The following is a 107,218-nucleotide window of genomic DNA, read 5'->3' on the forward strand; positions in this document are numbered from 1 at the left end:
ATCAGAATCGAATTAGGCAAAAAATGACAAGATAAATCTGAGGTTGCGCATCCGGCACCGCACGCACGGCACATGCCAAAAAACAATAGAAAACCTGTTTTGATGCACTCACTCACCAGATTCCCTAATTAGGCATCTCGTAAGGTTGGCTTGTTTTTTAGGGTTCCGTACCTCAAAAGGAAAAACGGAATCCTTTTAGGATCACTTTTTGTGTCTGTCTGTCTGTCTGTCAGTCCGTCCGTCCGTCCGTCGTGTCTGTCAAGATACCAATAGGGTACTTCCCGTTGACCTAGAATCATGAAAGGTAGGTAGGTAGGTCTTATAGCACAAGTACAGGTATAAATCTGAAAACCGCTTTCTTTCAATTTTCAAAATAAGATACCAAGTGGGGTATCATATGAAAGGGCTTTACCTGTACATACTAAAACAGATTTTTATTTATTTTTATGTGTTTTTTTGATTATTATGAGTATTGTATGTTTTTGATTTGTCGTGCAAAATGTTGGAAAAAATACCCGAGTACAGAACTCTCAGTGCGCGAGTCTGACTTGCACTTGGCTGGTTTTTTACTAAAGTACTGCGAACTCATACATTTTACTCAACAATATAACGACATTTAACCTGAAAGGTACCTACTTCATCATCATCATCCTGTGGATGTCCACTGTTGGACATAGGAAAGTCCAACAGTGGACGTCTACGATAGGCATAGCCTGCCCACCGGAAAGGTAGGTAGGTACTTACCTGCTATTAATATTCTGATATCATTCCTAGGTAATAGATAATTATCGATTTCTGTTACAGGCAGATCGCCTCTGTGCTCATATTGTATGAAGGAAAGGCTCATTCTTGTTTTCCTTCTGAGCAACCTTAGATATTATGTTTAACGTAAACATTAATGTTATGTTTATTTACTTATTAAAACACGAGAAATAATAGGATTAAAAAAAATATATATTCGCTTCTAAAAGCTCTGAATCTCTAAGACGCAAAGCACACCGGTAGAGTCAAGAGCGGAGTAGAGCCGAGTTATTTTAATTATCAAAACTTAGCTTTATGTATTTTGACTTGTACGCTGCACCATTTTCGCTTGATTTGTATTATATATTACTGTTGTTATTTTTGGCGATCTCAAAGTCATTGAGAAATGAGTAAGCATGTTACCGCGATTTGATATTTCAATATTTTCAAGTTCAGCCTTTGCTTGCTTGTTTTGGTGTTGTTTTCCTTGCCAAAACCTTTTGATTTGTAGGGTTCCGTAGTGAAACCAGAAACCCTTATAGTTTCTTGCGTTCACTCCGTCTGTCTGTGTATTACAATCATTATAAAAAAAGTATAAGAGCTGCAAGGTTAAAATTTAGTAAGTACAGTTATAGAAATAGCTATTACCGCTTTGAAGAAATACATATAATAAAAAATAAACCCGAATAGGTAAGGTACTCGTCCCTCTTGAACATGAAAAACGTGAGTCGAAAAATTTGCTAGAGTGATATTATATCTTGTTTTATAATTTTTCTTTGGAAAATATTTTCTTCTTACTGGCTTCTTTTTGGAAAATACTGCCGTTTAATAAATAATGGTTGTCGAAGTTTTTAGCATCTGTTATTGTTACGGAACCCTATCTATACATATTTTGATACGCACGTGACCTGTTATTTAATTTTTATAGTGTTTATTTGCACTTCCTGGAAGTTTCCAAATTGCCTACAATCTATTTCCTTAGTTGACTATAACGATAAACAAATCGATGTTCGCTGAATTGCGCAAAGTGCGCAAGAGATACGCTGTACTGTATACAGAACTTTCTTACCGTGACCTAACAATAAAAACGTAAATAAAAAATAGAAAAATGCAATACCTGATTAGTAAAAAAAAAACACAGTTTAGAACGTTTTAATGCTCCAGGCAAATAGCGTTGCGTAAAAATATTACGGAGTGGAGTCAGAAAATAGATAGTACTAGGAATCTATTTTGTAGTGAAATGGAGTGGAATATTTTTGATGATGACTTAGTTAAGCGTCATGTACTTTGCTAGTTTAAAATTGGTATACTGAAAATAAAACACAGTTGAGATTCGAAGCACCTGTGTACACCGAATGCCACCGCAGGCCGCCGTTATGTCTCAACCATAGAAAAATAAAGCTTAGTTTAAGTTGTTATGAAGAAAGAAGCTGCAGCACCTTCACTCTGTGGTTGTGCATTGTGCCTTACGCTAGCCATACACAATCAAGTTTACCGTCAAGTTTGCAGCGGACTTGAAGTATCATTCAGCAAACTAGACGGTGTATGACTATCAGTTAACTGGACTGCCCGCTGCTAACTTGATTGTAAACTTGATTTGATCATGTATGGCCAGTGTAAATTTTGACCGGCATGCCAAACTTCACGAGGCAGCAAAATAACTATCTAATTGGCGGTAGACATAAACGGCCTTTTCTGCGATTTAATTGCACCGAAAATCCCTTCTTGGATATGTTTGTAAATGATGCACCTAAGCTACGCCTTCAGAACTGATAAAATCTTTAAAACACTTTTCAGATAATTTGCCTAAGTAGGTACATGATATATTGATAAGGTTGACACATCTCCGTCTATGGATAAGATCCAACGTGCGTCAATTTCCCAGATCTCGGCACCTGACGGTTATCGAAGCATGCAGACAACTCGCGTGCCTTTAAAACAAGGTTAGCCCGTAACTGCGTGACAGTTCGACCAAACCTACCGAGAGAGCGCCGCGATACCGCAGCATGACGATTTGACGCGCGAACACGCGTTACCCGATAAAAAACCCATTTCAAAACAAACAATTAAAAAATAAGAAATAAATGCACTGTAAAATACCCATTAAAAATATAGGTCAGAAGTAAACTGTGCTAAGTGATAGTTAAGTTTGTTTTTTATTTGTTGTTATTGTTTTTTTTTTCTTTGAACTGCATCTGTGAAAATGGGTTTGAAGACCGAAGATGACAAAAGGCCCAGCAAACTGGCGATTATGGATGACATAGATGACAATTTACCACGTAAGTTTTATTTTGTGTATTATTAATCTAAGTAACTACACTATAATATTTTTGATATTCTTTATCGCTTTTAAATATTAATTTTTAATGTACCTACACTTTCGGTTAAGAATTTCTAGTTCGGGAAGAAGGAGCTAATAGATGTAGTTATTTATAAAATACGTTAATTTTTTTCTAGAAAATAAAGATACTTTGGTATTAGCGTCATGTGGAATACAAGAGTTCTATCGGAATCGCTAACAAAAAAAAACGAAAAAAAAAACTTAAAAAATATTTTTACTGTTGATATTTTTTCCATAAAATTAGGCACATTATAACCTGTAGTCACACTACACAGGGCAGTATATAGTTATACAAAAAAAAAGAACGTCTTAGGGGCTGAAATTATTGTTAATTGACTTTTGTAATGAAGTACCTACAAGTCAATCAGTTATGTTTTGTTATTTCGCATTTTTCGTTGTATTTTTCTAAATAATCTAAAACACAGACTAATAGAATATACTACGGCACCTGCTACGTCCTACACAGGACTTGGTATTATGTTTATCCTATGTAGGTCCCTACTTATTTGCTTGGATAATTATAAAAATGCTTTTAATCTACCTACATTACATACTTATCATAATAAAAATATGCCATATTAAAATAAAATAAAAATAGGTGACATGCCTCACATAATATTATGACATTGATAAATTATAATAATTAAACTATTTCAGGCTTAACTGGAACTTCATTAAAATGTAAATTGCCGCAAAATTTAAATAAAAATGTAAAATTTTAATGTATTCTATTATATTAAGTATTTTACAAAACATACATGCGTGTACTTTAACAATTGAAACATATATTATCTACAGAACTTAGCATAATTTTTAATTTAATGTTAGATTTAGATGATAATGATTTGGCTTTGTATTACATTTTTCCAATGTCACTTGGATTGACTATTTATTAACACGATGCGTGACGATGATGTTTGAATTTTCGGATCACCTAAATACTTAACTTAAAATTAATTTGTTACGTTAGTCAATACGTTGTAACAATTAAATGTGAAGTTATTCTGCCAAAATTAACTTTAAATGCATAAACCAAAAAAAATGGCAGTCCGTGGTGACTGCTGATTGAACTGTAAACTTAAAACTATGTTTTTTTATATAAAAAGAATATTAGCCATGCTAATCATGACTAATACTCCTCTTTCCCCTCCAATTAAGCGTAAAGCTTGTGCCAGGAGTGGCTACGACAATAGTGTAACGGGTGGGGTTTGAACCACTGACCTTTTGGAATTCAGTCCGCTCCTCAACCGTTGAGCTATCGAGGCTCATAAATCAATAAGGATCGATTTATACTAGCAGCGAATCGAAGCGAATTTCTGAAATTTACACAGCATATTGCCCTTTATCTCCACATCTAAGCACCAATTTCAACCGAGAATTTTTCATCCGGGCAAGAAGTTTGTGTTTGATGTGTCTGATTGTGTGACGACGTGTGTGTTTGATTGTGATAGAAGTCAATATTACATTACATTTCACTCTATCACCTATTATGTATATGTTTCTTTTTCTACATTCACTTTATCTACGCACTGTTACTATCACTCTGTCCCCATTACCAAAGTAAATGGGAAAATACCTCTTGGTATTGCGTTCACCTTTTTACATTTTATTTTTAATGTGTAATAAAGAGCTTAAAAAAAAGTATATTATGTTTACAATATTACAAAAATGTTAATAAAATGACAAGACAAGTGTAAATTAAAAATTTATAACACCCCCGACGATCCAAAGTATTTGAGTTTTCCAAAACATCATTTTCAAATAAATAATTATGTATTTAGGCAACGTCCATCTTGACAGCTTGACATTTGTCTATTGACATAATATTAAGAACCTAACGGTTATCTAACCTTCTTTTCTACAAGAAAACTAGAAAAGAGCTGATAACTCTTAAACGGCTGAACCAATTTTTTTAGATTATAGCTAAGAACACTCTCGATCAAGCCACCTTTCAAACAAAAAAAACTAAATTAAAATCGGTTCATTCGTTTAGGCGCTACGATGCCACAGACAGATACACAGATACACAGATACACAGATACACATATACACAGACACACAGATACACACGTCAAACTTATAACACCCCTCTTTTTGGGTCGGGGGTTAAAAAACGCCGCGGATTGGCTCCACTCCACTCTGACAGTGTGTGTTACGCCTTAGGTTGTCTAGCACCCCAATTGGGGACATAATAGGTAGGTACTTATGTCACGTTTCAAGATACGTTATATTATTATGATCGATAATCCTTTTAAATACCATTTAAAATCGAATTTGTCCGCTCATAATAAATAATTTAATTAATTTAGTGTTAACGGCAGGTATAAAGTCTACTCAAATGCCTAGGTACATACCTACATCAGCTCAGTTTGTAAACAAACAATTGACACAAATCCTGAATTACCGATTTACCGATTGTTACATACTCAATAGATTTCCATTGTTATCAAAGCACACCTAGAATGACATTTTAATTTTTTTTTATTCGTACCAAAAATCAGTAAAGGTAAATATAAAATGAAAATAATTAAACATGGAAGCACTTAACTTCTAAATACGTCATATATATAAAAAGAAAAACTGACTAAATTACTGACTGAGTGACTGGTTTATCGACGCACAGTAACAAACTAATGGACGGATCGGGCTTTTTTGCATGCAGATATCTATTATGACTAGACATCCACTAAGAAAGTATTTTTAAAAAGTCCACACAGGCAAATTCGCGGACATAAGCTAATATTAATAATAATCAATTCAAACTTCGTTTTTAGTGCTAAAGGGTTGTTCACAAACTAAGAATTTCAGTTCTTTTTTGAATGGACTATACAATAGGCTGATAATACTTAGGTATACTAAAATCGGTAAATATTTGAGTTTTGGTGGTTCATCTAGGCAGGTAGGTAGGTACCTTCAAATAAAAATCGTGTCAATTTCCAAGTCGTTAAATAATATTTTATTTTTCATTGTTCCGTGCCCGAAGGGTGCCAACGGGACCCTATTGCTAAACCTCCGCTGTCCGTCCGTCTGTGCTTCCGTCTGTCAGCGTGCTGTATCTCGTGAAAAGTAATGGGTAAAGAGTTTTTTCCACAGTTGGAATATCTTTCCTGTGGTGTGGATTAATTCTATTATCACACTATCACACTAATATTACAAAGGAGAAAGTTTGTATGTGTGTGTGTGTGTGTGTGTGTGTGTGTGTGTGTGTGTGTGTGTGTGTGTGTGTGTGTGTGTGTGTGTGTGTGTGTGTGTGTGTCTGCAATTTAGAATGGAGATAGATTATACCCTGGATTAGCACATAGGCTACTTTTTTCCCGGAAAATCAAAGAGTTCCCACGGGAATTTTAAAAAACCTACATCCACGCGAACGAAGTCGCGGGCATCTAGTTAAAACTATGAATAAAATCCGAGATGGCGAATTTCAAAATGGCCGCCATGCAAATTAGTCAAAATTTTCAAAAGTAGGTTGTATTATCACAGAATAATATACCTAATAATTGTACTATTATTAATCTATCTTGTACAACAGTACGAACCCCCTCGTGTGCGAGTCTGACTCACATATTTTGACAGTTTTCATTAAGTTTTTGAATGCACGTAAGTACCTACTCATAGGTAGTAAGTAGGTACATGGTTATTACAAAAAAAAACTAGTCCAACAAGTGTTGAGTTCGAATTACCAATACGTGAACTAATTTGATGCGATAAGGCTTCGTTCTTGTAGATTTTCACACCTTACAAATAAGTACATATATTTTTCTGAATGCTTAGAACTATAATAAAGATAATCATTTTTTGTTTACTGTAGTACTTTAGTAAACAAGTATAAATTAAAAATTTATAACACCCCCGGAAATTAGTAAAGGTTACAGTACAAAAGAGCTGATAACCGATTTTTTTGAATTATAGCTAAGAACACTCTCGATCAAGCCACCTTTCAAACAAAAAAACTCAATTAAAATCGGTTCATTAGTTTAGGACCTAAACAGACAGATACACAGATACAAACGTCAAACTTATAACACCCCTCTTCTTGGGTCGGGGGTTAAAAATAATTAAAGACCAGTAAATAATAAAAGACCAGTAGCTTCGGAAGTAGGTACAAGCAGTTAGCAGACAAAGGAAACAATTGCACCTTTGAGTATCAACAATACCGCAATAAAGTGTTTACTTGTCGTTAGTCTACACTTTACGCTCGGACTGTTTTATTGTTTAATATTTATTTTCAATTTTAATAACAATACGCCATTATGAAAAACATATACTTCTATTACGGAAAATATCGTCGTTGTTATGATATTTCCTTTTGAAATCTATATTTTATTTATCTTTTACCTTACTTCCTTTTTTTAACAACATCCGTAATGATTTGATTTAGTTTTTGTTAAGCTTCGAACAGGTGTACTTTCCTTTCTAATTTTTTACGTTCCCTCATTATGACTGAGAATCATGGTTCCTATTCCTGCATTTGAGAAAATAAATAAATGATTATGATTATGACTATTTAATAGTCCATCTTGATGATGTTTGCTCGATCTGCTGGTTTTCCACTTGTCCAAAATATAAACTTCATCTTTTTTCATTATGCATCAGTTTTCTAAACTTCTTCTTGTCTATGGCTAGGCGGAATCGTTCTCCCATGTGTTTTGATTCCTGTCAACTAGGCTTTCATAAGACGTCATAGCTAGGAACCCCTATGTTCCATGACTTCTTCCTTCTTTTCTTCTTTCCAATTTTACCAATTTCCCATTCCCTCCAATTTCACCAATCATTATTATCTGCAGCAGATGATATTTATCGTGTCGGAAACACATATGCGCTATTATAAATACTGTAAATAGGAGTCTGGTTGGTATCACTGGGTCTATCCAACGTCTTTGGCTACGGTCTACGACCGCCATCCGCGTGACTTCTTTTACTCGATCTGTTTTATGGTTCTGAGCTACTTTCATAGCACTCCTCAAGTTAGGTCCATTGTTGTTACCATTTTAGAGTTCATCTTCACAAAAAGATGAGATAGCAGTAGTTCAGTTTGGCACTGAACATACAACCACACAACTAAGCAGTGTTTGACAAGGTTAACTTTTGTCACCTACAGTAGAACGCCGATTATCCGAACGCCGATTAACCGAATCGCCAATTATCCGAATCGGTCCTAAGCGTAATATACAAAATTAAAACCAAGTACTGTAAGTAAGTAATGTATTTTTTGTTTTGTTTTGTTGTCACAAGTTGAAACTCTAGTGCACTACTTACATATTGTAGAATTGAGTTTGTTAAATTTAATAAAGTTTATTCTATGTGTGACAGTTCGTTTTTCTTTATTACCAGTCTATGTCCGATTATCCGAATTTTCGATTATCCGAATCGACCCCGGTCCCAATTAATTCGGATAATCGGCGTTCTACTGTATATTGTTTAAACTGTACATCAATGACATGTGTTACCAATTAGCGACATTCATTGCTATGGTAATGATAGTCAAGATAGATCTTGGGGTTACGCCTTCTTTAAGAGTTGAAAAGTACTTATAAAAGGTAACTCATGTCATGTTTGATGTTTCATATCTATTAGCATTCCATTTAGTCCCAGAGTTAGTCACAATGTAATAGTACCTAATCACGTCGGTCTCCTATTCGGGTGGTCGGGGGTTCGATTCCAGGCATGCACCTCTATCACTTGCTTTAACGGTGAAGGAAAACATCGTGAGGAAACCTGCATGCCTGAGAGGTCTCCATGCTCACAGTGACTTCCGTTCTACGCTGCACCAGTATGACGCGGTGAGGCTATAAATGGCCTTTAGATAAGAAGCCTTTTTATTCTGAGAGGACACACGTACTCAGTAGTGAGATGGGCTGATCATGATGAATCTAAAGAGATTTTGATACCCGTTAGTTCTATTATTAACCCCCGACTAAAAAAGAGGGGTGTTATAAGTTTGACGTGTGTATCTGTGTATCTGTCTGTGGCATCGTAGCTCCTAAAGTAATGAACCGATTTTAATTTAGTTTTTTTTGTTTGAAAGGTGGCTTGATCGAGAGTGTTCTTAGCTATAATCCAAGAAAATCGGTTCAGCCGTTTGAAAGTTATCAGCTCTTTTCTAGTTACTACTGTAACCTTCACTTGTCGGGGGTGTTATAAATTTTTAATTTACACTTGTATATTCTATGGTTGTGCGTTGTAGGTAACTACTCGTACAACACAATGTACATTTCTGCTAATTCAAAATGAAATTGCGTATGACCTAAATAAGGTGAGGTGACCTTCAAGTGAAATAATTGCTTCCGATAAATTATGAGTAATCACACTTAATATTATAAAGGAGAAAGTTTGTATGTGTGTGTGTGAGTGTGTGTGTGTGTGTGTGTGTGTGTAGTTTGTTACTCCTTCACGCAAAAACTACTGGACGGATTGGGCTGAAATTTAGAATGGAGATAGATTATACCCTGGATTAGCACATAGGCTACTTTTTATCCCGGAAAATCAAAGAGTTCCCACGGGAATTTTAAAAAACCTACATCCACGCGAACGAAGTCGCGGGTATCAGCTAGTGATTAATAATTTTTTTATTATTAGCGAGTCAACTAGCTATTATTTAACCGTTACGTATTATCGGATTACATAGTTATAATTTTTTACTTACTAACACCATAACTCTAGGAAAACCTGATTCAGATGTTTATAGAAAGAGTGAGTCAAAAACCCCCCATTTTGAAACATTCGATGGTGATAACAGTTCATAGGCATTAGTTAAAGTTTTTATGATTTTTCTCAATACTTACTTACCCATAAATTTCCTTTGAGTCACGATTCATGAATAATATTATTATAACTACATATTATACTAAATTGTTTATCGTCGTATATCGCCTAATTAAATAATATGATATTTTTATTTTTATTTCTATTCTTATTTTTATTTTTAGTAGTGTTAATTTCATTTTCTGTGTATTAATTTTATTTTATTACGATTGCTATGGCCATTTTGCAATTACATAATTAAATTTGTATAAATCTAGTGCATATGCTAACTTAATCATAAGTACCTAAGCTTTCCTGATTTTATATAGCTCGTTCAAAAAAAATAAAAATCGGTTCCGTACCATGGGAGGCTTAGTAAAATACGGTCCCGTTTTCACCCTCCGGGTACACCGTACATAACCTGGAAAACTATAGGCATGTAGCCTTTAGGAGCGGTTGAAGTATCGATTATTATGAAAAGATGACGACGAATTTTACGACGACGAAAGAAGACGATTATCATCAAAAGATGGCGACCTCAAAACAGCTGATCTGTTTGGCGGCCACGGCGGAAGTGACCCTTCGGACCCAAAATGTTTAATTCCTAGACGTATGAATTTAAAATGACGTAAGCAATCTGAGTTACTCTCAAGTTACAGCTAAATAAGTTTCAACTTCAAAAGAGGTAATTTAAAGTTTTCAATAAAAGATAGACATGAAAAACTTCCTAGTCGGGTAAAAACAGTGTCTAAGCATTAATTTATTATGCTAAACTTGCGATAGCCGACCTGCTTCTGAAGCAACATGATCCTGCCTTATTTTGGCGCTGATAGCAGCAGTGAGCGTACTCGGAACTAAATATTAATGATGAGACATTTGTCAACATATACAGGTATTTGACACAAAGTCACAATTTAAATTACCGGACTCCGCTACCCTTGGTGGGGCGCTTCAAATCGTCATTAAAGATAACTCATTTTGTATGACACATCTCTTTCAGGACACTTATATTTTGTCTATTTCAGTGAGTAAAATAAGATAATAATTACGTCCGTCATATTATGGCGTCATACTTGTATAATTTATGATTGCCGACGTGAAAAAATTTACGTCCTACATACAAGTTGTTGGAAATATTAATAATAACAGACCATTGTTCGGTGGAAATAAATTTATAGCTAAGAAAAATTATCAAGTACAAATTTTGAAGAACAAATTGAACAATGTACTTAATGTTATGTAACCAATATTCAATAGAATTTTGTAACCTAAGTAGGTTTTCCAATAGGTACTTACGGACTGCAGTGTATGGGCAATAAATTGTGAACGTGAATGATAAAAGACGATAATAGTTTATTGCAGGTTGGTTATGTAAACTACGCACCTTACGTTTTTCGACATCACCTAGTAGGTACTTGGTAATGGTAACAATGTAGTGCAGAAATAGAAATAAAAAGGTTTTTTTTTATATAACTAAACTTTTAAACTTTTACAAAGTGCTTTCGAATCGTCAGGTGAATCTAATTACCAATAGTTCGGAATGCCAAGCAAGTAACATGAAGTGTAGTTATTCATTTCAGTTTTCCTTCCACTTGGAATTTAAGAGGGCTCTCTCCGTCACTCGTTTCCACTCGTTTCATACAATCGTAGTTCCAATTTCATTTGAATATTAAGCAACCTAAGTCCATGAAATTTTGCAGACATATTCTAGAAACTAATATCTATGTCTGTGGTTTTCCAGATTTCTGTTAAAATATTCGGTTTCAAAGTTACGCGGTCTTAAACTTTTCATACAAATCTTGGAGCCCCTGTAATTTTAAAACTACATATTTTTAGAAAAATCTAAAACACCACAGACACAGATATTAGTTTCTAGAATATGTCTGCAAAATTTCATGGACTTTGGTTGCTTAATATTCAAATGAAATTGGAACTACGATTGTATGAAACGAGTGGAAACGAGTGACGGAGAGAGCCCTGTTAAGTACCTTCAAGTCTACTACTACTATTACTATTACTATTCTAGTCTACATCTTCTAGTCTAGACAACGCGTTCTAGTGCAGTGAGCCCTTCCACGATACTTGCAGTGCGACGTCGTATTGCAAGAATGATATTGCGCCTCAAACGATTCCTTTGCGATAAAAAATTGCGACAAAAAAAATATTTCTCAGTGAATAAATTTTTATTAAATTAAATTTTAATTAATTTTAATTTAATTTTATTTGAAGCGAGTGAATTTTTTATGAATAAATGACTATTAAATAGAGGATCTTCCGAAGTTCTTAATATTTACGTCCTTTGTTAGTTTTAAAATGTAATGACCATTTTCAATTATCGATTAAACTAAAAAAAGCACGTGAAATACTTGTGACGTCACATGCCAGTATTTCAAAGAAGCTCGCATAATAAGCGCGTGTTTTGGCGAAAAAATCCGTGATTTGATACAAATTGGGGTATTAATTAATACGCGCGAATATTTTGTGCGTATGGAGTTCTATGGCGCTCGCCACATTCGTTGCGGGCTGGTAAATTCCGAACGCGGAAAATAAATCTCGCGAATTTTATTCGTTAGATTTATTTTCGAGAATAAAAATCGCAGTGTGAGCTAGGTGTAAGCGGTTGGGGTGTGTAAAAGTAACAGACAGACAGAGAACGTGTAGACAAGTCATAGTTAGATAGAATTGCAGTGATACAAGTGTAAATTAAAAATGTATAACTCCCCCAACAAGTGAAGGCTACAGTAACTAGAAAAGAGCTGATAACTTTCAAACGGTTGAATCTTGATTTTCTTGGATTATAGCTAAGAACACTCTCGATCAAGCCACCTTTCAAATAAAAACAAACTAAATTAAAATCGGTTCATTAGTTTAGGAGCTACGATGCCACAGACAGATACACAGATACACACGTCAAACTTATAATACCCCTCTTTTAGGGTCGGGGGTTAATCATGGAGTGAAATCTACGTAACAATTTATTAATGCAACCACGTGCAGTCTTCTTATGAAATCCAATTACAAATAATAAGTTTACCGGCGACATGAACAAATAACAATCGATTCGATAACAATTACTTCATGTTACGAAATGTCACTCGAGTGCGAAACATTAGTTGTTTTTCAATATATTATTATGAAAATTCATGTCAAGGGTGTCAATTACTCAATAATTTGTTTATTATAAAGGCAAGCGCGACGTACGTGATAGGACCTGCTGCAGCGGCCCTTAAGGACTAAAGAATAGAAACTGACTGATCGACATATCAACCTGGGACTAGAAAATGCTAAAAACTTGCAATTTTGACTTAGGGGACATCTCAACTGAGATAAATCTATCGGCAAAGCCGCGCCGCCAAGCGATATAGCGTTCCGGTACGATGCCGCGTAGAAACCAAAGATGTTCATAAAAACTGCCATACCCCTTCCAGGTTAGCTCGCTTCCATCTTACACTGCATCATCACTTACCACCAAATGAGATTACAGTACAGGTAATAGTAAGTACAGGGTCAAACACGTCACGTCAGATCTTACAAATGTAAGTATAGGATTAAAAATAACACCATCTGAAAGTATTTCATTCTGTAATGTAAAAATCGATATAATATGTATATATGTATGTAGTGATTGGCATCAGAGTTCTGACCTCCGAAGCCAGTTATGGATACCGATCCTCAAGCAATTTTGATGCAATAAATAATTCTTACCACTATTGCCTAACTTTACGTGAGCCATTACGATTTTATATTTATAATATACTTAATTGTAGATATATCTCTATTACAAGCTAGACTAGGCATGGCCGTAACCAGAAGCCTGTGGTATTTTTTTAATTTAAATAGCGAGTAAACAAGCAGGCGGGTCACCTAATGTTAAGTGATTACCGCCGCCCATCAAGATTTGCAGTATCAGAGGAATCGCCAATGCGTTGCCGACCTTTCAGGAATTTGTTGATCCGCCCCTAGAATAACCCCATGTTGTTCTTATGGGAACACCGCTGAAGGCAGTTGATTCATAGTTTGAATGTGGAAAAAAAGTCTGACACAACGGGCGGTCGAAGTGCACCAGCCCGGCTAGTATGGGCAGTAGATAAAAATTATATCCCCGATTATATCCACTGATTTCTATGGCAGAGTGAAACTGTTTACGGTGGCGTGCGGTGCGGTTGTAGAAAAAGGAGGGTGGAATGAGGATAAACAACTCTTCAGAATTTGTGGTTACATAGCAAAAGAATTAAAGATGTGTGATCCCGACCAAAATTAGATCCGTGTTCAGTAGTGGGCGGAATACTTTTTTAATAAGACGTCATCTCAAGTACCCATGACCTATAAAATTATGAGTAGGTTATATACCTACCTAGCTACCTACCTAGTAGAACCTGTGAATAAAACATTTGCAAATAAGTGCTAAGCATGTTGTTTGCAAGCAAATATTTTCATTTCGCATGCCTAAATGATTCTTAGAAATAACACAGAATAAGTATAACATAAAGATTTTTTTTGACTAGCTGACTTGCCCTGGCTTCACTTGAGTGGAACTTTTGAAAATCGCTATACTTAATATTTTTATTTTTATAAATCCCAAATTACAATTTTAATGGAAATAACTTTAAAAAATGACGCACTTTCATTAAATGGCGGCAGAATTTTTAAAAACCGTACGTAAGTTAGGTATTTCCTCATTTTTCACCGAAATCCAAAATAAAGTTTTAAGAATATAAGTTAAGGGTAGCGGACTTTCATACAAACTTTCAACCCCATAGTGAATGCCACTGCTTACGTCGTAAAAGAAATCTACAAACAAGTATCTAACCCCAGCGGTTTAGGCTGTCTCAGAATACATAATAGTAGCTCTGTGTGTTTATAGATCATTCAGTCGGTCAGGACAATTTTTATATGTGTAGATTGTAGGTACTCATAACACCCTACCTAAAGTATTCACAAACACAATTTCTGTGCACTCAGCATAACGGATGAGGCAGCTATGACAACACTGACTCATTTGCTCGTGTGTTTATCACCAGCTTAACTTTGTCAAAGAATAATAAATAGTGGCAAGTGAACAAATAGGTAAATAGTTAATGCGCCTATTACAATTTGATTTACATAATGATAACATCACTATTCTGAGTAAATACTTACCGATCTAATAACTAAAACGGGCAAAAACTTTGACGAGCACTCCGGCGTAGGGCAAAAAATAAACAATTTATAACAAACTAATAGTAAGTGCTTATATTGAAAAGTGCGTAGGCCGTAGCGCAGCGTAAAGATGACCTCCTAATAGGTACCTCCCAGTGTGCCTGGGTACTGAGGGTATCTTTTGGAGCCATCCGAGAGGAAAAGCAGTAGGTATTCGGGCCGGTTCGCCCCAGTAACATGGCCAGTAATTCTTCTTCGGGGGTATTGTTGGCTATGGCTAATGACCTGGCAGAGGGAGAGGTTTCTTCGCGTGTCCCTCTGACTAGCAGAGGGCACAGTGGATGAAGGCGAAGGACGAGACGCAGGCGACGTGGGTGGGATCACCGCCTGCACCCTGGCAGGGGTTCCGGGCGATCGTGTTGTCGCCCGTTGAGTCCCCGGGTCGGGAGGCGCACTTCATTGGTACGCCTCAGACGCGCAGGGGACCTCGCGAGTGGGTCCCCGGTAGAACGTAGAACCAAGGTCACTGACATAGCCCAAACTATTAGCAAACTGAAGTGGCAGTGGGCAGGCCATGCCTGTCGTATGGCGATGGCTGTTGGAGCCGAAGAGTCCTTGAGTGGAGACCGCGTACAAGCAAGCGTAGTATGGGACACCCTCCAGCACGATGGACCGGGTGTGGTGGCGCTCTTTAGGGAAGACTTATGTCCAACTGTGGACGTCCACAGGCTGATAATGATGACGATGACGAATCGAACACTTGATCAATAAATACGTCGATTGCAAGTACTTAGGTAGGCACGTAATAGTTCCGTTGAAGACAACGAAAGACAATCGGTAATTATTATGTTACGAAATCGTTAAACAATACCCATTAATACCACCATAAGTTTATTACAGGCTATAACTGGCTGCGGCAAGCGCTCCATCCTGTATGAGTTCCATCCGTTCATGATACACAAGAAACTAGCTGATGCCCGCGACTTCGTCTGCGTGGATTTAGGTTGTCAAAATTTCAATGTGATCTCTTTGATTTTCCGGGATAAAAAGTAGCCTATGTCACGTCCACAGGCTGATGATGATGAACCTAAGAGAAGCTTACACAAAATTACAAAAATTGCCATAATACTGTTTTTTGCAGAAAATTTATATTAATATTTATAATAATTTTTATAATATTATATTAAATATAATATTATATATATAATAATTATATAAATTTATATTTTATAATAAAAACAACTCCGAGGTGTTTGCCCGGGATCGAACCCCATAGCCTAAAAATAGGTGGTCGCAGTCTTAACCACTCGGCTATCACTATTTCACTATTAAGTAGGTATTTTAATAAGGCCAAAGTTCAGTAAGCTTGTTAGCGTGTACACTACCACGTACCTATATTTCAGGCAGCATTGAAGAAGTCAATAGCCCAGATTTTTAGGGTTCCGTACGTACGGGTGCAAACGGGTTCCCTATTACTGAGCATGAAATGTCCGTCTGTCAGTCCATCAGTCCCTCACACAGAAATTTTCACAGAATGTGTATTTCTTTAGCTGCTATACTCGTAACAACAAATAAAAGTTAAAAAATATTATTTATTGTACGAATCCTTCGTGTGCGAGATCGACTCGGACTTGACCGATTTTTTTAGCACGCCCCTTTAATTATACCTACGTTTACGTTACGGGTACAAAACACAATTATTTTTTTCAGTTTCCCAACGATATTAATAAACTTTTAATTTCATTTTGCAGTTTTCCTCACATGCGTCACTTTGGAAGCGTGAGAATTTTTACTTACGCATATAAAATAATAATTCTTTAACTATCATGTAATATGCTATGATGTTATGTTAATAATGTTCTATTTTAATTAATTATTAACAGAAAATCCTAAAAAATCTGATTAAAACTGTAACCATAGCAAATACCGCGCCTTACTTACGGTTACGTACAAAACACAAAATGTTTTTTCAGTTTCCCGACGATAATAATAAATAAACTATTAATAATTACATTTTGCAATTTTCCTCACATGCGTCACTTAAGAAGCGTGAGAATTTTTACTAACGAATATAAATCTTCTTTATCTGCCATGTAAAATGCCATAGTATGTTAATTATGTTCTAGACTTAAATAATTATGAACAAAGCTTAAAAAATTAAATAAAGACTGTAACCATAGCAAAACTTGGCGATCTTGAATATGATTTTTTAACCATTCAGTTTATTTTACCTGAAATAGCTCAGGTAAAACAATATGCTTATAGATATTCATAGTTACATTAGAACTTGCTATATTTATCAACTTGCTTACATTACGCCCCGACTTTGCTCGATCAGTTACACGACATAAAAAGCGAAAATTTAATTTATCCTCTTTACTTCCTATCACTTGGGAAATTCAAAAAATTCGGCCTTATTCGTTGTCTAGAATCTACCTACATAAATTATAAAGAAATCCTATGTGCACAGTTTTAGCCACTTTAGCCTTCTGGCTCACTCTGTTTCTAGTAGTAGTACATTGGGCGTTGGCGAGTCAGAATTAAGTAGGTATGTAAGTATGTAAAAGAATAATTAATATGTTACCCGTCACGTGGTTATAACTTCTATAATAATATGTGGGTATACCTGCTGTGCTACTAGATAATCCAAAAAATTACCCTAAACTACGTATACAGTGCTTAAACTTTCTTTTCTCGGAAGTATCTATCAAAAAAGGTCGATACAAAAGTATGTGTACCATAGTCCGTATATACCGTGTCACAATAAATTCAAATACCTACCTACTTAGGTAGGTACCCACCACGTGAACGGAACTGAAGCGCGTGCGCACCTCACCTACTAGGCTAGGTGTATACTCCATACTACTGCATAGGTAATATTATATAACTTTGAAAGTAAACGCCGTTTATGTACAGTCAGCAACATGCTAGGTTTGCACCCGTCCATACTAGCTTGTACTGGCGAATAAAAACCAATATTTGTTGCTGACTGTACCATTCTATCAAAGTCATACAACTAGATCTCGACTTCGTCTGTGTTGGTGTTAGTTGGCGGGCGTGCTCTGCCTTTTTGGAGTGTTTTTTTTTTGTTAAAACTCACTGGAAAGCGCTCTAAGGGGGTGCCGTGCGTATGTCGGCGAGCGCCGGCACAGACGGGGTCCAAACTTGTATAGTTTCCCTAACTTGTTACAAATAACTACAAACTTGACATTGGCTAATCTTTGTAAAGCCAGACGAGAGAGCAAAAAAAAGATCTCCGCTCTCAGACATGCAGTTTGTTAAATAAATAGTTATTTAATTAATTTACAATGTGAATCATAATTTATTAGAGAACTAGAGCATGCCCGCGACTTCGACTATGAGATCAACAAATCCTTGAAATATCGGCAACGCATTTGGCGGTTTCTTTGGTGCTGCAAATATTTTGGCAGTAATCATTATGGATGCCTACTTACTAACATTTGCATCATCAGAATTACCCACCTGCTGGATTGATCGCTTTTTCTCTTAAAAAATCGGCCAAGTGCGAGTCGGGTCGAGAAAAACCCCAAAATAGCGATCTTTTGGGGTTCCGTACATAGTTTGGGTCAACGTTCTACACCAAATCCAAATACCAAAATTTCGGGTTTGTAACTCATTTCGTCTGTGAGCTAGAGACCTGTGACACGCGGACAGACAGACTGACAGATATTAGATAGGTATATACAGTTCATATTTCGAGCTGTTATCATAACAGGTGCAACAAGTGCCAGGCATTTTTATGGATTCGTAGAATTCACTTAGGTAAGTAACTATATAGGAAACGAATTGTTGTCATATAAATCTCGCTAATACATACTTATCTACGTTTAAATATCTGTTATCTTAAACAGATCTAGATTCTGAGTAAGTACAAAGCATGTAGCAATCACGTTTCTGAAATGACATAATCTGGGAACCGTAGAGATACCGGCATCTTGTTGGGGCGTGATAAAAGAATGATATCTACTTTGATTGCTAAATCTAAGATTATATTTTTTGACAGTAGGTAAACTAACCTGCTCAAGATTTTGCCGGTGTCATCATTTGTGACCACCATTCTTTATTCTTTATTGATTAAAACATAATATCTGGGGAAAAATTGCATTTGCCCAATTCATCTAAAACATAAATTATATATTAAATAAATAATAATAATTACATAATTTACAAAAATAATACATATTTACATAATTAACATTGATTTATACTGGAATATTAAATATAATAATTGATCGTAAATACTGTAATTATTGTTACAAATTTATTAAAACAATTGCTTATTTTCTATCATTATCTTGATGCTTATTATGTAGGTAGGTACTCTTAGTACTTAGTAGGCACAATGTACGCCCAGTCAAGCTGATGATAATGTATAACTGATAATATCAAAGATTTCAAGACGCTGTGAATATCGATATCGATAACATCGAGACATCGCAATATAGTCTCATAGATACCTACCTAAGTAGGTACTTTACATCTCGAGCTGACTTCCAATCAAGATATATTTCTCACTAGCTGATACCCGCGACTTCGTTCGCGTGGATGTAGGTTTCTTAAAATTCCCGTGGGAACTCTTTGATTTTCCGGGATAAAAAGTAGCCAGTGCTAATCCAGGGTATAATCTATCTCCATCCTAAATTTCAGCCCAATCTGTCCAGTAGTTTTTGCGTGAAGGAATAACAAACACACACACACACACACACACACACACACACACACACACACTAATCCAGGATATTATCTATCTTTATTCCGAGTTTCATCCAAATCCGTCGAGTGGTTTTTGCGTGAAGGAGTAACAAACATACACACATATACAAACTTTCTCCTTTATAATATTAGTGTGATTGCGAACTTGTAATAGTTTAAAGTAAAGTACCAATTACTACCTATTTTTAAAAAAAATCTAAGTTGTTAACTTTAATTGCTAACGAACGCTTCTCGAAAGCCAAGCCGGCCTAACGACCTGACTACCGCCTATTAAATCTTCCTTTTATGGCTATTTGATGGTGCAGTGCAGTGTTAATTTCTGGTTTGATGAGGAACTAGGAAGGACACTTTTAGCAGTCTTAGCATGACACCAAGACAATAATTTGAGAGAGAGACTTGAGCCCACTCGTCTGTTCAGTTTGGTCCTTTGACGTGAGACATAGAAAATTGTCGCTTTGACACATGGGTGTGAAGATAATGTCACACTTTCACAACATGACAGCGCCCGAGACGCGCCAAGGCCCAAGGGTGCAAATCTATGGTTGATACGCTAATCGCAAGCGGATGTTAGCACATTTGACGCAGGTAGCCCTATTTTTCTATGATTTTCCCTTAGATTTACGAATTATTATTTACTACATCCATGGATTTCACGTCACCATAGCCTAATATTTGACATATCGTCGATTCAGGTTCAAACCGAGAGTTCCCACACTCTAATTCACTCTGTCAGCGATGGAACAACTACTTCACAGACTTCCTCCCATAGTTTTTTCTTTTAATTTACATCTGAGTACTCTTTTAATGTTTTTTTATAGAGCGCGGGTCTTTTTTCAACTTCTTCTATTAAATTTATAACGGATGTTTCGACAAGCAGCGACGAATTACAACTTGACATAGCCATCGTGACAAATGCGCATGACCAGCCAGCGCCAAAGCTCGGAGTAAAGTGAACTATCGGCCGACTAAATAATCGGTAATGTGCGCGCGTGGAAGAGCGCCATACTGATTTAGCAGTCGGCCGATAGTACGCCGACAGTTCAGTTTGAAGGCAATCGTATAGCCCATCAAATTTTTTTATCGACCGATACCGAATCTTTATAATTTGCGCACTTACATACATCTTCATACTGATTAAGAAACCGACCAAACTATCGGCCGATAAAAAGTTTGTGGTCTGCGGGGACTCTTAAAGATATTGAGTAGTCGAGTACAGTCTTACTTAGATGACGCCGCATACGAACAAAGAGATTAACAATAAAATTGTATTTGATTTACTCATCTCTATTCTTTACTTCATGCTGAATATTCATCGCTGTGTCATGGACGTTTCCGATAGACTCGGCTATCTCTTGGCATTGGAAAAGATTGTCTCTACCGTGTAGTTCAAGCTATTTTAGTATCTAATAACTTATACTATGCGTTTAAAACTCCATAAAATGATTAATGTACGTAAGGCTTTGTTTGGAAAAACATTGACATAATTTTAATACTTGTATGCATATGCATTTTCCTGTAGATTTTGTTTTATCTTTTTTCTTATCTAGTCATCACATTTCTTATTAAAAAAATGTTTCACAATATTGTACGTAGTGGAATAAATAGCCTGCGCCGTAAACAAAAGGAATTGCATTCGATTTTCAGTTGCAAACTTTTGTTTCAGAGTTTGTTGGCAACTTTCGTTTTTATTGATTCTCAATGAATTTTTATAAATCAATGAGATCTATAGGAACTTAACTAATATTCGATGTGCGGGAACAGGTACCTACTCGTAAAATATATACATAGATATTAGGTATCTACTTAGATAGCCCGCAAGAGCTATGATTTGAATCTACGATCTTTCCGAACTACACCGCTCAAAAACTGTTAAACCATTATAAGATTAAGTATAAAATAACTAGTATTATCAGCATCTTTACAAAAATTTAAGCCCCCTTATAGTTTACGTTTATGTACACATATAGCAAAGGATTTGAGCGCAATTCGTGCACAGACATACGAAGGTTGGCCGACTCTGTCCGAACGTGTTTGGCCAACGTGTACACGGGGCTTATGCACGTTCGCGTTGTTGATAGTCTAGCCAAATTATATCAAATCTAGGCGCGGTATTGACACTGCCTGTAAATCAGACTCGTCATGACATCTATGTCGCTTTAATGGAGTAATTTCCGACCTTTTATTAGCTTTAAGCACGTGAAAATATATCTTTCAAGCTTTTTTTAAGCTTTGTACAGTGTACCATTTAAGCTACATTTGTAAATACTAAATACTAACATAAACTGCTGTGGAACTGCACAACAAGACGTCAATCATCACTATAATAAGGATGTAATGCCAGTCGTGAGCTTATTGTTTTTTAACCCCCGACCCAAAAAGAGGGGTGTTATAAGTTTGACGTGTGTATCTGTGTATCTGTGTGTCTGTGTATCTGTGTCTGTGGCATCGTAGCGCCTAAACGAATGAATCGATTTTAATGTACTTTTTTTTGTTTGAAAGGTGGCTTGATCGAGAGTGTTCTTAGCTATAATCCAAGAAAATTGGTTCAGCCGTTTGAAAGTTATCAGCTCTTTTCTAGTCACTGTAACCTTCACTTGTCGGGAGTGTTATAAATTTTTATTTTTTGTCTAGATTGATAGACGACATCAAACTAGTCGTAGAGAAATCGCTCTCGCTGGATTCAGGCGGCTGAATAACGTTTATAATAGACTTTGCATATCAATGTTATATTCAACTAGCTCATGCCCACGACTTCATTCGCGCGGATATAGGTTTTTAAAAATCCCGTAAACACTCTTTAATAATTCGGGATAAAAGTAGCCTGTGTGTAGCCAGAGTATAATCTATCTCCATTCTAAATTTTAGCCAAATCCTTCTATTAGTTTTGAAAGAGTAACAAACATACACATTACACATACACACAAACTTTCGCCTTTATAATATTAGTGTGAACTGTGAAGAAAGATGGAGAATCATTGCTCCCTTCTGTTTTGCGATTCGGCCAAAAATCAAGTTGCAAAAAGTTTTTGCTATGTTAAGGTCGTATCAATCAATGAGCAAAAAATTCTCACTCTCGGACCTCGGTATAAGTACGTGTTACTTGACTCCCAAAATTGTACCTAGTCATTTATGGCAAAACCAGCACTACACAGTAGGTACACTACTTAATTACATGTGAACCTGTTTACATACCTGTTTACATAATATCAGGTCATTCAACTCGATAATTTGCGCATCTCCAAAATTGTGTCGAGGTTACGACTTTTTTAGGGTTCCATACATCAAAAGGAAAAACGGAACCCTTGTAGAATCACTTACCAAGTGGGGTATGATAATATGAAAGGGATTTACTTTCTAAAACAGATTTTAAATACTTATTTGTATGCATAGTTTTTTATCGTGCAAAATGTCAGAAAAAATACCCGAGTACGGAACCCTCGGTGTGCGAGTCTGACTCGCAGTTGGCCGGTTTTTTTCGTAATTGAATTGTCTATTAAGTAATACATTTATCGTAAACACACAATTAATAACAGTAATTAATTCTTTTATCGTAAGTATTATCTACTATTGTTATTTCTTTGATCGTAACTCGTAACTATAAAAAGATACGAAGGTTTTGCAATCGAAACTGATCAGACAAAATAAGTGAACCTTTACTATGAAAACCGGCCAAGTGCGAGTCAGATTCGCGCACCGAGAGTTCCGTACTTTACTCGTATTTTTTGACATTTTGTAGGATAAATCGAAAACTAGTATGCATAAAAATAAATAAACATCCTGTTTTAGAATGTACAGGTAAAGCCCTTTCATTTGTTACCCCACTATATAATAATCTTTGAAAGTTGAAAATACTAATTTTTTGTTCATGAACACATTTTAATTTTTTTTTTTTTGATGTAACATGGGTGTAACAACAATTTCACGGTTTTCGGATTTTCCCCCTTACGTGTGCTATAAGACCTATCTACATACCTACCTGCCAAACACGATGCTATAGGTTAACATCAGGAAGTTCCCTATAGGTTTCTTGATAGACATGACAGACAGACAGACAGACCAAAGGGCACGGGCAAATTACGCCATTCGGGGGGATGGGAAGGGGCAGGGGACTAGCTCTGACTGGGTAATAGGACACTGGGATACTTTAGTACACTAGACATAGACATTGTCAGTCGGTGCCCATAATATAATATTTCTATCTATATACACCAATTATAATCCATTGTAAAGAAAATTCATAATATTGTGTTTTGTGAGTACCTTATATACGACTGTAGGTACGAGTAAGGAAAATCTAAAGAGCTTTGTAAATAACCGAGGAAAATAAACATCCTACTTGAATATTTAAAATGTTATTAAGGTAACATATTAGAATAAAAGGCACGGGACTCCCCTTGTGAAGTGTGAGATCCGGGATTGCATTCTCGAGGCGATTATATATTAGACTTTAGCTTATATCTACCTATCTAGCTCGATTGCATTATTGTAGCCGCTACTGCCACGTACTGCCTATCCAGTTTGGTGACGGGCGAGGGAGATGTTGAGGACGGGGAATGTGGGAAGAGAATTGCCCTTCCCGCGAACCCTAGCCCTCGAGAGGAACTATGTGGGTGATGGACACGGGGTGGTCCGTCGTTCACAGTGTGGTCCTCGGGTTGGTTGGCGTGCTGTGGTTTCGGTATCCCTCTAACGGCGTTTGGGGGTACGTAGTGTCCCAGTGGTGAGTCTGCAGAGGCGGGCATTCGCTGGCGGAGTAACGAGGTGTTGTCGGTCCCTTAGTGCTCCGTCATCAGCGATGGGATGGAACTTGGTGAGGTGTTTAGTCGGTAGGAGTTCGACATAACTACTGTGCTCCCCCGTGGCCGATAGTATCCATGACGGATTTTCCTCACGAGAGAAACAAAAGTTCAAAAAATCTCGAAAATCTTTGAAACGGATGGGACATGAAAAACATTTGATTTTTTGCTTTATTTGCTAAATTATACTTTCCATGTCTAGGTACTTATACTTTCCATCTCTTTATGTGTACACATGCCGCATATTATGTGTACAGTTTTCGCAATAACACTTTTGTTTGTCGCCATCAGCTGTGACTGTTGCAGTGACTCACCTGTAGGTATGTTTGATGTAGGTATGTCTTGTTTGCACTCGCACTCGACACTTGCACTCCCAAGTCACGGTCATCGCGAGGACGGCCGGAGGAAAACTCTCATCTCATAAATATTATATCTCTGAGATGTTCTAAAACGGTTGATGGGTCTTCCGCATGGATTTAGGCTTTGAGAGTTTCGTACCCAAAGAGTGCCAACTAAATTTTAACTAGGTAAGCAGTGCTTCTATAACCTGAACACCACTGCCCAATCAATTCAATCTTTTCTTGTCTACAAGTTACATTTGCTATCCGAAACAATCAGAATTCAGAATGTCTTGATATCTTGGATAAACAGACAGACACATTTTTGCATTAATTGTTTGATCAATTATAATTTAGAACATTTTGACTCAGTAATCGTGAAAATTTTATGTGAAAATGGAAAATACATAACATTTATATTTACCTACTTGTGAAACAATAAACGTATTATCGAGACATCGTAAAACGTGTTTCACGCCACGTTTCGATTTTCTACCGTCTTTACATTGAACCTGTTGTAATAAAAGTGTTACAAGTACAGAATGTAGATACATAATAATTATTAAGTACGTGTATAAATTATTACATGTAGATATTATACTATAATATGGGAGCATAGGATATTGATGGCTCATGCGTTATGGTGAGTCAAGTAACATAATTTATTTTCAGGTATTATCCTTTTTATGGACTTGATTTTTTTATTCCATTTAAACAAGTAAGCCCTTGACCTTACCCAGTGGTGAGTGATGATGCAGGTCTAAGGTGAAAGCGGGAAAAATGAAAATGGGATGAAAAGACCTTTTATGTATCACAGCCTAGAACATATCTCATAGATATTATCACATCTCTACTAATATTACGAGCATAAATGCGAAAGTGTGTCTGTCTACTAGCGTTCCACGACCCATCGGTATAAATCTGATTTATTAAAAAAAAACGATATATAGATATATATCTAATGCTTGCATACCGAGTGTGGACATATAGGCTACTTTCTGTCCCGGAAAATCAAAGGGTTTCCAAGGGATTTTTAAAACGTAAATCCATCATCATCTATTTGGTGAAGAGATAGTTTGTATCCTGGAAATGGATAACAACTACTTTTTGTTTCGGAAAATCAAAAGTTCCCCCGGGATTTTTTTTAAACTTAAATCCACGCGGACGAAGTCGCGGGCATCAGCTAGTCCGTTTATTAAGCCCCGACCCAAAAAGAAGGGTGTTATAAGTTTGACGTGTGTATCTGTGTATCTGTCTGTGCCACCGTAGCTCCTAAACTAAAGAACCGATTTTAATTTAGTTTTTTTTTTCTTTGAATGGTGGCTTGATCGAGTGTGCTATAATCCAAGAAAATTGGTTCAGCCGTTTGAAAGTTATCAGCTCTTTTCTAGTTACTGTAACCTTCACTTGTCGGGGGTGTTATAAATTTTTAATTTACACTTGCATTAATATATACTGATGTATCCTTTGTCACATACTCGTAATAAGGACGATGAGAGACTACATCGCCCATTTTACATCCTACACATCTTTGTCACAAAGTAGCGAGTAAGGAAAATACGTAGAAAAATTGAGGACTTCCTGGCATTACTGACCGCGTACCTCAGCAAGGACAGTTCCTACATGACACACGTTGAGGGAAATTACACTGTGTTTTATTGTTGTGCATGGTCAGGGGCCAACAAAAGATGCAGAGGCGTCTTTAAAAATTAGGGGTGTTTTAACTTTGATGTGTGTATCTGTCTGTGGCATCGTAGCTCCTAAACTAATGAACCGATTTTAATTTAGTTTTTTTGTTTGAAAGGTGGCTTGATCGAGAGTGTTCTTAGCTAATCCAAGAAAATCGGTTCAGCCGTTTGAAAGTTATCAGCTCTTTTCTAGTTGCTGTAACTTTCACTTGTCGGGGGTGTTATAAATTTTTAATGTACACCGTCAAAACCTTAAATCCTCGCGTACGAAAAAATCTAAATCTAATTCTGTAAATTATTTTTTTCAATGGGCTTCTAGGTAAGATAAAATTAGAACCCATTCATGATTCATCTGGTTGACTGTTTAGTTTTTAACCCCCGACCCAAAAAGAGGGGTGTTATAAGTTTGACGTGTGTATCTGTGTATCTGTGTGTCTGTGTATCTGTGTATCTGTGTATCTGTGTATCTGTGTATCTGTCTGTGGCATCGTAGCGCCTAAACGAATGAACCGATTTTAATTTACTTTTTTTTGTTTGAAAGGTGGCTTGATCGAGAGTGTTCTTAGCTATAATCCAAAAAAATTGGTTCAGCCGTTTAAAAGTTATCAGCTATTTTCTAGTTTTCTTGTAGAAAAGAAGGTTAGATAACCCTTAGGTTCATAATATTCAAGTGTCAATTGACAAATGTCAAGCTGTCAAGATGGACGTTGCCTAGATATACATAATTATTTATTTGAAAATGATTTGTCGGGGGTGTTGAAAATTTTTAATTTACACTTGTTTAACTAACAGATTATGTATTGAACCTAGTTGAATCGTGGGTAATCAATTACGCCGACTGTAGTAACGTACAGTTATTCACTGTTTACAGTAATTAACGAGTTCTCGTCATTGCTAAATGGCTACAAGCGCAGGTGCCTACTCCTATAAGTACCTTTCAAAGAAAATAAATCCTTGTCTTATACTGCTTAGGACACAATCGATACTAAATTTATGTATATCCATACTAGTATTATAAATGCGAAAGTGTGTCTGTCTGTTACCTTTTTTAAAATTTAACATGGGTAACTTTTTATACCGAAAAATCATAGAGTTCCCACGGGATTTTGAAAAACTTAAATTCCTACGGAATCTTTAGAAATCTAAATCTACACGAAATAAATCACGACTATAATTTACTGTACGTATAAAAGAAGTCGGCTAGCTAAATACTTTCAAAAGCGCATTTTACTATGAATTAAAATGATTATTGAATATTAAAATGAAACAATACGCGAAGTATTAGAATGTTTGAAAAATGGACCAAAATGTTTATTTTCTACCACAGTTTATTTTCATTTTTCAAAGTCACTGCATGACGGTTAAAATTTCAAAGGTTAAAATTAAGTCCTACTTAAATATTTTTTATGCTTTATTTTGATAGAAAAAAATATTTTTTTGTTAGCTTCATAAACACATTTATCCGCATTTCTAACATTAATTCGCAGTCATTCTTGGGTGAAGGCTTTTAAGACTTCTTCCATGGTTTTTCTCATGTTTTTTGCTATCATGGAATGGCGTGTCTCACAAGGTTAATTCGATGCGCTCGCGCAGTAACCTAAATGATTTAACTACATTTTTTAAATTAATGTCAATTGTCGGCATTACAAATTAAATACCTAGCTAACATAGTTTTAATCTGGTTAGGGTGACTCATCAAATCCATTACTAAACTTACTCAACCCATAAACTGAAAGAACCATTACGCGCTATATCAAAGTAGGTACTATATAGCACACTATATGTTAATTTTTTTTATTAAAAATAGCGTGCAAATGAGCAGGCGGGTCACCTGATGTTAGAGTGATTACCGCCGCCCATGAACATTTGCCCCTGCAAGGTCGGTCACCCATCCAGTTACTGACTTGAGTCAACGTTGCTTAACAATCGCAATCAATTGATAGTTGATACCTATGCGTTGTCACTACTAGGCCACACGTCCTCGAATAAGGCTTGCCTGATATTAATCATTTTTAACCCCCGACCTAAAAAGAGGGGTGTTATAAGTTTGACGTGTGTATCTGTGTATCTGTCTGTGGCATCGTAGCGCCTAAACGAATGAACCGATTTTAATTTAGTTTTTTTGGGCTGTGGTGGCTTGATCGAGAGTGTTCTTAGCTATCATCCAAGAAAAGCGGTTCAGCCTTTTGAAAATTATCAGCTTTTTCTAGTTACTGTAACCTTCACTTGTCGGGGGTGTTATAAATTTTTAATTTACACTTGTTGTTTTCTTTTTTTCAGGTAAGTACCAAGACAAGAAACTGAAAAATACGAAAAACTGAGGTTAGCTCGCTGATAATTTTAGAACATGAAAATTCTGTGCTACATTAATTTTTATTTTATGATAATGATTCCAATTACATAATATTTTACATAATATTGATAATTACATACAAAATATACATACATAATATTGATAATTACATACAAAATATACATACATAATATTAATAATAGATGTAGGTGAGTACTAAGTATGGTATGTTAATGTAGATCTTTAGACATATTCTTTATTTTTTCCGACATAATATTATCACGACAAAAAGACTTCCTTATGTGTGAAGGTTTTAATTATTGTTTGTAGTAAGTGTTTTAAATATGTACCTTTTTATTTCTTGATAGTTAAGTTAGTATATTATGTTTTATTTATAACAGTTGGTACTAGGTAGGTATTTAAACTTTAAATACTACAAAATCCTAATTTCTTCATAACACATTATAATTAAATGTTGTGTTAAATGTTTACCTATAAAAGGTGAGTAATTAACTTCTCTTGTACGTATATATTAGTAGGAGTAGATTTAGAGACTATCTGCTAGCTTTTCACCCACCCGTTTTACCGATTTTGATTTTGGTACAGAGAGAACTTTCATCCCGGAAACGTACATATTGTCTTCTTTTTATCCCGGAAAACCAAAGAGTTCCCACTTTCCACGGTTTGACCCCATTCGACGAAGGTACAGAAATAGCTTGCATCCCAGAAACATACCTCTAGGCTACTTTTTATCCACGCTCTTTTAGAGAAAAGTAGTAGCCGACGATGAGTTGAGAAGACGATGATGATAAATTACTTATTTAAATTCCTATACGTTACCAAGTTATTTTCAAGGAAAAGATTATCATTTAAATAATCCATTATCACACTATCACACTTCACACTAATATTATAAAGGCGAAAGTTTGTATGTGTGTGTGTGTGTGTGTGTGTATGTTTGTTACTCTTTCACGCAAAAAGTACTGGACGGATTTGGCTGAAATTTGGAATGGAGATAGATAATATCCTGGATTAGCATATAGGCTACTTTTTATCCCGGAAAATCAAAGAGTTCCCACGGTATTTAGAAAAACCTAAATCCACGCGGGCGAAGTCGCGGGCATCGGCTAGTAAGTATTAATCTGTAAACTTTTTGCTTCGTTAAATAAAGCTAGTTTCGCTTTATGAACATTAGAATAAAACTAATAACCCAGATAGCACAAAAAAGCCAGGCTGCAAAAACCATGTTACTTAATCCATTTAGCGTTGTTTACACTATTTTTTGCTGCAAAGTGTCGTGACAGAATGCTAAGTTCAAGGCTGGTTCACATTAATCCAGTCGTAGACATTACTGTGCAGTGTCCATCTATATAAATTACTGTATTTCCTGAGGGCCGTAGCAGACAATGATGCGGTTAACATCAGCAGTCGAGATCGAACGCAGAAAGTCGTCAAAAGGCGTGCAGAATCATTGCAGTCGCAAAACTACCGATCGCTGATGGTAAAAGCACCTTGTCTGCTATGGCTCCAAGTCAAGCCAAGTAGATTGCGAAAAATAATTCAATGATGATATAAGGCTTAGAACATAACGTTGAAATTATTCCGTTATGTTAGATTCTAAACTTTCTTTTAGAGACTTTCAAAATTTAACTAAGTTCAAAGACTTTAAATTTTTTAGTTTAATAAGAACGTAAGCCGTTTTAAACCAATGTTCTCTATGTGCGAGTATTACGCAGTGGATTGACCCTCACAAACAAAAATTGTTGCAGCCTTCAACTCACTTTTGCTTATAACTTGATGACTACTAGTCATCAAGTTATAAGCAAAACTTAATATGACACTAGTCATTGACTAGTGTCATATTAAGTTTGAGCTCAGTACGGTTCAGTACGGCAATGGCAGCTGTGCACAGGCCATAGTGTTTGCAACTCAGACCAGCTTAGAACAACTTATTCTAGAGTGGCAACTTACTGGATCCAGTGACTAGCTAGAGTCATGTGAACCGGCCATAAAAATAAAAAGTTGCCTAGCATAGACAGAATTGAAGAATGAATTTTATTTTATTTTAGGCTTCTATTTAATTCTATTTGAGAATCTATTCCTGATTTTTAGAGTTCCGTACCCAAGGGTGCCAATGGCACCATATTACTAAGCCTCTGCTGTTCGTCTGTCCATCCGTCTGTTTGTCTGTCATCGAGCTGTATATCGTGAACCGATAGGTAGAGAGTTGAAATTTTCACAGAATGTATAGGCGCACATATTTCTATTGTCGCTGTAACAACAAATAATAAGAACTTTAAAAAGGTGCCATTAAAATTTAAAAAATTTTAAAAGTGTGTTATTTCTTGTTTATGTAATGTTTATGCGACAAGTCAGGAATCGTACCCTGCCGAGGTCTTGAATGAAACGCATAAAAATAAATATATAGACTAGTAAAATCATAGGTCGCCCTTTTCGATCTGATGTACAGGCAATTTGTTTGTGTGTTTTTTGAACCATTTAAAAAAAAGATGTCATAACAATTATTGTAAATCGGAATAACGAACCAATGTAGGTTCACATAAATACAAGGTAAGGTAATCTACAGTGTTCACGTCTAGAAACTAATTGATGTTAGCTTTCTCCCTAACTTTCTAATGGTTATTGTCTAGATGGCTGGAAAATAGAATAGATAAATCCTTGAATGCCTTCGAGATATCGATTATTATTATCGATATCCAGATGCTTTTCGACCTAGGAAATTGTAACTCAAACCCTCTCAGGCATTTGTCTGGACTAATAAATTTACTTACCAAGCGAAGTAGGTAAGGTAAGCACCTTACTTATTTATTTATGGTACGTACCTTTCTGAAAATTATTGTTTTAAAATAAATTAAGTAAGTAAGTAATTATTTTTATTTCAATCAATAATAAAATAATGTACCTACCATACTATTAAAGCTTTCGCAAAAATCGAAAATTTAAAAAAATTAAGTACATTTAAAAAAATGTAGGCAAAGAAGATGGAAGATGGAATAAATGTTATAAATTAAAACAAATTAATTGTAAATTAATAATAATAATTTGAATAAACCTACTTTCGGTTCAGTTGCGCAAAATCACAAACTAGGTAGTAAAATGGTAGGTAAATGGCAAAAATGCATAAATGAATTTTTTAAAATATTATTTAAGTAAATAAACTAGGAGTTTTAATAAACACTATATTAAGCTCACGGACCACGAATAAGATTGATTGAAATATTAAGAGGGGTCTCTCCGTCACTCGCTCCATACAAACGTAGTTCCAATTTCATTTGAATATTAAGCAACCAAAGTCCATGAAATTTTGCAGACATATTCTAGAAACTAATATCTATGCCTGTGGTTTTCCAGATTTCTGTTAAAATATTCGGTTTCAAAGTTACACGGTCTTAAAAATTCACATACAAATCTTTGAGCCCCTGTGATTTTAAAAGTACATATTTTTAGAAAAATCTAAAACATGTTCTAGAATATGTCTGCAAAATTTCATGGACTTTGGTTGCTTAATCACACTATCACACTAATATTATAAAGGAGAAAGTTTGTATGTGTGTGTGTGCGTGTGTGTGTGTATGTTTGTTACTCCTTCACGCAAAAACTACTGGACGGATTGGGCTAAAATTTAGAATCGAGATAGATTATACCCTGGATTAGTACATAGGCTACTTTTAATCCCGGAAAATCAAAGAGTTGCCACGGGAATTTTAAAAAACCTACATCCACGCGAACGAAGTCGCGGGTATCAACTAGTATTCAAATAAAATTGGGACTACGATTGTATGGAGTAAGTGACGGAGAGAGCTCTGTTAATAAATGACAAAAAGAAAGAAATGCAAGACAGGTTTTTTTTGTGCGGACACGTTCAAAAGGTTTCTCTGGTTTTTAGCAACCAACCGGCCGTTTCAAGGTAATGTAGCGGCGAAGAAGCTATTTATAACTGACGATTATTATATAGGAATAATGTATAAAATTCTGATCGTACAATATGATAGAATTATACTGATTTAAGTAGCGGATAGTTTGCATGAATGAATATAATATTATAAGGAATAATGAATACACTAAACTTGTATTTGTACATCACAAAAAATTGTACAGAGAAAAACACATAAAAACAAAACCATCACCTTGGATTTAGGTTTTTAAAAAAAAATTTTTGTTATGCACTTACATAATTTTCTTAGTGGTCTACGTTATTATAGGCATTCCGAACCTGTGGTAGATGCTTGGACGATTCAAAAATACTTGTTTCATTGAAGAAAAATATCTTGAATTTTGAATAGAAAATTTTCGGGCAAAACTCAAGTTTCTAGAACTGTAGGTACGTTGATATATCAGTCAATCAGTTTCTTTTGAAAAATTGATCAAAAATCTATTTGAGGCTAAGAGCAAATCTTGTGGAGCGGAAACGGAAGGAAATCGTACGGAAATCGTGCGGATATCGTGTCGATCTCATTAGAAGTAAAGGTTTTTTTTCGCGTGCTCCGGATTGCATGACAAAGGATCGGTAAAGCCTGACGATACTTTGTAAGAATGAAAGGCATTGAAAAATAGAATGCGTCATCTTTTATTGGAATATTAAATTAACTTATGCCAATTGAGGTGCCAAAAAAGTACTATCGGAGGACCTGTAGGTAGCAGTTTAGACCTTAAGGAAAGGTTAACGATTATATAGTAGTACTAGCTGACGCCCGCGACTTCGTCCGCGTGGATTTAGATTTTTCGAAATCCCGTGGGAACTCTTTGGTTTTCCGGGATAAAAAGTAGCCTATGTGCTAATCCAGGATATTATCTATCTCCATTCTGAATTTCAGCCAAATCCGTCCAGTAGTTTTTGCGTGAAGGAGTAACAAACATACACACACACACACACACACACACACACATACATTTGGCCTTTATAATATTATAGTGTGAAGTGTGATTTTTTATAAGCTGCTATAGAGTCTTAATATTGAAGCTTAAAGGATTAGGTGGCGATATGAAAATTCTGTAGTTAAATCCTACTTGTCATGAAGTTCATTGGTCATGTGTTATTTATAAAAACTAGCGATTGCCCGTGGCTTCGCTTGGATGGGAATTACGAAAAGTCTGGCTTTATTCCTTGACCACATTACAAAGCTCTTTGCAAAATTTCAGTTTTCTAGGTCCTAGGTACTTTGGGCTGGGCGCTTGTAAGTCAGTCAGTGAGTGAGTCAAGACTTTTCTTCTTATGTATTACTAGTTTATGCTCACGACTTCATTCGCGTAGCCTGTCAAATTTCAAACCTCTATTTTAGCATTTTAGGCGTTGAATTTTCAAAAAATCCTTTCTTAGCGGATGTCTACGTCTCACGCAATCTGCATGGCTTTCAGCCCAATCCGTCTAGTAGGTAGTTTGAGTTGTGCGTTGATAGATCAGACAGTCAGTCAGTCAGCTTTTCTTTTTATATATTTAGATTAATTTTAAATATACACAATACTTTTTAATAATAATAATAAGTGCAGTGGGTTAAGTGTCGAAAAATTAAAGCGATTGCGTAGGTCAACCTTTCGTTGATCCAGTTTTGACTCTATAATTTTATAAAATGCAATAAGGCAACAATGTTCACTATCTTTCAATGACCCCAACATAAAAATATATTAAATATTACAATATCCATCCCATTCCTTAATATACAATCTTTATTCTTCATTAAACAATATATTATATTTTTACATTCAAAACTGTACCGCGACCATCGATGACCGTGACTGACTGATTAACAACTACCTACCGCACAGCCTAAGCCAGTGGACTTAGTTGGATTGATTTGAAGAAAATATTCCTTGGGATTCCAACAGGATCCATATAAAATCTAAATCAACACGAACGAAGTCGTGAAATAAAGTTAGTAATTACCTACTTAATAATTGTATATGTAATATGTATCCTATTTTCTGATTGTGTGGATGTTAATGTAACTTTAAATTATACCAGGCAGCGGTAAAAAATATCGGCACACATGACGAAAAGTTAGTCTTTCTTGAATTTCAAAGGCTGACCTGAATCTTATACATTATAATATTATATCATTTCTCTCATTTATTTATTTTTCTCATTTTATCTTATTTTTAAACAACAAACAATAAAATAACAAAAACAACAGAAAAAATAACATAAACACAGAAAAAATAACAGAAACAACAGAAAAAATAACAGAAACAACAGAAGAAATAACAGAAACAGAAAAAATAACAGAAACAACAAAAAATAAAATAACATAAACAACAAAAAACTAAACGGAAAAAAAAAAACATTGAATAAAAATATGATAAAATGACTCCCACTGGCAACAGGGTGGGTTGGACCCAAGCCGTCAGTGGTCAGGGCTCCAGAGTGAGGAACCTCCTCACAATGCGTGCCGTCTCAAGAATCACTGCCTTCTGTATCTTACCCTTGATCCAACAGTTAAGCGACAGTTTCTTAAGATGTTGGTCGAAACTGTTCGCAATAAGACCGTGGACTGATACAACTATCGGTACAATAATCGCTGAGTCAACACTCCACATGGCGGTAATCTCGTGGGCCAGGTCCAAGTATTTCGATACTTTTTCCTTTTCTGCTTTCACTAGATTATCATCATGTGGAATAGTGACATCAACAATCATTGCTCGACGCGCTGATCGGTCAACTAGCACTATATCAGGTCTATTGGTTACAATATACCTGTCAGTGATAACCGACCGATCCCAGTAAAGCAGGGCACTGCTATTTTCAAGAACTGACATTGGGTCGTACCTATAGTACGGCACCTCAGTATCTACAAGGCCATATTGAAGAGCAAGTTGTTGATGGATTATCTTGGCTACTTGATTATGTCTGTGCAAGTATTCGCCGTTAGCAAGATAAGAACAACCGGAAACAATATGTCTGAGGGATTCCCCAGGAAGATGGCACGCACGACATATGTCAAGCGTTCCATCTTTCATTATATGTTTCCGGTAATTATTAGTCTTAATAACTTCGTCCATAATTGCACATATAAAACCTTCGGTTTCCCCAAAGAGGTCCCCAAACTGTAGCCAGGATACAGAGGCTATGGAATCTACATCCGGCCTAGTTAAGGCCTTGTAGAATCTTCCATGCAACTCCTTACTCCTCCATACAGCTATGCGATCCGAAGTGCTAAGCACTATGGGCTTACGCCAGTTATTTTTGCCTAAGGAAAGCGGAGTAAGACCTTTATCAACTGCAACTACATCCCTATGTATTCCCACATTTACTTTGAGAAAATAATCTCTGAGATTGCATACCTCACGATTATGAAGGTTCTTGGCATTTAAAAAACCACGCCCTCCACACTTGCGTGGGATATACAATCTCATAACAGATGAACGTGGATGATGCATACGATATGTAGTCAACAATTTTCGGATTCTTCGATCCAAGGCATCCAGTTCAGTTTGAGTCCATTTTAGAATGCCAAAAGTGTATATAAGTAAAGGCATAACCCAGCCATTAAAGGCACGTACTTTGTTGCCACCAGATAAAAGACTATTGAGAACTTTTTTTAGGCGGCCAAAGAAACGCTCCTCCACTGCCTGTTTCATAGTCCTCACTTCAATACCAAGCGCTTCTGACATTCCAAGATATTTATATGTTTCACCTTCACAGAGAGATCTAAGAATCAAAGTTTCTGAAAGAACTAAATTCTCAGAGTTCACAACCCTACCTCGCTCTATATTGATAATCGCACACTTGTCAACACCAAATTCCATCCCTATGTTATTGCTAAAGTTCTGAGTAATCTTTAGCAATTTCACAAGGTATGTTCGTTTAGATGCATACAGTTTGAGATCATCCATATAAAGTAAGTGAGATATGACCTCACCCCCCTTGCGAAGACGATAGCCTAACCCTGAGTCCTTCAGTAGTGTACTGAGAGGATTCAGTGCCAAGCAAAACCATAAAGGGCTCAAACTGTCCCCCTGGAAAATTCCCCGCTTAATCCTTATCGGTTCAGCTGATTCAAAAAACTCATTACCACCTGGTTGACGAAGGACTGTCATCCACTGACTCATACATGAGTCAAGGAAAGAACATAGAGTTGCATCGACCTTATACAACCTCATGATCTCCATGAGCCACGTGTGAGGCACTGAATCATAGGCCTTCTTGTAGTCAATCCAAGCAGCCACTAGATTTTTTCTATTTCGCCGAACCTGTTGGCAAATAGCAGTGTCAATGAGGAGTAGTTCCTTTGTACCGCGTGCCCTAGCCTTACATCCATTCTGAACCTGGGCCAAAATATTATTTGCATTAATATGCATAGTTATTTTTGTGGTTAGAATAGATGTAAGTAGCTTATAGATGGTCGGTAAGCAGGTTATAGGGCGATAGTTTTTTGGGTCTGCGGTACTTCCGGACTTATGTATCAAGAACGTGACACCAGTTGTCATGAGTGTCGGTAACGATCCAGAGTCAATGGAGTTCTGGAATTGTGTTGCTAAGACAGGATGTGCACTACGGAACCATTTTAGCCAGAAGTTGTGCAGCCCATCCGGTCCCGGGCATTTCCAGTTCGATGCCGAACGAATTATATTTATTATTATATCTATTGTCATAGGTACTACCTACATACTCGTAACTGTAAAATATGGCGTGTGGTTCTTGTCATAGAGCCACTGAAATAATTTTTAAGAGGGGTCTCTCCGTCACTCGATCCATACAAACGTAGTTCCAATTTCATTTGAATAAATCTACGAAATTTTGCAGACATATTCTAGAAACTAATATCTATGCCTGTGGTTTTCCAGATTTCTGTTAAAATATTCGGTTTCAAAGTTACGTGGTCTTAAAAATTCACATACAAATCTTTGAGCCCCTATAATTTTGAAACTACATATTTTTAGAAAAATCAAAACACCACAGGCACAGATATTAGTTTCTGGAATATGTCTGCAAAATTTCATGGACTTTGGTTGCTTAATATTCAAATGAAATTGGAACTACGATTGTATGGAGTAAGTGACGGAGAGAGCCCTGTTAAGTGACTTCTAAAAGTAAGGACCTACCTATTCATTATTGTATTTATTTATAAATGATACTTACTGTAACAATAATATACATAATAAATTAATTATCGTATAAAACGTTTCTCATTTTATGGTTTTTAAAAATAATTTAAATCGGTTAATGTGAAGTGAAGACAACACTTTTTAGAAATTTAATATACCTAAGTACTTATATTTTTTACAATATATTTCTTTTAAATAAAGAGTTCCTAATATTATTAGTTTCGAAGCGTTTTGCTCGGGGACGCACCAAGGGAGCGTGGCGTCAGCGTACCTATGAGTACAACCTAGTACCTACTACCTAGTAAGTGCTAAATAGGTCCTGAGTGTTCTGGAACAAGTAGGTCGCATAATCTAGTATATCCTGTTTCATATTGTTCGGAAGATTTGCGAGATGATAGGTGACTAATGCGATTGCAAAATTGTTATTGACGACTAGTTTTTGTTATCTTTTTTGTGAGATTTATCACTTTTATATCATCGATATAATATTAGCATGTTTCTAGACTTTGCCTCCAAAATAATCAGCGTGGAGTATAAGGTACTTGTCTAATCTTTCTGGGGCTCTATTACGAACAAGATAAAGTTGAAAACTAAAACCCGACTGCGAACGTCTTAATAAACGCTGAAGTATTAGAGAAAAATTGTTTTTCTGTCGCTTGGAATATTTAAATGTTATTGTACATTTATATACATGAGCTCAGAATTTTCTCCTTTTTCATTTGACATCCCACTCGATACAATAGCAAAAAAAATATTTTTGGAGACCTCCACTTTTTATGATGTAACATCCGTTAGGTCTATTTTTTCGTGTTAAATATAGCCTGTCACCTGGACCTTCACAACGAATCAATTGACATTTCCTAATTCATCAAAATCGGCCCATTAGTTTAGGCACTACGGTGGAACACACATAATCTGGATACAAACATTGGCCGCTGATTGGCCGACACTCTCTCGCTATTGGCTAAAATGCATTATTGTACATAAGGAATCACAACAATAAAATTGAGGTTGTAGCAATGATTGATGCAGATTTTCCGTAATGGACTAACTGTTTTTCAGAAGGGTTTTGATATTTTTTAATCTCTATTCTACAGTAAAAATAAAGCGGTTTAGCTATGAAAGATACAATACAAAGTACAGACAGACACACCTGTGCATTTGTAATATTAGGTATGTAAGCTTGGCCCATATTAATTATCTATAAAACATAGTTGGCGCCACTCAAATCATAACATCATATTAGAAGGCGTCATTGATTGGCTGAAGTTGTTCAACATCTGATCGATAAACGTACTGTATATAAAATTCTTATAGTTTTTAGTTGATGAATTGTAGCATAATAAAGGATAATATGTATTTGTAATCAATATATAAGATGAAAACATCTTTATTACTTAGATGATTTGTGAAACGAGCTTGATGATTTGTATATTAGTCACTAAGTTTATTCATTGTACAATTTGGATTGGCCGATAACGATAAGATAAAAAGGGGAGTGGCTAATAAACGTGGAGAGGTTACCTGTAAGAGTGGTTTTAAAACGACGACATTCAAAAATATACTAACGTAAGAGGAACAACATTTATTTGACACAAATGTAAAAGTTAATAAATTTAAATATGAAATAAAAGTGTAATAATTTATCATAAAGATTGTGTTTGTGATTTCGTCAGACCTTACCCAAAAGGTCAGAAGAGGGACATCAAGAAAATATAATATTTTCTTGTCACGCTCACGACTCAGAGAAACAAGTGGAAATATACAGAGGAACGAGAAAGAAGTGGAGGTCTAGTAGACCACAGACATTTTGGAGCACAAGGCCAATATTTGGGCCTCAATATATCAAAGTACCTAGTCATGGCATCAAAGGATTTCTGGATAAACGGGTAGGATCTTTCCATGATTTTATTTTTATTGATACCTATTAATGGTAATTTTTTTTTTATTTGTGTGGGTTTTCGTTTTGTTTGTTCTACATTTAGTTATCATTTTGTTAGAAAGCTTTGCTCCGAGTTGGAATGGAAATTATATAACGTTATGATACCTAGAATTACCCACATGTTTATAATTCATCTTGTATATTGGTTATACAAATGCGATCGACCTTCAAATTGTGGTTTAAATAACATTGAGGTATTTAGAAGGCTTATTTTACAATGAAAAATGAAAAATGTTTATTTACAAAATACAGTCTTGTACAATTTTCCTGTGTCTGTGTGGTGGTACCCGCACTAGGTTATCCTGTATCGTGGGTACAATGGAATAGATAGTGAACATAGTGTTAAACAATATAAAAAGTGTGGTTTACTTAATGATGGGCGTTATTGTTACTTTTAAATAGTTTTCAGGATGTATCTACTATGTCCTGCCGGGGTTTTATTTCTCATTAAATGATTTCACAGGTGAATATCTCACGGAACGTGGTATTTCAATCTTCACACTTGTAATCGTGTGCCGAATTAGTTTGGTTAAGAGTTACGATAGGGATTTATTTTCACATAGTGGTTTTGTTTTACGGAAGGTAGGTTCTGGATTTAGGTTCAATCGTTTGCTGCACTCATTGTATAGATAGATGTTTTCCTTTTTCTAGCACACAGTGACGCGATATTATCACACAGCACTCATTGGGCATCTTGAATGTTGTTTTGTGAAATTATTATTTTTTGTAAACCGCTTTGGGATAAGGTAGAAAAAGTTACATGAAATAGCTTTTCGTTTTACGCCTGCCAGTGAAATAATCCGTCTCTACTTGTAATGGTTACTAAGTGATTGGGGATATAAAATGTTAATTGATAAAAATGAAGGTGATCCGTTGTAATAAAGTAATAGTGACCAGGGTTAATAAATTGAGCATTTTGAGAAATATAAATCCTAAAATGGGTGTAAAAGTAGGTTTATCTTATCTGGTTATTCTTTAACTAAATTTAAAATTATGGTAGGTAGGTAGTCAGATAGTTTTAAAATACGGGGTGCATAAATAAGTGTTTTTTTTTTTACAAAAGTGAGGAGAAATGTTTTCATTTATCTATTTTTACCACTTGAAACGCGTAATGTTTGAGTTTCAAACATAACTTTGCTGATAACAGCTCACCATGAACAACCCATGGCCGGCCCACTACTGAGCAACAAGTGTCTCCTCACAGAATGAGAAGGGTTTAGGCCGTAGTCTACCACGCTAGATAACAGCTAATTTACTTTTAATACTGGCACAATAATTTGAGTACTACGAGTAGCAGGTAGGTATAGTATATGGGCAGCGGGGTTTTTTTTTTTTGTTTACCTGTATTCACGCAATTAACTGTGTACTGCCGCATTTAAATGCAATATGATTTTGTTTTTATTGGATTAACATCGCTTGGCGGGTTAAATTCCTGGCAAATGTTCTATTAAAATTAGAGTAAGTTTTTTTTTAATGGTAATATACCTACAGTACTGCCCTTAGGGCAGGGCGCGATTATAAGTACCTACTACCAAAATACTATTTTCTTTGTTGTACGAAAGAAATTTTAGGCAAATATCTTTGCACTACGCTCGCGTTTGTGGCATGACATTATCCCAGAAATATATTTAAAAAAATTTTCACGCTCGCTTGACTCGCTTCGCGATAGTTCAGTTTCGATATGCATTTAGTTAACGAAACTCTCAGGAAACCACGTTTGTTGTGCTCTCGAAATTGATCAGTCTGTTTGATAAAATCGAAATGCGGTGCCTTATAAATTTCGCTTAGGAGCGCCGGTAGTATCTCATGATAATATGAATAGTGATCATAATTTTTTTTTTTAGGCTGATTAAGCATTGAAGGTTTTTCGGCTGGTCTGGCATTTCGCCTGATTTTATGTTTTTGCTTATTTAGCGCGTTCAGGAAAGCTTTGACAACGTTTTATAACATGAGTATATATATATTTTTTTTGTTTTAGTTACCGAAACAGAAAAAAAAAAGCATTAAAGATGTGGGACCGAGGGATAAATCTAGTGTGATTTTTGGTTGGATTATGAAGTTGTAGTTAGGGTATTTAAAATAGAAAGATTTCAATTGTAGGAAATGATGTAAAACATGTTGAGGATAAGTTGTGTAATAAAGTCGATAATTCACTTGTTGGATGTCACGCGATCTCATTGCGAGGAGGAATCTTTTTCTTGTCTCTGTTTTTATAAATACGGTGTTCTGACGGGTTTTTTATTTACGTCTCGGATTATTGAATACTTTCGGTGTTTGATTGGACGGTTAGAGGTTGCAAAAGCAATCGCCCTCTAATTAAAACATTTATTTAGGCATTAGTTCAATTTGGATTAAATCTCGCGAAAAGCCACGGTGGCTGTCTCTCGCGCGTCTTGGAAAGACATTCCTAATGCCTGTTTTTCTGAGGGAGGGATGCATTATCAAGTGAGATGAGCTGCAATGTTTGCGGCTAACTATTTTGGAAAATTTGCAATCGTGGCAAGTGGAGTAAAGTTTGACTAAGCTATTTAATGAACAAAGTATATAATGGATTTGGTGAATGGTTATATTATATAACATTTTGATAAATGGATGAATTTGAAGAGTGTATGTATGTGGTTGATGCACATTTGTTTCATATTTTTACTTAAGTTATAAAGTATTACATTTGGTGAGTAGTTATTTATATTTGGTAGGGTAGGTTTGATAAACAGGTAGTTATCTTGATTAATAAGTGAGTTATCATTTTATAAATGCGTACTTTAATGTTTGATGAACTGGTATACTTGATAAATGTGCATATTTTCATACTTCAAAGACAAGTTGTACCTATTAGTTTCTTCAAGCTTTTAGTTGCTGATAATTATATTAACATTCTTTAGAGCGCATGTCCTATGGACGAAATCGTTTATACATACTTTCACTGTTTGAAATGTTACAATCATAAAGATATAGTTATGACTAGAGGGGGTCATAGCTTGTTGCCGCTCTTGTACATCCATGTGTCAACTAGGTATTGTTATCTCAGTATATTTCAGGGAACCTCCGTTCGGGTGAAAGCGATAGCTGTTGGATAAATGCTTGTTGGGTTATCAGAAGACCGTGTAGTCTTCGATGAGGTTACTTGTAAATATTATAGCGAAATAGTAAGTTTAAAAATAGAATGAGGCTAAACTAAAAAAATGAGACAAAGATAAAAATAATAACTTAAAGCATTGAAACAGCATAAAGTGAAATAGTAACTTACAAACTATACATACATATTTACGAATTATGTAGATAGATATAGTATTACTGGATTATGTATATCAAATAAGAATACTGTCAGCTCATGTTTTGTTTTCGGCGTGGTAATTTTACGCTTAAAACTCATAAGAGATATCATGAGGTTCGCTTTCTGTAAAAGTTATTAGCTTTAACAGTTAATTGATTTATTACATTATTTATTTATTATACACTCAACAAGTAAAAGTATTTTGTTTTGACAAAATCCAAAGAAGTACCTATTGGATTAATAAGGCAAGGTACGAAGCATTGGCTGGATTTTACAACATTTAAAGTTTCCTGTTCATTTTTATCATTGAGTTAATTTGAGGCGGAAGGATCCTCTGGAAAATTTTTAAGATTAAGTTATTAGTAAGAAAGTATATTTTGATTAGGTTAGTTTAAAATGTACAGCCGGTAATTTAAAAAAAATATATATATTTAATTTTACATAATAGGTGAAGCTGGTTGATGCACCAAAAATCGAATTATCATAGGAATTTAATTAAGCTAACATTTTTATTTATTATCAACTTCAAATATACAGTAGCAAACTGATTAGTTGGAATACATGCAGTGATTGGAATATTTAAGTTCCGATAGAAGAATCTATATCGTGGCTTGTTCCTTTATGGACAAGAATATTTTTTTTTGACTCGTGGGACCACTTACACAAAATATCAACGTTCGGTTTGGAGGTCTTCCATGGCTATTCCTACAGTTCCATGAGGTATTGAAGAGGTTAACACTTTGTCGCTCATCACATCAACCAGCACGGCATTTGGGTATGATGGATGGATGTAGATAGGTACACATTTGATGGGGGGGGGGGTTTAGTGGTTTGTATCAATAGGAACCAGGGGTTGAATGAGGAAGGCTGAGGACAGTACGTGTGGTGCTTACTAGGGAAGGTTTATGTTCAACAGTGACCTTATGATGATGACGATGTAGATGACGATGATGATGATGATGGACGTACGAGGACGAATCTTTTACGAAACGAATAAAGGAAAATCGAACAGATGCGGGTCATTACGGTTAACATATAAAATAATGTATAAGGTACCTACTTTCTTCTAATCTTTATGATCGATCAGCTTGTGATAGAGATCTTGATGTCGTAGAGAATAGAGATGTATCGAACGGAATATTTATTTCATTTTTTTTCCTGCTATTATGTTGATATCGCTTTTCTCTATGAAAAGGAATTAATGATAAACTAATAGGTATCATTCGGCGGCGAGTCGCGACTGTGTCGTTCCCAGGGTCGAATTTGGTAGTTCTGCTTATGTTACTCGAAACGACAAAGTACGCCATATGGTGCATATTATGGCTAAAATAAAATATATAAGTATCATGTGAAATTATAAATCAAAGATTCTTTTTGCATGTAGATATTATATGGTTAAGAGGCACAAGTGACGCAACTACTGTACCCTGGCGTTTGTTTAACATTGTCCATTAGTACTTCAGAATGTGGATTTTGCTAGGAAAAAAAAAAAAAAAAAAAACAATAGGTAATTGTAAGAAATATGGGAAGCGTAATCTGCATTAAAAGAAAAAGTTTGAATTGGAAGCAACCAGGCATAGGATTTTCATACATCCGTAATCACGTTCCTTTCAACTCTCTAACTATCACGGTTCACGATACGCCGTTCACGGTTCAGGCCGTGACGCACGTGCAGACGGACAGACGGACGGAGAGCAGAGGTTTAGAAAATAGGGTCTCGTAGGCACCCTTCGAGGGGTACGGAACTGGAGAAAACTAAATTATAATAATGATAATAGGTTTTCTAGGTTACCAAGTAAAATTACTTCTCTTAGGTCGGATTGTATTATGATGGATGCTTATGAAACAAAATTAAATGAACGGTCTACTCAAAGTGTTTTATGTTTGCAGGATCCAAGGATGTTGGAAATGAATAAATGAGGAAAAGAAAGACCCAAAACTAGGTATGGGTCAGGGACACAAAGTCCCAAGGAAGGAAAGCCCCGAGGTTACGGGCTATGGACAAAAAGTCCTATAGGAGGAAGGAGGTAGACCCTAGGATAAGGGTCATTAAAAATTTGGATCTGGAGGGAAAGAACCCTAGGATAAGGGTCATTAAAAATTTGGATCTGGAGGGAAATAAGGACAATCACATATGTATCCCGGTAGAAGAGAGACGCGCCAAGGCTCGGAATCCGCGATTTTCCAATAAGAAGGGAAGAAGAAAATATGTGCGTAAAACTATTGCGTTGAAAGTGTATGAAAATGTTTTGTGATTTAAATCGAGAACTGGCGGCGATTAACTTTAAGTTTAGAGAGTTTATTTTATCAAAAGGACAAGAAGTTCACTTACACATATTCATATTAAGAATCGCTCCCGATTCTAAATATAAATATAGAAGAAAACATAATCTTTAAAGGTATGGTGACTATACAATAATATAAAAAGTCAAAACACGTTATATTCGTTAACAAACTATACCTACATCTAGCTAAGATATCTATGGTGTTTGACACTGTTTGATTAAACTTTAAACTTTGTAAAAGATTTTTCCTCCAGTATGAGTTTCGGCAAGTACATTATGTAGTAGAGCTAGGTAGTTTACATACCATAATTAGTCCTAGCTTTATGTAATTGTAGCATAATAGGTATGTTCGTTTTGTGTACCATATTTATGAGATTTAGCTTTAAAGTGATGCGTGTATGTACGGACTTTAATAGTATTTTCCTAACAAATAGACATATTTTGAATTTGTATAATTGACTTATATAATATAGTTCATCAGTTTTCTTATATAATTCTTTAGTGGGAAGGAGAGTCTAGTTGGAACAGAACTTTTAACAATTTATTTTGAGATACTTGAAACCCTTTAAAGTAGTTTTTAGTAATTAGTTTTACATGCTCATCCCCAAATCTCTATTGAGTGTTCCTGTAAAATATTGGCTTGTGAGTTATAATTGATGCTTCGGACTTTATGCATATACCTACCTTCTTTGATTAAATTGAGGCCTCCTTTAGTTGCTACTGGTCTCGCAATTTTTGATATCTTTATGATTTTTGAAAAATTATTTATAAATTTAGAGTGTCTGCATCTTTTTATTTTAATATTAGCGGAAGAGAACAGAAAAATGAATTTTAGATTAAAGGCTAAATTTGAGTGCTACTGTAGACTGGCAGGTAAAGTTGCGAGGGTAAATAGTTTGGAATTGAATTGAGTTTATCTGCTATTTTCTAATTATATCGGATGGAAAGGGGTGCTGCGAGTGCTCTAAAATTAAGTTGCAATCATAATCAATACCAATGTATCAATAAAACTGTATATTCCTTCTAGTTAAGTTAGCAAGAATATTAATTTAATTAATTACTATCTTAATTTTTTTTTTGTTTTGTTGAACTAAGTCTTTGTCATTTTGGTTGTGAAGTTTACATGTTACTTAAGTTTTAATTTTTTTTTAAAAGCGATGAGACTCGCTTAAAACAGGATGGCCGAGCTGTAAGCTTGGCCCATATTAATTATCTATAAAACATAGTTGGCGCCACTCAAATCATAACATCATATTAGAAGGCGTCATTGATTGGCTGAAGTTGTTCAACATCTGATCGATAAACGTACTGTATATAAAATTCTTATAGTTTTTAGTTGATGAATTGTAGCATAATAAAGGATAATATTTGTAATCAATATATAAGATGAAAACATCTTTATTACTTAGATGATTTGTGAAACGAGCTTGATGATTTGTATATTAGTCACTAAGTTTATTCATTGTACAATTTGGATTGGCCGATAACGATAAGATAAAAAGGGGAGTGGCTAATAAACGTGGAGAGGTTACCTGTAAGAGTGGTTTTAAAACGACGACATTCAAAAATATACTAACGTAAGAGGAACAACATTTATTTGACACAAATGTAAAAGTTAATAAATTTAAATATGAAATAAAAGTGTAATAATTTATCATAAAGATTGTGTTTGTGATTTCGTCAGACCTTACCCAAAAGGTAGGTATTATCTAGTGTGGATTGGTGAATCATTTTGTCATAGTAAATTTTCCATTACTTATTTAAAAAATGTAGATATTACAAGTAGGTACCTACTAGTTTTAAGTAATTGTTTTTTTTTTGTTTTTTCCAGACAACTATCATTGCAGTTGACGTAGTTCGTAATGTGTTAATTCAAAACCAGTTTAACATGGCTTAAACAAAGTAAATAGAGTAGATAGGTAGGTAATCCGGCTCAATTTAACGCTTGAATTTAAAATAAGTAGATACCTACCTACCTATCACCAAGGCATTTGAGTATTTTTTACATTTACTTAAAATATAACCATCCATCCATCCATCCATCAGCCTGTATGCGTCCACTGCTGGACATAGGCCTTTCCAAGAGCGCGCCACCAAACACGGTCCTCCGCCTTCCTCATCCACCCGCTCCCCGCCACCTTCTTCAGGTCATCGGTCCAGCGGGCAAGAGGTCGTCCCACACTGCGCTTACCGGTACGCGGTCTGCTCTCCAGAACACGTCTGCCCCATCGGCCGTCGGTTCTACGACAGACATGACCTGCCCATTGCCACTTTAGCATGCTAATCCTTTGAGCTATGTCAGTCGCTTTTGTTCTTCTGCGAATTTCCTCGTTCCAAAATATAACCATAGTTTAATGTAATTTATGCATGCACTTACAAAATATTTCTAGATTGTTACGCTTATGAATTTAATAAGAGATAATAATTCGAAAAGTTTAAATTCTTATGCAAATAAAATTTGTAACTACACGCTAAAGTCATATATTTTGTACCTACTTTTATACGATTTTTGGATTTAATATAAAATCTTAATGAAACCACAAATAAAAATTTAAATTTAACAGCCCAAACTATCAGCAAGCAAGTGATAGTGGGCAAGCCATGCCTGTCGTAGAGGCCTGGCCGTTGGAGCCGGAAAGTCCTTGAGTAGAGACCGCGTAGTGTGGGACGCCCTCCAGCACGATGTACCGACGATATAAAGCGGCTGGCGGGAAGTGGCTGGATGAGGAAGGCCGAGGACCGGGTGTGTTGGCGCTCTGTAGTGAAGGCCTATGTCCAACAATGGACGTCTGCAGGCTGATGATGATGATGATGAAGGCCAACAGTGTCTCAGAACTGATGGAGCAGACTAGATACACCTGCTAAGAAGGTGAAGACCTCGTACAATGCGGGCGATCACCAGACGCTTGACGATGGCGAAAATGGGGGAAGAGGCTGGATGAGGACGGCGGAGGACCGTGTGTGGTGACGCGCTCTTGTAAGACCTAGGTATGTCAAGCAGTACATGCAAACTGGCTGATTGATTGATTGATTGGTAGAGGTGATTGATTGATCGAGATTTAACCTACTATGTGCCTCAATAATTAAGTGATTCGTTCGTTTCGCTTGTGATTTAATTGAGGAAGCGTAGTTGACAAAAATTACGTTTAGGTAACTTTTTATCACGGAAATTGAATCGGAACCGTGACTAGGTTTTTTTATATAAATTCCTTGCGACTTGGTACTATCCAACACTAGCACTTCTCCTCTCAGCAAAGGTTGCCTGGTAGAGATTGCTCCAAGCAATAAGGCCGCCTTTGCACACAATTGTTTTTTTCTGTTTTCTTCTTTCTGTGTTGTGATCCTTTACATGTGTTTTTGTGTGCGACAAAGTGTTCTATCTATCTATCTAGGTAAATAGGTAGGTAGGTGAGTGATAACTATGAAAGTACTCGAAGAGTTTGCGGTCAATTAATGCTTACCTAGGTACATAATTTATATCGCCAATAAACTAAATCTATTACTTGAATGGATGTTTACCTACCCATCGCAGTAATATCACAGTTTTACAATAGATATACGACAAAGGAATATCTGCATGAGCTCCGTAGGTGTGGACTCGCACAATGGCGGCATCCGGCGACGAGCGCAAGTGCTTGTTATTCAATCTCATCGCATCACGTTACTGCTGTGACCCACCTTAGTGAATCAGTTCACTTTAGAAAACTTCCGTCTACTTTAAGGGAGAGTTTCCACTGAAGCGGGGTGGCGCGGAGACTCGTTTTCAACCAATCAGATAATTGATTGATCACGTGATAAAATGATCATGGCATCTGGCAATAACCCAGGATATCTGAATAACTGGAATAATCAGAATAACCTGGATTAATCTATTGAACACGATTCCTGACTCTACCTCGCTTCAGTAATCAGTAGCACAGGCTTAGGTTGCGTTTCCACTGAAACGCAGTTAAACGGAGCTGAGCTTCGACCAATCTGACGGTTAAGAAATGACATGATAACTATATCATTTAATTAAATATAACCCGATTGGTTTCCACTCCAGTTTCAGGTTTCAGGTAGATACGTCGTAGATGGTATACTCATTACAGTAAAAAACCGGCCAAGTGCGAGTTGGACTCGCGCACCGAGGGTTCCGTATTCGGGTATTTTATCGACATTTTACATCACGATAATATCAAAAACTATTATGCATAAAAATAAATAAAAATCTGTTTTAGAATGTACAAGTAAAGCCCTTTCATAAATATGATACCCCACTTTGGTATAGTTATAATACTTTGAAAATTTAAACACATTTTAATTTTTTTTGATGATGTAACCATAAATTCACGGTTTTCGGATTTATTCCTTTACTTGTGCTATAAGACCTACCTGCCAAATTTCATGATTCTAGGTCAAAGGGATGTACCCTATAGGATTCTTGACAGACACAACGGACGGACGGACGGACAGACAGACAGACAGACAAAGTGATCCTAAGGGTTCCGTTTTTCCTTTTGAGTACGGAACCCTAAAAAGTAGGTATAGCTCTACGGAACCCTAAAAAGTAGGTAAGTAGGTACTACCGGAATATAAATATTATTTACGTAGTACCTAAGTACTTTTATTTTTCTCGAGTAGGTACCCACCTACCTGTGTATTTTCCCATGTATCTATCTATGACCACATGACTATTAACTGGATAGATTTATAGCAACATAATTACACATTATTTGTGGTTATTTTAAACTGTCGTTGCGAGCGCAGATTTAGCCGTATGACCGTAACCTTGACAGTTGACAGTACTTAACAATGATATTACAATAGAAAGACATCATTGGTACTTAACATAAGTGCATGGAAAATTTTATATACCACCTAGGGTCTGATACTTTGTCAGTAATCAGTATACATGGTGTAGTTAATTTTGACCAACTTCTACTGACCGTTGGTCAAAATTAAGACCTACATAACTACAAAACTACATAAATTAACACCAACATCGACCGCCCATTGTGTCAGATCCTTTTTTCCACGTACATGCAAACTTTGGAATTAACTGCCATCGGCGGTGTTTCCACTAGATTACAACATGGGCTTATTCAAGGGGCGGAGTGGACCAACAAATTACTACTAACATCTCTAGTGTATACTCTAAAACGCATGTTACTCCGCCCCCGACAGCAAATTTTTGTATCTACAGTACCCGGCAGAAAATATTGCACATCGAACTTTGGAATGAGAATAACGGTTTCGTAAAGCGTTGTCTCTGTCTTTGAAACCGACAAAACGTCACATACGAGACAGAGACGACGCTCTACGAAGCCGAAGTCTCTTTCTAAAATTCAATATGCAATATCTCCTGCCGCGTACTGTAGGCACATGAGTAGATCTGTAGGGATGAGTAGGTACAACGTTAAGTTAATAATCCATGTTGTTTTAAAACAGATAATAATTAATGCTCTTAATGATTTAATTGCAGTTTATAAGCCTTTTTTACGACTACCTACCTATTGTCTTACGATAATAATTCAAAACGCGACACTTTGTTGCTGCTCGTTGTCATCTCATTATATCTACCTACTTAATTATTAACATTTGACAATAAATTCCAATGCAAATAGTTTCCGTTTACAAATAATTCATTTATATTGTAGCCTAAGTAAGTGTAGGTACTCGTAAAATATGTCTATTCTGCTCTGTGCTGATAATATATTTTTTATATATATATATTATATATAATACCTATGGGTAGGTACTTACTACTTAGAGATAATGAAAAGCATACAGGTGTAACCAGAACGCTAGCAAAAACAAAGACAGGTGACAATACTGATTACTGATACGGTACCACAAAAAAAAACGCGAAAAAATTTCCTGTCTTACGTATTTTTAAAAGTTCAAAATATATTGCAAATAAAACATCTGACTGACGCTAGAGGTCAACGAACGTTACGTAAATTGGCCATTTGGGGTTGATGCCGCGTCGTAGGTGGGGCATTGACCCGAGTTTTGCACGCTATACATTACGGGCTTAAAAAATTTAAATCATTAAATTTATTTTTTAAAAACCAGTTTTCAACAAAAAAAATATCTGTTTTTGCCAACCCTGGATAGCTGGAATTGTAATATATGGATACATATAATATTATGGAGAGAACACTTTCTACGCCATCTTTAAATAACCTGACACACTGCCTCGATGTTCCAATAACAAATTCGTAACGTCGTTAAAAGATGGCGCTGCCATTTATGCCTTTAATATAGATGGCGTTAGTGGTCTGTAAACAAATTATTAACTAGGCGCCCATTCAACAGCAGCAGACGACCTTGTTTTATCAAATTATCACCGAATGTCGTCATACGTTAAGCAGATCACGTAAATAGGAGGCTCGGCACACTTCTTGCGAAGTTGAGATCTCTTCAACTCCCGACCAAAAAATAGGGGTGTCATAAGTTTGAATGTTACTCGGTGTCTTCTATGGTTCCGGTGGCCCATCCAGAGGCGAAATTTAAAACTCTGCTATGAAATTATTAGTGAGAAACTAGTACCACTGAAAAGTACTAAAACAAATCTCTTGTAATACCTACTTATTAAGCTGTTTCAAACCTTCTATCATACTCAATATCCCGGGAAACTGCAAAGAAAAAGTCGGGGCGGCTTACAGTTACTAATTAAAAATATATTTTTTTTAACTTGTTTAAAACAATGCCGGTCATGGATAAGATAAGTAGGTGACTTGCAGAGCGTTATTTGCATTGCCTAGAGGTCTGAACTTGGCTTTGCCCAATCCTGACTACTTACATCAATAAGGTACCGTTATCTTGATCTAGAAGGTCATATATGTTATTTCAGAGTCTAAAAAAATTAGTAGGTATTTCTAGCTTCTAGCTTCAAACATCGTAATTCAATGCAAACTAAATTAACACTTACTAAAATAGTGTTAGGGTATATAATACAATAGTACAGAATTGAAACTTTTAATATATTTGAAAGGCTAATGACCGTTGTTTTTTTACTAGGAATAATCTATTTATTACAATCATGTACGATTTGCTTTATTTTATTATTGGAAATGGCCTGAAATTAGCAGGCCATTTTCAAGTTGTCCGGAAAATCTCCTTAATTGAAATGTTACACTAGGGAAAGGAATAAATAAACAAAAAAAAACCAATAAAGTCGATACACTTATTACGGTAGTTACCATCGCCTAGAATGATCGCTTTTCTGGATGTGGATTGTGGATTACTGGATAGGCTAAATTATATATGTACGTACCTACTTAGTTAATGTTACGATATCGCCTGAAACTAGAGTAAAATGAGGTCAATGATATGACCAGCTTTATCGACCATGGTGTTAAATGTTAATGAAAGGGGAAAAGTTTTGGATGATTCCTACTTAAGTAAGTATCTACTTTTTACAACTCTCTTTTCACCCATTTCTAAAGAAATTCTACACACTTATTACCTACATAATATGGAGGTTGCAAAATATCTCATCGACCTGGTATGATTTTGAAGAAACTACCAAGTTTCCATCCATAAACCATTAGGCCGGCTGCATATTAACATAAAATTCAGGACATAGAAACTAAACTATCTGTGCCTACTTAATAGAAACCTTCGTCGTGGTTTCAACAGAATGCACTTTTTGAGATTAGCGATTTCAAACAGACAGACAAGTCTAATGTTCAATATTTATGTGAAGAGATGAAAAAGTGTCAGGATGAACTGTGACGTAAGCAAGAAGTATAACGGTATAATTTCCGAGTTCCCCACAACCACTTTTCAGCGTTCAGTAAAAACTTAACCGGCTTACGTCACCGCACGATGCCGGCACGTGCACTGCACGCCGCACACGCAGAACTGAACAACTGGCATTTTTGCGTACATTAAACAGGATAAACTTGAAAAATTACTGTAAATATTCTGATAAACCTGAAAATAGTTATCATGATCATCAGTCATTAGACTCGTCTATCTGTATAGACACTTGGACACTCTAAGAATAACTTTGATATTGGGCTCCTAACTTATTCAAACTTAAAATATATTTTTCTTGTAAAATATATTCTTATTTCTTGTAAGTTAATAAGTGTCTCTTATAGACATATATCTTATCACCAATACGAAAAGAATAGAATAGAGCATGGACTGTTTTGTGCATGGACCATTTCGTTTAAACTACTAACTATAAGAACTGTATTAAAATTAAAAAAAACCGTCACGGCAGAGAAAATTTTCTCAAATATGGAGAAGCGGGCATCCTATGTGCATACTTAAGGTAAAGTAAGTACTGAAGAATTGTAGCGTGTGTGGCCCTCTGCTGTCAATGTACGGTCTAGAATTTTTTAAATCTTACTTTTCCCACGCGCGGTATGGCCAATTAGGCGTTTTTAACCCGAATCATAATTTTTGGGATTTAGTTTGAGGGTTTGTTGGAAGTATGCTTTGGTAAGAAAAATGCTGAATCGGCAACAGTGTTTGTCCTGTAATAGGTGAATTTAATCGCAATTTTTTTGTAACTTTCGTAGATAATGTTATTCAGAAACGCTTTTTTCGAAACTGAACGTGTCAGTTATTCAGTTCTGCCTCCACGCCGTCGTGGTTCCCCCCCGACCGTCCCCCGCGTATATTTACGAGTCGTGGCCACAGACGCGTCCCGGCAGTCAGTCCTATTCTGAACACCAATAGAACACGTACCAGCCCCGCGATGTCGAACCACCCCGATCTCAATGTTGGCTCCCACACCAGCGTCACATAGACATATTAAATAACCTAGTTTTTAATTCTCTAAGCGTTTTCTTCTGTGTTCTGTTCGGTTACTTTTTTTTAATAAAACACACGTAAAGGAATATGGTTTCGAATCGCGGCGCGCACGTGTTGGTATGGGAGCAGCCCGGCTTGGAGGACCAGAGGCCTAAGACGGACAGCGGTGAGTCTTGTCACTTGTTGTGCCGTCTTTTGGGAAAAACACTAGATTACCTAATTAGTTCAATTATTGATTCGGATAGCAAGATCTATCTAGTGTTAGTAACAATAAAAACTTAATGACTAAGTATATTAGTACTTAACTTAAACACTAAGTAGTTAATAACAATACTTAACCACTATGTTAGTACTTAATAACTATAGAAGGGATTTGGTCCTCTGAATCAGTTTCCCCATCAGAAGACCATCCATCGTCAAGATTAAAATAATAACTTCGAATGAAGTTTTCAGTTTCATGTTTTCTTGCAACGTTATGCTCATTTGATGAGGGTCACGACCTGATCCATTTAATTGGGGAATGGTGGAGGTTTTCTTTGGATTTTAATGCCGTGGGCTCGATCCTTCATCGCACGTGGATTTATTGAAAACTTGAATGTCGGAATTCGGATGACGTGTACGAATTAGGGTTAGCGCACACTGAGCTGCAAAATGCTCTTGCAATTTTCATTGGTAAATTGACAATAATAGAGAACTGAAAATGGCGTGCAAGAAATTCATTGTGGATTTTCGACATGGACATTACGACACAAGCCACAGAATGTAGAGAAAGAAAACCCAGTCAAGTGCGAATCGGACCCGCACACGATGGGTTCCGTACCATCGTATAAGATATACTATATATTTATTATAACACTTTTGCGTGCGACACTGCAATTTAATGACTGACAGCGCCATTTACATGTGATTTAAGTCAGGAACGCATTTTAATTTTTTTGTGATGTAATGACAAATTCACGGTTTTCGGATTTTTTCCTTTACGTGATATAAGACTTACTTATCTGCCAAACATGATTCTAGGTCAACGGGAAGTACGGAGTACCCTATAGGTTTTGATTCTTGGCACATACACAGACAGACAGATAAACAGACAAAGAATTAGTGATCTCATAAGAGTTTTTTTTTTACTTTTACCTAAAAACTCGGGAATTTTCAAAATGTACATTAGAACACAGGCTACAGAATGTATAGAGGTGTAGAGAAAGAAAAATACATAAGTAGGTACCTGTATTTACATAATTTTAATTGTGCACATAAAATAAATATATACCGGCAGTCGGCACTGATCACATAATATCTATCCCATAAGTTTGTTTATCCCTTTTTTCCGCGATGTAATTTCCTTGAATTACGTATTGTTAGTTGAGCGTGAGAGAGACGTGTGGCGGCCTAGTTGTAATAATGCATTCAGAATTTAGGTATCAATAGCACTGGTTTATAAGAATTATTGTGATAATGCATTCAGCATTTATCAATTAAATAGCACTTAAGAATAATAATGTGATAATACATTCATCATTTTATCAATAGGCTGAATAAGAATTTTGATAAAGCACTGGATAAAAAAGGTTGACCCTATTTGGTGACTTGATAGGTGACTGAATTTGGAGGTTCAAATCCCTTTTATTAAGGGGCATGAGACGGGCCTGCCCGCGAAATTCAAATTTAATTTGGTTTTTCGCATTTTTTACACTAATACGACAACGTAGGCTTATGGCATTTTCAATTGCGACAATGGCAGTATCATCCTCACAGGTTTATATAAAAATCTTTACTTGAAAGGGTCCAGGTTAAGAAATTAGCTGTAGTATCGACTAATTCTGATTTCTGACACATTAGTTGATACTAGAGCTAATTTCTTGACCAACATGAAAATTAAAAAAAAAAAAAACTATTATTTCTTGTACGATGGTACCGAACCCTTCATGTGCGATTCCAACTCGCACTTGGCCGATTTTTTTAAAGCATGATTGTCTTCAAGCGTAAGCCTAACACGCAATAATTATTAAAAAAACCTATTATAATAATATTCTGTCTCTATTTGGGTGAAGTCATGAGTAAAAATAAACCAAACCAAGCAGAATCAATAATCTTAAATTCTACCTATACATATATTACCTACCTCTAAGGCAGATATTTTTTTGTATTACAATCAAATCTCGGTTTCTGATTTCACTATTACTAATTTCTCGGTAAAAGTATAACAGAGAGCCGTTTATTAGTTTTCCGCTTACGCAGTTGGTCTGCAGATAACTTATCAACATACACATTTTTTTATCTCTGTTATAAGTTGCAAGGTACACAAATTATAGTGCTTTGGAAATTAGGCAAGCGAAAAGCGCGTAAAAAAACAAAAATAGGCATCACTGTGCTGTATTCATGTAAATAAACCCGCGAAAGTTTCAAGAAGTGAAGCTAACAATAAACGCGATCATAATATTACTAATAAGTAGGTTATTAATTGACTGAAAAAAAAAAATTAAATAGTTATGTACAATAATTTCTTATTCAAGCTACTGCTAAGCACAGCACATTGATAATATAATTTAAGATAAGCTAAATTCTAAGTTTTTATCATTCTATGGCGTATGATAAACTTTCTAGTTTAAAAGGAAATTGTTCCTTAGGCACCTACTCAAAACTCAGTCATACTTGAAATTTTTTATATAATTTTTTCCGAATATATATTTTTTCCTAAGCCTTTCTAAAGTTTATCAGCATAATACCTACCTAACAGTTTTTTAAAACTATTTATCTTAGTCATAAAGCTATACCACTACTTACGACACGGTGGGAGAATAGGAAATTATGTACATATTATTTTAGACTTACTATACTCTACTTCTAAAATAATATTTTGAAATAATTCGTTAATAAGGAAATTAAAGACTTTTTATACCTACCTAACATTGCAAATATTAGTCATGGAAATGAAAATGGGGCACACACTGCTTTGTTTACAGTATAATATCCGTATAATCCTATACCTGTGCAGTATTGCGATAAGATAGTATTCGGGCTTTGCCAAAATAATTAGGAAATAGATAGTATCTCAGGTCTATCTATTTTGATGGGGTACCATCCCCACCCTCATGGGTTATCCAAACTACGGGGTACTCTAAGCCTCCGCTGTCAGTCAGTCTTTTCGTCACTCTGTCTGTCAGCGGGCTGTATCTCATGAACCGTAGTAGATAGCGGATTGAAATTTTCACATGCATTTTTTACTTTTCAGCAATGCTATTTTTCTCCCATCGCAGATAAAACTGCTATTTGGTCTCAACGTATTTTTCTTTATCTTTTCTAATAACTCTTTCAGTTCATGAAATAGAATCGTCCCGCTTTGCCGAAATCAATAAATATTTTTTTGGGTTAGATATATTTTTATTCCATCCGGTCATGACAAATACTTTCCGATGAACGATTTTGTTATTTGCATACTAAATAAATAAATCTAGCTTAATCTATTCAATCTACCTAAGTGTTTTCGGAACCATTTAATCTGACACAATACCTAGGTATAATCTGTCAAGGTCCAAGGGCATCTAGATCGCACGGTTATTGTGTATGGTTACAGACCATGACCAGTCATGACAATGATTTTTGCGCGTTTAGTTACCATTTTTCAAAGGCTGAGCTATAAATTACTGACTGACTGGCACGTCTTCTTTTCTCATTTTAATCGTTTTAGTGTAAATAGTCATTGCTTGGTACCTAAAATATCAATTCACCAGCAAAACTTTCCAAATCCACACGGCTCAGGAGTTCAGTACCTTGCAGCATCAGGATTGAAGAGTTGGGACTAGGAGTCCAAGCACGAAGTCGTTGCTTGGTATCTACAACATTAATTCACTATAAACACTTCCTGAATCTTGAAAACTTAGGCAGGCAGTAACCTGCTGCATCAGGATTAAGGAGTTGGATCCAGAAATTTTTATGGTACCACGACGGAAAGTTCTGCTGTTGATTAAGAAAAAATTTTGCTAATCGGTCCAGAAACCTCGAAAAAATCGGTGTAGGTACATACGTTGAAAAAAAAAACGGGCTGAATTGAGAACCACCTCCTTTTTGGAAGTCGGTTAAAAACAGAATGGAACGTCGAATACCTTCTATACAAAAATGGTCGTTTCAGCCGCACGTGAGCGATGACTCATTAAATGTTTGGATTTTGGGGTTTTCGGAAAATGATATTGTACTATTAGCGTTAAAACTTGAAACGTGCAAATGCAATAAAAATGTATTAGGTAGGTACCTACCTAATGTAAGTTATTTACTTAGCAACATACGTACGAAATTACCTACCATATAATAAGGCCTTTTTATGCCAGAGCAACATCGTGTGACATTAGGCATGCCACAGGACTGCATCATGTTTGCCACAATCACACTAATATTATAAAGGCGAAAGTTTGTATGTGTGTGTGTGTGTGTATATTTGTTACTCCTTCACGCAAAAACTACTGGACGGATTTAGCTGAAATTTGGAATGGAGATAGATAATATCCTGGATTAGCACAAAGGCTACTTTTTATCCCGGAAAATCAAAGAGTTCCCACGGGAATTCAAAAAACCTAAATTCACGCGGGTGAAGTAGCGGGCATCGGGTAGTAATTTAAAAAAGCAAGAATCTTCGGCTGACTTACTACAGCAGATGCATATTTATTTTATAGTAAGTAACTATTTATAAAGTGCAGATATGGAATGGGATACAATTTGAGAAATTGTATATATACTCAATTTTTTTTGACAGAAAAAATAAAAAATCTTGATTTCGCCTTGGTTTAAAAAAGGGAGTATTAACTGTACTGACTGTATTTCATCGTTGCCAGTTATAGATTTGATCGACTACGTATTTTTCACACTGTCCACATTTCTTGCGGTGTGCGTTGTGCCTTACGCTTGCTACGTTCACGTGATACAAGTCTCGGGCGGAATAGTAAATACTACGGCAAATGACCTTAGACATGACGAAATCGTTGTGTGATAAGATTAAAATTTCATACTACAGTGAGTTACCTACTTCACGATTTACTTTGTGTGTTTTTAGGGTTTCATACCTCAAAAGGAAAAACGGAACCCTTATAGGATGACTTTGTTGTCTCATGTCTGTCTGTCTGTTTGTCCGTCCATCGTGTCTATCAAGAAAACTTATAGGGTCCGTCCCGTTGACCTAGAAATAAGAAATTTGGCAGGCAGGGTCTTATAGCACAAGTAAAGGAATAAATCTGAAAACCGTGAATTCGTGGTTACATCAATAAAAAAACCCGGCTGGACGAACAGCCAGACAGACAACAAAGTGATCCTATAAGGGTTCCGTTTTTACTTTTGAGGTACGGAACCCTGAAAATAGCAACACAGCGAGGTAAAAATCTATCTCTATCTACATATTTGTATTTTCCTTGGCGAACGCTGACGCGTCATTTCTTGTGGACTTTGCCCTATAGAGGCACGCACTCGGAAAAACAATACCTTTCTCGCATACTAGACTTGCTTAGTAAGATTTTCATACTCTTGACCGAGTTTCTTGGTTATGTTTTCAGTATTAACAATAATATATTATTTATTTTACCTGCAACATTTCGATGGTCTAGTTTTAATTTGCAAGGTATCTAGATTGCTACTGACCTTCATTTAAGCATTATTTTAGCTAATTAAAATACGTTTACCTTTCATTTCTTATCACTTGAATTGTTAAGAGGGCCAGGGGTCTCTCCGTCACTCGCTCCATACAAACGTAGTTCCAATTTCATTTGAATATTAAGCAACCAAAGTCCATGAAATTTTGCACACATATTCTAGAAACTAATATCTATGCCTGTGGTTTTCCAGATTTCTGTTAAAATTTTCGGTTTCAAAGTTACGCGGTCTTAAAAATTCACACACAAATCTTTGAGCCCCTGTAATTTTAAAACTACATATTTTCAGAAAATTTAAAACACCACAGGCACAGATATTAATTTCTAGAATATGTCTGCAAAATTTCATGGACTTTGGTTGCTTAATATTCAAATGAAATTGGAACTACGATTGTATGAAGCGAGTGACGGAGAGAGCCCTGTTAAGATGGTTTTAGTTCCGTTTGTTCCGTAGGTAAGTAACGGAAAACATGAAGTTTCTTTATTCAGTTTTTCTGCTTTAGGTAATAATACAATGAATAATGAAGTCACTAATTAAGTAAATAAATTAATTATCATTAAATTATGATTTACTTAACGAGTGAGTTTCATGAATAATTTATGTGGTTGAGACCCTCTTTTGTGAATGAAAATATCTGAGTCAGAAAAATATAATACAAAGAATATGTGTACCTATTGGAAATATTACAAAAATATAAAGGAATTGTATACTTACATACCTGTTGAAAATGTAATAGAATATAAAGCTATGAAAAAATAGAGTAAAAACTTTAACGAAGAAGTCTCCATACAAAAAATAACTCATTGAAAATCACTTGGAAATCTATAAAAAGTTATCAACAAACACTTTTTTACACAACTAAGTACCTATACCTATTGTACTTTTTCATGATTGCATGTTACTAGGAAGCTGTTCTTCCCGACCTTCTGAACGTACAGTACCTACCTACTAATTCGTCAATTACAGTAAATTAGCTTCGACGTTTAGTAGATATTTGAACAGCCTTTGCGTAGTTTTGCTCTTCCCGTTTGCATATAATTTTTATTATCACTTTGATGTTTAGCGATTTTTAATTACTGTCATTAAAAGAGTAAGCGTCTACGATAGATTTTGTTGTTAGTTTTGCTGCTTATTCCGTTTATCCACCCTAGGGTGCGTACTCGGAAATGTGTGTCCAGTATATTATTCACTTTATTGACGGATAATGTATATTTTTTCTGGTCCGAGGTGGATAGACGGAGAGAGAGGCATTTCCGAGTATGCACCCTAGGGCGGCTGTTTTAGGGTGGATAAATCTGCCCTCGTAACGCTATCTGCAGTAATCGACATTTTTGAGATTTTCACTTTTTTACAAAAATGGACTTCCAAAGGAGCTTTCTGATACGATAAAAAATAATTTTCAGGAAATCATACTTCCAATGAAAATTTTCCTGAAAATTATTTTTCATCAAGGACTTTTGTTAGTCACTGCTGTAACTTACGAATAACGCACTGTTTAATCCCACGGCTGATTTTTGAATAAACTACACTAGAAATATCGGTTTCGCTTTGCAATCATCAGTCATGATTGACGGAATCGAAAATGATGTAAGTTAGAAAAATAAACAAATTGCAAGACTCGAATGCAGGCCTAGACGAATTTAAAACCGACGCCTAAGGGTATCGGGTCTGTTCCAGCTTAAAGGCACATTTTGATTAGTCGTAAATCCGGTTGATATACTGTACCTATACAGCATGCGCATCATAACGAACGGTTGAGAGAAATTATCAACGTTTAGAAAGGACAGTTACCAAAAGTGGTACCAAGTTTTCTCGCGCTCTATAACCAAAAAAGTTTGGATTTGAAGCCACCTGGTACACATACATCCGTGATTATTCTCTTTCCCCGCACTCCGAATGCATACTCTATCGACCAACGAAAATGGTTCCCCATACGGGATTTTTGACATGCAATTTAGAAATCTACTGCACCTCGAATAAATACATTTTCTGTGTCTTTCGTACAGTAAAAATGTTTCCGTTTTCCTATATCGGAACCTGCATGCATTTTAGAAATCGGCCCCGCTGTGATTTCCAAAAGGCATGCCATTAATTCCGGATACCCATCAAATGCATTTTCGTTCTGCGTGGTTTCAAGGCTAGGCAAGGGTGTATTATTTCCAACATTTCTATTTCCATACAGAGGGTGTGCCGTAGCATGCATAATATTGACATATTGTACATAAACGCTAGGGACCACCCTCGTCACACCTGCGCCGCCCTTGAGGCTACGGATATCAACAAACCGTGCGTAGTAGTACAAAACAATTAATAATAGGCTTAACAAGAAAATACCGGAAATATGACTAAGTCTACTAAAGGCTTTAGTAGACTTAGTCATATTTCCGGTATTTTCTTGTTCTCTGTCTGGAATTGGGGGGAACCTAGTAATACGTCGTTGAATACGAATGTGTTTCTTAGGCTCTATTGTAGGCTGTATTGATCTTATATCTGTATCTTATATACTGTATTTTAGGCTGTATTGATACCTAGGTAGATAGGTATTAGCATACCTAGAAATATTTCCGGTATTTTCTTTGTCGCTATCCGGGATTGAGGACGGTTGAGGCGTGGCTGAGGTGAGCCTCTCATTGGGTACGAAATACGAATGTGTGTACTGTAGGTATAGGTTTATTTGTAGATAAGAGCTTTTTGTGTTGAAAAAGTTGTAAGCCATCCGTACCTAGCGTAGAACTATCACTAGTAGTATTTTCTTGTTCGCTGTCCGGGATTGAGGTGTATATGTTACAGTCATAGTGATTAAATAGCTATTATAAATAATGACTGGTCATTATGTATAATATCAAAATTGACTAGACAATGTAATAAATTAATCACTTTATCCGGATATTATTCATAATAGCGGTTCAAAGTTAGCCAAAGTAATAAATACGGTCTAACTTTGAACCTAACCTAACCTAACCTAACCTTTTTTTTTTTTTTTTTTTTTTTTTTTCTCGCTGGGAAATGCTTTTACGCATCCCTCCCGGAAGCAGAGCTGATCACGCTGCTTCCGGGGGGGTATGTGGGACTCGCTGGCAGAACCAGAATACCCACTAAAACCCAGCGGGGCCGTCTGCGTCATGACGAGACGACACAGGAACGCAGTTTGCATACCACTGTGCCGTCTCAACGATACCGCCACATTACTGGACATCCCTATGGGATGCCGACGCCTTGTGTGTGTTTATGTCCTCATTTAGGGCACGAGGTAGCGCGCATATTGGCGCCTCCTTTGCCCCTGGCGTTTACGGCGTATGGGATGAGCGTTGGGATCCAGCTCTCTTTCCCTTTCAGCCGCCTCCTTCAATGCCATCACCTCCTCACAGAAGGACACCATTGCCGTCCAACAAGTCTCATTGGCGATCATCGCGTTTATCACGCTTGGGAGCGATAGATCGCTGCCCAAGATGAACGACAATGGATGCCTCTGCGGCGCCCAGGCTGTGCATTCCGCCAGTGTGTGCTGTGCCGTATCGGAGGGTGCACCGCATTCGTGGCAGGCCGGGGTCACTTCCCGCCTTGCAATCTGGTGCAGGTACTTACCGAAACACCCATGTCCTGTAAGCACCTGCACCAACCGATAGGTTAAGGTCCCGTGACGTCTTTTCAGCCAGTGCTCCAGGTGGGGCTGTATTGCCACGACAGTCAGGGTGCCCGCAATAGGGTTTTGCAAATCTTCCTTCCATCTGCTGATCAGGGCCGTTTGTGCAATGGCTCTGATCCTTTGAACTTCGTCCGGACTTGGCCTCTCACCCTGAGCCCTCAGATCCGCTCGGTACCGGTACACCTCCGCATGCACCTCGGCCTGGAGTTCCCACGGTGGGTCACCCGAAAGCAGCGTAGCAGCGGTCCATGACACTGTGCGGTACCCCCGGATATTTCGCACAGCTATTATTCTTTGCGGTCTCCGCAAAAGCATTTTGTTTTGCGGAGACAGAGCTTGCACCCACACAGGTGCCCCGTACAGTGCCATACTCCTCACAATTCCCGCGTACAGCCTTCTGCAAGTCGACTCAGGCCCTCCAATATTTGGCAGCAGTCTGCCGAGAGCTGCGGCGGCGTTGACAAGCCTGGGACCTAGCTGCTTAAAATGCGCTCCAAAACCCCATCGTCCGTCCAAGGTTAGGCCCAGGTATTTCATAGAGGCTTTGACCTTCACGACTGTGCCCTGGACGTTGATTTGCGCGTCCCGGGGTGGACCTCTGCGTGAACCATGGAATAGGAGGGCCTCAGTTTTGGAAATTGAGACCTTCAGGCCCAGCATCCGTATCCTGTCCACCACCATGGACGTACCGACTTCTGCAAGGCGAGCCGCTGCGTCATAATTCTCCCCACGAGCAGTGACTAGGGTGTCATCAGCGTAGCACAATACCCTCATCCCCGGAAGCAGTGGACCCCGCAGGAGCCAATCGAAACCAACGTTCCAAAGGGTTGGCCCTAGTACTGAGCCCTGCGGGACTCCACTACCTACGCGGTGCCGGTACAATCGTCCATCGCTACCTTCCCAGATGACATCTCTCTCTTGAAGGTATGCCTCCAACAATCTCCTGAGATAGGGTGGCACTTCATGGTACCGAAGTGCCTCCCGTAACGTCTCAAAAGGAAGACTATTGAAAGCGTTTGCGACGTCGAGAGAGACCGCAAGGACCACGTCCCCTCTCTCTACCGCCTCCGTGGATAAGCTCTTCAGGGCATCTAGGGCATCTAACGTCGAGCGGCCCGCCCTGAAACCAAACTGCACCTCGGACAAACCCGGTCCCACCGTCTCAAGATGCGAATTGAGACGTGCGGCAAGAATCCTCTCGAAAAACTTGCCCGTCTCACTAAGCAACACAATCGGTCTATATGCCGCAGGGGAATCTAGCGGGCGGCCCTCCTTCCGCAGCAGGCACAACTTTCCATCCTTCCAAGACTTCGGGAACTGTCCAGAGCGCAAGCACTTGTCAAACAGCTCTCGAAGCCGCAACCTAACCTAACCTAACCTAACCTAACCTAACCTAACCTAACCTATGTACCCGTTATAATACATAATTATGTCACTAAACCACGAAATAAGTCTCAAAACAGTATAATATTGCTACACATATAGTTAGGTATGCATAAGGCAAATTGAAATATAATTTTATAATATTTACCTGTAAGTACCTACTTGTTTTATTACATCATCCAAGTCTTCGAAGAAATTATATAAAATTGCTAGTTAATGTGATTAATTCTGTGTCAATTATCAGTTTATCTAAATTGGGTAGACATTATAAATAATGACTAGATAATATATATAATATCAGGATTTATTACTTTGGCTGTGACATATATATGTATGACTTGGATACGAATGGTATTGGAACTAAGATGTTTTAGAGAATCTATGGTAGAGCTTTTTGAGATGAAAATTGAAATACTTATACTTTATTTATTTATTCAGATACAAGTTAGCCCTTGACTGCAATCTCACCTGGTGGTAAGTGATGATGCAATCTAAGATGGAAACGAGTTGACCTGAAAGGGGTATGGCAGTTTTCATTAAGCCCATACTCCTTTGGTTTCTATACGGCATCGTACCGGAACGCTCAATCGCTTGGCGGCATGACTTTGCCGGTAGGGTGGTAACTAGCCACGCCCGATGCCTCCCACCAGACGAAACTTCTAACATATATTTGTGCTTTTGAGTCGTTAACAAGAAGCCAGAAGGGTTTCAATTCTCGGAGTTCGCGTTACACAGGTTTCAGTGCGAACTGCGAGTGCTTAGCAACAACCAGTTTTGATTACACACGATTCAAGAACATGCCTCTTTCTCATAATATCTAAATAGGTACTTATATGAATAGGTAAATGGAAAAGATCAGACTGAGGACTGACTGATCTATCAACGCACAGATCAAATTACTGAACGGAATTGCAGATAGCTATTATGACGTAGGTAAACATCCGCTAAGAAAGGATTGTTGAAAATTCAACCCCAGGGGGTTGGTATCTATATAAAGTCCACGCGGACGAAATCACTGCCATAAGCAAGTTTTACCATTATGTAATTAATTTTGCAGTAGGTATCTCTTTAATTTTATAGATAAAGGCTTGCACACATTAACAATTTGGGCCGCGCCGCATCGCATAGCACTGACACAGAGTAGACTGATGTTTCTAAAAAAGTTTGTTACGTAGAACCACACTAAAACCAGTTAGTTTTTAGTGAGGTCCTACGTGGTAATATTATGTACATACCTACTTATACCTACCTTGCGGATCTCCTCATGTCTCATTTCATCTCGACGCACGACGCTTCTACGTCTACGAAAAATCGAAGTCTATATTTAATGAAAGAGTTCACAACCCTCAGTAATGAGAGGGAGAAAGAGATAGATGGTTTATCTATTGTTGTGTTTACATTGTATTTATAATATTGTGTCCTCGCTAGACATTCATTGAAAACTATTCAGCCGTTTTATTGGCGATTCTACATTGTACAGACGGCGTTTCACCGGTTCCGCGAATTCCTTCCAACACGCGCTTTTTGACGTCACATTCAAATGATATTTTATTTCGGTGAGTGAAGCGGACTGCCTACGCAATGAGGAGCTTTCGACGTCAACGACTCGACAATATTTTTATTTATCAGGCAAATAAATCCAACGATTTGGTATTACGTCGATATAAACTATCTTCTTCAAAAGCCTCTCTTTTATAATAGTTCTTCTGAAGATTAGAAGTCAGTTTCCTAATTTTCCCCTTGTTCTAAGGGACAAAAACTAATGTAGGTATTTACATATCTAAATTTCAAATGTAAGTTACCAATTCCATTCCGTCATCCGTCGTCCATGGAAAAAGAGAGGGCTGTCTTTAACACATGTGATAGCCTAGTGGTGAGGACGTCCGCCTCCTAATCGGAGGTCGGGGGTTCGATCCTCTCTAAGTTTTCGGAGTAATGTGCGGTTTGAGTAAGTAATTAAATATCACTTGCTTACGGTGAAGGAAAACATCGTGAGGGAACCTGCATGCCTGAGTTCTCTATAATGCCCTCAAAGGTGTGTGAAGTCTGCCAATCTGCACTTGGCCAGCGTGGTAGTCTATGGTCAAAACCCTTCTCACCCTGAGAAGAGAACCGTGCTCTGTAGTGAGCCACCGATGAGTTGATCATGATGATGATGATGACCTTTTACGAGTTAATATGTATAAAATAATGGGCTTCAGTAAACTGAAGCTTTTTTTTATACTTAAATAGCATTGTCCTTGTCCCGCTCGAGTACCGCAGTCTACCCTATAGTTCAGTTTACAATAAATTCAGCCAACAACAAAGTTGATTGCAATGCAATTGCCATCTCAAGTTTATAGAATAACGCTGTGCCAGAGACGTCACCCAAAATATCTGATGCATGAAACCCAGTATGAAAAATGCTTCCAATTTATTTACGTACCGACAATTTAATATTATTAATATTGTACGTAGGTACCAAAACACGTGCTAATTGACGTTTTGGCCGGCCAGCTGCTGTGCTTAGTGAGAGTCTATTTTTATCAAAAGACTAATGTGATTTACATGAAAATATGTATATTTACACGATCCAAAACCGTCGATGTCCTAAACTCAAAGTCCACATGAATCAAAAAAACTTAAGACAAAGAGATAATGTGACTAATTCTGTTATTGGCCTACACAATCTATTACCGTCGTGTTCTAAAGGAAATTTCTAAATAATTTTTGATATGTATGTATTTGATTTGTATTTTAATTAGGTTAATACTTAATTAAGTATATAATTTAATACCATAGATTAAGCATAAGAGTTTAATCACTCTTGTACTGACCTACTACCTACATGCTGATTCACTGAGAGACGATAGATACTGATGTTTTGATATAAATACTATAATCCTACATAATACCTACTCTTATCTAAATACCTATCTCTTATCTAGTTATAATCATAATATATAAATCATATCTTAATAATTAATAAGCTATTAAGTAGACGACTTTATTGAAAGCAGAAAATACCTACCTCCCACATAATAATACTAGGTTTATACATTACATAAGTGTCACAAATCACTATAGATATCTATATGACTCATTTATAAGGCACAATATGTTGCACTGATCTGTTATTACCTGTTTACTTTATTATAGTAGGTATTGAAGCCATGCAATGGAGTCGGTTATCTTATGGTTATCTTAGATTTGAAAAATGACGCCATTTTGGTATCATCACCTGCAAAAACTTCGAAAAATATAACATCATTTTAAAATTACATTTAACCTAAATAAAATAATAATAAAAAAACGTCAGCTCTGAGATAGGTAGGTACTTACTACTACTTGATATCAGAGGAGTCTACTGCGGGTACTTTGCGTCCCAACGACTAATAAAAAAAAAATCAAATCGAAATTGCGTAGGTATGCCCTTTTGGGCAATCCTTCCCGCATCTCACATCCCTCACGATTGTTTCTTCTGGACTTCTCCCTGTGTCCCTTTAGATTGCTACTTTGCTAATCCTTGCAATGCAAATAACAATTTTCTTCCCTTCCACAGGCGGGCTGGGCACGCGTCACTGGGTGACGTTCATGCTGTTCCTGGGGATGGCGAACGCGTATATAATGCGGACGAACATGTCCGTCGCGATCGTCGCGATGGTGAACCACACCGCGCTGCCAGTCCACAAGGAGGCCATAGACACCGAGTGCGGCAACGTTGATCCTAATGCCACTTCTGTGAGTATACTCTATGATGCGGACAGTAACTATGCCCATTGCGATGGATAAATGTCAGGCTAAACATATTCTTTCCCCGTGGACGTAGCCCGAGACGTTGGTCATACCAAATAAAAGAAGCGGTCAACACACCTATCTGCGATGCAATCCACGCGGCAAGAAACAGAGAGCAATGGAAGAACATCGTAGCAAAGATTGTATCAAAGGGGAGCCACAATCCTCTAAATTTAACAACCAAAGCAGGAAGAAGAAACATTCCTAAAGTTTATGCTTCCCACATAGCCCTATAATACTCGTTTCCCATTAGACATCTAAAATTGATATATATGGTTTTGACTCCCACTATCTAATTCTTACAGGTTCGTATAATAAAATTCATGGTTGCTATTCCTTCATTTTTCTACTATCCTATCGTAAGGCATCGCCAAGGTCTGTACGCAGTCGAAATTCCAGGGACATGTATGAAGCGATTTGCTTCCTCGTTTCTAATCTGAATAGCTGGGATATGGAACGCCCTTCTGGCATCAGTTTCCCCTCCACTTTTAATATGGGTACCTGCAAGGCAGGGCAATAGGCGTCTAGGCAAGCCCGCTCTATCTTAAGCTGCATCATCACATGCTAGTAGGTTTGATTGCAGCCAAGCGCTAGTCTATGAATTAAACAAATAAAGAATAGGTACTATAATCTGTTAATCAATCATTTTCTTTCTTAGCACATAATTTTCTCACTATTGTTAGTTTTCGACGGACCTGCCATCAGCAAAGTTACAGGTTACTCTTGTGAAAGAAGAAGCGACCAAATAAAACTATTTCTGCTCAGGTGGCGTCATCACAAGACGGCTCGTTCGTGTGGAGTTCCACACTACAAGGCTACATCCTGTCATCTTTCTTCTACGGATACGTCATCACGCAAATTCCGTTCGGGATTCTATCCAAAAGGTTGGTTCTTCGATTTTACTTCAATACTATCACACTAATATTATAAAGGCGAAAGTTTGTATGTGTGTGTATGTTTGTTACTTTTTCACGCAATAACTACTGAATGGATTTGGCTGTTTGAAAGGAGATATAGATAATATCCTGTATTAGCACATAGGTTAACTTTTTATCCCGGAAAATCAAAGAGTTCCTACGGGATTTTAAAAAACTGAAATCCACGCGGGCGAAGCTGCGGGCATCTTCTAGTACTTACATATATTACATTCTTAGATTAAGAATTGGTTTATTGGTAATCTAATATATTGGTAATCTAAGTTCGCGCCCGAACCTAGAAGATGCAGGTCGATTCCTGCCGGGACCTACACAATTTTTGATATGCATTTAAAAATAATTTAGAATTTTCTTCAAATGTAGGTAAAAAACACTAGATATCATAAAAATATATCAAAATATTGGTAAGTGTACGAACTTTCGGACTTCTTCATTTATCTTGAAAAATCAATCAACTTTCAGTTGCGAAATTTAAATACCTTTAGCAACTTTGTTAGAAGATAAACCGGATCTGTTGTTCAGAGAATGATGCCGTTACCAAGAATCGAAGCCTTATGGAATCTTTAATTTAAATTCACAAGTAGGTACAAACATATAAATTACGAGTACTGTAGAATTTATCAGAACCAGCTTCTTATTATTATTAAGTAAGTACTGCACTTGAATATTCTGTCGTTGTGAAAGATTTTTAACATATTTCGCGAGAGTTCTTTATTTTCTTGAGATAAAAAGTCCTTTGACTTTCTCCAGGATTCAGGCTATTTCTGGACAGAATTAGTATTATATTAGTGATCCATTTATTTTATTAGCCATAATATACCTAACACATTTATGACATTTACTTTGCCCTAATGCGTCCATTCAGCATTTTACGGGCGGCCATAAAATTTGCATTTGTGATAGTCAACTATGAGAAATATATCAAAGGTAATAAAACACCATGAGTTATTGTTGACATCCATTCATTTCGGAACACGTGCTGCTTATTCCTATATAGATCCTATAAGTATATTATAGTCTATTTATCTTGCTATAGATATTAATCGTAATTTTAGTACCTGAACCATACTGCGCCCTGTACTTAGATCATGTTTGATCGATCTCCGTGGCGTAGGTAGAGATGAGCGCTGTTGTCTTATAAAGTGGTGGTCCGAGATATGATTTATGGCAATTAATTTAATTTAAGGGCAATTTGAGAATTTGTAGCTTCTAAATATTCTCTTGTCTGGTCTGGTGGGGCCTTCACCCGTGGTTTGGTTTAACGGCAAAGCCGTGCGGCTCAAATGGCTGAACCGGCTCAACATTCAGGCATGATGCTGCGTAGAAACCGAAAAGGATCTAAGATATTGTCTATCTACAGTTGGCTTGTAATATGTTATAAAGTGCAATATTAACTAAATGAAAAACAATAGTGCGCAAGAATATCTCAAGATCAAAGACAACGGTCTTTGGCAATGCAATCTGACACAGAGCAGACATCTCGACCAAGATCTAAATGCAAACTTGGAGTTTGCGTAGAATCATACACCTACTCGTAGCTACGTACGTATACATATCCGTACGTTGCACAAATTATATCCGTATTAATAATTATATCTACGTAGTACAAAACTGAAACACCGACATATTGCATCGCGTTTGACTTAAGCAATTCTCAGTAATATGAATGGGTCATAGGTAGGTACCTAATGTTGAGAGCTCTCAGTCATACTCATAGGTTAAACCTTCAAAGAAGTTTTGGTTCATCATTGGGAGTGTCTTACGTAGAGTTGGCAGTCGCATGGCAAATAGTAATACAAACCATGCATAATGGCATATGGCAAGTGGTCAGCGGTCAGCCCATAACTCCTGGATTTTTTATATTGTTCCAAATGTGAAGTTCCAGAATTTTTGAGGGATACACCTATTTTTTTTCACAGGTATGGCGCTCGTCTGTTCTTGGGAGTGGGCATGTTGATCAACTCGGTGTTCGGTCTGCTGGTGCCAGTAGCGGCCGAGGCTGGCTACGGCTGGCTCATCGTCGTACGGTTCATCCAGGGTTTGGGAGAGGTAAGCTTTGTTTGACTTATATTCCCCTTTTCCTTTAAGTTAAAGTGAAGATTGTATCAGGAATGAGCAACTACGACAAGCCCGGCTGTTACTTTGAACCTTTTTTGATGTGGCAGTGGATAGGGCAGGGCATATATCACAAAAGACAGATAGCATAGGTCTTGGGATCCCAAGGTGCTGGAAGGTCGACCTCGTACCGGAAAGCGCAGTATTAGCATTTAGCAGATCCTTCAAGAGGACAGACATAATATCAAACAAGATATACCTAGGGGGCTTCTGATTTTTTTTTTTAATTATATAGACTAGCGCTTGGCTGCAATCAGACCTGCTAGCAAGTGCCAAGACGAATGTGAAGTGGAGGTCTGTTTGTTAAAACCATAACGTTGGATTTTACCTAAGTATCAATATTAATTAAAATTATCTGCGACGCGAGACCGTGACGTGTGGAAATCTCTACCAAGAGACCTGTGTCAAACAATGGACGTATATCAATTAAAATGACGATGATGAATTTTATTTATTGTTTATGATGAATTGTTTTTCTGCAGGGTCCCATTGTGCCATGCTCTCACGCGATGTTGGCTAAATGGATTCCGCCGAATGAGAGGAGTCGGATGGGCGCAGCTGTATATGCTGGTAAGTCTATCACCTACTAATATTATAAATGGGAAGGGGTTTGTTAGTTGGTTGCTCCTTCAATCACAACCCAACGGATCGACGTGGTTTTTTGCATGAATATAGTTAAAGATTTGGACAGTGCCATAGGCTACTTTATCCCAGAAAATCAAAAAGCTCCCACTTAAAAAAAATCAAACCCATAGTTTATTTCTCCTTATTTGACTCAATGGGCATTAAATTGCAGAAAAGATATTTCTAGCACTTCTATTAAGACATCAGTACTGGCCACTAATGTCTTATGATGAATATGATGTATAGATAGTTAGGTAAACTAAGTTTCCATGGTTATTTCCAGGCGCCCAGTTCGGAACAGTAATCTCGATGCCCCTCTCCGGTCTGCTTTCGGCGTACGGCTTCGCGGGCGGCTGGCCATCCATCTTCTACGTGTTCGGTCTCATCGGCACGGTGTGGTGCCTGGCCTTCCTGTTCTTCGTGTCCGAGGATCCTGAGAACTGCCCCAGCATCAAGGAGGCGGAGAAGAAGTATATCCTCAGCTCGCTGTGGGGCGCTGCTGGTTCTAGCGTGAGTGAAACCCCTTTTAGCCACTTATCTTTGTCTTCTACGTATTTGGACTCATTGGCAAGATCTGGCGCTTAGCCTTTTTGTGCTTCTTGGATCCTGAGAACTGTCCCAGTATCCAAGAGGCGGAGAAAAAGTATATCCTCAGTCGCTGTTGGTCTAGCGTGAGTGATGAAGCTTTTGAAACAAAACTCTGTCTTTTACGTGTTTGGTCTCATTGGCAAGGTCTGGTGTTTGGCCTTCCAAACACCAGACCAGACTTCGTGTCCAGAAGTTTTTCTATAAATTTTGAACCGGCTTCAAAACGGAGGAGGTTCTCAGTTCGTCGGAATCTTTTTTTTTTTAACAATGTTTTTTTTTCACAGTCGCCGCCCATCCCTTGGACCAAGATCCTGATGTCGATGCCGTTCTGGGCTATAATGTTGGCGCACATGGGCCAGAACTACGGCTACGAGACCCTCATGACAGAGTTGCCAACCTTCATGCGACAAGTGCTGCATTTCTCCATCAAAGATGTAAGTTCCATTGACTTTTTTGATATCTTCCCATGCGCAGTCGCGACCTCTGTGGTCTTATTGTGTTTGGCGTGTGGTGGAGAATTTTCGGGTCAAATGGCACAGACAATTTGGAAATTCCCCTTAAAAAATAAAGGGTCTCTGGAAGACCTTTTATGCCTTCGTGGGCTTTTTAAGTTTTAATTTCAGATTACCGAATTTTTAATATAAGTTTTGTCTTAGCATATTAGATACTTATTATGTAATATGTTCATTTTCCGAAACATACGTAGGCCAGGTACTACATAATATTATATAGTTAGGTACTATAGTATAATCATATTAGCAAACAATTGCGAATAATACCTATTATGGCGTATCCCTCAAATTTCAGTTGGTGACCCAATTTCTCAATTTTCAGTAACCTAATAATTTTTCACAGTAGCTGAATTCCGCAATGCTTACTATTACATGTATCCCTGACAAATCAGCATAAAAGTACCGGACAGACAAACAGTGAGTCGAAAAGTCATGGAAACCCAGTGATCTGGCTTCACCCAATCAACTAATCTAATATAACGCGTAAAACATAAACCTAGCTATTTATAGTACGAAAGCAGTTAGTCGGACAATTTCGGTCCCATTAATCATCCGAGCTGTCACAGGGTCAAAGGCTGAACAGTCAATTGACTGTTGAATCACGACGTACCCACTTCTGAGCCGGCATTCAATTACACTAAATGGGGAACATATCTATTACATGTATACTCTTACAACTAGTTAAGTAGTTTATGTCTGCTTAGAGTCTTAGACTCTGTACTTCACGCCAATCTCTCACTGAGGCGTAGGTAGATATTTCTCATTACTGAGTGTTATGACCTCTGCCGTTTATTAGGGTTTCTAACCTCAAAAGGAACCCTTACCTATAGGATTATTTCGTTGTCAGTTTGTCTGTCATCTGTTTTTACAAGGGAATTATAACCTACTTCCCGATGACCTATTAGAATCATGAAAGGCAGGACCTACTGTCCTTTAGCACAAGTAAAGCAAAAGACTTCGGGTCTTTTGCTTTACCCACTTGCGCTAAAAGTGTGAATTTGTGGTTACATAAAAAAAAAATGTGTTGGAACAAGTAATTTGTTTACTAAATCACATCATAGATGACGCTGTCTGTAATTAACTACCTGCTCATGATTCTAGAATCTTGATCAACGGGAAGTAAGACCCTATAGGTTTTGATTCCCTGTTTGTTTCTTGCACGACAGGCAGACGGACAGACACTAAAAGTAATCCTATGAAGGTACCATTTTCTTTTTGAAGTACGGAATCCTAAAAACGCACCGAATTGAAAACCTTCTTTTTTGAAACCGATTAAAAAATTGTGATTTGTTCCAGAATGGATTCGTATCGGCTCTCCCGTACCTCTGCATGTGGCTGTTCTCAATGTTTATCTCCGTAGTGGCGGACTGGATGCTGTCCAGCGGGCGCTTCAACCACACGCAAGTTCGGAAGATCATCAACAGTATTGGTACGTTGGATAGGAGCAGGCGTTATTTTGCGGAAGTCACCACGAACAACAATCCGCCAAAACAGCCATAATACTTATTAAATGTAAGGTACAACCAGGGACGGACCGTGACTGTGGGGCCCGGTGCTAATACTACTTGGGGACCTGCCTAATTCATCAACTAATTGCCAGTTTGCCAAAAAACTTTTGAATGATAGTACACAACCCACCGAAAAGATGCAAAAGCCTATTCAACTTTGAATGGCTGCGTCTATGAGAAAATACACCGAAAATAAATGGCGAGGAGTATATTCATCCATCCATCCATCCATCAGCCTGTAAGCGTCCACTGCTGGACATAGGCCTTTCCAAGAGCGCGCCACCAAACACGGTCCTCCGCCTTCCTCATCCACCCGCTCCCCGCCACCTTCTTCAGGTCATCGGTCCAGCGGGCTGGAGGTCGTCCCACACTGCGCTTACCGGTACGCGGTCTCCACTCCAGAATAGGAGGAGTATATTACAGTAGTATAATATTGTAGTATAGTATTGTAGGAGAGAAGAGCGCGATAGCGAGAAAATACAACCAAAACAGATTTTTTTTAATTCACACACAGTATTGTCCATTTTGTCAAATGGGGGCTGGCGGCCATGTACAGACACGGGTTTCTGGGCTGCAGCCCAAAAGCTCTTATAAAGACCCGCCCATGGGTACAACGTGCATGATGTGATGTATGCACCGTCCTCTCTCTGACTAATAAAGAAGCAGGAAACGGCAAGAAGCTAGTTCTTGAACGAATTTGTGGATTTGTTATAAATACTTAATTATTTTTATTTCAGGTGAATACGGTCCAGCGATAGGGTTGTTCATCGCGGCACACACGGGCTGCAACCCCGCCGCGACTGTCGCAGTGCTCGCCATCGGCGTCGGCTTCAACGGCGGCATATACTCCGGGTTCAAGGTGAGTTCTGTTAGAAAACTGGCCAGTGATAGGATTGTACGTCGCGGCGTACACCAGTTGCAACCCCGCCGCGACTGTCGCAGACATGGCAAGCGACTAATTTTACTGTAAGCTATGTATGTAGTTAGAATTACATGGTTGCATAGCGGAAGTCCGACTGAACCAAACATGAAATAGATAAATTTTAATTTGTATCATTACACATTTAGCTTATAATAATAATAGATTGTCTAGGTTATTCTAATAGCATTGAACAATAATAATATAGTTGTGTAATTCTTATTTTTTCAGGTGAATCACTTGGACATCTCACCACGGTTCGCCGGCATCCTGATGGCATTCACCAACTGCCTCGCCAACCTTACCGGTCTTCTGGCGCCCATTGTTGCCGGCTACATCATCGAGGGCAGGGTATGTGCCGCATTATACAATACTTTGTAGCTCGTGCGAATAACGAAACGAATCAAAACGAAGTGGCGCTAATCACTCCGTCTCACTCACACGATATACACAGGTAAATTATAGTGTGCAAGTGAGAGGGAATGATTAACACGAATTACACCTGCACATGATTTGACGGCCACCCTGGTTCCCTTTGATTTTATAAGCGGAAAGTCCCGGGTTCAATTCTTGGCAGGGGCAATCAAACACAAGCTAGCCCAGCTTCATTGTTTTCCCATAGCCCAGAGCATTGTTTTCTCAAAATATAGGTATATATAATAAATATATTTTTCAATAATATATTTTTTTAATTCCTGATAAAGTTTTTCCTATATCCACAGCCCACACAAGCCCAATGGAGGATAGTGTTCTACATCGCAGCGTGCATATACATTTTCTGCGCTACATTCTACAACATCTTCGGCTCGGGTCGGAGGCAGGAGTGGGACAACCCTGCCGAAGACGAGGCGCTGGCGAAAAAGGCGGCGGCCAAGAAAGCGACCAAGTCGGAGAAGAAAGCTGGCAACCCGAACACAGCGGAAACCGCACAATAGCACGTTTAAAATACGCTCGGCACACACAACTGGCAACACTTTGATCGAGAGTGGCAATCCTTATTTGCAGCGAGATTTTGTTGCAACTTTTAACCCTTAATTGCAACTAGCAACATGAAATTGTAACAGGCAAACTAAGTTGTTAAAAATTATGAAAAATCCCCGGATAACATGTGGTTATTGTCTTAAAGAATTCAAATCTTTTATTACCTAAGGGGGAAAGATTGAAAAAAAGAGAGGAAACTATTTATAGCATTAGCAACTGTAATGAGGCCCCCAAGCCGAAGTGACCTCAATAGTAAATGGCAAACCACCCAAAATTAAAAAAAAAACAAAATTCGCTCCTAAGAAAGCACCTACCTTCAATATGAGTTTTCTAGTTAGTACAAATTTATTGAACGCATTAGTAAAAAATACTTTTGTTATTTATGTTAACCATTTTTTGTATGATTAAGGTTGTGTCTGCTTTGAGCGAAAGATTACGATAATGAATTCCAAGTTTTGAACATTGTATGTGAAACTTTAGTGTGCACTTGTTGTAGATATTCTTTTGAAGATGCTGGTTGTTCCTATTTTTTGTGTAACAAAGTAAAATAAAAATGATATGATTATGGTCGAAGACCGGCCCCCTGTAACATTGATTGTATTGAGATCTTTGCAACTGTTGTTTTTGATTCAGATTGTTGCATTGATAATAAATTGTAAAATGGTGGTGCAAGGAGCGCAAATAAGCGTGCAAATTAAATTTGCAAGGACCTTAAACCAAACTCTTCGGTTAAGAATTTTATTTTTATCTATCAGTATTTTTAATTTCAAAACATAAAAGACGCACATCAATAAGGCTGTGATAGAATCTTGTGTTAAGCCTCATTTACATGAGAGTTTCCCGAAAAAAAATCGTACGATCAAAATAAAAAGAAAAATAACTAAAAAAGTTAAATTAGCTACATATCTACATTGAATAGAGACGAAAGTCGTAGATCAATGGCATTGTTTGCTTCAATATAAATTATTTGAACATAGAAATAATTTAATATTCAATTTGGTTTTCGCCTAGAATAAAGAGAACGAACTTCTTAATAGATTAAAAATAAAAATTAACCCCTACCCATGTAAATGAGGCTTAATGCAACTTGGAATTCATTATCGTGTCATTATATTTTAAACATGCTATTTATTTATTAAATATATTATAATTATATTAAGTACCATACAAGTATTGTTCATAATTTTATAGTTTGAGAAGAGAATAATAGAGACGCGTGAAAGGTGTTAAATGACGATGGGTCCAAGATTTTTTATTATCTAAAAAAACGTTACCGTCCTAGCCAGTGACTTCACAAAACCTCGCATTCGAACATAGATAGTAAATTTTGATTAAAATAAACATTACTTTTGACTTGTTAATCCAATTTCAAATTTGCAGTACTCGAATAAAAAATGTAGCAAATCGAATAAATGACCGTATAAAAAAATTGTAGATTAGACTAAAATCATTTTACAAAATAATTGGTGTAATTTTTTACTATTTAATCGACTTTTTAGATTTGAATAATTCCATTTGTTTGTCAATAATTGCCAAATGGTACCTATGAGTGAATTTATTATTAGTCCCTCCCGTATCGCTATAAGCGAAAGTTGCTGCGTTAGGCTGGGTCCATGTTTGTATCATTATGGTTTATCATGGTACATACCGAGTATCATGATCACTAGTTTGGATGCATTTGGTGTATTTTTGCGTCCTAACTCCAAACTAACGACTATGATACAAGTCAATACGATACGCTAAAATGATACAAATGGACCCAACTTTAGTAGGCAGTAAAAATATGATATAATTTATATTTTATGCATTAAGTTTTTAATTTGTACACGTGACGTCAAACGACGGTGTGCGCCCAGAGCTAATGTGATCATTCTGTTATTAATTGTAAGTAATCTTAAGCCGTTTTATACAAACATTACATACAAATTAAAGTTATAAATAATAAAATAACACAGTAATTATGAAAACTAAAAAAACTTGAGAAAGTTCTGAAATTTTAAATAGCAAACACATTTTCTAGCAAAAAAAAAAATGTCTGTCCTATAAAATTATAATTATTAAGAACCGATATTCCAGCTTGTATGATATAACAACTTTTAAACATCAACTTCAACTTTTGCTTCTTTTGAGTAGTAGTAAATTAATAAAAAATAAGAAAGAAAGTAAATTATTACTTAAATAATTTTATTTAAACCTGTCTCATTTAGAGTTGACTAGCATTTAATTGAATAAAATAATTAGAATAACCTGCTTCAGAACGAGGCCCCTAGTGAAGGGAGGCCTTGATAATTGATATTTTGCCCGTCTTGCCACGCTATGAATACTTCACTGGTAAAGGGATTCTTATTTCAGCAGTAGGTACTTTAAAACATTACTGAAACACTTGATTAATATAATAAATAAATTCCGTAAATCTTGTAGTATTATTTGATATAATACTTAATTTGTATGTAATGTTATTTTATTAAATAAATAGAAGCTACAAAATAAAGAAGTATTGATATTTTATTATTAAACGAATTATTGCATGTGGCAATCTCCTAAAACGACAGCTACCACCATACATTGATGAGGTATAAAATATATGCCCATAAATATTAAATGCATTTGTATACTCTACTTATAAAGTTTTAGAGAAATACAGTGAAGTTTTTAATTTACTTTTCTGTTTTATTTTTAACCCTAAGGCTAGTTTACAGTCTACTGCTATTTTTTTAGTTAGGTACGCCAATGGACCTGCACAGAAATATTATTTTTGTAAGGCGCGAAAATATAGCGCGCGTCCGTTCGCACACGCGAATTATGAGCGAGATAGCATGAGTGACCCTCAAGAGTCATCTGTAAACTTTTATTTTAATGAACTAGCTGATCCATCCGTCTTCACTTGGATGTACTTACTACTACATATTTGGTTGACGTCCGCGACTTCGATCGTGTGAATTTAGGTTTCTAAAAATGCCGTGGGAAATCTTTGATTTTCCAGCACAAAAAGTAGCCTACGTCACTCTCCAGGTCTTTAACTGTACCCATGCCAAAAATCACGTGGATCAGAATGCTCAGTTGAGACGTTATTGAAGGAACCAACAAATAAACACACTTTCACATTTATAATATGGGTAGTGATGCTACTTCTGGATAGAATAGCTTTTGAATGGTGAAAGAATTATTAAAATCGATTCAGTACTTCCAGTTTATCGATTAAAAACAATCAAATATACTCTTTTCTCTCTGTAATATTAGTATAGGTATTTTTAACTAAAGTCATCTTGAAATGAAATTATTTATTAATAATAAAAAAAAGTTTATTCAAAATGATTTACTTACATCGTCATACTTTAACATGATAAACAATAACACCTTACCTTAATTGATTGCTTTGCTATAATGTTGTAAACTGAATGCACCCGTTCCACTTCTGCAAGGCTGGCCCAACATCAGACAACTGGACGCCGATCTTATAAAATCCTTCTTAGCATTAAGTACGGCTTCCTTCAAGAATATTAGTGAAGATTCAAAGGACATTTGTTGCAACGGAGATGTGGACGCTTCCATACCTTTCCGACTCATCGGTTCAAACACTCCGTTATAAGTCATATAATCTGCGATCAACGACAAATGTCTGGGATCCACTACAATCCCGTAGACGTTAAACACATTCTGTATTTCCTTTGTAATAATTTTATTGGCTGCTTCTATGCCATACGTGTTAGCGATCGCATGAACGTCGTTACTGTACAGCCTATTCAAATCCAGCAAATGATTGTACTTGGACATCTGTACAATATTGATTCCTTCCGTCTTCAAATACAGCTGGTTTTTTTCCTTATTCGTGATTGCTCGTCTGATATTCTTGATCTCATAAATGACTGATCTAGCAGCTGCATCGCGTAGGGCTTGTGTGAGGTCTACCCTCAGAAATGAGACGGGGAAAAGCACGGTTAGTTCACACCATCTGCTGTTTTTAGTGTCGAATGTATAGTTTGTGGCATTGTTTAAGTTTTCGACGACTTCGTTCATTGTCTTGTTGGCTTTTTCGCTGACTTCATTTTCGGTGACTTCGACGACGTCATCGTTTTCTTTCTCAGCCTGTTCCTCTTGTTCTGCTTCGTCGTCCGACTTTTCCTCTTCCCCAGACTCAGGGTCCTCGTACTCTTGTTCCTCAGAATGTTTTTTACGTATTTTCACCTGCAATGTCAAAGTTATTTTTCGTTTATTTTATTGAAGCGAAGTTGCTTAACAGACGTGACCTAGATTCCATCTAGACTTGACCCCCGATTGTGTAAGAAAAAGTAGAATTTTTTCTTTTGAAAAAGTTAATTCCCTGTTCACAGCCAATCAAGAGGCAGAATTTGCTACCGATTACGATGAATACGTTTTTCTTACACAATGGGACTGATTAGTCTTGTAAAAAATCTTGTAGTCCATATTGGCAGCAATATGGCGCATATTGCTGCCAATATGGACTACAAGATTTTACATATAATACATAAGAAGCTTCGCTTCTGCTGGCTGTTCCACGATATCTCACGGTTTATTAACTTAAGCTACATTCTTGGCATGTTAACTAACTAACTTATCATTCAAGGAAAAATCGGTCAAGTGCGAGTTGTACTGCCACACGAAGAGTTCCGTACCATCGCACAAGAAATTTATAATTTTTAATAAAACTTTTAATTTGTTTTAATTTTATGGCGGCCATTTTGAAATTTTATAGCAGCAATAAAAATACATATTCTGTGAAAATTTCATCTATCTACCTGTTATGGTTCACGAGATACAGCAAGCTGACAGACGGACGGACAACGGAGGCTTAATAGTCCCGTTGGCATTCTTTGGGTACATAACTTTAAAAAATGCAATCATAAATCAGTTACCAAAATAAAAGTAATACATACATCAGTATTATCATCGTCATCATTAGGGGCTTCCTCATCAGAACTGTCAGCATCAGCGGCCGGCTCCCGCGCTTCGGGAGTTACTTCCTCATCCTCTTCATCATCAGACATCGCACGACGCTTCTTATTATCTTTTTCCGACGCCCACAGAATACCGGAAGTAGCTTTAGCCTGCTTACGAATAACTGCAAACATTTCGCTGAAGAATTTATTCTGCATGTGCTTTATAACTTGAGGGGGCTTCACTGCGTACTGAGTTTTGTATTGGGAGTGCGGTAGAAATGCGAAACGCATGGTCGTCTTCAACTGCCTGTTCGGCTCTGTCACAATTTGGCATTGAACATCGATTTTTTCCAAAACATCGGCCACAGTCACTCTATTCATTTTCTGCCTCAACTTTTCCGCTTTTCTGGTCAAATCTGGGATGTTTGGGTGGAAAGGTATATCCATATTTGGCGTCTTTAACTTTGCTGATGCCGTCATTAAAATTTCTCGTAAACGAGGTATACCTAAAGTGACGTTCATGTCACCTCTTCCAGCAAAATGGAAAGTGTTCAGTGTCATCTGAGTGGACGGCTCGCCTATCGACTGAGCGGCTAACAACCCGACTGGCTCACCCGGTTCCGCTAAGGAAGCTAAATACTTCGCGTTCATTACTTCGACAAACTTCTCCTTCTCCGTAAATTCGCTGTAAGTGCTTTCTTGGCGATTTTTCAAGTAATCCTGTACGAAGCCATCCAATTGCTCGTTGATAGTCCCAAACTTAAACTCAGGCGAGTTTTTGCACGGGATTGGATCAGGACACCGCTTCTTAACGTATTGCTGCCTTTCTTCTTCATCTAACGAGCGCCACAATTTTTCTAACTCCCAATACATTGGATCTCGAGTTTGATCTGTCGGCATATCGTCCAAAACAATATCTTTTTTAGCTAAAGTAGAAAATTGAGAGAAACCACTAGTTCGTACTTTTGCGAATGGGCTTCCATTCTTCTTTTTCCATTTCTTTAACGATTTTTGTGCTTTTGTTATTTCTTTTGGGTCTACATCCTCTTTGAGTTTCTTTAGAACAGATTTTGCTATAAGGGCATTCGAATTAACGTCCAGAAAACGGAACTGTTTTTGCTTAAGAAATTGACACTTCAGTACATCTAAGCCATCTTCCCCATATGCAAATTGAATAACACTGCTGTCAGCGTCTCTAACTGTGTGATCATAACCTACACTTAAACCTTCCAAGTGTTTGATCAAACATCTTTGTAGATAACCTGAACGACTTGTTTTGACAGCAGTATCGATAAGACCTTCTCTACCAGCCATGCAGTGGAAGAAAAATTCTTGAGGTTGAATTCCCGTCATAAAGCGACCGTCAATAAAACCACCCGCTCTCGGAGAGACATCGTAAGGGGGAAAACTAGGCAGAGACCGTCCTGATATCATTATAGGTGGTCTTTTGCCTTCCAATTCAATCTGGCCTAACAAACACGAGATTTGCATGGTGTTGACTGTTGAACCTTTGGCTCCCGATTGCACCATGAGTTGTAAATTGTTTGATGGAAACTTTTCCAATAGACCTTTGGAAAGACAAGTGGTGTTGATATCATTAGTGTAAGAATCAAGCATATTTTTGTACTGTCTGTCTAAGTTTGCACGGAATTTCTGATCTTTGATCAACATTTCTCCTATAGTGTCTTTCAGCTTATTGTCGTCGATGTCCACGGGTACTTCGGTAGCTTTGATTGCAGCTACTCGGCCAGCTTGGCGAACTAAGGAAATAATTTCTTCACGTTTTTTATTAGCTTCTTCGACAACCAAAATATCCTTGACGCCGAGAGTGAATCCGAGCCATTGTAAATAGAAAGTGAAAACTTTCGAAAATGAGCTCAAAAGAGCAGAAGAACTGTCTCCACCATATAACTCATACATACAGTGAACCAAACCATATGGTGTTGCCCCATAGTGAGTTTTATCCAGCACTCCACATAAAAGTTCACCCTTTCTTATAATGACTTCTGCTTCAGTCATAGTGTCAGGATTCGAAAATACTTCACCTCCGCCTTCCCATGCTCTTGGCGGTTCTTTCTGCCACGCTTTTGCATTAATTTTCGCCTTGCCATCTAAGGAAAGGTATGGCTTTCCTTTGGGTGTGGTGTTCATTATTATAGTAGACAAAACTTGCTTCCCAGACCAAAGTGTGATTGGTTTTAAAATGGTAGGAGGAAGCAATTTGATTTCACCCTTGTGTTTTGATAATGCTTGAAAAACTAACTGATGGTAATCAGCTTTTGAAAAGAAGGTACCCCTTAACGACATTCTGACACCAGAAATTACATGATCTTGAATCAATCCACTAAGTGGTGTACCATCTTTAGGCACAAGATATTGCTTGGTTACTGACATGATGTTATAGGCTTCACTTCTAGCAATTTCATTTTGGGGGAAATGAGCATTCATTTCATCACCATCAAAATCAGCGTTATAAGATTTACAATTGGCATAATGCAATCTAATAGTTTTTTCTCCTTTAAGTATTCTTGCTCTATGAGCCATCATACTAGGTTTATGGAGGGAAGGCTGTCTGTTTAGTATCAGTACATCACCGTTGACCAAGTGGCGATGAACAATCTTCAAGCCCGAATTTTTAAACTCATCAGGTGTAAGGAGTTTTTTGGCCAATGATTTTCTTTTTTGTAAGGAATCAGGGGGAATTCTGATTATTCTTCCGTTATTGACTTCCAATCTCTCAGCTCCGGGATGCTTGTTGGGTCCATTTATCACCATTTTCCTTAATTCATCTACATTCCACTCTGTCACAGGTGTGGGGTAAGTTAGTTTTGTAGCAAACACATCAGGTATACCTATCTCATCAATGTCAACATTGGGATCGGGTGTGATAACTGATCGAGCTGCAAAGTTCACTCTTTTGCCCATCATATACATCCTTATCACTCCAGTTTTCTTTTCCAGGATTTGTTTCAATCCTTGACTGTCAATTCCTTGTCCTTCACAGCTGAGTACTTGATTTATTTGTTTCTGTAGATCTTGCCATATTGTATGCAACTTTTCTGATGGAGATTTTCCCATAACACCCTCATAAGCTTGCCTCGGGCGTTGGTCCAGACCATCGATAGCTTTTTGTTGGTCAGGTGCACTTAGAACTTGCAATACGGCTCGGGCACTATATGTAGCGGCCAGTATAAATTTATACACTTTTGTTTGTGTATGTTCAACTAGTTCTCCTTGTAAAACATTACAGGGTCTCACATTAGAGGGTAGTACTGGAATCATATGCATGAAGAATATACCTGTAACTGGCTTGCAATTTGCAAACCTCAGCACAGGGATGCAATGAGTGAGAATATCTTCATCGTTTTGCTCAATTTTTTCACAATAATGTTTAATATCATCAGGCATTAAGATTTTAATACCCTTTCCTGGCACTCCAGTTTCCGCAGCCATGTTGTACATGATCTTGTTATCAGATATTGTTACTTTGATAAGCTTACTTCTACAATACAAACAATTCTTTGATGTATTGATTGTCTTAAAATACTGACTTATGATTTTGGTCCGTAGCCTATCTGTATTTTTATTTTGGAACCTATCATTGAGACAATCTCTTTTTTTAAAGAGTTTTTGACATTTCCTGATAAACTTATTTGGCTTTTCTGGTGAGGTTTCACTTTTGTGGTCGCCTTTGACGTCACCTACAAACATTTCCAAGTCTAGCGCTGCAGTCACATGGCCTGCATCAAGTAGTTCAAGTTGCAATTTTAATATAGTCTTCATTCTATCATCCATTTGCACTTTGAAGCATTTCAAGCATGATATTCTGAATAAACTGTAAATATTCTTGATAAATAATGGATTTACACACATAAGCGGCAATTCTATGTGTCCGAAATGTCCAGGGCAGTGTAAAAGGGCATTAGAGCAGGTTGCACAAAAATCATTACGATCTCTTAAAGGTCCCAACAAAGGATCATACAGGCCTCCCTTTGTAGGGTTGCCCATCGAATCGAAGGAAATAGTGTTGGTGATTTTCGTTACGCTAAGTTTTCGCATGTCTTGCTCGCTAAACATGAGAAACTGCACAGAGTCGGGGTCCACAGACGTCAGCCCGGTCAGGGCCGACGAGAATCTTGAGCTTACGTCCATCCTGGATCACCTATGGATAAGCAAATAGCATGGACGTATTATAATAGTTTCTAAAGACATAACCTCTAAAGTATGAAATACCGCAATAATGCTAATTATTAGTGAGAAAACTTACAGGTAAGATGCAGGAACTGATTTCCTTAAATATATAACATAATTTAAAACATATTTTATACACTTATTGATGATTTAGTACTTTAAAAAAATTACAAAAGCAATTATTTTGATGTTATATTCTGTTTTTTCACATTTTAGGTTAAACCATAGTTAAACTAGAGACAAAAGTCAAAACCACAAACTAACTTTTAGTGATGTGCCGTGAACTAGCTGCAGGGAGGATTCAAGTGAATTCTGCAGTGCAGAAACAATGGTGAATAATAATAGCATGGGTAAATAGGTAATTAATCTGTGGTGGGTGGGATGATACACACTTATTTGTACCTACATTATTGCAGGTATAAATCCATAATAATTTTTATTGTATTTTGCGCTTTTCTTGGTTTGTATAATATAAAATCTCATAAATAATAGCTTACACTTGTGTATAAAATCTAAAATATTATTTAGTTAATTTTTTAATAATAATAATTATGAATAAAAATGTAAAATATACAAGGTAGAAATGCAAGGTTTATTTAGGGCAACATAATATTTTTAACAAACGGCAAGATGGCGGCACAAGATGAAGTTGACGTATGTGAAAGCTGGGAGGATATGGACGAAATTGGCGTAAGTTTATCAGTGAAAACCGACTCGGAGTACAAGGTTTATTTAATTCCTTACACGGTGTAGTGTATTAAATAATGAGTCATTGTTTCAGTTGGACCAAAAGATCAAGCTGATGTCCAGTGTGCCGCCAGTGTCGGCTCTAAAAGGTTGCAAGGTTACGAACGTAATTGTAGAAGAGAGCGCGTGTATTGGGTCCCAGTGCGTGATGCCTGAGCCAGCTATTCGTATACTGAAGCGTCCTAGCTCTTTGGCTAGTGGGCAGCTAAACGGGGAAAGCCGAGCGCGGCCGGTCAAAACCCTGGAACAAAGACAGAAGGAATACGAAGAAGCGAGATTACGAATACTTGGCGAAGCCAGGAGCCCAGAAGACGTTATTGATGACAAGTAAGTGGATATATTTACAAGTTCCTACCGCTTTTTATTTCTATAGACAATCCCTCCTAAGTAAAACTAGTAATGTTAGGGGTTTTTCATTTTTTTGTACTCAGTTCAATGAACTTAAGATAAAAGAGGTGCCTAAATATTATCCCTATTAATCCTCAGTGGCGTAGGTACTTAAAATGGTAAACTTAATAGGGAAAGAAAAATTCTGATGATGTTCATTAAATAATCAAATTAAGATCTAGGCATGTTCATGTAAAAATCAGTTAATATTACTAATAAGCTACGATGGGTTGTCTTCAATTTAAAGTTTAATCTTATAATTAATAACTACTGTACCTGTTCCTAGGTGGTCTTTGAAGATTCAATTGCACTACTTATGTCTATTTTTCATCGAGATTAATTATGCAAGAATAGATCAGTTGTAGGGGAGGGGAGACTTGATGGGCAAGTACCTGGTTAGTAGAATGTTGTGTTTGCGTATTTAACTTTCAACAATTCTTCTTTACAGCCTCAGTAGGTTACAAGACAAACTCCAAGCAAACAACCTCAACGAAAACCAGAGTACGGCTAAAACGAAAACTTGTAATGAAAACAATACCAAAGGCAAAGAAAGAAAGGTTCTATCCAGGCTACCACCCGGGGCTACGCCTGCTGGTGTCTTCCCCTCACCTCCACCTCCTGGAGTCCTCGTGATACGTACACCAAGAGGACCAGATGGCACCAAAGGCTTTGTGCGGAGGTAGCATTACGTGAATGTGTTTGTATTCGTTATTATAGTCCATCCAATGTTTTCATTATGTTTATAATGAAGGACATTCTTCTGGGGAGGTATGAGGAATGAATTTTATTTCACAATTTCTATGTTACATTTTAGAATACAATAAAATATAAATGTTTTGAGCGTAATGGTAGATACATTTGATTATTCAAAAGCACTTTTGAATAGTCCAATATATCATTGTATTGTAACAGATTTGTACTAAACTCTTCTGATTTATAAGAAATGCTCACACGTTTGTCAGAGTACCTAACTAGTTTCAAACATGTCTGAATGCTTTTTCAATGGGCCCCTGTTTGCAACTCTGCACCTAGAAAGTTCACCTTAGTCTTTGAGGCAGATCTATTGAGGGTGCTTTGACTTAAGATACTGTCGAAAGAAGACAGCATTATATCACTGGCATCAACCTATCTGTATATTGTAAAGCAGGTGTTACTTTGTGGAAGTTGATAATATACAAGGAATCAGAAGCTCAATTTGCTATAATCCAAAGCATGAAGGGTGATGTGGTGAAGGGGTGGAGATAAGGGTATTAAGGATGGTACATTTGACACGATTGTTATTTTGCAATTGTGCATTGTAAGATCTACATCTGAGGATGCTCCGGTTTCGGAGCAAAACATGCGTCAAGTGTGTTTTGGTGGATTTGTGTAGTACTGCATGGTGGTACTTGGGGCTTGCTTTTCCTGCATGCTTAGCAGTGGGAAGGCGGGCGGTGCAGGTCACATGCTGCATGTTGTACCATTCAGATTTGAATTTTTATATTATAGCAGTGGATTATAGCAAATGAAGCTTTTGATTCCTTGTATAAATCTGTCTTGCTTTAACCGAAAGTTAAGTCTAAGCAAAGTCAAAGTATGCTCTATAGACCTTAACCAGAGTCTCTCAAAAGACAGGCTTGAGACTAGTCAGGCATACTCAGACAACATGACGTGACAATTCATACATTTATATTTATAATGAATATCATTCACGGTAGTTAAAATGCTAAAATGCAAAATTGTACCCTGATGGAGTTATCTGAGCACTTGTGACGTCAGTGTGAAAAGAATGCATGCCCTTATAGGTACAAAATGAATGATTTGTCATAATATTCAAACAACATAGGTAACATAAAAGGAAAAATAAAATAGTTCAGGAAAATCAAACTATACTCCAAAATTATGTAACTTTAATGACACCTGTGAAACTGATATGGCTGTGGTTAAGAGGGCTCTCTCCGTCACTCGTTTTATACCATTTCATACAATCGTAGTTCCAATTTCATTTGAATATTAAGCAACCAAAGTCCATGAAATTTTGCAGACATATTCTAGAAACTAATATCTATGTCTGTGGTTTTCCAGATTTCTGTTAAAATATTCGGTTTCAAAGTTATGCGGTCTTAAAATTTTCATACAAATCTTTGAGCCCCTGTAATTTTAAAACTACACATTTTTAGAAAAATCTAAAACACCACAGACACAGATATTAGTTTTTAGAATATGTCTGCAAAATTTCATGGACTTTGGTTGCTTAATATTTAAATGAAATTGGAACTACGATTGTATGAAATGGTATGAAACAAGTGACGGAGAGAGCCCTGTTAAGCATGAATCCTTATCAAAGGTTTGAATCCCAGCAGGCATATCTGATTTTTCAAGTGCTTTGTTGATATCAGGTGGCCTATGTTTCAGTGACAATAATTGCAATTACCCCTAATTAACTGACACTTACTTGGCTAAAATGCACTATTGCATCAAGAGTACTATAAAAGCTAAGCACAACAATAATTGCTCAGATGTTCAATAAATATTGCTCGAATTATAACCCGTCAATAATTATTGATGCGTACATATGCAATATTTATTGACTGTCTGAATGTTACCATTTAAGAAAGAAATTGTGAAATAAATATAGTCAATCGAGTGCTCACTTCATGGGAACAAATAATTTTATTATGTCTAAAAGTAATTTATTACATACAATTTAGATAGCATTAACAAATTATGAGATTGAATTGATCACTCCCAAAAATTGATTACAAGGGCTTAAGGTAAGAACTGATAAGTATTATCATTACATATTATCACAGCGTAAAGAGATGCTTCATACAGTCAGTCGATGGAGATGTCTAGACTCTAGAGTCTAGAGTCTAGACAGCAATCCTTCGGTCACAAGGACGAGACAAGGATAGATTATACCATCCAGCAAAGTCTGCAGGGCAAACTTATTATTTTTCTTAATATTGAATCAGTTGTTCGGTTATGTAGGACATAGATGCTACAATACAAGCCTGCTCGTCCGTGAGTATCAAGGGCGTCTTCTCACTGTATGTATTTACGCCGTGATTATTATTATACTTACACAAATATTTATAACCTTTAAAGGCTTACATACACACTATGGTATAGTGTCCAACATGTTCTTACAAGTTTTAATACATGAAACTGAAGGCATTGTGAAGCGGGTCTATAAACTGTGCTGTTGCACTTTAATCCGAGCCTTTAAAATCTGATAGTGTGTTTCCAGCATTATATTTTGTTTGAAAATTCATCTCATTTTGCCTCTTGCCCTGAATCAGAAACGTGCTAAATGACATTATTTTGTGTCATTATAACATAACTTTTTATACCTAGTTTTTCTATTTGTATAGACACTTTGTAGGCTAAGATTAATATTAATTGTACATTGTTAGTTTTATAATTATTTCGTTATAGGCAATATTCAGACGTGCAACAAATATCGCGATATAAGTTATTCTGTCAATAATTGTATTGATGTGGAAAATCAACAACCTAAGCAACATAATATGAGTATAATGGTGCTAATTCGGTTAAAAACGGATTTTTCTCCTTCGTCCTTTCTCATTGCCGAGGAGCCCTCACCATCTAATCACATAATGGTAGGGGTCATTATCGGATAGTAATGCAGCGGGCTCCCAGATACTTCTACATAATATACACGCACATTTCCCATCCACAGATATTTAATAGCTAAATATATACAGGTCTGTAACAATAAAACATGCGTGTTTTTAATCTACTTTTAAATAAATATTTACTTTATAACTTTACAGGTCTAAAAGCTATCACTATGTTCCCAGCAAAAAATGATATCATTTTTAGATCTGTCAATTTAGTTTTTAATGGTTTTTTTTTTCAACTGGCTTTACGGCTCTTGGTTTTTGCCCTTTTAAGCCTGATTTTATATAAGTAGCTGAATTAGCAGCATTGACCATTTATGATATTGTATTGCAATATTTATTGACGGCCTGAATCTCGCCCTAGATTTCCCTTTCTCATATAATTATTATTTTGTGTTAACTGCTTAAGTTGACCGTGGCATAATTCAAATAGAAAGTATTATACATACATAAATTACATACCTTCAAATGACCTTGACCGTAAACACTTATGTAAGAGGCATTTTTTTTAGGGTTCCGTACCTCAAAAGGAAAAACGGAACCCTTATAGGATCACTTTGTTGTCTGTCCGTCCGTCCGTCGTGTCTGTCAAGAAAACCTATAGGGTACTTAAGGTTGATCTAGAATCATAATTTGGCGGGTAGGTAGGTCTTATAGCACAAGTATAGGAATAAACCTGAAAACCTTTACCATTACCTGTACCCCTCAGTGCGCGAGTCTGACTCGCACTTGGCCGGTTTTTTCAATCTAATTAGAGCTCTAGGTAATTTACATCTATCAATCATAATGTCTTGTGTACTCAATGTATGTAACACATGCGGGTAGGAATTGTATGGGTTTTCACGAGCATGACTTCTCAGCTGACTTCATACTCAAATAAATCCATACTTAATATTTTAAATGCGAAAGGATGTGTCTGTCTGTTATTTGACGTTTGGTGCAGAGATAGCTTGCATTGCGGAGATATATCCACCGATACAGGCTACTTTTTATCCCGGAAAATCAAGAGTTCCCCGGAGTTTAAAAATCCGGCCAAGTGCGAGTCAGACTGGTGCACCGAGGGTTCCGTACTCGGGTATTTTTTCCGACATTTGGCACGATAAATCAAAAACCATTATGCATAAAAATCTGTTTTAGAATGCACAGGTAAAGCCCTTTCATATTATAATAACTTCATATAGTTATCTTAATTAGAAAATTGAAACACATTTTTTTTTAAATGATGTAACCACAAATTCACGGTTTTCGGATTTATTCCTTTACTTGTGCTATAAGACCTACCTACCTGCCTTTCATGATTCTAGGTCAACGTGAAGTACCCTATAGGTTTTCTTGACAGACACGACGGACAGACCGACAACAAAGTGATGCTATAAGATATTTTGAGGTACGAAACTCTAAAAATATATGAATGTAAGTTGGTACGTCATATACATGGTCTACATTATTTATTAAATAATACCTAGTGGTTGAGGCCTGAACTGTGATAAATGATAATTAATCATCGTTTCGAAATCTGAAGTCTTACGCACTATAACTAGGCTAGGTTATCTATTTCCCAGGATTATCGTCCATTTTGACCTATCACTTTTAGATTTTACAGGTGTTTTATTTGTTTGGACTCTAAAACTTAAAATAAGCTTAGGCTACTTATCAACTGAAGCAGAGCAGATCACCTTTCAAATAATCTGATTGGTCTGCTGAACACATCTTCACTCCGCTTTAGTGGAAAGCACCCTTACTGTCCAATCAAATAAAATACCAAGTATCTAGAAATAATTTTTTAGTGTAAATAATAATAAAAACGTATGTTTCTCAGAATTTCGAGAAAATAAGAGCTTATTATGAAATTGGTCAACTTAATACAACATTAACCTATTTTTGTAAATATAGCATTTTATCGTATTTGACTATACTTATCTACTATCTATTGAATATATTTTTACATGTTTAAAAAGCGACATTATATAGTTTATAAGTACTTTCATCTATTTGTTAAGATTTCACAAAATAATTCTCAACTAAATGTGTGGGGCTACACACTTGCAACTTTTGTCCACGCAACAGTTTCATCTTTGACATCAAGAAGTTGATGGCTTTGTACAAAAACCGGTCAAGTGCGAGTCAGCCTCGCGCACCGAGGGTTCCGTGCTCGGGTACTTTTTCCGACATTTGGCACGACAAATCAAAAACTATTATGTATAAAAATAAATAAAATTCTGTTTGAGACTGTATTTAAAGCCCTTTCAAATGATACCCTATTTGATATAGTTATCTTACTTTGAAAATTGATGCCCTATTTGATATAGTTATCTTACTTTGAAAATTGAAAATACATTTTATTAAATAATAAATTATTTGTTTTTGAACAAATTTTAATATTTTTTTTGAGATGTAACCACAAATTTATGGTTTTCGGATTTTTTCCTTTACTTGTGCTATAAGACCTAGGTACGAACTTGCTCAATTCATGATTCTAGGCCAACGGAAAGTACCCTATAAGTTTTCTTGACAGACGGAGAGACGCGCAGACAGAAAGACAACAGAGTGATCCTATGAGGGTTTTGTTTTTCCTTTTGAGGTACGGAACCCAAGAAGTGTACAATGGTATCCATTTTTGCGACGTTTCATATTAGGGTATATTATATCCGATGGTGATATGGTGGCAACGAAATTGTTGCGGTACAAAAGTTGCTCGTATGCTGACGCCCTTGGACTGCAGAATTCTTTTGCCTAGAAAGACCTAAGTTTAGTTATACAAAGCTGTTCTATCGGGCTATAGCGGTGCTAAATTGAATGTAAACGGTTCTTAGCTATAACTAAACTGACAGGTCTAAAAAGTGCTACCTTTTTCCACAGGAAACAGTGTGAAAGGGATAGCACTACAAAGTCAGTTCAATTCCGAGTTTCATCGTTCGAATTTGTACAGTGATCGCTAAACACCTTTAGAATTGTAGAGATCTAATTCAAAGTAAAGATTTCGAGTGTGAGTGATAAAATGACTTTGGGTGGACCATTTCCATCCATCCATAATAAAATTAGCCCCTGTAGCGTAGAAAGAGACAAATGTCCCTTTCTCTCTATTTTATTTTGAGTCGATTGGAATGGCATTTAATCACTCGAAACTAGCAATTCTTAAATTTTGAATTAGGTCTCTATAATTGTAAAGGTGCGAAGTAGGTAGTCCTGAAGTTGCAACGATTTGAGCAGGTCATAGAAAAAGGATTTAATACGCAAGCCGGGCTAAGATTTGTTTTTAACCGACTTCAAAAAAAGGAGAGGTTTTTTTTTTTAAATCTGGCTTTACTCTGATTAGCCAATGTCAAGTTTGTGATATTTTCAAGTTATTGAATTTATACAAGTATGGACTCCGTCTGCGCCGGCGTCCGCCGACATACGCACGGCGCCCCTTTAGAGCGCTTCCCAGTCAGTTCCACCACCAAAAAACACCAAGTAACACAAAAACCAGCCACTCTTAACAAAAAAAAACACTCCAAACAAGCACAGCACGCGCGGCAGCAAACGCCATCACAGACGAAGTCCAAAAGTAGAGGTTGAGAAGTTGAGAACCTCGGATTCGTCGGATTTTTTTTCTTTTGTACAATGCGCAGTCATACGCCTTGTATTCAGGTTGGACTACTTATTTTGCGCGCACTGCATACTGATATGCTTAATTTTGCGTAAATTTTTTATGACTTGCTAGTTCCTCACATGACCGCTAGGGGCGCTGCAAGTATCATATTTTTTACGTATGTTGAAAGTCTAAAGTAGCCGTACTTACACAACTATACAAAGGTTGTATATTTAATAAAAACCTGTAGTCTTATATTTGTCTTGAATCACCTCGAGATATTATATAGACTAGTCATAATTTTTTTCATGTAAACTTGTAAATGTTTTATTTTGTTAAAATTAAAAGAATAATATGTAATTGTGCCAATTACCTATTAACATATTTATTGCTTGTGCTTGTTGTATAATTATATTTTTTACGATCAATAAATATTCATCAAGCATTTACTTCTTTCTTAAGTTTGTCGACGTTCGAAAATCAATTTGCGTTTCGATTTTGCGTTTAGGAAAATTTATTTGCACGATTCATAAAGTTGGGATTTTCTTTATTTATTACATTTTAAGCGTATCGTTAACGTGCGTTAATTTCTAAATGTAAAATAAATAAATGAGTCAGTGTGTACTTTCAATACCTACGTAAAAAAATTATATTGTGAAATTTTTTAAGTTTTATCACCTTAGGTTTTTTATTTTAATAAACTAAAAGTTACTGTCAATTGAGTGAAAATAATATAATTAATGGTCAACAGAATGAGAAAAAATTTCTTTGAGACTTGGCAATACTTGTACAAGTCGCATCGGCAAAATTCACATGCACAGAAAAGCAAAGCGAATGTACATTAATGAAATAAAGACCTTATTGCTTGATGTTAATATTTTAAATACAAGAACAACAGAGACTCGTGTATTTCGCTCATAACGCGCGTAAAAAACACGTTGCGTAACGAGCAATGGCTGATACATACGCGCTATGACTCGCTGAGATATTTTTGGCGCCAATTAAAAATGAAACTTCTGCGCAGGTACATCGGCGTAATTTATAAAAGTGGAAGTACTGTACGTGGCGGTCTGACCAAGGATATTTTAATTTAATTTGTTTTTTTGCGATGAATGCACCTACCTACGATTACAATTTACATTTGCGCAGGCCCGATGAACATCATAGTTCATTTTATCATTTTATACTCAGCTATTGGATTTTAAGATTATACGAGTCTACACTAGCGGCACGCTATGATGGCCGGTTTGACACATTACAATAGTGATGTGGAATGTCAATTTATTCTCGAACAAAAAACAATTAAGTTTTGTTTTTGTACCTGATTAAATAGGTTTAATAAAACAAAAATGTATATGTTTATTTAATTTATTTGAACGAACTGAATATTTGAACGAAAATGAATATACATACTTTATATGCACACAAGAAACATATGAATACAAAAGATACCAAAAAAGGTGCCACAAAAGGCCATAATTAATCAGATTCGTCCATACTACTATTTTCACTGTCGTCACTGCTATCATCACATACATTAATAATTATATGTTCGTTTTCTATAATATTATCTATTTTCACATCTCTTTCATAATCTTCCCTTATTAATTTAACAGTTCTATTCACAACCTTTTCCCAGTCTCCTTTAGTCACATGTTCACAAGCTTCTTCTAATAATTTTAGCATTTTTTTTGTGGTAAATGGGGGTTCTGTATTGTGTCTTGCAGCATATCCCTTAATTTGAGCCCACACCAACTCAATCGCATTATACTCACAATGGTAAGGCGGTAACCGTATAACTCTGTGCCCATGTTCTAATGCTATTTCGTCAATGACGTATCGGATCTTGGTTGGTTTGTTTTCTTTTAAAAGACGTACTAATTCCGCTTTTAACATATTCATGTTTGCATCTACGCCATTTTTACGAAGCCATGCGACGATATCAGCTTTCTTTTGGGATTGGGCAGGTGGCTTGTCAATTTGCATCGAGTGGTATGGGGCGTTGTCCATAATTATAATAGATGGTTCAGGGAGGCTACACAACATTGAGGTAAACCATTCAGTAAACTTTTCTCCATTCATGTCTTCATGATAGTCTCCAGTGGTTTTTGACGCAAAAGCCATGAGAGAACTTTCGACAAACCCGTTGATGGTTCCGGCGTGACAAATTATAAGTCGCGATCCTTTTCCTACAGGAACTTTGGAAGTAGATGCTGCTGTGTCATCGTTCCAAGAACGGCCTACAGTATGGTTAGCATTAAGCCATGTTTCATCCAAGAACACAACATTTTGCCAATTTTTGATTTCTTTCACTTGCCGTAAAAAAGTATACCTTGCCATCGCTATATCAAATCTTTCCATCAATATTTTGCGTTTGTTACATTTTTTGTATCGAAATCCAATGGTCTTCAAAATCTTCGTTAAAGAACTTTCCCCACCGAAGAATAATCCAGCTTCCTTCAGTGAATGCACCAACTTTTTTCTTGTTGGATACTCCTTCTGTAAATAGTAGCCGTAAACATGTCTTCGGATAGCATCGGCATCAAAGCTATCGATGCCTACGACTGGTTTTGCTCGTTTTCTCTTTTTTGGTGTGTGAAGTTTATTTTCTTCTGTGCCAGTCTCGCCATATTTTTTTTTAGTTATCCGTCTAACAGTTCGTTGTCCAATATTAAGCGCATCAGCTACGCGTTCAACCACTGACGTTATAGGTAAAATTGGCCCTCCATTTTGAGCTTCACGATCGAAATAGTTACGAAGGCGTATTACGAACTCACGTGTCTGACTATTTAGAACAGTTCTCTGCGTACGTTCGGTCATATCGACGAAATCCACAACAAAGGGCTTGAACAGAGTCCAAATTAACGAGCAAGGGTCAACAGTAATGCAGTATCAATATTTGAAATCCAAAGCCAGGTCAAAACTATATCACAATCGCATTGCACTGACAGTTTATACTTTTCGAAGCAACGTCAATTCGAAACTGCTTTGTTTTGCATTGAGCATTGACGCGAGTTTGCCGGAGGTAGTAGTTGTGCTAGCCAGCGATCCTATGTGACGATCGTATTAGATTCCATTTTTAAAAATTTATTGATATTTTTTTGCGATTTCAGAGGTTTGTCCACATAGTGAAAATTGTTCATATTCACAAGTACATTCACCCCTTAAATGGTGCAAACTGATTTTTCTACACTTGTATACATTTAAGAAATCAATTTAATAAATAAATTTTGAGTCCTAAACCTAAAACTACATTCGATAAAATTTATGAATCTCTGCACATCACTATCGTCAATAAAGTAATACAATTATTTCCTTCAAAGTCGTTATCAATTAATACGGAACTTCATGAGCGGACAAACGTCAAACCGGCCATCATAGCGTGCCGCTAGTTTAGATAAAGTAGTGAAACTGCACATGACCTATTTAGGTATATGCAGTTTAAAGCGAAATGTACATTAGTAATAAAATTTGCAGAAGTCAACTTGCACTTGCAATTGCGATTGACAAGCCACTTGCACTGTTTAACTTGCACTCGCAGCATTTCTGCAAGTTAAACATCTGCCAGTTTTATTTTTAGTGGACACTACGCATAGCGAAAATGTGGCAAAGAGCTAGATTATAGGTACAAATTGGACTTGTAACATTACCTACATTTGTATATTTATTTCCCATCACGCCATTTTGGTACTCTCTTCATTAATTTTTAAGTCATAGGTATTTTAGTGTATGGATTTATATTTTAACCAAAATAATTATTATTAAAATTGTTGAAAATAATGACGTTTTGGTATCAATTTCCCCCAACGTTTGTCCAGTTGTGTAGTGTATCCAGCGTGGTGGATCACGGCCTAAACCTTTCCCACTCTGAGAGGAGGATGATGATGGCCGGTGAGATGATGACCTAACAAACACGTACCTAGTACCTACCAATAGTGTGAGGTAGGTAGGTATGGGGATAATTTTGTGAACTAAATATTTGAGGAAAATACCTATCGAGTAGCTTAGGAATTTCATTAAAATTTGTAGAGAAATTTCAAAATTAGAGATCTAATTAAGTAACTAATAGATCTTATCATCGCTAAAGTATCATTCATAATCATAAATTGATTAGCTTTGAGTTGTTAGGTAGGTATGGATAATTTCTGAACTAAATACCTACTATTTGAGGAAAATATCGAGTTGGGATTTCATTAAAATTTTTAGAGAAATTTCAAAATTGGAGATTAATTAAGTAACTAAGAGATCTTATCATCATCGCTAAAGTATCATTCATAATCATAAATTGGTTAGCTTTGAGTTACTTTGCGCAACAAACCAATAACTAAGCTATAATTATTGATACAGCTCGTTCCGAGATTTGCATACTTGTTCGTAAACAGTGGCAATCGAGTGGCAAATCGACTAAGTTATTATAAAAACAACCAGTTTTGTGCAAGAAGTAATGTGAACTTGTAGTCTCCTAACTAAAAAGAAAAGCACCGTTAAACTATTTCTAAAGAATATTCTTTATTTATTTTCTTTAGGTAGAAAGAACTTGGTCGTAATTTTCGTTTTTGTTTTGTTATAAGAAATGGCAGGTGTAGAAAACCTAAGCGACAGAGATCGCGCAGTGTTGAGGAGCATCTTCGATCCTACTGCAACTATCGGGGAGGTAGTTGATGATGGCGACAATTTTGTTGATGATGATCAAGGTAAGCTTTTTTACCCGACTTCGACAAGTCAAACAAAGTCGAAAGGAAGGGTTATTCAAACTTATTCTCGCTCCTACCTACGCTACGCTACGCTAGTAGTTACCTACTTAACTACTTATAATGCAATAGGTTTTTAACGTCCAACGCAATAGGTTTTTAATTTGCATGAGAGCTTTTTAACGTCCGTTAAAAAAGCGTCCAAATAGAACAAAATATGTATTCCCAAGTACTTGTTCACACGTAAAAAAGCGTTGACATGTGAACACACATATATACTTGGAAATGCATTTGTTCTATTTGGATTATTATTTTACTTAGTATGATATCAAATCAGAGCTGTGAGAGCCGTCCGTAGGTCAGGGTTCGATCCCGGGCACTCACCTATTAGGTACTTACCAAGTTCATTTTAAGCAATTAAATGCCACTTTCTGTATCTAAAGGTAGGTAAAGTAAAACTGCATGAGTGAGAGTTCTCCATAATGTTCTTAGTGTTTAAAGTCCACTTGTAGTAGGTACTTGACCAGCGTGGCCGAGTATGGCTTAAACCCGGCTAGTGGGCCGGCTATGGGTGATGACCTAAACCTATATTCCAGATTCCACAGAAACTGAGCAACAAAGCAAAGCGCTCTGTGTTCAAGGCGTGCAGCTAGCTGAGGCGGGGAAGTTCGAGGAGGCTTTGACGCTGCTGAATAAGGGCATAGAGGTAGCCCCCGAACGACCTGCGGGGTACAATGACAGGGCTCAGCTGTATAGATTGGTGAAGAAGGATCAAGGTAAATCCACACACGCGCCACACTCTCCACACACGCACCACACAGAAATTAAGCAAAGCGTCTTCAAGGCGTGCAGCTAGTTAAGATAGAGAAGTACGAAGAGGCTTTGACGCTGCTGAATAGCCCCAGAAACACCACTCCTCTTCTATTTCTAGTCTATCGGGGGCTAGTCTAAAGACTAAAGCTAAAGGCTAAAGGGACTGACGGACAGACAGACAGCGAAGGCTTGGAAATAGGGCTCTCGTCGAGCATGGACCCTCGAACTACTCGATTTTTTTTTCATTTTAGAACTGGTTTCAGATGCAATTAAGGATTTGGACCATGTCTTGCAACTGACAGAAGGTAAAGCGAACCGCGCTCGAGCTCTCGCGCTGTGTCAACGGGGCGTGCTCTTGCGCAAGCGCGGCTCGGACGACGAAGCACGCAGCGCTTTTGCCGAGGCTGCTAAACTTGGCAGCGGGTTTGCGAAAAAACAGGTGAGGTTTTATTTCGATGTCATCATAAACAACTAGGTATACATATATCGGATCTTCGAACTAAGTTTCCCGCCCATTACCATACTACGCAATCCGTTCTGTTGTCGGTTACTTTTCAATGTTTCGTACCCGAAGGGTGCCAATGGGACCCTGTTATGTACTATATGCCTCCGCTGTCCGGCTGTCTGTTTATCAGAGAGCTGTACCTATCTCATGAACCGCAATAGGTCTCTACCTATCTGTCCAGTACCTATGTCACACAGTGTCTACCAATATCTATTGCTGCTATAACATCAAGTTATAAAAAATTCAAAATGGCCGCCAAGCAAATTAGTGTTATTTCTCGTACGATAGTGCGGAACCTTTCTGTGCGAGCCCGACTTAACCGGTTTTATTTAACTGTTACGCCTACTTTTATCTGATTCTGATATTTTTGTTTTGCAGGTCGTAGAACTAAATCCGTATGCCGCACTTTGCAATCAAATGCTAAGCCAAGTCATGAAAGGAGAAAAGGACATCAAACTGTAGAACGATATCAAAATAAAACACAGATATCTAATGGATTAGAAATTTATATTATTGAGTACAATCCACGATCACATTCGAGAAAAACCACATTCTTTCTAAAACCCGGCGAACTCTTGAGTCGCCAGATTTTACCACGAAATCCTTGAAAATGACAGACTTTACACTTCGAAAATGGCAAATGTAGACTATAAATCGAAATTCTGTCACTACACTATTAATATTTAATAATAATTATAGGTATATGCAATAAAATCTTGAAAAAGGATTGCGCGCGAAAACTTCCACAAAGATTTTTCTACAAAAAGCATTCGCGCACAAACCCTCACTTTGTTATAATTCAAAACTTGATAAGAATTATTTTAATGTATTAAAATCTAGTGAGAGGCGACGAGACGGTAGGTAAAACAAAACGCAGTTAAAAAGTGCGCTTACAAAGATAATAAATTTTTATTTTTGTAGAAAAGTTTCGCATAAATGGCACAACTTAATAAACTTTAATAAAATTCATCAAAATTCAATATTTAACACGTTCACAGACCAAAATAATCTATTTCCCGGGCCAGTAAAAATAATAATAGGGATTAACCCAGATAGGGCCAACTAGTCAAGCTCGGCTAGTGGGTTAGACTAAGGCTCTAATCTGTAGAGCAAATGTGCAAGACTGTTCAGACTTGACACTGTTAAAACGAGACAGAGTTATACGGCTAGCATAAATCTGTCTCGTTTTAACTGAAACTTACGTCTAAACAATGTCAATGCCTGAGTGTATTTTTTTTCTATGGCCAAAATGTGTTCTAATTTCTATCGAGTCATAGAAAATCGTTTTCTGATTAACTTCAGGACAAAGAACGTGTTCAAATCTATATAACTGTCGATAACAAGTCGTCATAATATCATTGACGGTGTATTGCACGACTTAACTTATACAACTAGATTGGGATTATACAAAATTCTTATTTTATTAAAGAACCCTTTGGCACAAGTTATCTTTGACAGTTATTAACTGTGGGGCAAAAATTATCTACAGATTAAAAATAAAAATAGATATGAAAATGGCGCGAAACTTTTCCACGTGCTGGGGTGAAAGGATGATCATATCACAGAGATAGTTATAATAATGTGAGTAGGTACATTAGTTTAATAAGCATTACATATTATCATAGGATCGATATAATATAAACTATTAGAATTCACTATAGTTACTGTAAAGTAGGAAATCATGTTTGCATGAATTCCATATTTTTTAAATAAAAAACGTAGGTACATAAAAGTAAAAAAAAAAATATTTTTATATAGATATTGTTGTTAATTTTATTTAAAAAAAATTGTTAAAATATTACACACAAATTAAAGTTCAAAGGTACCTAGTAATCCACATGCTATCAATAGATTTACTTGCCTATAATTTCATGTGCCTATATTCCCATTTTAAGGCACAGTATCCACTAAACACATTCTCGTGTTTATATTATAAGCATACCATTTAGATTGGATGGAACATAGCTCATCTTAAGTAGATACCGGGCCTTAAGATAAAATCAAAAAAGTTGGCAGTATAGAGTATAGAAAAACGTATTCTAAAAAGTGATATTTCCCCCAATAGTGATATGCCAAAAATGTAATAAAATTGGAAAAATACATTTTAAAATGATTGTGGAAATTTTATTAAACATTAGGAAAAATATTTACAATTTGGCACAGGCAATGTGCGAAAATACCTCCAATGTTACCCAATTGCCAATTTTGAACTAAACTAATTTGAATATAGAATATAGCTGTCCCTTTCAGTTCAGTACAGAAGAGGACGCCACATCACTATTTATGTATCGTCCTGTCAACTTTAAAGTTTTGAGTGCAGGATAAACTTTAAAAATGCGATAAATAATTATCATTTGACCTTAAATTGAATTCCAGTTAGAATAAGGTCAAATATGGCATGACAATATTTATCGTGTTTTTATAAGCCGGTTTGATTGTACAATGTTGGTGCTAATTTAAACAATATCTGAAAGAAATTCACAAGTCGTCAAATCGTGCCATCCTTTTTACAACGTTCTCAGTGGAAAAGAATGGCAATACTTTAAAGCCTGTCATTTGATTTAATTTAAAGATTTCAGTATAACCGAATTAGCACCAACAAATAGGCATTAATGTAAGAAATTTTAATATAATAAAATTGTCAAAGAGTATTTATAACTATATCCTGTAACACCTACGGGCTTATACTAAAGGTTGATGCTTTAGGCCTATGTTGCAAAGGATTATTAATATTATTTTCTTACTAAAATCGTATTTAGTGAACCATCCTTGCAAGAAAAAATGTTAAACATGTAATTTCCCAATTAGATATTTTATAATATATTACCGTGTCAATATCTTCAGTATAATCAAACTTATACTCGCCTAGTTATTATAAATCGAAAAAAAAGGATTTTTTTGTACACAAGTGTGTGCTGTGAAACTACAAAAATCTAACTTTGGTCTTATTTTGACAAACTAAATAACCAAACTAAAACTCTCCTAATTTTATATACGGGCAAAGATAGCAGATGTTTTAGTTCTGTTAGTTTCTGTCAAATATTTCAGTTTAGTTGAATTTTAGGCTGAAATATGTAGGGCTCACTTTGACTTTACTCAGACACTGTTAAAACGAGACAGCGTTATATAGCTCGTATGATCTGTCTCGTTTTAATAGTGTTTTAAGTCTAAGCAAAAGTACGCTCTACAGATTTCAACAGATTACAACTCTACAGATTTCTAGTAATTCACTCTGGCCTTAGTTTGGCATACCACAGACATGCCAGTTTCCTGCCACACTATCTATCACATTTTAAAAACTTTAAGAACACTGATATATTATTATGTTAAGTAAAGGTAATGAGAAATAGTATGTTTTCTTCACATACGATAGATTATAAAATTTAAAATTAGGCAACACTTCGCTAAAATTGCGTTAATAAAATAGAAATCTGCCGTCCGTCCGTTCAGTCTAAAGCCATTTTTACAAACGTTTTCTTGCTAACTAAAATACGCGTATGACAAATTGTACAGCGACCCCTCCGGTTACGATAGGAACTATGATAATTTGTCATACTAACACATATACATATAATGCATACATTTTGAGAACGCACTAGCCATATCTGTGTCAATTGGTGGTCAACTGCTATGTCAAAGTACGGTTTCGGGTTTACTCTGAGAGCTGAAATCGTACTTTTGACATTACAGTTGGCACAAAGCAAATATGGCAAGTGCGTTCCCAAAATGTATGTACTATTCACTATACTTTAGTTGACGGACGACAGAAATGTAAGCATTTTATATACAAAAATAATCATTTCTTTAAAATAAATATACTAAAAAACAAAATATAGGTATTAATAAAAAATAAATGCTTTACATACCTAACGCATTAATTGTATTTTTTATACATACATATTTTTAATATAGGTAATGTTATTATTAACAGAAAACCAAAAACCAACCATCATTATGAAAACGTAGTTTCATTTTAATCAAATAAAAATATGTCAATATGTATAGCCGACTTTTTTCATATAAAGAAAAAGCATACAAGCGGGTACTATGAAAAAATATGACTTAATGCAATTCGAAAATACTTATTACCTAAACTGTTATTAACGTAAAACTAAACCTATTCCACTCTTGATTGTAATTATGTCATGTAGTCTTGAACTAATTGAAATTTTAAAAAATTGCAAGATCATCCAAAACAATAACTGAATAGGCAGAACATATTATGATCTTTGCCTATCCTGATAATAATAAAATATAACCATGGACATTATGGAAGAGATTTTTAATTTTACGTCGATGGTGCTAATTCTGTTGTACACAAATCTCTAAACTGAGCTAAAGTGACAGGTCTACAAATACTGCTATCTTTTTCATAATGTTTCATGCGGAAAAGGAGAGCATTACTTTTGAATCTTTCAATTATTAGTTTAGCGTTTTGTTTACAACTGGATAGCTACCAGTGTGTTTTAAATAAAAGCTTATATATAACAAGTTTTGTAATTGTATGGTTATTCTATATACAAATGAGATCTTACTTATATATTAATGGTTACATAATTAGCTACAAGTTTTTTAAACTTTCAATTATCATCTATATAACTGACCAAGTCAGTGCGAAGTGGGTGTCTAAAGGCGTAAGCTAGCAACACTACACGATACCAGTTGAAAAATTTCGAATTCCTACCATTAATTAATTATAAATACTCGCAGCTATCAGAATTGGTGTTTAGAATACAGTGGCCTTCGCCAAATCTCAATAATAACGAGATAGAAAGATAATTAATCATTATTCATTATTTAATACCTACTTTGAGTAAGGCTTTAAGCGCAACCCACAAGCTATACGATAGCGATATATCGCACGTCTATATTTGACATAATCTAAATGATCGTACTTCTAGCACCAAAGCGATCAATGCGATGATCTTAATTTTGCTGACAGTCTGGAAATAGATTATTACCGTGCATTTACATATTCGTCCTCTCGTCCTACCCCGACTTTCATCATTAATGTCATCAGCATTTCACATTCGCGCATAATCTCTTTGCTGCGTGAGTGGGAGACGAGACGAGACGAGACGAATGCGTGAACAGATCTCATCCATTGTGCGAATGTTCAAATGCACTTCTGTAGGTACACAGTACATCAGCATATTATTCATTCAAAATCTGTGATGGAATGACCACTTTTAAAATTGCGATTATAGTTTGGTGCTAGATGGTATTCAATTATTGTATGAGCTATGAAAAATTATCAAACAAGCCTTGATTATTGAGACTTATCGCCCGTATATAAGCTCGATTTATTGGTCGCAAGTATTCGCTTACCATAGTATAGCTTGTGCACTGTGCCTCAGTTTAATCTAAGATTAATGTAATGTAAGCGATTTAAATCGAGTATTTAATCGAATATTTATAGGAACTAAATAAACGTAGTGTCGCGATATTTCTTTGAATACTCCGTGATTAAATGTCGAAACCTAGCATAAGCTATGTAAGCTAGTAATAGCCGGGTAGAAGTTTATTAAAAACACTTTTAATTAACGATAGGATCAACCGCCGAGTTTCTTGCTGGTTCTACTCAGTAGTACATTCATTCCGAACCAGTAGTCAATTTACGGTTCAAAAACACGAATTGTAAAAGTTTACTTGAATAAAAAATCTAATACTGCAACCTAGGTTATATTTTGTCTCAGTTTGTAATCGTATAAAGCTATCTGTTCACTAAAGCCGAGAAAAGCGGAGCGGAGACGTGTGTGCTTTGATTAATCTGATTCATGAGAGACTAGGATGAAGCCCGCTGGATTAAAAAAAAAAGTTTCAAATGTCTAGAATATTCCAAATGTTACCGACTGTTAGCTTATAAAAGAGAGTATTAAAATTAAAAAAAAAAAAAATGTTTACTTCAGGCCATGGCCCTATAGTGTAATATAGATTAAAAGTGTTTTTAATGGATACTAAGGGTGGTGGTGGGATAGCGCAAAAAACATTTCGAACACACATGTTTCTAAACTGTAGGTCTAATGTAAAACATTGAACATAAAAGTTAAAATTTACAAAAAAACAACAAAAAATGGTATTTTATTTTTTCTATCCTCGTATAAGTCTTATTACCTACTCATTTCTGAGGGCTGTTACTCCATTCCATTACTCACATAGATTTTTCCAAATTTTTCTCATAAAATGGAAATAAAACATGTGTGTTCGTAATGCTACTCGCGCGAGTGTGGGAAGCGCTAGTGCGCTCTACTTGACTCCCTCTCCAGCTGCTTATAATACACAGTGCTGATTCAGTTTCTGAACGAAAACTACCAAAAACAAAATGTCAGTTAAAAAAATTAAAAAAATCACCCACCACACCAGGCTGTATGATCTACGACCTTTGCCTTCACGAGGAGGATGAATTAAACAACTACTAAAAAAATACTAATGGTACGAAATAAAGCTTTCATACCTGTAAAATGTATTATCTTCGAGAAATGACAGTAGTTAGTAATATTTTTACGATATATTAAACATGAACATGACTCAATCAAAATTCGTAATAAAAAAGAAAGATATATCAATAATATAATAATTATTAATCTTCATTTTTTATTATAATATTACTCATAAGAAATTATGACACAGACCTAACACCTATCGGTTAGTGATAATCAAAAAAAAAATTTCGATTACATTTAAATTTTAAACTGTAAAAATTAAGAAAATAGAATTTATCGAAAATGAATCAGCACTTCACCTACCTTATATTTATTAGCCTAATAAATAAAAATTAATTATTTAGTGTCAGTAATTATTATATCTATGATACAGATAAAGATACCGTTTTACCGAAATATCTAAACTCGGCTAAGTTAATGGCGATTTTTTTATGGTGATTACAAAAACACATTTTTTTAAGAATACCTACTTATAAATTAAAACACACCTAAAATGTCATTTTATTATATTCAATTTAGAATCGACAGCTTCATTTCATTTAAATTCACATTTATTATCTAGCAAGAGTACACGTTTTCTTTATTTTAATGTATGTATTTTAAG

The 107,218-nt window shown here is 36.5% G+C and overlaps 4 protein-coding genes across 6 annotated transcripts; 3 read left to right on the top strand and 1 right to left on the bottom strand.

The window, feature by feature from the left end:
- Positions 1-2,677: 2,677 nt before the first annotated feature.
- LOC123872796 (putative inorganic phosphate cotransporter) lies at positions 2,678-79,405 on the top strand. 2 transcript variants are annotated; one of them, XM_045917330.1, is made up of 11 exons: positions 2,678-3,020; positions 68,331-68,509; positions 69,329-69,447; positions 71,418-71,547; positions 72,096-72,183; positions 72,521-72,747; positions 73,110-73,259; positions 74,634-74,766; positions 75,583-75,704; positions 75,996-76,115; positions 76,487-79,405. In XM_045917330.1, exons 1-11 carry the CDS (start codon positions 2,945-2,947, stop codon positions 76,697-76,699), a joined length of 1,557 nt encoding a protein of 518 aa, XP_045773286.1. In that variant the 5' UTR covers positions 2,678-2,944; the 3' UTR covers positions 76,700-79,405. The 2 variants fall into 2 exon arrangements, with proteins under 2 accessions (XP_045773286.1, XP_045773285.1); XM_045917329.1 differs by lacking the exon at positions 2,678-3,020 and adding an exon at positions 54,004-54,292.
- Positions 79,406-80,039: 634 nt separating this feature from the next.
- Positions 80,040-86,073, bottom strand: LOC123872786 (DNA-directed RNA polymerase I subunit RPA1). The gene is made up of 3 exons (XM_045917311.1): positions 85,911-86,073; positions 81,641-85,805; positions 80,040-80,930 (listed from the first exon to the last, which is right to left on the bottom strand). The coding sequence occupies exons 2-3, from the start codon at positions 85,793-85,795 to the stop codon at positions 80,109-80,111; spliced, it is 4,977 nt and encodes a 1,658-aa protein (XP_045773267.1). The 5' UTR covers positions 85,796-85,805; positions 85,911-86,073; the 3' UTR covers positions 80,040-80,108.
- A 387-nt stretch (positions 86,074-86,460) lies between these two features.
- On the top strand, positions 86,461-87,828 carry LOC123872806 (SUZ domain-containing protein 1). The gene is made up of 3 exons (XM_045917345.1): positions 86,461-86,524; positions 86,616-86,908; positions 87,417-87,828. Exons 1-3 carry the CDS (start codon positions 86,465-86,467, stop codon positions 87,649-87,651), a joined length of 588 nt encoding a protein of 195 aa, XP_045773301.1. The 5' UTR covers positions 86,461-86,464; the 3' UTR covers positions 87,652-87,828.
- Positions 87,829-98,550: 10,722 nt separating this feature from the next.
- LOC123872807 (tetratricopeptide repeat protein 36) lies at positions 98,551-101,875 on the top strand. 2 transcript variants are annotated; one of them, XM_045917347.1, is made up of 4 exons: positions 98,551-98,856; positions 99,450-99,629; positions 99,930-100,105; positions 100,550-101,875. In XM_045917347.1, exons 1-4 carry the CDS (start codon positions 98,736-98,738, stop codon positions 100,631-100,633), a joined length of 561 nt encoding a protein of 186 aa, XP_045773303.1. In that variant the 5' UTR covers positions 98,551-98,735; the 3' UTR covers positions 100,634-101,875. The 2 variants fall into 2 exon arrangements, with proteins under 2 accessions (XP_045773303.1, XP_045773304.1); XM_045917348.1 differs by having other exon boundaries at positions 98,551-98,852; positions 99,449-99,629.
- The last annotated feature ends 5,343 nt before the right edge of the window (positions 101,876-107,218 follow it).

The sequence above is a fragment of the Maniola jurtina genome, chromosome 15, assembly GCF_905333055.1.
Source record: "Maniola jurtina chromosome 15, ilManJurt1.1, whole genome shotgun sequence".
NCBI classification, from domain to species: domain Eukaryota; kingdom Metazoa; phylum Arthropoda; class Insecta; order Lepidoptera; family Nymphalidae; genus Maniola; species Maniola jurtina.

Bases quoted from the DNA above. Each gene is read 5' to 3' on its own strand.
- LOC123872806 (XM_045917345.1), top strand. From the start codon at position 86,465: ATGGCGGCACAAGATGAAGTTGACGTATGTGAAAGCTGGGAGGATATG. The intron at 86,525-86,615 runs GTAAGTTTATCA...TCATTGTTTCAG, and splicing joins AGGATATGGACGAAATTGGC to TTGGACCAAAAGATCAAGCT. The intron at 86,909-87,416 runs GTAAGTGGATAT...TCTTCTTTACAG, and splicing joins GAAGACGTTATTGATGACAA to CCTCAGTAGGTTACAAGACA.
- LOC123872786 (XM_045917311.1), bottom strand. From the start codon at position 85,795: ATGGACGTAAGCTCAAGATTCTCGTCGGCCCTGACCGGGCTGACGTCT. The intron at 80,931-81,640 runs GTATGTATTACT...TTGACATTGCAG, and splicing joins ATGACGATGATAATACTGAT to GTGAAAATACGTAAAAAACA.
- LOC123872807 (XM_045917347.1), top strand. From the start codon at position 98,736: ATGGCAGGTGTAGAAAACCTAAGCGACAGAGATCGCGCAGTGTTGAGG. The intron at 98,857-99,449 runs GTAAGCTTTTTT...CCTATATTCCAG, and splicing joins TTTTGTTGATGATGATCAAG to ATTCCACAGAAACTGAGCAA. The intron at 100,106-100,549 runs GTGAGGTTTTAT...TTTGTTTTGCAG, and splicing joins GCGGGTTTGCGAAAAAACAG to GTCGTAGAACTAAATCCGTA.
- LOC123872796 (XM_045917329.1), top strand. From the start codon at position 54,214: ATGGTTTCGAATCGCGGCGCGCACGTGTTGGTATGGGAGCAGCCCGGC. The intron at 69,448-71,417 runs GTTGGTTCTTCG...TTTTTTTCACAG, and splicing joins TTCGGGATTCTATCCAAAAG to GTATGGCGCTCGTCTGTTCT. The intron at 72,748-73,109 runs GTGAGTGAAACC...TTTTTTTCACAG, and splicing joins GGGGCGCTGCTGGTTCTAGC to TCGCCGCCCATCCCTTGGAC.